The sequence below is a fragment of the Hevea brasiliensis genome, chromosome 9 (genome assembly GCF_030052815.1).
Source record: "Hevea brasiliensis isolate MT/VB/25A 57/8 chromosome 9, ASM3005281v1, whole genome shotgun sequence".
NCBI lineage: Eukaryota > Viridiplantae > Streptophyta > Magnoliopsida > Malpighiales > Euphorbiaceae > Hevea > Hevea brasiliensis.
Genome location: NC_079501.1, coordinates 19,796,828 through 19,918,723, shown reverse-complemented (window position 1 = coordinate 19,918,723; position 121,896 = coordinate 19,796,828). Strand labels below are relative to the sequence as shown.

The following is a 121,896-nucleotide window of genomic DNA, read 5'->3' as shown; positions in this document are numbered from 1 at the left end:
TTGAGATGGCAATTAACACACACAAGAACAGACTTTTAAGTTTGAAAAATGAAGGGACTAACTTGTTAATAATGATAAATTTTAAGACAAAACTGTAATTTACCCATTTAAAATCTCTTTTTTTTTAAAAAAAATTTATATTATTCATTGAATAAAATTATTATAATATAATTTTTATTTGAGTGATGATTCATGCACTCACCAAAAGATTTTTAGCAGTTTGAATTATAATTTTTATTATTGAAATTGCTTATAAAATCATCCTTTAATTATCAAAATTTTTAAAACACTTTTCAAAAGATTTTTGACAATCCACAATTATTTTTTATTAAAATTTATCATAATAATTTCAATATATTGTACTTTTGTAAATATAATTATTTTTATTACAAAATTAAATTATAAAATAAAGAAAACTTTGTAAATGAAGAAAAAAATTACAAACTATAAATATAAAGATACCAAATAATTTTTTTTAAAGTTAAAATACTGTTTTTAATACTGAAAATTAAAAGCACAAATTAATTATTTTTATTTAGAATATTTTTATAAAAAGTTTTGGATTTAATTTAGAAAAAAACTACATAGTAGTTATCACTTATACTATTAATTATTATTATTATTGAATTTTTAAGAAAAAAAAATTAAAATGCTTTAAAATTTTAGTTTCATGAAAATGAGTAAAATATAATTATGAAAATTAATAAAAAGGGTATTGATAGTGAAAGTGTGAAAATACTTTATAAATTGAATATTTAAAAACAATTATGAAGTGCTAAAAGCATTTTAAAAAATTCTGTAAAAAATTAAATTCTTTAATTAAGGAAGGGCATCATAATCAATTTAAAATAATAAGGGCGGCGATAATCTTTTATGGAGTGCCATTATCACTGTCTTTTTCATTTTATTAATTACGCTCCTAATATAGAATCTATTCACAAATATTTCCAAAAACTTTTCTAATTTTGAAATGAATAATTTATATTTAATAAAAAAAATTTATGATTTCGTTTGAAATAAATCTTTTATAATAAAAAAATTTAATTAAATTCACATAAAATGATTTTTATTTTTTTAAGTATTTATTTAAAAATTATTTTTTTGTTTAAAAAAATTAAATTCTTTTACTACAATTATAAAAATTAAATTAAAAATTTTAATTATTTTAAATTATTATAAAATTTTAAATTTTAAATAAAAAATATATAATATATAAAAATTAATTTATTTTAAAATATATAATAAAATTCACTTATTAAATATATCACCCACCCTCTTCATATTTATATTTTATATTAAAATTGACCTTAAATAAAATTTTCCAACGACTGAGATTGTAGGATATTGTACCGGCAAAAGTTCTCTGGAACTTCAAATGGCAAAAGCAAACCTTTGACCAAAGAAAGCAATAATAATAATAATTTAATGCACCTGTTACCGCCCCAACAAAATCTTTTAAATGACCAATTAGCAAGTCTATCTCTGATTCTCTATGCTTGCAAGAAGATATCATGTGATCCTTACCAATAACATGGCAAGACTAAGCAAAACCGAATCTTGATAATTCATATTAAACCAGATTCAACCAAATAATTCAACTTCTTATGGCATGCCTAATATACCAAACATTGGTTAGGTGCAATCAAAACCCAAAGCTGCCACCCACGATCAATGTCAACTTTCTACCAAATATCTTTTTTTCCCATCCGCATTCCATTAAAATTCTTGATTTAATTACCTCTAATGGGTGAGATGGAATGATAAGGATTTCTTCTCTTTTAATCAGTAGTTTCGGATTCAAATTCTGAGTATAGAGCACATTTAAAATTTGGAAGAGAACGCTTTGCCTCACCTTTGTGGGCCTACCTAGCATGAATCCGAATTAGTCGAGCTAGTGAATTTTGGATACCAAATGATTTTTACCAAAAAAAAAAATTCTTGATTTAATTAATTAATAGTCACACTAACATTAACTAAAATTGATGTTTCATACAAATTGTTTTGAGTAGATGAAACTTGTCAATTTATTTTGTTGGCAAAACATATATTTATGTCTTTGAACTTTACTTCATATTTACATTAAACTCCTATGCTTTGTATTCTATATTTTAAACCTTTAAATTTTTAAATCTATTGATACTATACCTTTTTTTAATTGTTTATTTATGTGTGTGGTTCATTTGCAATGTGCAGAGAGGTGAAGAGAAAAAGTAGTCTGATTATGAGAGATACTATGTAGGAGAGAGAAAATTAAAAATTCTAAAACTTTAACCATCTAAAAAAAAATACTAACCCAAATAGGTAATAATCAGAACAACCACTCGACATCTTTGTATGACTGACACCTACTGCCCTGACTATAAGCATCATACGGAGGTCATCTTTAACCACTTTGCCATTGACACTGTCGTTGCAGCTTTTGTTTGTATTTTCCGTTTAGTTATTGAGAAAGAGAGGACTTTCAACTTACAACTAAGAAATTGATAATTTCTTCTTGGTTTATTTTGCACCTCTGTTTACCCCTATTTTCATGGTATTAAAAGCAGACGTCTAAATTTGTTTTAGAAGATTGTAGATGAGCTAGTGTTAGATGTATACACTAGTCATTTTAAAGTTGTATATAAATAGTAGCTCGCTAAAGTTTTCTTTCATGTGAAATGAAGTTATAATTCTTAGTTTATTTTGCACTTCTATTTACCCCTTTTTCAAACTTTAAAATGTTGATCTTTTTTTCTTTCGATTTTTTAGGCTTTTGTCTATCAACTTATGTATTTTGTGCATTTTTCTTATTTCATTTTAAATGATGTTAGAATTAACAGGCATTAATAGAGAACTCCATAGAAAAATGTTGGGAGCAAAATGCAAGACATGCGTATGAGTTGTTTGAGAAAGATGACAATAGACTTATTATGATAGAGGAACTTGCCTCGGTATGTTCTCTCTGTGTGTGTGTATGTGTGTGTGTGTGTGTGTAGGGCGAGCAGAATTCGGTTTAAACCGAACCGAACCGAGTCAATTCGGTTTAATCGATTCGATTTTAAAATTAAATCTATTCGGTTTGGTTTTACATTATAAAAATTTCGGTTATTTCGGTTCGGTTCGGTTTTGAAGAAAAAAATCGGTTAAACCGAACCGAATCGAATAGTAATTTATATAGTCAAATCAAACTAAATTGAACCGAATCGATTTTTGAATTGATTTATTTTTATGAAAAATTTATGAATTATATTTAATTATATATATATATTAATTATTTAATTTCATTGATTAATGGTTATTAGGTTCAAACCAAAGTTAAAATTAGATCAAATAACTTGAAAATCAAGTCTAAATTAAAAAATCAATAAAAAATCAAACCGATCGATTTAAACCGAACCGAACTGAAATATAACGGTTCGGTTCGATTCGATTTTTCACTCATTTCGGTTCAGTTTGGTTTCTAAAATTTATGATTCGATTTTTATAATTTAATTCGGTTCGATTCAGTTCGGTTTGAACCGAATGCTCACTCCTATGTGTGTGTTTGTATCTCTAATGTGTGCATGCTAATGTACATGAACACTTATATGCAGACATTCTCTTTTGCATTACTGTGTACTTAAAATTTCTACATGTATGGGCAAATGATTAAGTGTCAGAAAGTCCTGTACTGTAGAGCTGAAGTATTGGTATAAAATACCACGGAAGAATGAGAAATGGCTTAGGATTGAAACTAAGAAGTTGAGATTGAAGCTTAGACTTAGGAATAACTTTGATGGCTACAACCTAGCCTTTCATGTTGCCTTTCTTGGCCTTGGCTAAGCAAGTATACCCAAAATGACCATGCCCTACCTCCTCGCCAAGCTCATAATGGATCACAAACGAGTTGGAGAACCCAAAATTCTTGTCTAGAGTGATGTCACTCTCACTACCCTCAGGGATAGGGGTTTCATTAGGCTTAATAAAGCCATGCCTTCATGCAAGCAATGCACGAATGTGCTTTGCAGGCAAAGGAGGTGGAAAGACTTAATTTATTATTATTTTTTTCTTTTTGACTTCTTTTGAGACCTGTCTATTTGTTTAAGAAAAATGAGTTTGCTATCTATTGGGATTGATATCCATTTATTTTTAGTTAAAAAAGAGTATAATGTCAACAAATTTGAAAGTTTAAGGACTTAAAATATCAAATGCAAAATATGGGAGCTTACTATAAATATAAAGCAAAGTTCAGGAGTTTAAATATACGTTTTGCCTATTTTATTTAATGGCATTATGTCAAGATCAGAGTATCTTAACCATGATAGTTTGAGATCTCTTAAGAGTTCAATATGTGATAAGTGAATCAAGAGATTTATTTGTTTCAAATTTATAATTAAAAATATTTTCATGTCAATTTATACATTGTTGTCCCACATTGATTTAAAATAAAAATTTTATGCTAAATATAAGATTTGGATAAACCTTTTCTCCCTTGAGCTAATTCTTGAAGTGAAATTAGATTTGATTCATTTTATCTACATGATATCAGAGTCTATCTTGCTCTCTAAATTTCATATATGGGCGTGAGAGACGTGTTGTGTAATATTTGTTTGGGATAATAATTTTGTGTTGAATATAAAATTTGGGCAAATCTCCTTATGAGTTAATTTTTAAAGTGAAATTAGACCCAATCTATTTTCTTTATATATACCTCCAGTCAAATATTTATTTAAATTCATATTTATTTTTACTGATTAAATTAACACTATTCAGTGATTTAAAATATTCATTAAAAATGAAAGCCACGCCCATTTAACTATTAAAAAAGAATACTGCTAATTGCAAGTATGACGTAAACTATATATATATATAAATTTTTACTGTATTTTAAAGAGTGTTTGATTTAACTTATGAAAATTAATTCATATAAATTTATAAACACTTAGAATGTAATTAAATTTTTAATTAAAATATTTATAAGTAATTAATAAGTAGCCGACACATTTGATAGAAAATAATTTATAAATATATTTATTATTAAAATCATTAAAAATGATATTAAATTAAATAAGTGATAAATTTTAAAAACTAAATAAAAATAACAAACTAATTTATAAACACTAATGAAAAGTTAATCTTAATTTATTTTCAAAAAAATATTATAAAAAAAAAAACAGGTAAGACAAACACTCTTAAATTCATGAGGGATCATATGCAGAGGCAAGTTTTTCTCTGATGGGATATGCATTGCGTATGATGTAAAGTGGAGCTAAGCTTCTTAGATTAGCATGATATTAATTTTGTACAAAGCTACTTAATGGCCATTTCTCTCAACCCTTATCCTTTCTTGGGAGTGGTCCCCATACACACCTCCCTTAGCCCCACTCCATTATTATTTCTCTTTGTTCATGAAAAGATAGGAGAAGGATCTTTCTAGCTTTGCTTAATGGAATTATATAAGTTGATAATAACGTTTCCTCGATCATCGTTTAACCCAATTATATTTTTCCATCATCAAACAATCGATTAATTACAACAAATTTCTTATTTTTTTATCACTTTTTCAAATATATTTTAATTATTACTATTTTAAACTTAACAATTTTAAAATATATTGAACTTTGTCATGGTAGAATTAGGATTTTAGATTTCACACTTATAGCTTTCAGCCCTTCACACATTGATTATGACTTTCTTATAAATCAAAAATTAAAAAGAGAGAGAATTTCCTCATATTCACACACCATACCAAACTTAATTATCCTGTAGTAATTTGTTTGAATTAGTACCTTGAGGGATGAGCCGTGCGTGCGTTCCTATCTCCCAAAAAAAGAAAAAAGCATCTCCGTCCCCACTGTCTACTGCTACTACTACTAGACAATAGACAAGAAATCTCATATCACTCACGTATATAAATGTCCCAATGCGTTAATACTTTTTCTCACCCTACCGCTAGCCGTTCTTGAACGAAACAGAGAAAGATAGAGATGGGAAACAGTATAGGCAGAGGAAGGAAGGCAAAGGTGATGAAGATTGACGGAGAAACGTTCAAGTTGAAGACTCCGGTGACGGCTTGGGAAGTCGTCAAGGACTATCCAGGGCACGTTCTGCTGGATTCGGAAGCCGTTAAGCATTTCGGGATCCGTGCTAAACCATTAGAGCCTGAACAGGAATTGAAGCCGAAGAAAATATATTTCCTGGTAGAATTGCCCAAGTTTCCTGAAGAGAATAAAGAGCCCAGCAGGACCACCAGGAGGGTTCGCTCAGGAATTCAGATGAGTGCTAAGGATAGGCTTGAATGCCTGATGCTTTCTCGGAGATCAGTTTCCGACCTCTCTATTGCTAGACCATTATCTACCCAAGTTCCTGATGGGCCTGGGCCAGTTCGCGTCAAAATGAGGCTTCCTAAGGCCCAAGTTGAAAAACTGGTGGAAGAGAGCAAAAATGAAGTTGAGGCGGCTGAAAAGATTGTTGATCTTTTCATGGATAATTCCGGTGAAGTTAACGGTGCCGACGTGAATCGGGGGCAAGTTCAATGGAGGCCGGAGCTTGGTAGCATAGGAGAGAATATTAAACCACGTGAGGTATGGATAGTTTCTTTGAATTTAATCAATTTAATTCCGCATCACTTGCTTGCTCATATTATATTTATTTATATATATGCATGGCCCTCAATTATGGGAAAATCAAGAAATTGGTAATGAACAAATAATAAGAAGGTTATGAGCATGAATTATTTTTTTTCTTAAGTCTTACTCAAATTTAGATTATTTTACAACTTCTTGCCATTGAAAGTAAATCAATTATTGTTAGGTCTTCCTTTATGATTTCTAGTTAGTATTCCTTCGTTTCATTTGAATAGGTTTTTAAAGTTTTTGAATAAGAATTAAAGAAATGACTAAATAGCATTATTTTTATAAAAAAAAATTAATAATTAATTAAAATATTTTTATAGTATCATTAAAAGAAATTAAAAAGAGATAAATGTATTGGTAATAATATAAGATAAGGGTAAAGTTGAAAAAAATAATTAATACTTTTTTGATTTTCTAAAATAGTAAATATAGTGAGATAAATTTTTTTCTAAATCATCTATTATAATGAGATAGAGGAAGTAATAAATTACTTTTTTTTTAAATACTTATTATTTTTATATTTAAGTGTCATAAACTTTGAATCATAATTATTCATAATATAGGATGTTTTTCTTCTTTATTTAAAAAAAAAAAATTATTTAAAAAAAATAAATATTTAAATTTAAATCTAATAAGTGATATATATTTAACTATTTAAAAATATACATTTAAATATTTAGGTATTGCTATTAACAAATGGCAAACATTCTGGCTGAGCAGTGGGTTTTGAAGATGACAAAACTTCCTAATTCATGCTTAACAGAACAGTTAAACCCATTTGACTTTTGAGAGCAATGATGCTGATGAAGTCAAATAAAGGGGGCTAATTTATGGTATAATAATAAATGCCTTTGGAAATATACCAATTTTCCTCTACTTGATAATGTCCTTTGAATTTGATTCTAGAAAGTGAGGTGAGTATTTAACTGAATAAATAAAATTGGATTGTCTTAATTTAATAATTTAATTTAATTTTTAAAATAATTTAATTTAATTTAATTTTATATTTTAAAAATTTTAATTATTTTGATTTAATTTAATTTTAAAGAGAAAAAAATTAATTGAATTGAATCGAATTGAATTATTTTATAAAAAATTTATAAATTATATATAATTATATATATATAAATTATTTAATTTTATTAATTAATAGTTATTAGATTCAAAATAAGTTTAAAATCAGATCAAATAACTTAAAAATCAAATTTAAATTAAAAAATTCATTCAAACTCAAAAATCGATCGGTTCAAACCGATTATAGTGAAATAGAGCGGTTCGGTTCAGTTTAAATTTTCATTCATTTCGATTCGATTCGATTTCTAAAATATAGTAATTCGGTTAATTCAATTTTAATGATTTGATTCGGTTTGTTTCGGTTTAAATCAAATATTCAGCCCTACCAGAAAGTTACCCTACAAACAAAAAAATTTTTGCTCATACTTTAGGGTAAATGCCCTAATTAAGAATTGCTAATACAAGTATGTACAAGCATTATTGTTAACCTGCTCTGTTTTGTTTATAAAAATTTGCAGAAAAGAGTGAGTTTTGTACCAGACGAAGGAGAAATCCAGCTTGCTGTAGCCTCCCATTAGCACTGAACAACGAGAGAAAGGCAGAATTAAGCAATTTTCAAGGCTATTTGTTTGATCATCGCTTGTACGTAGCCACAAATAACTAGTAGACATGAAAATCTTGAGAAATCTATTTTTACTGGCTATTCGCGAAGCTTATCTACTGATCAAGTGTCTCCATCGTCGTGGACGCGGGGTGGTAATCGGAAAAGTAAACGGTGGTATTCTTCCTCTGAAGGCCTTTTCGATATTGGCTCTCAAACTACAAGCTATATTGGAGTACTTGGTCATCTTGCTGCTTATTTGTCGTGGGCAATGGCTCTGTATCTATTTATCTTGGCTTTGTATAAAAATTTTCATTTGGCAACTTTATTAAGAAATTACAGAACGTAAAAATTATAGTTTAATTAGTAAAAAAAAAATTATTTTTAGTTAAATTAGTCCATTGCTTTGAAAAAGGTCTGAAAATAAAAAAAAAATATATATATATTTTTTAATTTATCATAAAAATAAAAATTTTGAGTTAATTATTGATTCAAATTTAAATTTTAGAGCTTGTTTAAGTACATGATTTTACCATTCATTCTATAATTATGTTTCTGGCAGAGGTTAGAGCTTCGGTGTTGTCCATGGACTGACCCAACAACTCAAGGTCCAATCACAAAGGGCTCGTTTCATATTTCAAGGATTAAAAGAAGCCTTTTTTTTAATAATATTTTAAATATTATTAAAAAATAATTTAAAAAATACTTTATTATAAATTTAATTTAAATTAATTTTTCATATTATCTAATTAATATATTTAAAAAATATTATTTTTAAAAAATTATTAGGTATATCTACGATTTATACCTTATCTCACAAAATACATTTTCACTCATCTTTTAAAATTAAAAAACAAATATGACTACTATAATAAATTAATACTAAAATTATTTTAAAAAATTATTTTTTTATATGGAAACGTAATTTATATAAATTAACATATTTAATAAAATTATTATAATTTTACTAAAAAATATATATATTTTTGAATTACATGTATATATTTACCTTTGAATAAAAAAATTTTTAAATAAAAAAGAGTGAGTGATATGCATGAGTAGTGTGTCCCAACTCCGATAACTCTCTTAGTGGAGCTAAGCCTTTAAGTTTTCATATCGACAGTAAATATATGTGTATGCGTGATTTATATGAATTAGTATATTTTAATAAAATTGTTATGAAAAAAAAAAAAAAAAGTTTTAAGAAAAAAAATTAAACTTTTACTTGAAAATACTGAAATTTTCTAAAAAATTGTGAAATTTCAACACAATCAAAATCTAATAAACTAAAATGAAAACTTTTCCCGCAGGAAAATCCAATTCCAGCCATTGTCACCGATGCAGAGAGAGACAGGGAAAGAAAAACCAATCTTAACTACCAGTGATACAAGGAGACTTTGTTTTGTTAGGAAACATGAAAAATCTTGAGATATGAAGTCATCAATCTGACTAAATATATATTTTTTCCCTGGATATGATATAATTTCCATTAAGCTAATAAAAAAATCGAAAGAATTAAAATGCATATAAATTTTCAATTGGGTTCTCTGTTAATTGAAGCGTGAACCCTAGCAAAATAACTACAATTCGTAGATATCTAAATGAAATTTCAGAAAAAAAAAAAAGATGGCATTTTTCTACTAGAAATCTCAGTTACATTAATTCTCCATACAACAAGCTGACACCAAACTTAAGGAAGGGAAGAAAAAAAAAAGAAGCAAGCTCATCATCAATTTTTGAAAGGAACGATTTTACCACTTAGATCTAAATGATGTGATTCAGGCACAAGATTTCCTTGAGCATCATACTCAATCTTCCCAGAGAAATTGAGCGGACGACACCGTTCACCCATGATGATCGTCTTCCTCCAAACTGCTTCTTCACTTTCATAATCATCATCATCATCTTCTTGCATCTTCCTCCATGAAATCATCTTCACCATCAAATGAGCCTTACTGCTGATACCACTATTAAGCTTAGACAGAAGTTTTTTCTCACTGGATTCCGGATCCTTTGCTCTATCTGATTTCTTGCTATTGTGCGAAGAACACAGAAACATGACAACAGAAAACAAACTGAACACTGCTATGATGAGGACAAGAGAAGAGCAGAGAGGGGTTGCTGAAAATGGAAGGTTTTGCTTAGGAAGAAGGATAAAGATATTCCTTGCCATGAGTTAAAAGAAGAGAAAACAGAAGGGAACTCAGGGTTAATTAAGCTTTGTTTGGATAGAGGTGATTGGCACGCACAATATACCACGCAGGACGTTTACGACACGTTCAGATTTGACTTGACCGCTGACTCCTTTTTGGGTCTTCGCTAAAGGTTCATGGTCACTAGTCAGTCCTATAACAACATTAGTAGTTTTGATCAATGGTCCGTGGTTAGGGCCTCACCTTTGCCTGGTTTGGATTTAAAGGGATAACAACTGAATACAACTGTTAGAAGATTTATAAATAAATAAATAAATAAATTTTATTTAAATATTTATACTTAATAAAAATTATTTATTTTATAATTATATTACATTTATATAAAAAATCATTTTCAAGTATACAATTATATGGATATTTTTTATATGTAATTTTATATTTATTAAATTTATTTTAAAGGTAAAGATATAATGAAATTAATTCATGCATAAAAAATATTATTTTACACAAAATATTTATATAAAATTTTAAATTTTTATTAAAAATTTTATAATTAATTATAATAATTAATTGCAAATAACTAATAACTAGCTGTATGTTGACCACTAACTGCCAACAAGGCAACAGCTAAACCATAAGGGAGGTAGAATTCAAATCCTAATTAATGAAAAAGAAAAAAAATAATTTTTATTATTTTTATTATTATTACAATAAAATCATTATTTTAATTTATTAAATATTAATTAAAAATTAAAAATTATATTTTTATGATTTAGAGAGAATTTTGACACAATTAAATCAAAATTAATTAGTTAATAATAATAATAATAATAATATATACATTATTGAATTAGACATAATTAGTAAACTTTAGTACGGAAATATTAATATAATTATACAATTAGTAATGCGATGAGTAAGAAAAATTAAAAAAAAATACTTATACAATTAAATAAAGGGATAACTGCTAAAATATTTCACACTTTTTAAATTTTTTAAAATTTAATTTATCTATAAAAATGATCAATTAAACTCTAAATTTTTTAACTCTTGTAAATTTTATTTCACTATTAAAAAAATTATTATCTCACTAATAGAAATATCACGTAAGACACCATATAAAAAGTATTACACGTTATTAAAGTTATATTTTAATATGACAGTTACATATCGTTTTTATTAATGAGATAATAATTTTTTTAATGGTGTGATATAATTAATAAAAATTAAAAAATTTATAATTTAATTAATAATTTTTATAATATAAAGTAAAATTATAAAAATTATAAGAAAAAGGATTTTTTTACCGTTATTCATTGAATAAATAAATAATCAAAGATTGGGTATAGCCTTGAATAAGTAGCTGAGGCAGGGATTTGTGGACCATATTCACAAGTATTTCGTCAACTTATAACAATCGCGGCAATTGGTCATTTTTTTTTGGTCCTTCCGTTCCTTTTCTAGAAGAAAGCAGTTTTTTTTTTTAATAAAATGATAAATTAGAATAATTATAAAAATTTAATAAATTACAGAATTATAAGCATTCTCTACATAAGATATCAGCTCACGCATATTGTGTCGTCCCCTGAGAATAGCGAGGTGTGCAGGTGGTGTTTTCCGTTCTGGAGGGCTTAGCACATAACATCTTCTTCTTCTATTCTCGGAAACCCCATAGGCCTATCAATTGGGTCACTTGCCACTGTTTATTTTGGAACAGTTATGGCTGCATTTGGATGTGCAGATGGGCTTGGTAATGCAAATTTTTAGGGCCCCAAAACATTGCGGGAGAAACACAAAACAGTGCCCACTGGCTTTCATTAATGGTGGTTTGCAAGAATCAGAGAAATCAGAATTCGAATTAATCATCAATTAGTGATTGATTTCTTTCATAAATAATTATGGATCAATTAACTGGTTCGGTATTATTTGATTAAAGGATTTTCAGAATCAGAATTTTGACATGTTGAGCAATACAAATTAATTGTAAGTAATTAATGAAAATGAAGAAAGAAAAATGTAAATTATTTAAACATACAATAAGGTTGAATTTATAATTTTGAGGTACTATATACTAGATAACTTCCACACCAATATCCTCATGTTGGCTGCCTGGTTGAGGGAATTCATTCTGCCACTAAAGAATTTGTTCATTGATTGAATAAAAAGTGCAAAAGTTTTTCCTTTGTTGATTTGCTAAGGGCATACGATTCTCTGTCTTTCATAAAGGAAAGCCAAAAAAAAAAAAAAAATTACATCGCTTAGAAGTGCTTTTCAGGACCAGCACTCCAAAAAGCTGTAAAAAACAACTCTCAAATCAAATATTTGCTCACAAACTCTTTTATTAGCCACAGACTTTAGGCCTTGATGGGATAAGATTATGAAAAGGCAAAATGCCTACAATATTGTTCATCAGATTCTTACTTTGCCCTTCCAATGCTTAATGTGGGTTGGAAAGTGATAGCACGCACTTATTTATCAGGGGAAGCTTAGCCTACATCCTAAGCCACTTTTCAGAAAACACTGTAGCTAAAAAAATGCTTATAATGCATTTGCTTCTCATTATAATTTCAAGGAATAAAAAAGGGACAAATTTCTATTTTTTTACAAAATTTAATTTTGATTGGAATAATTGGCTTCTGATCAAATGAAAGAGTTACACTTAGGAATTGCTTTATTAAAGATTGATGTTAGCATATAAAACAATAAAACCAAAGTGGAAATGGAATAGAAGAACAATGCCAGCCTAGTACTGCAAGTTAAAAGGTGAGCTTGGCTGTAAGTAACAAGTAAGCTGGACTCTTAAGACTTTAGAAATCAATTTAAAATAGAATCATACATTTTGTATTGGAAATTAATTAATAATTTTTTTTTGGTCTTATTAATGGTGGACAAAACAATAAAGTATTTGGGGGAATTACTGCTTTCTTTTGGCTTTTTCTCACTTTAACCACTTTAATTTATTAATTATAATTTACATGTCAGAGCTTTTTTGAATAATCTTAGCTAATTAAGTTGGCCATTGCTTCATATTGCCAATATTTTATTCTTATTGAAACAAAGAGGCATGGTTACTAATCATTGCAGTTCAATTGTAATGGGAATTGGGTTATTTTAATTTTTCTTTCCTCTTTCAAATTCCAGTAATGACCCTTTTAAATTAGAATTTAGGATAATAAATTATTATTTTTTATTTTTAAATTATGTTAAAATTAATATATAAGTTTTCCGAATAACTAAATTAATAGTTTAGTCTTGTATAATTTAATTCGAATTTCTCTTTATTTAATTTTTTTTGCCAATTATATGAGAAATGGCTAGAATACTTCAAAGGTAGATTACTTTTCCATTATTAGCAACTGATGCCAAATTTGTTGTCAAAATTTGAGCGTGTACTTTAGAAACGGATGAGTTTTCATTTTTAATTTCAGTTTTAAATTCGTTTCTAATATATATATATATATATTAGTTTTAATACAATTGAGAATAAAAAAAAAAAACAATTTATCCTAAGATTTATAATCGTACGGCATGAATATTATAAGGTTTCAATATAAGAATATATTCTTCTCTCATTTGAGAAATTTCTCCCTCAAAAGTTGGTCCTAAGTCTAAATTTCTAAGATTAAGGGAATAATACATGTCATTCATTATAATTCTCACTCTTTTTTGCCATTTATATAAAATGACATATAAAGTATTGAATACTATCATATGGTATATATTACAAATTTTCAGTAAATATTTACTGCATTTTTATCTCAATCAAAATTTAAAATAATAATTTTTATAACTAGCAATAATTAATTAACTACATATATAAAATCAATTTTAAATTATTATAACAAATAAGATTCAAATTTTTAGTTTTTGATAATGTTATTTAATTATTTACGATTAAATCAATGTGTGACAAATAACTTTCACAATGAAAAGGAAAAAAAAACACACTAATAACACTTCTCTAAATTAAACAACTAGGCCCCTTGCATGGCTCTGCCAAATGAAAAAAGAAGTCTCCTACATTTACAACATCCACATGCTATTCGCTTTCAAAACATTGCAAACCCCACGCACTGACAGAGCCTCACAGTCCCTCACAATATATCAAGTCCCTCTCACTATCATTCAACTTTGCGTTTTTCGAAATAACTAAATTTACCTAACCACATTAAAACTGTCTCAGCTACCTCTGCCTTTCTGCAAAGTCCAATTCCATGCACCCCAACGCAATGCTCAAATCATCCTTATAACCCTTCCTCTCCTCTCCTCTCCTCTCCTTTTTGGGACTTCATAGCTAGTTAGTAATTAACTTCTTCATTAAATCCCTCAAAGCCTTCTCATGGCGCTACTTCTTTTCTTCATTTTGTTTGCAGTTCCGAGCGGTGCTAGTGTGACCAACAAGCTAGACCAAACATTGGTGCCACTACCACAAGAACCAGACACTGGAATAAAGTGTACGTCATGCCCTTGTGTCAACCCATGTGCCCTTCCGCCTCCTCCACCACCGCCTCCGCCACCCCCACCAGAGACCACATACTGCACTCCTCTGCCTCCTCCGCCACCAAGGTTCATTTACGTGACCGGTGTGCCTGGGAATTTGTGTGTAGCTGATCCTTGTGATAATTGGGATTTTTTCAGCGGTGCTAGACAGAATGTTATTAAAGGGTTGCTGCTTTTGGCTGGGTTCGGGGCTCTACACTTGATGATAATTTGATTATCACTTTATATTAATTTCTAGTTAAGGTCACATTGCTCTCTCTTTACTAGGCTTTCTTCTTGGTTTAGCTTACAATATTGTTTTAATATCAAAAGAATTTTCTTCCATTTAAATGCTTCTCGTATTGGTGGCATTATGTATCAAGGCATGTTATGTAGCTTCGCATGAATGAAGTAAACTTACATGTATATTTCATTTTTTTTTTTGTTTTCTTCAATTTTAATTAGATCCACCACTTAAATTTCACCCAAATAAAAAAATATCCCACTTTCTTCTTCTTCTTCTTCTTCTTATTCTCGTTACTATTATTGCTGCGGCTCTGCAAAGAGTTTTGGTAAGATATAAGGCGTTCATTAATTGCTCCGATTCAGAGGCAGAAGATTGAAAATGGGGAGGGATTGTGGAGCAAGAGTGACGTGGCAGACACAGAAAATTAAATAAAATAGCATACATTTAATTAGTTATTTAATGATCCTTATAATATGAAATTGATCACCCTCCTGATAACAATATTATGTTTACACGTTAATATAGTTAATTGAGTTTGATATAGGGTATGTCTGTGGAGTTTGAACTCATACTAAGATAATTATATTCATCGTTAGATTGAATTTTTATATATAGATTCGTACAATTTATATATACATTTTAATTAATTTTGTACATATTTAGATATAAATAATTAATTTAATGATAATTAACTCAAAATTCATATCATACATAATATATGTATATATATGCATATTGTAAAACGCATCCAGATGGTGCTTTATTTCTTTAAAATCAGAGAAGAAAACAAGACTAAAGCTAAGAAAGGGGTTGAAGGCTTGAAGCAGGCATTGGACATAGATTAATCCTCATTTTCATTTTTTTTTCTTAATTTAAAAATATAATTCATTTTTTTAAAAATAAAAATTAAACTAAAAGCAATATAATTATATAAATTTTTTTTTTTCTGTTATATAATTTAATCCTAAAAAGCCTACTATTTATTCCGTTGAGTTCAGCTGCCATCAATAATTTGATGCTACCGCCAAGTAGCTAGGACCCTTGTAAAAATAACCCTTCTAGTTTTTTTAATATGCTTAGATTCTACCTTCTTCCTCCTTGGCGCTTGCCTTGGTGGTACTATGATGCTTATGTGTCTAACTCAAAGGTCATGAGTTCGAAGCTTAGGGTAACCGGAGAAGGACAGAGATGCCTAGTTGCCTGCATTATTCGTCGCTTGGCCAAATTACACACTATCAAAGGTGTAATTGTTTTCATATGACTTGAATTTTTCTTGTCTACACCAATTTATATGAATTCAATACATAAAATATACAAAGAAACTCATTTATTAAATGTGTGAATTTCATATGTTATATTTTAAATTTATAATAAATTAAATTTAGAAAAAAAATGAAAATTTTCCTGAGCATCGAATCAGAATCTCACATCGCTTTTCAACAAAATTAATTATCAAACCTAATTGATCGGTCAATTACAGAAGATTTTCTCCAAAAATAAATATCAGTCAATTTATAAAACTTAATTATACTCTTTTAAGGTCTAATGGATATATATATATATATATATATATATATATATATATATATATATATATATATATATATATATATTTGTGGATGGATAGGGAAAGGGCTCCGTCACCCCCAAGTATACGCAGGATAAGTAAATAAAATTTAGTTTAATAGGAGGGGTAAAAGTTTAAATTTTAATATTTTTTATTTTCTAATATTTATGATTATTATTTGAGCATTGGGGATAAAGTATTGGTAAATTTTGAATTCTGACGCTTAAGTATTTAGATTAAATTTTATCCATATTTTCGGTAATTCACTTTTTTAATTGAATTTGCATTGAGGATAATTGATAAAGATATTAAAATTTACATAAAAAAAAAAGTATTAATAAAATAATTGCCTCAAATTAGAATGATGAATTTAAAAACTTGATCTTACATTTGTTTTTGTTCACAACCAAGCATTAATTTAGAAACCCTAAACCAATATAGAGTGGGTTGAGGGTCATTTTCAGCTTCTCACGTAGAAACGAAATCGGTGCATCTATACTATACATGGAGCAAATTCTTTTGGAGGTAGTAGGCGTGAGCTTGAGCTTGGTGGCTACTGGCTATTGGCACTGCTGGAAGAGAGTTAAATGAACTTCTCAATCACAATAACTGCTGAACTACAACTCCGGTGGCCTTGGGTACAGCGGGGTCCTCATCTCCTACAGCGATATACGCAACCTCCACCACTGCGCCCATGGGCCCAGTGCCACACCCTCTTTCCTACCTGTCTCAGGCTTGGCCCATGGGAGTTCATAACACTTTTTTTTTTCTTTTTAAAGTTTAAGAATTCTTAAAATGAAAATAATGGAATTTTAATTTAATTGCCTGTTTATCAATATTTTTTTTATTTTCTAATTTTAAAATTTTAATTTTATTTTCTATTAAAAATAAAAGAAGACGTGAAAAATGAGTTTACATATAATAATAGAAAATAAATTTTAATTCAAATTATTTATATATTTCATAATTAAAAAGTAAATTATTATAAAATATATTTAAAATGTTATTTCATTTTTAAAATTTTAATATGTTTTATTTATTTTTATAAATGTATAATTATTTTCTATTGCTGTGAGTAGATAAATTAATCATAAAAAATTATAGCATAATTTTAATTATAGGAAAATATATTTTTATTCTATCATAAAAAATTGTAGTAAAATTTTAATTATAGGAAAATATTTTTTTTAAAAAAATGACTTTTGTTATAATGAAAAATAACTTAAAGCTAATTTTTTTCATTAAAAAATTGAAGAAAAAATATAAAAAATTATGGTTTCGTGTTTTGACATGTGAGAGATCATGATTTAATTTTTATTAATTTAATGTCTTATGTTTTCATTTGTTAGCAAATATCATTAAATAGTTAATTACTATTAAATGATGCTGGCATGACAGAATATATGGCGTTAATACGATGACATATGATAAATGTAGCATTTACATATTGTTCATTTGGTATTTACGTGACAAACACATGACGCTCATATGTCGCTGTTTAGTATCATGTGTTGACAACGTGAGTATCATTTAATGATAACTAATGGTTTAAATTACATTTACTAACAAAAGAAAATATAAGGTATCATGTTAATACAAATTAAATCACGATTCTTCATGTATCAAAGTGCGAAACTAAAAAGTATAATTTTTTTATATTTTTCTTAAAAATCAATATATGATAACAAAATTCTAGTTTTTTTTAATTCTAATTTTTTAGTTTTCTTATAAAATATTTTAAAAAATTAGCTCAATTTTTTTTTTATCAACACTGAATATTAAAAGATATTGTCTAAATTCATAACAAACAAAATCTGGACAAGAATATAACTTTACAGCCCACTTAGAAAATGCGTCTCTGGTTAAAGACTCTTCGCTTGGTTGTAACAAAAAATCCTCCACATTTATTAACCGTTCTCTGTGAATTTGCATATGAAAACTAAAGAGCACAATGGTTTCTTTCAAATTGATGATAGGCTTTCCTCATGGACAAAGATTAGGACGCATTAGCCATTTTGCTTTAATTGTTGCTTTTTTCCCATGTCCTTATTTGCATTCATTTAGTGTTAATCACCATGACCACTACTCAGCTCCATGGATTTAATCCAGCCTATATTTCTAAAGAGTTAATATTGACAAACAAAACCAAAATTACTAGCTATTGTCGGTTGGAATCAACTTCTTTTTTCCTTTTTTTTTTTTTAACAAAAATAAAAGTTCTCCATTCTCATTAAATTATGATTTAGTTGCATGTGGCAAGATATAATCATTGATTACAAGACAAAAATTTGCATTATTTGCCTTATTAATCTAACCTATTGCATGCAACCCAATTATAACGGCACTTTAAGCAAGGTGTCATCTATATAAGGCCATTGATTAATAATTAATTATATTTAAACATTTTAATTAACTGATAATCCAATTATAATTGTCTAAGTTGATGCAAAGTGGGCCAAATAAACCCTCCCTAGTGAGTCACTACCTTCAATAGAAAATTTTGAAAGTAGCCATTTATTCATTAAACAAATGCAAGGTTGCTTTCAAAGTTCCCATTAATAATTCAATCACTCGCACCTACTTTTGTCACCAAAATCCTTCCAATTGCTCACCACATATACCATAGCCATTTTGGTTGCCCACTTGCCCTCCTCTTAACATAAACCTTCTCTTATTTTCTCCTTCCTCATCTTAATTTCTAAGGCCAAACTTATCCTCAAATGGCCAAAAATTTCATCAAAGCGATATTTATGGTCACAATATTGTTGTTGAGTTCACCATCCAAATTGATGTCACAAATTACAGTCCCCAGCCAAACTACAATAAACTCCTCACCCCCTCCACCTATTAATTATGTATGTCCCTATTCTTGTCAACCGCCTCCCATACCCACTGCAAAATGCCCACCTCCACCTTCACCGCCGTTGCCAACGGTGCCAGTGCCACCATCATTCTACTATCCACCACCATCCGGAGGGGAGGTGCCAAATATCCCTCCATTTGGGTATGCAAATGCACCACCACCTCCTAACCCAATATTGCCCTATTTTCCATGGTATTACAAGTATCCTCCACCGCCAGAATTTTCAGTAGCAATACGTCTCAAAGGAGAAAAGCTCATCAACATCCCATGCTTTATGTTGTTATTATTTTTCTTCTCATTGTTATAATTTCAAGCTAGGGTCTTGAGCATTATAGCTGTAGGAATAGCCACTATTACTTTTGGGTGAAAATTGTCACGACATGGACATTCTTCTTAGATAGAAAGATTAAATATTGCAGAATGCAGTAGGAAGCTTCTGAGTCCTGACTAGTGACCACATTTCTATGGCAGCAGTTACATTTTCTTAATTGTTGTACGATTTATATTTCATTTCCATAAATGTAAAAGTTTATGAGTTTTATATCATCATATCTTAAGCTTTCTTTCAACGGTTTGGTAAGGATTTTTGCATAATTGCACATACTTATAACTAAATTAAATTTCTAAAATGTTTTTAGCTAATTTGGTAAAATCAGAATTAAAATATATCATAGAATTAAAAAAAAATCATTCAAAACATTTCCAAAGTGTATTTGACAATGATTGAATCTTAGTCTTTTTGTTAAGCACCGCAGAAGTGTGTAAACTATAAAAAAATAAAGTAAATACACAAAACACCAATATTTACGTGATTCACCCTCTCAACATGGGGCTACATCCATGAGCATGCCATCTTTCACTATCAACAATAATAAATCATCATTACAAACTCAAAGTTATACTACTTATCAACCCAATTACACTAAAGAGAAGTCACACTACATCAAACTACTCATAGTAAATATATTAGTTAGTCTCTCTCAGTCTCCTCTAGACATACCCAATATATTTACTATTACAACACTACACCACAAAGGGTGTCTTCAACTATATAGGTAAGAGTCCTCTTACTAATGGACAAGAATTTCTTCCTCTTAAATTCTATATCTTTACTCCACCTCAGGCCGAAGCCTCTCTCCACTACAATGGGCTGTCACTCAGGCCAAAGCCTCTCTCCAAATCCTTAGCAATTGGCAAAGCCTCTTTCTATAATGGGTGACAGCCTCACTCCATGAGCTGAGAGTCAAATAATATTTTCCACCATTCTCCTATTTATAGTGTTAATTCCCTCAATTCTAATCTGATTAAGAGTCTCACTCAATTTAGGAATAACACTAAAATAAGAGTTCTACTTTATATAGAAAATATTTCTCTATTCTATTGAAGAATATTTTTTCCTCTCAAATTAGGAAAATGTCTCTTCAAATTCCACTAGGATTTTGAATAATAATTCTAACAATCTCCACTTTGACTCAAAATCCATAAACCATTACATATATCAAATTCTTGGGTGTCTTCAATCATTACATCTCCATGCTTGAGCTTGAACTCTTCAAATCATCAATCTCTCCAATCTTCATTTTGGATTTAACTTGCTTTTTTCTTTAAAAAATCTTCACGTCATCAACTTTTTTGATTTTGCATAAAGAGCTCCACCTCAATTTCAACTATTCACCGTCACCATTATTACATGAGCGACTTTCTACATATCGTAGCAGCTCCACCTTCAACTAAACTCACTAAGATCATTCTCATGCTCTGATGCCAATTTGTTATGCACTGTGGAAGTGTGTAAACTGCGAAAAAATAAAGTAAATATATAAAATACTAATATTTACGTGGTTCACCCTCTCAAGCTACATCCATAGGCATACCATTTTTCACTATCAACAATAATAAATTATCATTACAAGCTCAAAGTTATACGACTCATCAATCCAATTACATCCAAGAGAACTCACACTACATCAAACTACTCATAATAAATATATTAGTTAGTCCCTTTCAATCTCCTCTAGACATAACCCAATATATTTACTATTACAACACTACCACAAAGGTTTCTTCAACTATATGGGTAAGAGCCCACCAATGTACAAGAATTTCTTCCTCTTAAATTTTATGTCCTTACTCTACCTTAAACTGAAGTCTCTCTCCACTATAATGGGCAAATGCCATTTATTAATGGGCAGAGCCAAATCCTCAGCAATTGGCAAAACCTTTCTCTATAATGGGTGACAGCCTCACTCCATGGGTGACAGTCAAATAGTCTTTTTCACCATTCTCCTATTTATAGTGTTAATTCCCTCAATCCTAATCTGATTAGGAGTCCCACTCAATTTAGAAATAATACTAAAATAAGAGTTCTACTTTATATAGGAAATATTCATCTATTCTATTGAGGAATATTTTTTCCTCTCAAATTAGGAAAATTTCTTCAAATTTCACTAAGATTTTGAGTCATAATTCTAGCACTTTTGTAGCTGCAATCCATGATATTTGATTATAAATGTGGCGCAAGGGAACATTACAGATGAATGAATGGTGGGGAACAGTTAAAAAAAAAGAAAAAACTACAAATGTAAAATGCTAACTAGATTAGGATACAGGTAGTGAACATGGAAATGGTATACTAATATGTATAATCATTATTAATTAAATTAATCATAATTCTAATAAGAATGGTTGTGAAAATAAGGGTCGATTAATTATAAATTCAAAGTTCATGACTTAATATGTCGAAATTAAAAGATTTAACTAAGTTGGGATATTAAAGTAATTTGGAAAAAAAATAATTAATTTTCCATGCAAATTATTCGACTTTATCCTTTTTATTGACAATGATACAAATGCAAAGATGACAACAGTTATCGGGAGTTGAAATCTTTACGACTATGGTAGGAAAATAGTTACATGTTAATAAAAAATTGGACAAGTAATCTATTCGATTTAGATAAAAGTCCATCGAATTACATCTATCACATAACTATATAAAACATATTAAAATTAATTATTCTATTACTTTAATATATATTTATTTCGTAAATGTAAAAAATTTTCTATATTTGCCATGCCATAAATTTTAATATATCAAAATCTAAAATTTTAATTGAAAATTTTAGAATATTTTTAAAAAGCATATTTATGTATTAAAATTTAATTAAATTTATTTTTAATAATTGTTTATAAAATATGTTAAAATAATATTTACAATAAAAATTATTATTATTTTTTTTAAATATATTTGATTTATATTTAATAATATATCAATTAAATTACGGTTCGATTACAATTGAACCTTAAGCAACCCTTTGTTGCGAAATTAGATTTGAAAATATCGATATAAGTTTTGATAATAAAATAAAATTAATAAAAATTTACTGAAAAAACTGCAAATATGATAATCATAAGTAGTTGAAATCTTTATGATTATGTAAGAAAACAGTGACATGTTAAATACATTGGACCAACATGTTCAGAAACTTAGCTTTTTTTAGTTCTGTCCTTTCGCAGACTCGCAAGTTGGTAGTATTTTTGAGTTCTTATTTATTTCACGGACTATTTTTAAGTTATTGTTTCTCTTGCAGGCTCGCAATTTGGTAAGCCAATGTGTATATATGGACCCCTAACAAAAGCTCGCCTAATACGTCATCACTCAGGCTCGAGCTACATATGCATAGGCACATGACCACCCTCGGCCATCGCCAAAAAGATTGAAGCTTATCTGCTTTCTAGTTCTGCAAACTGAGGAGAAAGGTAGCCAAATTGCCAGAGGAAGAGCATCCCAAACAGGCATTTGGATGGGCAGTAAGAGAACAGTCAGGGGTCCTCTCTCCTTTCAAATTCTCCAGGAGTTTCCGTCTTTTTCTTCATATATTCTATATCTGAATCAATTTTCTTGAAGCTCTGAGAACCAGAATTATAATCCAGTTCATTATCCATGTAAAAGGGCACGAGTATTTGTGTTCATAAGATATATGTTTGTGCAGGGAAACAGGAGAGAAAGACGTTTGTTTTAAAGTCTTGTATTGAGGGATGTGCCACTCGGACATTCACATGATCAACGATGAATGGGGCACTTCTACTTACCCTCTCGTCCCCGGGCAGGTATTTTTCTTTTTTCAGTTCATTGAGCTCTGACTCATAGTTATATCTCTGAGCCAAAGCTCATTGGTGTACAGTTTTTATGATATTAGCGTTTGATTATTTCTTCAGGCATGAAATAGTGGGAGTGGTGACAGGGTTGGGAAGCAAGGTGGAAAAATTCAAGGTGGGAGATAAAGTGGTGACGTGATATTAGTTTTAAAACTAATGACCGTGTAACACACTGTGCCACCTACATTTTATTAAAAATTAAAATTTTATAAGAAATTATAATTTAATTTCACATAAATTTTTAATAACTTAATTTGATATTAAGTAAAAATTAATTACAGTATCTAAATTTTATATTATTATAGATGCTCACACGTAATAAATAATAATTTAATTTCATTTAATACTTAGATTTATTAATTGCTATCAATAAAATAAATTATCCATAATTATAATAAGAATAAAAATTAATATTACATACAAATTAATTTAATTGAGGATAATAAATTTTGTTTACTAATTTTTTTTGTCTCATATGGCTTAAATTTAAATGTTTTAAAGAAAAAAATTATTTAATTTCTAATTTTTTGTAAATTATATTATGTGAATATTAAAGCAACAAATTTTATTTAATTTTTTATTTTTTTATATATTACCAATATTTTGTGAAAATATAATTTCACAATTTTAATTTTTTTTACGTGTATAAATTAATATAAAATTTTATGTCTGCATATACGGGCATGACCTCAAGATGCTAATTAAGTTAGCATTCTATATACCCTCTCATAATTTAGTTTATTTGTATCATTTTTTAGTAATTTAAATTGCACAGCATCATTATATGTTCAATAATTAGTATATTTAAATTTATAAAATTAATATTTTTTTAAATGATTACAATATAAATTTTCATTAACAAATACGGTTAAAATTTTATACTTTAATTTTTTTAATTTATAAAACTAACATATTTTTAAAAAAATTACATTATACATTTTTGTTAACAAATACGGTTAAAATTTTATACTTTAATATTTTTAATCTATAATTAATGTATTTTTAAAAATATAAAATTAAAATGTTTTAAAAAATAAAACAAGAATATTCCAAATAGCATGGTTCAAATATTATATACATTATTATTTTTTATCTAAAACAAAAGCATACTTTACATATTAATTATATTAATAATATTAAATAAATTTAAGTTAAATATTGTATAGTGGCCTAGGAGGATGCCATTATGAATGGCGTTTTGGTGTCAAAACTATTGCATAGAATTTGGATGTGTGCACGATGCAAAAATGCTACTATTATTAGCATTTTGGAGAAAAACACTATTAAACCCCGGACATTAGTTAAAATAGCATTTTGTTTTTAAGAAGCTACTTAAAATAGTGTCTCTGTGTATTTCGTATTTTTTTTTCTCCGGATGCTACTTTGATTAGCGTTTTTGTCCTTCAGATGCTATTTTGATTAGCATCTTCTGCAAGCTGACCATAATTCACCTCATTTCTATAATTTGCCTGAATGCTGCCCTATTCTAGTATTTTTACTTGTACAGTATATTTGTACGGTAAAAATTCCCAAAGCCAAGTTCGAGTTTCCACTCCTCCAATCTTCTACTCAAAATTGACTTTTTGTGTGTTTTCACCCTTTATCAATTTCTGACCCAATTAAGAATTGTTGGTTATGTAGGCTTCAATGGGCACAATGGATGGTATAATCGATACAGTGTCTGTAATACATCCTCTTTTGCCTTTGATTGATCTATTGAAGATTCATGGAAAGCTGGTTTTGCTTAGCGCACCAGAGAAGCCACATGAGCTACCAGCCTTCCGTTTGATACTGGGTAATTAATTCTATCTTCTCACTCATATTTCAAGTAAAAACTAGGAGCCAGCAATGTCAACTATTATATATTCAGTGCAGGGAGGAAGATGTTGGGTGGTAGTGGCATTGGGGGAACGGAGGAGACACGATAAGATTGATTTTGCAGCCAAACACAGCATAACATCAGACATTGAAGTAATCCCGATTGACTATGTGAATACTGCCATTGTGCGAATGCTGAAAGCCGAGGTTAGATGCCGATTTGTTATTGATATCGGTAACACAATCAATTCTGGACATTGATTCCCATTTACTCACTTGGGACAATAAAAGGGAGGGAAATTGTTACTTAAAACTCAGTTCATCTTAAACTTAAGACATATATATATATATATAATCCCACTTACATATAAGATAAATGAAATACTATTATGTCTTAAGTTTATTATGAATGAAGTGAAAGTACATTTTTTTCAAAAAGAAAGGTACATATATATTATGTATGACTTGAATCTTAAGTTCTAATTTTTATGAAGAAAATAATATGTACAAATAATTTTTTTTTAAAAATATATTGATAGAGACCATGTACCTAACCTAAATATACATAATTTAAGACAATAAAAATTACATAATTAAATGTGCCCATATACTTTAACACAAATAAATTATTAAAAAAAAAAAAAACCTCTCACTAACATGAGCGATAAGATACAGCATAATATATGCAATATGAGTTATAATGAATTTTTTTTAAAGATCATTAACTCATCTAAATGGAAATCTTAGTCGTCAAAACATTAAGCCAAGCAGCATATGCTCTAACATTTATATTTTTATTGTTGAATTTTCCTGCCAAATCAAAATCAACTCAAGAACCATCCCTTTGCCTTTTCTTCTGCTGCCACCTCCATCAGCACAAGTACATGAGTAATCATGTAATCCATATGCTATTCCACGTAATGTTGATATATAAAATGGCAATCCAATTACAAATTAATATATAGGGAAAAAAGATAATTATAATTAAAAAAAAAAAAGTTTTTGACATACGGGTCGTACGGAAATTTATTAAACTCTATTATTATTAGCATGCCATTCCATATACCTATATAGAATCACCATTTTATTAAATAATTTCTCCAAGTAGACGCACAACTGAACGTTTTCCTCCACCTGCAGAAGAGATGGTGTCCTAAAACTATGAAGAATGAATTAATGTGGATGCATATTGCATATACACAAAGTACACTAAATAAAATGTATAATAGATGTAATGTTACCTGAATTTTAATTTATTTATATTTTAGTAGTCCAAAAAATATATACGTCGAACTTTTTTTTTTTCTTTTTTAAAAAAAGGAACTTGGTTATATTGTGATCTATTACGAGTTTAGCACTGAACTTAAAAAAAAAAAGGGGTTAAATATCTACGGCATTTAAGAAATATAAACAAGACCCTGGAGTTCAGAAAATATTTTTTTAAGCTACAAATTAAATGGAAACACAGAAAGGGTACCACCATAGCATATAGAAAGCCAAACGCAAGACTACAAAGGGTGTTGAGAGATGTTTCCAGCGTAGTAGTAATTTTGGCATAACTTGCGTATTCTCACTACCAAATGAAAAGGGCCTAAAATATTCTAGTTTTATTTCCTCCTCTCTTCCCCACCCACCCCACCCCCCTCACCATTCAGTTTCAATATGTACTGCTTTTTCTAATATGTATCACAATGATTGTAAATGTGAAAGCTATATGGTACATCACCAACTCCAGAAATACCGTGAACTATCAGACACCTAATTGTTAAACCTGTATTGCCCAGCTCTGAATACTCTTTCAATTCTTCAAATCAGCAGCAGTTCGTTCCTAAAGTAAAATATGCGCCGCTAGAGCAAACTCCTTGATTGTCCCTCTACTCTAGTCCAATGCCTTGATTGTTTGCCTAATCCACATTGCAGTATTGGGGTCAAATCTCAGTTCCCACGTAGGCCAGTAATGTAGATCTTGCTTCAAAGTCAACACTCGAGGCTTCCCATTTAGGTGTACAGTCCTTACACGGGCAAACTCCCCATGCCCTAATTCCTGATAAATTATGACAGCATTAATTCAACCATGTGCATCTAAATCAATATTTAAGCAGTAATCTAAATACGCAAATAAGGAAAAAAAAAAAAGACCAGTCTGTCTTGCTCTGACATTTGAGCTGTAAATTCTCATTACTGTTACATCCAAACAGTAGGTAGATATACCTTTGTCACATCAATGAAAGCATCTAAATGAGGCGTTGGTCTCCCATTAATTTCAACTATCCATTGAAGAGCATAAAGACCATATCTGTGCACAGGGCTTCCATGACACCACCTAAAAAAATCAACAGGAAGTTGGAATTATTCAATAAGCTGAAATTTTCAGGCATGACTTATGAGCTGTCCCCAAATTAACAGACAGATATCAGCTAATATATTTTTCAAAGTTGCCTCTTAATATTCCTTATCCATGGAGAAGACAGAGAGGGGACTACAAAGACACACGGAAAGAATGAAAAGAGAGCTTGCGGTTATTTTACAGTTTTATGATCAGTTTCTTTCCATTCAGCATTGCCTTTCAATATATTTTATTTGAACCCAGAAAAAAAAAGGAGGCCTGGATTCAGTCGTGCAAACTGATTAAACGGAAACCTTCCTACACATTCCTGGACATCAATGCAGCTGTACCGTACCCAGGCAGATGAGCTATAGCACATTAATATATTTAGTAGAAACTTTACAAAGAAATCGGCATAATGCCTTCAGATCCCATCAGGCCAGGCCAAATTCTATTCCCACGGTTGTCTCAATTCTCAAATCAAAGAAAGCTGGAAGATTTTTGCAACTGAAGAAAAATTCTTACCGAGCCACATACACACCGTGACCCTCTTCAGGAAGAAATCCAAGAGCACGAACCGCTGGATGAGGATCCTGAACAATGCAACCACACCAATTTATTACACGTGTTGTACCATTCCCATCCCTAACATCTGTTCCCACAACAAGATCAATTTCACGTCCCTGCAAAAACAGCAAGAACATGGTCACTTCATTATGCTTATAAACAATATAGCCACACAATGTTGATTGGACTGACAAATGAGAGCAAAAAACAGAAGGATACATAGAACATATCCATTTCTTGCCTGTCGAAAAATGGTCATGCTAAGTTTCCCTTCATTGTCGCTGATCTTGTCTAAAGCGTGGCAAGCATTTTCTATATCACGGAAGCAAGTGACAGGCTCTTTGTTGACTGCCAAAACCATGTCCCCTTGCTCCAATAGATTTTCAGCTTTTGATCCAGCCAAGCAGCCTTTGACACGCAAAACTTGTCGTCTAATTGGATCTTTCTTGACAAGAGCCTAGAAGATATATTGACCATTAGTCGATGACAGGGCATCCATGTCCTATGCTTTAATAAATATGTAAATGAAGTTCCAAGAACACTTATACAGCTCGAGAACCAAAAAAGTCATCAGCAAATAGTTAAATGGTAACTTATGAAGAAGCGCCAATAGTGTCACTATTACTAGAGCATTAATACAGTATCTAGAGCTAACAAAACAAGCAAGCAAGCTTCAGCTATCAACTTATGAATTAAGATATTGTTCATATAAAGTGAAAAATACAATTAGTCAGACATGCACTTTGTATAAACCAGCAAACTCTAGTTTTTGTGCTTCTCCAATGGCATAGATTAATAGAAGAAATTGCAAATATAAGAAACATTGTTCAGTTAACCAACCATAAAAATGGTCAAATTCCACAACTCTATACATCATATGCATCAAAGATTTACTCTAAATAAAATATGACTACATTAGTTCACATTTCACAAGAAAGTGAGTTAGATGTTGAGAACACATACTTGGACCCAATTATCGCTCAAACCAAAACTCCGTGCCTTTGAAAGCAGAGTAGGATAAAGCTCAACCTCCATAATCCTGACAAGTGGCATTGGCCTTCTGACACCATTTATGAGTAGAGGTGGGCCATTTGCACCATTTACAATTTTGTCAAGAACTTGACTGATTGTATAAATAGGGATGCCTCTAACAAATTGATGATCTTCTGAGGTACTGAAACCATATTTCAACTGGAATAGAGAACAAAGCATCAAAATATGTCAAAATGGAGGAAATTTATTCAATACAACCGTTGTATGTATAACTTTTTTTTTTGGTTTTGAACATTGATCAAAGTGGGTCCCCTGTGGGTCCCAACAAGATCAATGGTGGGAGTGTATTTGTTATACATACAACGGTTGGCCAGTTGCACCGAATAATTATTCCAAAATAGGAAGCAGATAACAGGTATTAAATTAATAGTTGATACCTGAGTTGAGAAGCTTCCCCAGATGGCTTGAACCCTTCCATGCTCATCAGTTAGCACACCTGAAAATGTGCTCCCAAAATCTGAAACAATGCAGAAGGAAACATTTAAAACACACAATCAATTCTAGTTTTTGACCAATTATGACGTAATCCCTCACCAGTATCGAGTTCTATGACTTCCATATTTGTTGCTCTATAACGTGGGCAATCAGCTGAGCCAATATTCAAAGCAGCAAAAGGGTTCGTCACAATGGATTTCCTAGATGTTGCTTGCAGGCTTCTACTTAACCCCACAAGATAGACCGAATCCCCACGACGCAATGCTGGCTCTGTCCAAAATCACAAATATCAATCCTTAAAAGCAAGCATTTTCACAGAAAACAGCAATAGTGTACTTGGGAAAAGAATGCATATGAAGAGATAAAAAGAAATAACAGGTGGCCTCTGCCAAGAGGAACAAAAAGAATTCCACATTCAAACAAAAATTTTGCTAATCAACCAACCAACCAAAGATGTCCTGACTAAGAAAACAAAGATGGCAATATGAATCCAACCAAAAACACCAAACTTCTTTTGGAATCTAAGTTATACAACTCAAAAAAGTTAGGTACATATTTAGCCCCAAAAATGCAGAAAGGTGATCCTACCAGGAAGCAATTCAGCAGCTCGAACCATTGAGGAACCAGCAGCTCCTAGGGCCGACGGGTCATAAGCAATGAGAGCATAATTGTGGACAGGATGAAGAAAAACAACCTGTAATGTAACATATGCATTAGCCAAAACAGTATACATTTTCTTTTTGAATTATTTACTTGTTAAAACTTTAACCTCCCCAGGAATTTCAATAGGAAAAGCAGCAAAGGACAGCATCACATCTGATGCAGATATTGCAACTGTATTCCTATCAACTGCAACCAATCCCATATCTTGAGAATGATAAATAATAACACCAGTCCCAAAGAAATGTTGCGAATGGACACCATCAATCATAACTGATGGTGGAACATGAACCTGAGAGTATCAAGATCAATAAGTTATGTTTTGAGGATATTATTTTTCACATGTAAAATAAGCTCTCATAAGAAACTGCCATACAAATAGAAAACACTGAATGACACATCCTACAGATTCATAAGCATTAGCATTATAGGAACAAAAATGCCTAAATGAAATGGTAGATTGGTAATAGAATAATGGCTCTTAAAACTTGCACACAATATATGAACAATGAATAAGAGCTTCAAGATGAAAACAAAGCAAAGTGGGAGCTCTATCGCAGCATTGTCAATGTCCCTGAAGGTGTCCGTTAGATGGAAATAAATAATGGCATGTCTCATGTTATGCAGTGAACATCTGACGCAAAATGATCTAAATAAAATCAGTCTCTCCTAATATTATTTTCACTATAAAATATCCCTTGTGTTATCAGAACCATAAGGTTATTTTTACGCTAAATCATACTGACAGAGCATTGAACATTCAAAAAACATAAAAAAAGTGAAAATAAATGGAAGGGTAACATAAAATTCACTTATACTGTAACATAAGGCATAAGTAGAACCCTACTTTTCTTGAAGGCTAAAGCTTCACCAACTTAATTAGTACCAGAGTTTAAGTAGAGGTGCATGCTGTTTTACCAACAACATTATTTCCTGATGAAAATAAATAATAGCCTAACAAAGCAATAGAGGAAACAATAGAAACCAAGGCAATCAACAAAAGTGGGCAGTTGATTTAGGACAACTATAATGTTAAACTAAGAAGTTTTTACCTCAAACAATACAAGAGTGGGCTCTATCACACTTTCTGCAAATGAAGCATTGACTGCTGGTGCAATTGCACCTTGATAGTCTCTTAAAACTTCATTCTCGATGGGACTTGGATTGTCCAACTTCACTTCTCCAGTTTCATGCTGTATGGAACCATCAGCAACAGCAATTCCATTGGCAGGCAAATCTGATACCCTTCGTTTCTTTGTTCCAACATCAGATTCATCCCGGGAATGTGGCTCCCCAGAAGAATGTTCAGAACTGGTTTCCATACTTGCAACACCACCAGCCATTTCTGGGTTGTCATCTTGATTTACATTTTCTATATGAGTTGCTTCTCCACCCAGCAAAACAGTTTGCCTAGTTGGGCCTTGTCCAATATCATTAATAGAAGATGATAGCCTCCAGGACTCAGATTGAATAGCAGGCTTTGCTGTCCACAAACCAGAGCTGTCATCACGAGTGTATATCTGTGGAGAGGCATACCATTCATGGCGATCAACTGTAACCAGGACAGACTGCAAGCACCATAAGAGTCCACAATATCAACCAATATCCAAATCTGAATTAGTCATATCCACACAGAATAATGCAAATATGTATGTTATTGGACAATGGTCATCACTTAGTAGCCCAAAACCCATATTTAATTACAATAATATAGCACTTGAGTGGCCAGGCACACATTTGAACATTAAATACAAGGTCAGAAAGAGTGAAAACTTGTAAATTTATTTCACTGCTTTTCAACCAACTTTAATTCAAAACTGCAACCCAATGACCAGATTATCATTCAAGCAGATACACACCCACACAGAGAGAAAGGGTGAGGAGCGAGGGATAGACAAATTAATATCGTATGCTAAGATTCAAAAGGATTTATCATAGTAAGTGCCAGCGACTTGCGCAAAAAAATTTTTTTGGTGAAAAATGTTGCCACAGACATCACATACCTTCCTTCGATGACGATCCACGTAGCTTATGTATTCTAATGGTACTCTTGCACCCCTAGATAACTTAGATAGAGCAGAGATTAGTTCATCCAGCTGTGATATCTCCTCATTAGCAAACTTCTTGATGATTGCATGGCGAGGAACTCCAGCTCTAAATAGCATATATCTGCAAGTAAAAAAATAAAACAGATTAATTCAATACAAAGGGCATGTGAATCATTCCCAATTTAAACCAACTAAAAAGAAAACAGTAACAGCCAACTGAAAACTTCAAAATCCAAACTAAGGGTTCCCAACTAGTTGAGGTCTATTGCATCAATCCTTTTTCTCCATTCTGTTTTATTCAAGGTAAAGCTTTCCGTGAGGCAGTGTGACACTAAATCATCACTACTTCAGCTAACTGTTTTGGGTATAAATATGAGCTTCTCCATGACACTCGCAAGATATTAAAAAAATTCATGAATAAACATGAGATTCTCCATCCTGGACTAGCTACTAGAAGGCCTAACAATATATTTTAAAACTTTAGGAGAACTTTTCCTTCCAGTAAATCATTCATCAGAAATTGTTGGCAATGGATTCAATGCAGATATCTTATCATACTTTAAGTCTTCTCACAATAAATATAAATAAGAAACAATCACAAATAAAAATGTAGAAATTAAACACTTTGTACTCAGAAGTAAATACATGCTATATACAGCACATTCAATTACCAATAAAATTTTTTTAAACAATAAACCTACCCAGGTTCCGAAACATACACCAGACCACACTGGAAACGGAAATTTCTGGCCTGTTTCAAACAAAAGGTACAAGTTCAAGATGTTGGCAATAATGAGCCAAAGTAGAAACCAAAATCAAACCAAACAGGCAAATTCAACTGTCACTCCAATTAAGTCTGGTGGAGGATCGTTCAAAAAAAGAAAAAAAAAAAAAGAAATCTGGTGGAAGAATGAGCTAACCAACTCAAGGAAAAAGAATCACTAAGAGAAAACACGAGGCACCAAGAAAAAATAGTGAGGCCTAGAAGATATGAACTTCTATAATATACAACAGCAGCAAAACATGCCAATATAGTTTATGTTATGTTCTGTAGAATGTAAATGATAATACTCCAAAAACACATAAGATAGAGATGCAACACAAAATGTTAGTTAAATACAAAACATCAACTCCTCAACTGTCACAACAAGCTAAGCAAGTACCATACATCGAATCATGCTCAACTTTATGGTACTTTTTTTAACCGAAACAACTTTATGGTACTTGAGGAATAAGAAGATCTGAGGTAATATATGATTTTTATATATAAAAAAAAAATGTGTCACCCCATCATAAAGAAAAGGTAGCAAAATCCAGCATACCTGTTGGTAAGACAGAGGATGTATCACTGCACCACTTACTTCTAAGAAATAGTCAGGTGTTATAGAATGTAAATCCTGAACCTGAAGCATAAATGGGCTATAAATGTTAAATTTTAAGAAAGAGAAAAGATTACAGCTTATGGAGAAAATAACAAACTAACAGTTGGAGCAAAGGTCAGCTAACATGTGAGAACAGATACTCTAATACAAAGCAAACTGACAAATTTCTATCCACACCTTTGTTGCAGCCATGTTGAGAAACAACTATACAATCATTAGACACCTTTCAGAATTTCATGCATTCTGACAATATGGATGATGATAAGCAAGCAAACAAGCAGATAAATCCACCTGTCCACCCAACAACTGATTGTCAAAGAAACCTATTTGTCAAAACTATGATTGAAGAATGCATTTCATTGCCCATTATCCATTTAAAATGACCCCCTTTTAATGACATCAACTTAATCTGCTCCTTTGGCAGCTATTCTCCTACTGTTTTAAAGGCTCTGCAGACAACTCACTTTTTCTATTAATTCCTTGATTGGCACAAGCAGTACACTAACAACTAAAAAGATGTCAAATATTAAAAAAATAATCAACAAGTAGTTCCATCATTTAATCCATTTGAACACCTCTCATGCACCATGGTAGGCACTCCTTCCTTCAGCTATGGTCATTAGCAACTGATTTACTTGATGATATTTAGTTTCCCCTCTATGATAGATAGTGCAACAGTGTTAAGTGACACACAATATCCTACTACACAGAATAATGAAATTGATGAACAAAGTTGACATCAAATCCTGAAAAACTAGGGTATTAATTGCCAGAAATTCTTGCTAAAATTAATGATTGTGCAAGTCCATTTAACATGCTACGGCATGAGGATAAAAAAAAATTGAAGTCAGTGGACTTCAAAAGCAGTGTCAGTCAAGATAACTATTTAATCATTCCTCTTCAAAAGAGAGAAGAGGCAACATTAGTATATTCAGCATTTTAAGCATTTACAAAAGAAGAAGAAAGAAACAGTGATAGCCAAAAGACAAAAAAAGTCTTACCACCAAGTTTACAGTCAAGGAAGTGCCGCCTCTTTCAATTTGTAACTCAATTTTATGGTTAACACAGTCATCAAGCAAAGTCTCCAATTTCAGAAATTGTGTAGTTACCTACAATAGGATTCAAAGGTATCAAAGGATATGATATGTAAGAAAGACAGCAAAAGTTGAATCTGCATGAATGCCTGAGACTTGAGAGGCACTAAGACAGAGAAAGAGTTCAGGTGAAATGGAGTGACAATATTGATTTCAATTCTCAAATTTTACAATTACGATAGCAATCCAGTAACTAGAATTTAGAATACCCTAAAGTCATCCAGCATACATAGTTACAATAAAACACTAAGTTTTATTTGACTAAATTCATAACTTACTTCGCCATTCACACGAATAAGCACATCACCTGGCTCCAACTGTATATGAGCTGGGCCACCTGGCACCTGAAAAATGTGGGACAAATTATCTACAATTCTATTTTGTTCTTTGATTCAACAATTTAGACATAAAAGCAGATGCTCACCACAGAATCAACAACAAGCATTCCAGTTTCCCCAGCGGGAGATGCATGCCGTACCATCTAAAATGGTCAAAAGAACAATAAGGTACTTAGGAACCACAGTTCATAAATTTTACCCATTCCAACAAAAGAGCAGCTAACCTTAAGAACTAGATACCTGTTCTGTTTCACTACGAAGACCGAGTCGGCGTGTCTCATCAAATCCTTTATGGAGAAATGTAACCTATATCATAAAAAACTGATGCCAAATCATAAAACAATAATTCATACAGCATCATGCAAAAAATGCCAAATGACATCAAGTAAAGCAACCATTTGATGATCACAAAACTTTCATATTAACTTAACTTTTTAACCATTTCATTGCACAAAACAAAATGATTGCCACAAATCATATGTACTTAAACGCGTTCAGTAATGGATCCAAAAATTCTTGTTAGTGAGGACAATTTATAGATATATAAATACACATTCTCATTCATATATGCACTCAACTAATAAATTTATTTCAATTAATAACAAATTAATTAATTTCAGGGATCTAAAATATGAATAATCCAAACATTAATGGGAATAAGAGAAAATTATTTAACGAAAAAAAAAATAATAATAAGGCACATCTTTGAGTGTGGAGGCAAATTAATACCTTCAAATATGGGGCAATGCTAGAATTTTACACAGAAAAATTAATTTTTGAAAGGAAATTTGAGGGCATTGAGGGCAACTGTATCCGTCCCTGAACATGTTTGGAATATGAAAGCAATGACTGAAACACGCGTGCATGCACACACGCATGTGCAAGTGAATGCAGAAAATACTACTCTATCTCCACAATGAACAAATTTTTACAACAATTTCTTGTTTTGTCATTATGATGTTCTCCTCTCATTCATATGCATTGGCCAATATGGGAATTTTCACCAGAAAAAAGAAACAGAAAGGACCTGGGTGCAGAAATTTAACAGCCATACATCTTCTTCCCAAATAAACATGTACCATGTGAAGTCATGAACATCAAGACTGAAACGTGTGCACATGCAAACATGAGCACGTGCATGTGAATGCAGAAAACACTATACCTCCACAAGGAACAAATATTTACGACAATTCCTTGTTTTATCATTATATTTTCACCTCTCATTCATATGCATTGACCACTATGGGAATTTTCACCAGGAAAGGAAAAAAAGAAAGGACCTGTGCGCAGAAATTTAACAGCCATACATCTTCTTCACAAATAAACATACACCATGTGACGTTATGAACATCAAGACAAATTAGCTTTTGTCATTATTGGCATTATTTACATGTAGTCAGTTCATTGGAGTTCAGGATAGATTGAATCTACAAGTTCATAGCTAAGTTCTTCTCTAAAGGAAATGTTAAAATAATAACAAAAAGGGAAAGACTACAGCTTAGTAATTCCACTAACCTTAACCCAAATACAGTGAGCATCAGCCATATGGATCATTTTCCTCCATCCCACTCTGTTTAAGGCTACATATGGAGAAAGGTATAGGATTGCTAAATCCTTCTTTGTTACTTCACTGTTTACACCCACCACATCATCCTAGGTCTACCCTTCATCTTCATTAATTCATCCTTTGACTTCAATATGCTAGAAATTCCACAACAGCGCATTTGTTGGTCTATCATCTATGATAGATGTGCCCAAACAATTTCCTATGGCCTTCTTAAGATTTATCTTCAATGGTTGCCAATTCCACTGTCCTAGTCTAACACATTCAGTCCTTGTACTTCCCTCTTAGCATCCCCATACCTGCCACACTATTCTTCTATACATGTCAATTACAATCTTAAAGAACTCCCCACTCAATTTATATGGGATTTCATGATCACATAAGGCCCGCAGGCCAAATCAAATATCTCCATTTCATCCAACCTCCTTTAATCCTATAGTTTATCTCTTCCTCAGTGTCACTATTCCTTTGTATAATAGAACACAAATATAAAAATGTACACTATGCACACGTCCAGATTAACCTCACTTCCCTTTCATCACTAAATTTGCAATGCATATATTCTATTTTAGTTTTATATAGATTTAAACACTTGCTCAAGGATACTGCTCCATTGCTCCAACAAAGTAATAATAGGATTTTAAAAAAATTCATAAATTGACAAACATCATCAATACTACTACACAATCAGAGATCCACATCATTACTTAAAAAGGGTTTCTCTCAACTAGCTACTCTTTATCTTCCACCCAAAACCATTGATTTCACCACAAGAAATTTCTTGAAAGTTCAATGTGATATATTAGGCATCCATATTAGCTAAGTAATCCTGTATTGATCTAGTCCATGATCTCCTCATAGGGTATGTAGACCTCTCCTCCAACTAATTTAAGATTTTAAATTGCCTGCATAAACATGGTATCATAACCTATAAATCCTTTAATTTGTTACATCTCAAAGTCTTTGGTGCCCATGAGCTAGGGCCTTTTTTTTCTTTTTTTTTTTTTTTTTTTTTTTGGGGTATAGCATGTAAAACACGGTATTAAATATCATCCTTCAAATAACAAATTTTCAGCTGGGAGATAAGATATTCATTGATATACCCCAATGACTTGAAGCTCACAGTAAAACAACAGCATATGTTTAAGGACTTATTTGATTTAATACTGTCAGCCCAATTATACATAAAAAAAGGTTGCTGGTAATTCATATTTTATACACAAGCATGATTTTTATTTTAAATATTTAAAAATTAATTGCTTAAGTGAAATTTCAATGTAAAATAAAATGTTTCTTTTGATGTTTATTGAATCAATGTATTATGTATTTAATTTAATTTTTAGTTTTTAGTTGACTTGAGTTATTTTCTGAATTATTTGAAAAATTCACGGTATTGGCAGGCAAAATACGTCCGCTTCCATGACACCATTTCCATTTCCAATTCCGTTATTTAGAACCCTAGTTAAGCATGGTTTTGTCATACCTCACTTCGGATTATAAAGAAGATCCATTCTCTTTCTCGGAATCCAGGACTTACGTAGTAAGATGGTTACAAGATCAGTCAAAAAAGCCCTAAAAAGAATAAAGTACATACTTGAGGATGACACAAATAGAATGTATTAGTTACTAAAAAAAAATTAGTCACAATTGCGTTTAACAAAAAAAAAAAGTTTCATAGTTCATACCACTGCTAAGACATTTTCACTTAAAACAGGGAGGTAAGAAGTGTGCAGATATTTCAGCAAACTGGAAGAGTTAGATAGCAGTTATAGAATCATTTACTAATACATAAATTAGGAATAAAAGCAATCAGGCCCAACATCCAGCAACAGATATTCAACCTTTAACCTTTTGTTTAGCACAATTAACATAACATTTTGAAAATATTTAAGGTCATACATATTTGACCAGAATTCTGAAAGGATAACATTAACAACAAACCTGGAGCGTACCACGAGGTATAGGAACAGCCTCCCATCTATTTGTATAAGAATCTCTTCCCTTCTGAAGAAATCTTAGAGACCTAACAACCTGCAAATTAAATAACATTGTGATTCAACAGTGTCTCTCAGCTCAAATTGAAAGTTTGAAAATAAATCAAAAAGTAAAATCCAATCAGGTTTAAAGAAAATGCTTTGAGGTAACCATCAGCTTCCTTAGCTAATTTCACCTTTTGTTCTTTGAATTATACTGGATTCAACTTCCGTTTTCAGTTATTAACTTTATCAGCCTATGCATCACATGATGTGCTTAGTTTCTCTATGACACTTGAATGCCTATTACCACCATCAAATAAAATTAAAGCAGTTGTCCCTCACAATCTAACACAACATCAAATAGAAATTGAAAAGGAAATGATGCAGCTATGCAAAATCAATTTGAAACTCGGAGTGAAAGATTCATTGGCTAAGGATTGTCAAGAGTTGGCTGCTAATCATCGGTGCCATAAAGCAAAACTAATTACAGCTTCCCACCTCTCCAGCCACCTGTACATGGCTGAGAAGTGAGAACACGCCTCAGAAGATTCATGGCAATTGATCAAATGATATAACTCAATCTATTCATGCCCCACAATCACTTGTAACTTCTCATCTTTCTAGAAGTAAGGATTTTGCTTTTTTGTGCATTCTTTGTGCATTTCCTATATACACAAGTCTTTACCCTTATTCTATCAAACTTTTTGTTAAAACATCCAACCCAGAAAGCTCAAACTAAGCAGAAGATCCATACATCATATTAAGTCATATCAGATTTTAGTAGCTAAGAAAGTGGAACTCCTGTCCTCCATACCCCCTTCACATGTAAAACCAATTTAAATGAAACCAAATGAAACTAAAACTGAGATAAATATATTTACATGAAAAAGGAGACATAGACCTAATATGGGAAGTTCACAAATCAGACTTTCATGCCATGTTAAAAGCAAACAGCCCAAATATTAGATGGAAAGGTTCACAATTACTAAGCCCTAACTCAAAGCCAATTAATGTGAGGATCCCTTAATACTTATATGCGACAAAGGATAAAATCCAATTTAAAATACTAAGCATTTATCAATCAATTAAAACAGCGCCTTCAACATGCTTAGGCAGAAGTTTGAAGTCCAAGGCCTACACGCACTGAGCTGATCCTTAGCCTAAGGTACACCGAGCAACTATACTTAGGATATGCACCTAGAAGACTTGAAAGTTGAAACAATTACACCCCATTTTAGTTAATCATAAAAGCATTCATAAAGGTTAAGCAAATTAACTTAAAACATAAAGAATAAAGACACTCACTCGTTCTAAAGGTAAGAAAAATGCAGAAGCACTAGAAGACTTGCTGCCAGCATTCAAGGCCACTGCCCTGCCTTGCCAATCAATTACCGGTGAACCACTTGAACCACCCTTAGTCCCAGATGCAGCCTAAAAGTAAAGAAACAAGTCAAAATAGTAACAATTGGCAAGCTGCATGGTACCAGAAAAATATGCCACTAATTAACAACCTTGAGCACATGATTAGCAAAATCAAGAGAAGTGTTTTTCATCACAAATACATTCAAAAAAATTAAGGATGTGGCACTAAAGCCACTCACTACTCATTATTCATTAATAATATCCATAGTCTTTAATGAATGGAGTGGCACTGTCCCAAAGTAATCACTTTAAATATCTAGGCTCAGTCCTTCAAGTAGATGGGGGATGTGAGGAGGATGTTAGTCATAGGATTAAAGCCGGATGGTTGAAGTGGAGACGTGCCACGGGAGTTTTATGTGATCGTAAGATTCCCAATAAATTAAAAGGAAAATTTTACCGTACAGCCATACGACCGGCTATGCTATATGGTAGTGAGTGTTGGGCACTGAAAGAGTCGTATGCATCTAAGATAAGAGTTGCAGAGATGAGAATGTTAAGGTGGATGAGTGGTCATACTAGACTAGATAAAGTCCGTAATGAAAGTATTAGAGAAAAGGTAGGAGTGGTGCCAATTGAAGATAAGTTGAGAGAAGGGAGATTGAGGTGGTTTGGTCATGTGAAGCGTAGACATACGGAGGCTCCAGTTAGACAAGTAGAGCACATTAGGCTAGAGGATAGAAAGAAAAAAAGGGGTAGACCTAAATTGACTTGGAGGAGAGTAGTACAGCATGACTTAGAAGCATTACACATTTCTGAGGATTTAACCCAAAATCGTTCAGAGTGGAAAAAGCGAATCCATATAGCCGACCCCAAATTTTTGGGATAAAGGCTTAGTTGAGTTTAGTTGAGTTGAGTTTAATTTAGCTCACTCCCCAACACCCATGAGATGCCCATACTAGAGAAACTCAAGTCCCATGATTGGATCATGCAAAAAAAAAAAAAAAAATGAAATTATAGGTGACCCACTTATTGAACTATTTGAAAATATGTGATTGCTGGTATCCAGAATTGAGCTACTTACTTGCATGTAGAATGTATTGAAGTCATTATACCCATCCCTACACCAAGGAACAATCATAGTTAACACAATTCTAACAAAACATCAACAAAATTCAGCCCATAAAAAAAATTGCAAATGTGTCACTGAGCAGTACAATAAGATAACACAATTAGCAAAAGAAGGCTTCATCATTAAATTGGGTAGTGTAAATTATACAATTCGTCCCCCAACTTCAATTTGTTGCTCTAAAATCGCATAACTTTAAAATTGATGCATCAAAAATCCCATTGGCTAGAATCCAGCCATTCTTCCAGCAAATTGTACACGTGGCATCAAAAAATTAAAAAAAATATACAATTTAGCAAACATGTAATAAATCCTTTCTCTGTCCTCCATGTAACCTACCTGCCATCACCCTTCTCCTCACCAGTTAGCTTCCCCAAAACCCACATAGCAGACTGAAGCCCTCATCCCTCTCTCTGACACCGGCTACTCACACAGCCAGCCCACCTACGCTCATCCCTCTCACATGGCCAGACCGACCTGCCCTTCAAATGCCGCAACCCCCATACACTGACAGCTCCTCCTCTGCACATTCACACCCCCCTTGACCAATACCCATATTCAAACCCATCACAGCACCACCCACCACCATCCTCCTAATCTCTTCTCTGCCAACTAAAGACTGAAATCTCCTCTCTTCCACAAATCGATTATTGCAGCCTGTGCCTCTGCTTTCAACTCTCTTCTGCTAAGTTCTCTCTCTCACTCTCATTCTCTCAACTCTCCTTCCTCAGATGTGACCCCCAGGCCTCATCAGTCCCTTCCGATTCTTATTTCTCTACCACTGACCCATCCATTCGAACTTTGTGACAATTCACTTTTTTCAAAGTTGGTTCTTTCCTTGATCCAATTGTGAAATTTCACAACTTTATTCAGTTCTCTTTGGGTGTTTCTGCTTGGTTGCCAAGAAAAGAGGGGAAATTTTAAATGAAGAAAAATTGGGTTTTCATCAGTTTGCTGTCTTAAAGCCGATGAAGAGAAAGAATAAGTAGGGTGTAATAAAGGGTGATGTTGAGGCTTTGAATTTGATTAGTGATTTGCCTCAAAGCATAATAGAAAGCATTCTTATCTGATTACCTATAAGAGATGTTGTGAGAGATTGAAGATGGGAAAGTTTTCTTTTTATAATGCAGATTTCTTCATCATGCTTGAACAAAGAAAAAGGAAGTATAAGGGGGAGATAAAGGAAGAGAGAAGGATTTTAATCGAGTTGGCTAAATTTTTTTATTATTTTTTAATGACACATGGATAAGCCACGTGCACAATTTGCCAGAGGAATGGCCAGATTTTGGACAAAGGATTTTTTATGCATCAATTTTAAGTATTTTATAGCAATAAATTGAAGTTGGGGGACTGACATGAAACTACCCCAAAAGTTGAGGGACAAATTTTATAATTTACCCAAACTGGGCACAATCATATCTATCCCAATATAAATGCCAAAACACCAGTTTGCCATCCATTCTTTCTCTATCTAAGATCACTCATAGAATACTTGCATGTCGCAAGAGACTAAATTATATATAATCACTTTTGAATTAGCATAAAGATAAGATCCACGAATTATGTCAAATAATTGATATGGTCAGAACAGCTGTTTGGTAACCACCCCATATTTCATACAAATCATCCTCTATATCATTTTTAAATAAAAATGTAAAATATATTTAGGAACAAATTGTCAATGCATTACATTTTACCTTAAAAAAAAAAGGGAATAAGCAATTGACAGTCAACAAGCCAAAAAAAAAAGCCACCATAGGGTACCATGTGCACAATAATCATTGATGGAAGCAATGATGCTAGACCTAATTCATTTAACTTATTACTGCAAATTTGTACCACCCTAAAATGAGGGGACATTGAAAGACAACATTATTTAATGTTACATACTTTTTGTAGTGAGGTGCGTCTCTATCCAAACGAGCAAGAGTACCAGCCAAAATAGAAACCTGCAAATTCATACTCAAATCAACAAAGGAATATTGACAGGGACACAAATGAGGGGGGAAAAAAGCTAAAAGCCTAAAACTCCAAGCTGGAATCCAGTGACAACAAAGTGCCAAGGCCTAGAGAAAGTGAGAAACATAAACTGAACACTGAGTAGGAAAGAACAGTCATCAACTGGAGATGTAAATTACAAAATCCTTCAATTAGAGATGTAACAAAGCATCATCAAAATAGAAAAACTTCATATTTCACGCAAGGAAATACCTTTTCACCACTATCATTACCAACAACCCTGATTTCAAGTCCAACACAAGCAGCCTCAGGGGCAAGAGGAATTTCCTCATAGTTCAGAAATTGGATTGCACCAGGATCGTAACGAAAGAAGCCAAAATCATGAACCTGGAAAAAATGCAAAATGTTAAAAACCAAACAACAAGTCACATACATGCAAGCATGGGTTCAAATTTGATCAACAATCACCCTACTCATTCTAAAAGGGATGTCCAATGAAAATGCATAGCCATGACTTTTTTTACAAGAAAAGAAATATTATGAAAGAGAAAGAATAAGGTTGCCAACTTGGAGGATAAGGAATCATCCTAAACTAAGCAAAAAATATGAAAACAAAAGGTGAATAAATGGTACCCTCCAATCATACTGAAATAGCAATCGTCCAAAATCCCCAAAAATAGAATCCCACAGAGAAGTCAAGAAAACTACTCTCACTAATAGATTCAAAAACAAACTTGGCACTTGAAAATATGGGCATTTTTCTCCATCCAAATACTCCACATTACCACAAAGAACGCACTGTTCTAGAGGACTTTGACACCCTTTCTCTCACCAAATATTCTCCATTTCAAGCGAATAAACACTCCAAAATATCAGGACATTTTTTTTTCTTACCTTTCATTTTTTCTTTTTGTTATGCAAGTCATAAGTGCTTTCCTTACTGAACTTGTTGAAATGCATCTTAGCAGCTCCAACTTCTCTAAGTAGTGAAAAACTTTATTTTATATTTAGTGCTAATTCATCTTAGCATTTAAATACTAATAGAGGAAGATGTAATAATTTGCAAACTGTTAGCAATAAAAATTTGAAATGAAATCTTATTGTTTTATGTTGCATGAGTGACAACTAATGATCTCTCATGGAAGAACATACGGACAGTCAGAGTTCTGCCAGTGGTCTCATGTTTTGCAGTGTTGTTAAACCATACATAGGCAATTGGATAAATATTTTTCTCATCTATTCTACAACCTATTTAAAGTTAGGTTAGCTAGCTGAATCACCCTTCCATATAAAATATCATACAGCTTATTTCCCAAAAAAAAAAATAAATAAATAAAAATAAAGTGCTCCTATTTTCACTTATGTGAATGCCTAAGCTTTGAACCTTGCACTTAGACTCCAAGGGTCTTTGGCATTTAAATGTGCATGCCACCTTCAACAACACTGGTTTTGCATGGATATCCGCTATTCAATGCAATCTAATTGCATTGACATTGGACAACTTTTTATTGCATTTCATATTTGGTTATCTTTCTTCAGCATCAAACTATCAATTTGATGATGTCAAAGAAAGTTACTAATGCAAGATTAGTTCAGGACCAAGCAATCAATCTAGTGATGCCAAGGATGCTCACTTAACCAATTATTTCTGGAGATTTGTGAGAAGGTTCAGTGCAATGAGTAATATATTGTTGATTTTACACAGTCAGGTTGGAAAGAAATCACACAGCATGTGATGGAGTTGCATGCTTAAAACTAGAGGTTATATCAAGGATTTCTGGTCAACCTATTTTTCCTAATTATTAATCTCTTCAATGATTAACTAGTCAAACTCATTTTAGTATATATAGATATTTTTGGATTTTTAAATTCATATTTTCCCCCTTTTCTTTTAACTTAAATTTCTAAAGCTCCTTTAGTTAATACTGCATGCAGATTGCACCATCTGCCAGAGATTTATTACCTAACAAGTAATAACTACAGAAATCACCTTCATAAAGTACTTCTAAGGGAGATTTCCTCCCATGTCAGATTCTTCCACTTCCCAAAATTATTCTTTTTCATGCCAGGGAAACTATTGCTTATGGTTTGTCCAGCAGTTACAAAAAGCATGTCAATAACAAAAGATTCAAATAAATAAATTTTGAAAGAGAAAAGTTTACACTTACAGGATCCCTATAAATAGGATGCACAGGAATTTCCTCACGGTTTAGAAACATAGCCTCTGCAACAACAGGTCCTACAAAACCGAGAATAAAAGAAAATTTAAACAATTTAAAAAGGGTTTAAGTGAGGCTATTAATTTTCAACTTAAATAGTAAAAGGTTCCATATTGATAAGGATATATAGCCATAATCTCTTTGCTTGCTGGAAAATAACTAAAATTCTTCATCATTTGTGTTTTTTCTTTCTTCTTTTTTATTGGGTATATCAGAAAAGTTTATCATTGTGTCTATAGCTGATTATCTATTTTTAAATTTTACATAGCATTATATATACATACATATATATATATATATATATATATATATATATATATAAAGGTATATTTTATCAATTTTTATTTATTCTCAAACAATTGAATGTTCATCCTAGGTAGATTATCCCTTGAATAAAATTATTATTTCCAGCACATTTCAAAAAAAAAAGAAAAAGAATATGATAAAAAATTCAAAGAACATTGCTTAGACAAATTATCAAACAACGTTCTGATAAGCTGCTCAGAAATACATGCACTCATATCTACACGTATGTATGTCTCTGTGTGTGCACGTGTGTGTGTTTCCAAAAACATAAAGGTTTATATAGATTTCTGAAAACATAAAGGTTTTATCTTCTTTTTTATACATCCACAAATAAATATTGTTTCCCATTCTAATTGTATCATGGCACAGTTAAATGAAAATTACCATGACAGAATAGCAAAATACCCTTTATGTTTTCTGAACTACAATAATAAAAACCTCCCATACTTCTTCAGAATGCAAACACCTACTTCTATCCAATGCAAGAGTTTTTTTAAATCTTTTTTTTTTCCCAAAAGACATTTTAATTTTTCCCTCCAATCCGTTCAATTCATAGTTTCATTCACAGTCACAAACCAAGCACCTGCAACATGTCCTGCATAGCAAAAGTCATTTCATCTGACTCTAACCTATGAAGGAATGGTTATAAATTTATAATGATAATTTTGCTAACCAAAACATACCTAAATTTGTTACTAAACATTGCCACTATCTTATGATAAATTGAAACAAATATATTCAAGTTCACAACAAAAACAACTAAGGGTGTGTTTGTTAGAAGGTTAAAAAATCATGGCGTAAATGTTACCCTTGTAAGTTTTAATCTTTAAAGAGGATAATTATTAACCTAAACCCCTCAAGGTTAACATTTAACCACCCCTCAAGAAGGCATAATATTTTAACCTATTCTCTTTAAAGTATCCAAACAAAATTAATGAGCATTAAAAGTTATAAGAGTAATAATTACCCCCTTGTTAACTTGATACCAACCACTCCCTAAGCCTTAACCCTAAACTACTTGAGGTGGCTATATGGATCATTTTTTACCATACCCCAAACTACTTGGGGTGACTATATGAATCCTTTTTTACCATTCAACTCTGTTTGAGACCAATTCCACACCATAAATATTCAAGTTAGAACACAAAATATTCAGAATGACATTAAGGCAGTTCAAAAACTTCAGCATTGAGCTAAGCAACATGGCAGGCACCAGAAATATCAAACCTGCAACAATGAAACCTCATAACCCAGAAGAGAGAGGTGGGATGTAGCTCTTCTTTACTTTAGGGGTTGAACTAAAACCATTTCTAAGTACGTCAGTTAGAATGCTGTATTCAATAACAACTTCACCATAAACACTGACAAGTAGGGTAAATCAGAATAGACGACAGCAACTCCTTACAATTAAACTAATCCATTTTTTCGTTCCACTTCAAACAAACAAAAGACAAACTGTTAGCTACAGTAGGTATTTTACACCAAATCAATAGATGAATGCCAGGTATGGAAGAGTGTATAATAATCAAGGTACGAGCAATTACTCATTAGCCAACTGTAAAGCACTCAAGCTACTTGGCAATCCTCTATTGATTTTGTGTAGAACTCTTGGTGTAGGCAAGTGTTTTCCCAAAGAAAAACAGAACAAAAGGGAAGGGAAGTTGGAGGGAAAAACAATCAGAGCATATAAACTTGCAGTTTAAACCATTTTCACTGTAAGTTCACACTCCAAAAGCAGTAGCATTAATTGCCTTAGAACTGAAAAAGAAATCAATTCCTTCATTCCCCTATTTCCTCAAGCAACAATCAAGGTACACAATACAAAGTTTTTTTATCTTTCACATCCTAGGGTACGAACCCAAGACGACCTGATTCCCTTCATTTCCTCAAGCAACAAGTAAAATAAGTATTACAACGTTTCTGGCTTTCACATGCTATAAACAAACCCAAAAGGGTAAAAATGCAACACTTTCATCAACCAAACAAGAAGGATCAATTGAACCTCAACTAATCCATACATTTACATAAACCAATCAGTTCTAATAATTTCACATACAAATAAGCCTACCGGGCTTGACGACGTGGCGATTAGTGAGAATGATTCCCCGACGCTTATCCACCACAAACCCGGTAGCATAACTAGCACCGGCGGACTCAGTATCGAATGCGCGGCAAGCATTTGTCCGGAGAACAACAACAGCAGGGACCACCTTGTTTAGAGCCCTCCGCCAGTCCTCGGCAGAGGCGACGCTCTCTCGAAAAGGCGGGTCGATCTCCATGCAGAGGTCCTCCTTGATGGCGGATTCGAGGCCAGCCATGGCAGTCTCGGATCCCAATCTCTCCAGTGGGTCCCCCATCTTCGTCGATTACTTTCTCTCTGTGATTTTGTCCTGAAAGTGAGAGAAAGCTTTATTGGGGACCGAAGAGAGGCGCAAGAAGTGTGTACAGTGTAAGGGAGAGTCGAAAAGAGGAGCAAGAAGTGACGAGAGAGAGAGAGAGAGAGAGAGAGAGAGAGAGAGAGTGCGTGTCTGCGCTTTGTGTGTGTGTGTGTGTGTGTGTGTGTTTGTCAGTGCGAAGATTTACAATTGAAATGAGTTTGTTTCTGCAAGTGTCCACACATGGCTTGCCAACACAATTTTTTACAATTCATATATTATATTAATTTTTAAAAAATTGAGTAATTAAAATTTTCAAAAATTAAAATACAACCTCATTTAGCATATCAAAAATTAAAATATAATAAAATATTTTCTATTTTTATAGAAAAATATTTTTTTATATTTATATTTTATTTATACAGTCTTAGCAATTTTTTTTAATTAACCCCAAACAAATAAAATTAAGAAGATATCTTTATTTTTTTTTCTTTTAAATTATTATTAATAAATTATTATTTTTTGTTTGTGCAAATAAATAAATAAATTTTTGATAGTCAATAGATAATAGATAAAAATAAAAATAAAAATTCAAGGGTTCATATATATCTTTTTCACAAACACTTAATATAGATGTTTTGAATTATAATGTCTCAGTAGATGATAAATTTTTGATAGTCAATAGACAATAGATAAAAATAAAAATAAAAATTCAAGGGCTCATATATATCTTTTTCACAAACACTTAATATAGATGTTTTGAATTATAATGTCTCAGTAGATGATAATGTTTTGGGCAATAACCTGTTACAATAGCCAAATGGGTGCTTGCCGTTTCTTTTCAAGGTTCAAATTGGACAATCTTCTATTTCTTTACGCAACATATAGAGTTGTTTCCAAGGAAAATTTACACATTATAAAATCAAGCACACTCCGCTACCCGCTACTGCAGTGCCTTGATCATCTTTCTACGCCAAATTGCAGTGTCTGGGTCAAATCTCAATTCCCATGTAGGCCAGTAGTGCAAGTCTTGCTTCAATGTTAGCACTTGTGGCTTTCCATTCAACTTAATCGTTCTTATGCGAACAAATTCCTCGCTGCCTAATTCCTGATAAATACAGAGCGGTGCATATAACAATAGCTAATTAGCACCTAAATGCATGCAAGATATACCGAAAGCATGGGAGATTATTAAGTAATCAAAAGAAAATCACAGTTTATTATCATCATTCTTTTTTAGATAATGCCAACACAAGTTTGCAAAAGAAAAAAAATATAAAAAGGAAAAACACAATTATTTATTGTCATTTTTGTCTTTCAATCATTATTATATAATGTTTCATCCATTTAATATCTGTTTATGAATTCAACCAGGCAAAAGTATACATCTGATTAATTTAAAAGATCAAATCAAGCGCTCTTCATTTCAAATGATTGCAATTTTGATCCTCCTATTTGTAATCTGGAATTTTATTAGAATTTAATTTTCTTTTTAGTTAATTTTTATGTTTAGAATTAAAAAATTAAATTCCTTTAAATTTTTAAAAATTCATCTTAAAAGAAATAAAAATCAAGTCGAGAATTCAATTAAATTCTTTTCTTGCAAATGATTTATTCCAAATAAAGCCGATATGTTTTGATTCTTTTATTCATCTCTTTCTCATTTCTTACTCCCTTTAAATATCTCTTGTTCTTCATCTTTATCAAATTAATGCAACCTATCAAGCTGCATTCCAGACATAAAGAGAAATACAAAGTAGCTGCCAAAATAAAATATCCAAAATCACAAAGCAAAGAAAAAAGAAAGAAACATTGAATTTCCAAGAATGCAGCGAGTTAATAAGCCCATATAAGTACACACACATGGAGATTTGCAAAGATAGAAATAACTAAGCTTCGCAATATGAAAAATTATTACCTTTGTCAGGCTAAAAAAAGCATCCAAATCAGGAGTTGGTTTTCCATTGACTTCAACTATCCAACAAAGAGCACATAAACCATATCTATCTGCAGGACTCCCCCGATACCACCTAATAAAATTGATGAACTGTGAAAAGTTTATTCAATAAAGAAAGCATTATCGCATGATTGATCACCATTTGAGACAGTGCAGCAGCTAGAAATCATTTTCAGTAATGAGTCAATTCATATGTAAGAATCTTTTTGTAATTGATTATTATAATAAGATTAATATTTTTCAGTCACCATAGAAACTCGTACCAAATTAATGAACTATGATTTATGAATAAGAAAACAGTAAAATCTGAAAGACGCCTGGAGAATGTTGATATGTAGTAAATGACCTTCCCCTGACATGGAAGGGTCTGGAATGTATCACCTAGGATTTGCATGGGCTGAATGGCCATTCATCCAGCACAACCCACTCTATATCAACCATGTTTAACCAGCTTCAAAAACTTAACACAAATTAACTTGTCTGCTCAGCTACAAAGAGTTTGTCAACCTTTAGGTCCATGTTAACGAGAACGCATGTAAACCTATTTTGTAAAATTGTGTATTCAGGCCTAATAAATATGTTCATAGCAGAGCAAAACTACCATGACACTAGTTGTTATCTCAAAATCAATAGCCTGGAAATTTTGTGATGAAAACCCAGATTCTTACTTTGCAACATACACACCATGGCCTTCTTCAGGAAGAAAACCAAGAGCACGCACTGCTGGATGAGGATATTGCAAAATACATCCACACCAATTTATCATTCGTGCTGTGCCATTCCCATCTCTAATATCTGTTCCTACAAGAAGATCAACTTCACATCCCTAACAAACCATTGCAGATCAGAGAGTCAAATTAATTTACTCATTAACAACATATCAGAAAGCATATACCATATCAAACTACATTTTCCAATATACCAAAAATGTAACATCGAGTTAAAAAGATTGTGCATATCCATTTAGTGTTTGCTTACCTGTCGAAAAATGGTCAAGCTGAGTTTCCCATCATTGTCACCATGCTTCTCTAATGCCTTGCAAGCATTTTCTATGTCCTGGAAACAAGTAACTGGCTCCTTATTGACTGCCAGCACCATGTCACCTTGTTTTAATAGGTTCTCAGCCTTAGATCCAGCCAAACAACCTTTAACACGTAAAACTTGTCGCTTTATTGGATCCTTCCGGACAAGAGCCTGCAGCAAATAACAACCAATAGTATCAGTAACTATAATGATGATGTGGATATTCCCTATAATAGTTTTATGCCAGCCTTGCTCTAAATGTTTGGGAAATGAAAGTGATGGACCATTCTCAGCCTAGAGGACATAGGCTGTTTTGTGAAGGGTTTTGATTGTCTTAAATTCTTCTATTCTTTTACCCATGTTCTTTCACCCAAACCATTGACAAGTTAAGATTGCCAGTCCCATATTTGCATGGTAATATTACATTCATAAGTAGATTTAGTGTACTTTGGAAGGGACCTGTTATCTGGACAAATGAAAAAGGTCACAAACAACCAATTCCCACCCATGGGATTGAGCATTAAGACCAGCTGCCTAGCATTACAATGCTGAAATTTGAAAAATAGCCCAACCAGTACACATCACATGTTGGGTTATGCTTGCATCCCAGAATCCCACAAGACCTCCCACTGCTCTGAATTTATGTGAACATATCACTCTTAAATAGTAGATTATATGAGGAGTGATTTTGAGTGCTTCAAATTCTACTGAGGCAACAGGAATCATAGATAGTTGAATGTGAATATTTGATGAGTTAGAAAAACTCAAAAACAAGAAAATGCAACATTTTCCATGTCATATCACATATACATTGGACATTACCCAATTTATAGTGCTACAGTCATGTACATCTGGAACTCAATGCTTTAGAAGCCCAACAAAAACAGATTGTTATTAAACTAATTTATCCTCAAATAAAATAATATTTATTTTCAAGCATGAGAAACAAAAATGACTGGCATAAATTTCTTTGTACATGTGAAAGAAGACCCAACGTTATGAAGAGGATGCATTCACACCACACTGGCAAAAAGAAAAGAAACATAAATATTGTAAAAGAAAAATGAAGCGTACTTGGATCCAATCATCATTCAAACCAAAACTCCGAGCCTTTGAAAGCAATCTAGGGATAAGTTCAACCTCTAAAATCCTAACAAGTGGCATTGGCCTTTTGACACCATTTATGAGAAGAGATGGTCCGTCTCCACCAGATATGATCTTTTCAAGTACTTGGCTGACCATATGGATTGGAATACCTTTAACAAATTGAGGACTGCCACCAGATTTTGGCTGCAAATGAAGGTTTAAGTAGTTGCATAATACCATAACAAAGAAAACTAGGAGAACAAAACAAACAGTGAGAACCTTAGTTGAACTTGAAAAGCTTGCCCATATAGCTTGAACCTTTCCATGCTCATTACCTAGAACTCCCGTAAATGCATTGCCAAAATCTGGAATATAGCATAATATTAGACAATCATGTATATAAACCAACATAGCTTAGGCAATTGAGATCTACTCCCTTACCAGAATCAAGCTCAATCACTTCCATATTTGTTGCTCTATAACATGGAGGATCACCTGAGCTAACATGTAATGAAAGACAAGGGTTTGTCACAGTTGACTTCCTAGAGACTGCTTTTAGACTTCTTAGCCCCACAAGATATACTGTATCTCCACGACATAGTTCAGGCTCTGCTCAAAAAGGAAAACTAGAATTCTTAATTACAAACAAATTGGATATAGCAAACCAATCAGTTTGGTGAGAGCAAAACTATTAAGAGGAAAAAAAAATTAAAACCACACGGGCACACAACCAAACAGCTAAGGCTGCAAATGACTGAAGCTATGAAGCAAGCTTCAGAAGATAATGGCTCAAAATTGAATTCTTGGGCCGTACCTGTACTTTATAACCTCACCAGCCAGCTCAATTATTTGTTTAATATATTAGTTAAGATGGTTACATGGTAGTGGTCAATTTTAGGGATGATGAATCTGTTTTTCTTGAAGATCATCTGTAAGAAAGTGAAACTCCAAGAATTCCACAATGGACAAAGACAACAAACAAGGGAGCTTCTCCCTCCATAAAAGTCAAGCGTACTCACGGCACCTCACCAAATCATTTTCCTTAATATTTGAAAAATAGACCAAGTGAGTAGCGACTGCATTAATGTCAGGAACACCTTATTGGAAAAGATAAAGGTAGTGTTACTTTGCCTTGCCTCCACATCAACACACAATTACCACAGTTAAAAATGCAGGCCCATTTCCTTGTTGGCTGGTTGATTTCCAAAGCTTTGATTTAGGGTAGTCATAGAATAGCAATTATACAAATTATAAGGTATTGGTCTGGTTAAAACTGAACCAGCCTGATATTGAAAACTCAAATGAGTCAATCTTGAGCTTGACCCCGACTAATGAGCTTAGTGATCTATACTCGAGCTAAATTCTTTAAACTTGGGATGAACTTAACTTTATTTTGAACAAACTAGGCTCTAATAACTAGAAGTACAACTCTACTGAGCTAATCTAAGCTCTAATCCTCCTCAATCACACCACAGCTGAGAAAAGAAGTAAAGAACATGCTACTGCCAAAAATAATTGATTAAATAATAGCCCCTCAATAATCAAAGCCTCCATGTTGTACTCTTCATATAATATTTCTTATAAAAAAATAATAATAAAACCAGAGACCAGATACATAAAGTCAAAAACCTACTCGGAAGGAGTTCAGCTGCACGGACCATTGAAGCACCTACAGCTCCCAAAGCTGAGGGGTTATATGCTACAAGAGCATAATTGTAAACAGGATGAAGAAAAACCACCTGTCATGAAATAGGCAGTAATTTAAGTAGCATAAAATGGTTTCCAATGTTCCTATTTGTCAAAAATTTACCTCCCCTGGAACTTCAATAGGATACGCAGCAAAGGATAGCATCACATCTGATGCAGATATTGCAACCGTGTTCTTGTCAACTGCAACCAATCCCATTCCTTGAGAATGGTGTACAATGACACCAGTTCCGAAAAAATGTTGTGAATGGACACCATCAAGCAAACATGATGGAGGCACATTAACCTGCAGACAGAAAAACCATGTTTTACATTATGTCAGATTTAATAAGAACCAACACAGATTTTCAAAATAACAAATTATAAATGGATACTGTGAGAATATAGTTCTGAAGGCAATTAACAAAAGCTAAAAAATCTTTGCATATTACCTCAAGCATTACAAGAGCAGGCTCTATCATACATTCTGGAAATAAACCATTAGTTGCAGCTTTTGTTGTGTATTCATGGAGGCTTGAATTTGCACTTTCCATGATCATTGGATCCTCCAGCTTAATTTCTCCACTTTCATGTGAGGAACTGTCGGCCACACCATTTCCTCTTCTAGACAAATCACCTAGTACTTGTGTATTTATGGGAACATCATATTCATCTGTCGAATAAACTTCCTTAGTAGCTTGATCATAATTGGCTTCCATGCTAGCAATACTGTTACTTAACTCCAAGTCATTAACTTGAGGCGTGTTTTCCACAACAGTATATTCACTGCTTAATGCAGATGTCTCTTCTTTCAAACCTTGTCCAAGATCACCAACACAAGATGCGAGCAGCAGGGACTCAAGTGGAATAGCAGGCCTTGCTATCCATAAACCAGAACTATCATCGCGAGTGTATATCTTTGGAATATCATACCATTCATGGCGGTCTATTGTGACCAGGACAGACTGCAGTAATCACATAAGTAAAAGAATAAATAAATAAATATATAAAAGGAGAGAAGGAATCACTTATCTCCTGAACTATATCAATTAGCACAGAGGGTTCTACACATGCACACATATATGTGGAACAGACCAACTTAGATTATCATCTTTAGAAAGTCCCATCTCCTCTTTTGGACCAGCCAATTTATACTACAAGGTCAAGGAACAATATGAAGATATGACATCTTAAACCTTATACAGCATAAAGCACCAGAATGTGTGCTACAAAAATATATCCTCCAGGAGACATGTTATAGAACTATTGTATACCTTCGTTCGATGACGGTCCCTGTAGTATATATACTCTAATGGCACTCGAGCGCCCCTTGACAACTTAGAAAAAACTGAGATTAGTTCTTCAAGTTGTGATATCTCTACATCAGCAAACTTCGTAATGATGGCATGTCGAGGAACTCCTGCTTTAAATAGCATATATCTGCAATAGGTTGATGATAACATTTACTACAAGGTCTAGACTGGTCTTACAAACCTCAGTAGCCCATGCAAATCTAGTTACTATTCCATTGTTACGGCAAGATAAGCCTATATACCTCATCTAAGTCTCTCTTTTATTTTTTTTTCCTTCCTCTGTCTGTTCAAATTATTTGGATGCCTGTTTCTTGTACTGCTTTCCCTTTTAATTATAAATAGACACAAAACTACTGTTAAAAGATGCCTAAGGGGTATCAGTGTCACCCATGTATGCTAGAAATGCACACTTCAAATATTTTTGCTGACAACTTTTACAAAAGTAAAAAAACGCAGCTAAATGATCCTTTCCAAAAAATTATGAGTGTAACCATTTTTCTCCAATTCAATGAATATTTTGAAAGCTCACAAATTCATATTTTTCCATTTTATTCACAAAAAGCCAAAGGGATTGCTTCCTAGATATCCATCAAATAATTTAGATTGTCTCTAAGTAGTGTGATTAAATCGTAGAAGTCCAAAAAATAGGCAAGCATACTAATGAACACAGAATTTCTTCATGTTTGACTCAGTCACATGAGCACTGTTTTCTCTTTTTTTTTTTTTTAAAAAAGGATTAAACACTGTTTTCACCATGTGAAAAATTACTTGTGTAATAGCAAAAGAATCAAGCCAAATCATCAGCATTGTTTTTCAATCGAAAACTTCATTCCCAAACTACAGTAAAACAAAAAGAATTATTGACATATCTTCTTTAAAAAGGTATACGTTGATAATTCTTCTAGTAACAGAAAGCTTGTTATAGTTTGAAAATTTTGACAGCCAAAAACTTCAAGTCCATAGATTTTCTCTTTTTGAACAGTTTCAAGATATCATGAATCCTCCGTACATAATCGATTCTCTCTATATATCATAAAGCTTAAAAGGTTTTGAACATAGATTATAACTTTGAGCCAGTCATAATATCTGTAGGCAATAAATGTAGGATATGATATGGTACATAAAAAATATTAAATAAAATCAAAATGTTAAATGATCTGAACTGACCCAGGGTCTGAAATATATACAAGACCACAATGGAAGCGGAAGTTTCTAGCCTGTTTAGACAAAAGTCACACTTGTTAAGATGCTCAAAATGATACTAAAATAAAAATTAAAAAAAAAGGCAATACTTTACTTGCTTTCGTGAGGAATGCTATTTGAAATTTAAAACAAAATTTACCCACCTGTTGATAAGACAAAGGATGTATCACTGCTCCACCTACTTCTAAGAAGTGGTTAGGAGTAATTGAGTGTAAATCTTGAACCTGAAAGAAATATATAAGATTTTGCATATATTGAACATAAGGCAATATTAAGAAATCAAAGTGCTTCTTGGGAAAGAATATTGTTTAAGTAGCTACGGTTAGAATTGAACCTAGGAAGTAAGATATTGATATGGGATACAGACCCAAACATGATATAATGTCAAAATCCAAAAGATTAGCATATGGCTATGGTTACGATATGACAATAATTTAAAGGATTTTTATATAAATATCAACATTAATAATATTGCTCATAAGTAGATCTATGGAATGACAAAATTAAAATAGTTGAGAGAGAGAGAGAGAGAGAGAGAGAGAGAGAGTCTTCTCTAAAATTATTTCCATTTCTTTAAATGTATAAGTTGGTTAGATTTCTTGTTCTTCATTAGGTATGAAAACATTTTAGTAAATATGATTTGCATACACTAAAAAAAATTAGAGTATGCGCAAGACATTACAATATATAATTTAAAAAAAAAATAAATGTTTTGAGAAATATCCAGAGTGCGTTCGTCGACTGTTTATGTTGAATATGATACCAACACTATAATATAGCATCCATGCATTACATGAACAAATGTCCCAATATATTTCACTAGATTCATATTAGGAACCTAGGATTTATAAATATAGGCAAGGGCAAACTCTCATTCTCATTTTAAAGCTCAATCTTGCCACAAATAAAAGGGAAAGAAAACCTAACAACAACGAAATGAAAAGGGAAAAACAAAATGCACAATTATTTATTTTTGAGGTGTTTTTCCATTCTGTCATCAGTAATTAAATCCAACACAAAGTGTACCATGCAATTCTATCAATTAAAATCCAATTCATACAGTAGAAAATAATTACATGACATTCACCAACACTCACTTCTATATGTCATCTCTATAGACCTTAAACAAGCACAAAAGAACTTATTTCATTAGTTCTTAATTTCTTGTCAACAATAAGTGTCGCAAAGGTTTTGCGGTCGCCGAACGATTCTCATTGAAACGGAAAAAGTGAAGAGTCGCCACTTTAATGTTAAGGGAAATTAAAAAAAAATCATTTTGTAAAATTTATGAAGACCACTTCTAAAACAGAGATTCTAGGTTCAGGGTCTGTGTATGGGTACGGAAGGTGTTAGGCACCCACCTCGTCCCTTAATAAGGGCAAGCAGATTTAACGATGTGCTCTTTATAATTTAAAATTGATAATTTTGAGGTTAGAATTGTTATGTTAGTCCCTGTCATTGATAGAAGGACATTTAATGTTTCACTATTTTGGGTCACCCCAAGAACTCGAGTAAGTGGGATGACCTTGAAGTGAATTGATATCTTGTTTATTTTATTTGTTATGTATTCATTAAGTTCCTCCTCCTTCGAATTAGGACTCTAATTCAGAAGGAGCGTTACTTGGTCCCTAAAGATACATAACGAGTGAGGACTCTCGGCTTACCCATTATGTACCTTATCATTGGCATTCAAATAACCGAGGGGGTGGTGTGTGTGATGGATATACCAAAACCGATTTGAGTATAAATTTTCATCCCTCTTAATTATAACTCTAATTTAAAAGGGATGCGTTAATTGGAATCTTAAGAGTTCCCTTCCTTAATGAGGATTCTCAGTTAACGAAGGGAAATCTCATCACCTGCAATAATTATCCATAAAATCTTTACTTAGATCGCTTCCTATTAAATTGTTTAAAATTTTATTAATGATATTTTTATTTAACTCAGACAAACTGAAGGGAGGACTGCCCTTTTATAATATGATCTCGAGAAGGACTGTCCATTAAGTCACGGTATAAAATTTGGGGTTTTTGGAAGGACTCTCCCGCGAACTGAATATTGAAATTTGTTTGATAGGATTTGTTAAAAAAGAGTCTTTAGGATTTCTGTGTTCATTAACATCAGAGGTTGCAAGGAAAGGACTCTCTCCCGACCCTCTATTTTGAAAAGTGAATTTAAAAGTCGTGGATGTTGATCCAAACTCTTCGCCGATCTTCCTCATAATTTCCTCGATCTCTTTGTTGTCTTAACTCCTTTATTCTTCCCTCATAATTTATTGTCCGAACTTCTCTATTCCGGGTTTCGTGTCTTATGGTCCGAATTCGTCTTGATTTTCCGACCTTATAACTCATCGAGCTCACCTCGATTTTAGATTTTTTATCTTGAATTCCGATCTCATGACCTCTTTCCAAGCCAACTTCATCTTCCAACCTCATAACCTATTCAAACCTTTCTACATGGAACCGGACTACCTCTATTTTATTAAAATTTCCTCGTTTATTCGGATCAGAAATTTTCAATTCATCACTTTTATCCGTACTCCTTACGGTATTTACGGAGTGTTTGTGACGCGAACTTTAACTCATACGAAATAAAAAGAATTAATTGTAATGACAGCAATAAGACATGTAAACAATAGGAGACCAAAGATAATTTTTGTGACACGAGTCAAACTTAATGCAACCCTATTATGAAAATTCAGTGTGACAAAGTACCTTCAAAATACTCACGTCATGAACACAAGCTAGTGATATTTATAGAGTGACAAGTTAAACACTTACCTGTAGAGAGCTCAAACAATGGATGAATCAATATTGATGCTCTGCCAAATCTAGAGCTACTAAAGCTGAGGTGACGGAGTGACTTTGAGTTGTAGAGAGCTGAAACAATGGATGAATCAATACCGATACTTTGCGACCTCTGGAGTTGCTAAAGCTGAGATGACGGAGCAACTTTGAGCCGCCGAAGGAGATGACAGTGAGGTCTTAATGACGAATTGTGATTGGACTCTTAAGGTGGCTTACGATTGCCAAGGGTATGGATTGCTAGACTTATAGCTCTAGTGACAAGATCCTTCAGAAACTTGTTTCTAAAGTCTCTAGGAATTTCAAGAGCTTCAGAATGAAGGGTAACAAAAACTATACGGAAATTCAGAGGTTTCTCCACGATCATCTCCCCCCCCCCCCCCTCTCTTTCCCTTCTACAGTATTGTATACAGGTATTTATAGGAAATAGGTACTCAAAATAGAGGGTTAGGATTCCAGCAGGAAGAGATGGAGGGCTTGGATTTAAAAGGACACGATCCAATATCTTAGAATTAAAGAGAATCAAGATTGAAGGTTGGGATTTGGTTCAAAATTTGTGTCCTTCCATTCTTTACTCCGACGATTAGGGATCTTGCCTTACAAAATAGATCCAAGAGCTGGGAACAAAAAGTGTCGAATCTGTTATTTGCTTTTAATCCGAGGGCCTTAAATCCATCCTTACAATTATAATCAACGGTGTAAGTTGAGATGTACTGGGCTACTTTAACCGTTCGAAATGTAATGGCGAAGAGTGCATCCTTACAAATGAAATGGGTGGTGAGGATTAAATCGTACCTAAAATGCTTTAACTGACTAGGATCTGACGGTAGGGAAATTATTCTTACGAATTAAGGGTTATGATTAAAAGTGATTCAACTCCCCGAGCCCTCCGATCTCTATTAGTCATTCCTTGGTCTACCTGATCTCTCATTGTGATTGACTGATCTGAGGCTTATTGTTCCGATCTCTATCCACTTTTCCGCTTCCGGTCTTTTCTTACTTCCCGATCTCTTCCTATTCCCTGATTCTTTCCCAACTCTCCTCTGTATCCCCTCTCCGGCTAATTTTCCATGTGCTACTTCTCTGATTCTAACTTTTCCGGCAAGAATTCTTATCATGATAACCACCTTGACCTTTTTCTGATCGTCTTCTATACCCATCGTCTGAGTATGGATAGTTCCGACAATCAGAGAATTATGAGAGCGTCATCTGATGATGGCGAGAGAACCGGACTAATTTACCAATCAGGATCCAAAATGACTACCGTGCCGATCTCCAATCAATTTACTGGCATGATCTGCGGATCGATCTCGGATAAGGAGACTGCTAATTCCAATCTTGATGTCAGTGATCGCCTCTTGAAGTTCATTTGGCTCCTAACCATGTCAGGGGTCCCGATTGTAGCTTGGTTCTGGTCTATGACATCGACGATGACATCAAGCTTCCCGTAGTCTTTGCCATAGTTGACGAGAACTACCCTCCCGATCTCCACATATCTCTTAAACGGCTTCTTGAGATCGGGAGTGATCCGAACTATGCGAGCAAGATAGGTAGAATGTAGTGTAGGGACATTTGTAATTGCTGATCTTGAGAGATTGCCCAAATGATGTAATCTGGTCTTGAAAGATCACCCAAATGGTGTAACCAGATATTGAGAGATCGCCCAAATGATGTAATCTGATTTTTAAAAATGAAATGAAGTCTTATTTATCCAAAATTGATTCAATTGATTTTTATATTGATTATTTTTCGATCTATGATAACTGTGTCCGATCTGATCCCTAGTCGAATCCCCATTCTACCGATCTTTTGGTTCAAAACCTTATTCTATCTTATCTATGGTCGATCTTCGATAGCCGATCTTACTTGCCCAATCTCTTCACCATGCTTTTGGAATTTTCTTTTGACACATCATTGAAACGGCCAAATTCCGCTAACCGATGCGTCACCTAGGGCCTCATGAGCATTTAATGCTCGGATGAGTATAAATAGGAAGGAGGATTAGCCATTTACACACCTATGCCATTTTCAGATTTTCGGAACAACTTTGACGCTCTCTCTCAATTCTTGCATTCTCCAGCGCTAATTTATATTCTGGTAAGGGTTTTGATCTTTTTCCAATCAGCTCTATCTTATTTTTCGAAAATGAGCGGCATCGAAGGTCAGAGAGTTGGTAGCCCTCCTTCCGTCCATATTTCATGGACATCGGACGAAGGCGATGTGGTCGGGCCAAGTGGGCGATCTGAACCTACCGCGGTCATTATTTCGGTCTTCGATCAGACGACAAGATCTAAACAGACATCGGCTTTGAAGAAAGAGAACCTAACCGCGGACGAACTGCCATCAGTCCTGGGAGAGGCTGATCTCCAGTCTATTAGCCAGGAGTACAATCTTCTGATCGATTCTTTTGAACTCATAAAATGCCATGGCAATCTTCGGGCTGATCACTTCTTAGACGAAATCGACCTGATCTTGGTGTATGAGGAGCAACTCAAAGCGGGGCTCCATTTTCCCCTGGACAAATTTTACAGAGCTGTTCTAAAGTTTCACCACATCTGTATAGCCCAAGTGCACCCAAACTCCTGGCAGACTCTGGTAGCCTTCAGAGGTCTTTGTCGAGCTAAAGGACTCAAGCCCATGGCAGAGGTTTTTACCAAGCTAAAGGACTCAAGCCCGACGAAAAGACGATGAATATTGATTTTTCCAAGCCAAGCCGAATTGTGGGCTGTTCACCGATCTCCCTTCCTCGCTGAAGAACTGAAAAGATCGATTTTTCATACTAAGGAGCAAGGATCCACATGACTTTGAGGGCATTCCAAGTAGTTGGAAATATTTGGCTCCTAAAGTACTAAAAAAGATCGTCCTGAATAAAGATGAGGACGCCGTGGTAATAGAATTAAAGAATCAGGCGACTGTTCGTAAATATTCATGTTTGGATGCGGTTATGGCTAAGCTAAAATGGTGGATGATGCGGACGATCGCCCATGAGGACTATGAGCTACAACTCTCTGACATCATCCCTGGGATCTGTAAAACTCGAACTTTAGGTCTTACACTCTCAATGAACTCACTAACTTATTTTATGTGCAGGTATGGCTGGAGGTGAGTCTGCAAATGAGAGCCGCAAGCGGAAAAGGGAGCTCGCCCGAAAGGTGCGTGAGATGAAAGAAGCTACGAGCTCTCCATCCAGGGTTCAAGAGCAGCCAGCCTCGGAGACGAGGTCATCCCCTCCCAACCTCGACAGGCTGAACCTCCGCCTCATTCGGGTGCAGAGGGGGGGGGTCTTTTGGACCGGTTGCTCGGCCTCTCTCTCGGGGTGCCCAGGTCCTCCTCCAATCTTTGGAAAGGAATCGATCAGTTCGGGGCAATCCCGATCTAGCTAAGGTCCTAGGCACCACCATCTGCTTTCAAGAGGATAGGACTCGGATGGCCCAGGATAGCATCGATAATCTTCTGACCAAAACAATGAATTTGGGCTTGGAGGTTGTTCCAAACCAACAAATGATCCAAGAGAAAGCCCATCTCTTGAGGAGGGAGATCATCAAGGCAGTCCAGGACGCAGCAGTTGCAAAGATCCAACTCTCAGCTACTAATGATCAGATTGTTGGGTTAGAAGATCGGGTGAAATCTTACGAAGAAGGATGGCCGAACTGGAGCAGCAACTTGAAGACACTCAGGCCTGTCAAGCTGCAGATCTCGTTCGATTTTCTGAAGAGCTCAAGGCGAAGGAGGTGGAGGCCCTTGTGAAAGAGGCTGGAGCCTATGTGAATGCTCATAGCAACCTTCTGGCTGAACTGGTGAAGCGCTATCTTGAAGAGGACTTCACCTAGATGGAGAAGCTTGCTTCGGCAGTTGAGGATGAAAGCGAAGAGGAGCATGAGGGAGAGGAGAGAGAGAGGGATGAAATTGAAAATGTAGCTCAAGAGCAGGTTAGGGAAGACCCTCCTACAGAATGACTTGTATATTTTCCTTTCTGAAATGAATTTTTTTTTTGTGTTCGACTAATTCTTGATGAGGTCGGAAAAATACCAAACTGAGTATAGATAAGCATTAATTGGATAAGTTCAAACACAAAGCTTAAGATTGGTCATCAAACATAACTGCTCAAAGGGATCAGCGAACGTTGAGCGCGAAAACCATAGGAAATGACTTGAGACCGAGTTTTAGTCCAAATTTGCTAGGTTCAGGATCACATACTTAGAGATCGGATAAGATATCAACTTGAATAAACGTAAGCAGGTTCTGATCCTGACATTGCCTGAAACTACCCGAAACTTGGGAAGGAGATCGGAAAACAAAATGCAAACTGATGACTTGGCAATTAATCAGAACAGATCAAGTAGACAGAGAGATCGGTTAATACTTAGGGTTTATGTGAGATCGAATTTATTTATCTTCATATCATAACCTAGCATCGGGCAGCTGGCGAAGATCAGGTGGAACAATGGAACAAGATATTGGCTTATAAAATACTTGAATTAATTTTAAAAGTTCGTCCAAAATATGGTGTTTACAATAAGTATTGACATACTAAACAGGTAGGAGAGAAAAGCAAGGAAGTGGGTAATTCATGGTACAAACTGTGATTTACCGGAAAGGAGAGGAACAAGAACGGAGTAGGCATAATCATATACAGGACATTGAAAGATGTTGTAATAGTTGTGAAAAGAGTAGAAGATAGAATTGTACTAGTAAAGCTAGTACTAGAAGAAGAAACAATAAATGTAGTTAGTGCTTATGCCCTACAAATAGGACTAGATAGTGAGAGTAAACAAAGGTTTTGGGAAGATATGGATGATCTAATGCAAAGCATACCAAATGAAGAGAATGTTTTCATCGGTGGAGATTTGAATAGACATATAGGAAGTGATAGGCAAGGTTAAGAGAATTGTAGAAAGAGATGATTCTCATTGATTTCAATTAATCTGTACATGGGTATATATATACAATTGATTCCTATAATTGTGTTCTACTAATTAGGAAGAAATCCTAAATAAGAAATCCTAAATAGGAATACAGAATACAAAATATACAGAGAAATAATATAGTGATTGACTTTCCATAACATAGTGATTGACTTTCCATAACACTCCCCCTCAAGTTGGAGCATAGATGTTAATCATGCCCAACTTGTTACAAATGTAGTCAATCCTAGCTCCATTCAGAGCTTTTGTGAAAATATCTCCTAATCGCTCTCCGTTTTGATGTGTCTGTTGAGATGATCTGTTGAATCTTTTCACGAATAAAGTGACAATCAATCTCAATATGTTTGGTCCGCTCATGAAACACGGATTAGAAGCAATATGAAGAGCGACTTGATTATCACACCACAATTTCGCAGTGGGAGGTCTTAAAACCTGTCTCATCTAGTAATTGAAGTATCCACCTTATCTCACATACTGATTGTGCCATGGCTCTGTATTCGGATTCAGCACTAGATCGAGAAACTACACTCTGCTTCTTGCTTCTCCAAGACACCAAATTTCCTCCAATAAAAACACAATATCCAGTAGTTGACCTCCTGTCAACCTTAGATCCAGCCCAGTCGGTATCTGAAAAACATTCAACATTCAAATGCCCATGATTACCATATAGCAAACCTCTTCCTGGAGCGCCCTTCAGATAACACAAGATTTGTTCCAAGGCTTCCCAATGAGCAACAGTTGGAGAAGACATAAACTGACTTACCACACTAACGGCATAAGCAATGTCAGGACGAGTGACTGTAAGGTAGTTCAATTTTCCTACCAATCTCCTGTATCTCTCTGGATCTTCAAACAACTCACTATCCCCTGCTAACAATTGTAAAGTTGGAGTCATTGGTGTGCTACAAGGCTTAGCACCTAATTTTCCTGTCTCTGTCAATAGATCGAGGACATATTTTCTTTGAGACAAGAAAATACCCTTCTTACTTCTCATAACTTCGATACCCAAGAAATACTTTAACAATCCCAAGTCTTTGGTCTGAAACTAAGTTTGGAGGAAGGTTTTAAGAGATGAAATACCTGCAGAGTCACTCCCAGTGATGACAATGTCATCCACATAGACTACTAAGAGAATTAGACCATCCTCAGATTGCCTATAAAATACTGAGTGATCACACTTACTCTTTTGCATACCAAATTCCTGTACTGTTTCACTGAATCTCCCAAACCATGCCCTAGGACTTTGTTTCAAGCCATAAAGAGACTTCCGAAGCCTACAAACTTTACCCAACTCCCCTTGAGCAACAAACCCAGGTGGTTGCTCCATATACACCTCCTCCTGAAGATCACCATGAAGGAAAGCATTCTTGATATCCAATTGATGCAGAGGCCAATCATATGTAGCTGCTAAAGAGATAAACAAGCGAATAGAAGTAAGTTTAGCTACAGGAGAAAAAGTATTAGAGTAATCAACCCCATATGTCTGAGCATATCCTTTTGCTACAAGGCGTGCTTTTAATCTAGCCACAGAACCATCAGGATTTGCTTTTACTGTATATACCCATTTGCAACCAATAGCTTTCTTACCAGTGGGCAAAGGCAATAGTTCCCATGTACCATTAGCATCTAAAGCCTCCATTTCCTCTTTTATAGCATCACACCGGTGATGAGACAGGTGCCTCATCAACATTAGGGATAGGAGCAGTCTAAAGAAGTAACAAAACACGAGAACAAGAAGACAATTGATTATAAGAAACAAAAGAAGAGATAGGTAAGTACATGAACGTTTACCTTTACGAAGAGCAATGGGTAAGTCTAGATCGAATCATGATCGATGAGTGCAGGATCTCCCAGCAGTAGGCGGTGGATGATCTGAGTCAGGAATCTCCAATCTCCTGGAATAAACATGAACGGGAGGTCGAGTAGGTCTAGAGACAGAAGAAATAGGCTGTGGGAGAGGACTAGACATTGGTTGGACAGTATATATTAAGAGATCATCCTCCTCCCCCTGACTCTCATACACAGATGATAGAGGAAAAAATGGAGTGGACTCAAAAAATGTGACATCTACAGAAACAAGATAACAATTAAGAGTAGGAGAGAAACAACGGTACTCTTTTTGGAGCCGGGAGTACCCAAGGAAGACACATTTGAGAGATTTTGGATCAAATTTAGTAACCTGTGGACGAACATCACGCACAAAATAGGTACAACAAAAAATACGGGGTTCAATAGGGAACAAAGATTTTGTAGAAAACAAAGTAGTATAAGGAATATCCCCATTAAGGACAGAAGACGGCATACGATTGATAAAAAAACATGCCGTAGAAACTGCATCAGCCCAAAAGTGTTTAGGTACTTTCATCTGAAAAAGAAGAGCACGAGTTACCTCAAGAAGATGACGATTTTTTCTTTCGGCCACGCCATTTTGGGATGGGGTATCCACACAGGAAGACTGATGAAAAATGCCATTTTGTGTCATATAAGGCTGAAATTGTGCTGAAAAGTATTCTTTGGCATTGTCACTTCTTAATATGCATGAAATATTAAATTGAGTTTTGATTTCATTACAAAAGGCACAAAAGATAGAAAACAACTCAGAACGATTCTTCATTAAATATAACCAGGTAACACGAGAGTAATCATCAACAAAAGTAACAAAATAACAAAATCCAGTTTTAGATGTAACAGAACAAGGACCCCAAATATCAGAATGAACTAACTCAAAAGGAGATGAAGCCCATTTATTGACTCTAGATACAGAAGGCAAACGATGATGTTTTGCAAACTGACACGACTCACATTCTAGTCTCGATAAAGATCAAATTGAGGACACAGCTTCTTCATGGTAGACAAAGAAGGATAACCCAATCTACAATGAGCTTCAAGAGGTGTTAAGGTCTGGAGCAAACAAGCGATCATGTACATGATTTTCTAGAATGTATAGACCACCTGACTCGCGTCCTCTACCAATAATCAGCTTAGTCGTAAGATACTGAAAAAAACACTGGTCAGGAAAAAAGGAAACAGAACAATTTAAGGTACGAGTAAGTTTACTAAAGTAGATTAAAAGAGAATTTTGGTAGACACAAAGCAGAAGACAAAGAAATTGAGTCGGGTTCGCGATTCAGAACCCATGACACAAGAAGTAGAACCATCAAAGTAATGAGGAAGTGAGATTAGAAAGCGGATAGAAGACTAGGATTACTGTCATGTGATGCATCGCACTGAATCAATAACCCATTTGGATGAAGAAGACACAAGGCATGTAGTGGATTTACTCGACTCGTGATCGCGATGTGAGGAACGGTAGGCTTTAGAGATGCACGATCTTGAAAAAATTGTGCAAAATCCTCTGCAGATACCAAAATAGTTTTCTCAGAGAAAGATACTGTAGAATTCTCTGCTGCCATATTTGCCATCTGTGATCGCTGATTTTTTCTCTGAAGTTGCGGACAATTATATTTTGTATGGCCAGGCTCATGGCAATAATAACAAATGACTCCTCTTGAGTCCTGATTAGAACTAGCCTCTCCATTACGCTGATTACTTCTGTTGCCTGTAATTCCTCCTCTACTTCCTCTTCTATTACCCTGTTGTCCATTTGGATTACGACTAATAAGAGCACTACTGGCAGGCTGTGAAGATTGAGTACTCTCTGTACGAAGGACCCGTGTGAACGTTTCATGCAAAGAGGAAATCTCAGAAGAATCTGAGATTTAGCAGTCTCATACTCTGAAGGAAGGCCTGCAAGAAAACTCATAACAGCCAGTTGCTCCCGTTGGGCCTGCTGAACTTTCACATCAGGACTAAAAGGCAACAATATATTAAGTTCCTCATATAAACTCAACTCAACTCAACTAAGCCTTTATCCCAAAAATTTGGGGTCGGCTATATGGATTCGCTTTTTCCACTCTGAACGATTTTGGGTTAAATCCTCAGAAATGTGTAATGCTTCTAAGTACTACTCTCCTCCAAGTCAATTTAGGTCTACCCTTTTTTTTCTTTCTATCCTCTAGCCTAATGTGTTCTACTTGTCTAACTGGAGCCTCCGTATGTCTACGCTTCACATGACCAAACCACCTCAATCTCCCTTCTCTCAACTTATCTTCAATTGGCACCACTCCTACCTTTTCTCTAATACTTTCATTACGGACTTTATCTAGTCTAGTATGACCACTCATCCACCTTAACATTCTCATCTCTGCAACTCTTATCTTAGATGCATACGACTCTTTCAGTGCCCAACACTCACTACCATATAGCATAACCGGTCGTATGGTCAGCGGTAAAATTTTCCTTTTAATTTATTGGGAATCTTACGATCACATAAAACTCCCGTGGCACGTCTCCACTTCAACCATCCGGCTTTAATCCTATGACTAACATCCTCCTCACATCCCCCATCTACTTGAAGGACCGAGCCTAGATATTTAAAGTGATTACTGTGGGACAGTGCCACTCCATTCAAACTAACTCCTTCCCTATCACCGTTTGGCCTTCACCGAACTTGCAATGCATGTATTCTGCCTTCGTTCTACTTAACTTAAAACCCTTTGACTCTAGAGTACTTCTCCAAAGTTCTAGCTTCCTATTGACTCCTTCGTGTCTCTTCTATCAGAACAATATCATCTGCAAACATCATGCACCAAGGAATACTCTCTTGTATATGTTTCGTCAGTTCATCTAAAACTAATGTAAAAAGGTAAGGGCTTATGGCTGATCCTTGGTGTAATCCAATTGAGATCGGAAAACCTCTTGTGTCCCCTCCCACTGTGCGCACAATAGTAGTTGCTCCTTCATACATATCTTTCAATACTTGTATGTACCTAATAGATACCCTCTTTTGTTCTAACGCATTCCATAAGACCTCTCTTGGAACACTATCATAAGCCTTCTCCAAATCAATAAAAACCATGTGTAGATCTTTCTTCCCATCTCTATATTTCTCCATCAAGCTTCTAATGAGAAAGATCGCTTCCATAGTTGAACGACCAGGCATAAAACCAAATTGATTGAGAGAGATAGAAGTATCATGACGTAGTCGATGCTCCACAACTCTCTCCCACAACTTCATAGTATGGCTCATGAGTTTAATTCCCCTATAGTTTGAGCAACTCTGTATGTCTCCCTTATTTTTAAAAATAGGTACTAAAATACTCTTCCTCCATTCATCAGGCATTTTCTTTGAGTTTAGAATCTTATTAAATAATTTAGTTAACCATGCCACTCCCATATCTCCCAAATACTTCCACACTTCAATTGTTATTTCATCGGGTCCACAGGCTTTACCTACTTTCATTCTCTTAAGTGCTTCCTTTACTTCTAAAGATCTAATCCTTCTAGTATAATTTACATTCTTTTCTATTGTTCTATAATCTATATTCACGCTATTTCCATTTTGACTATTATTAAAGAGATCATTAAAATAATTTCTCCATCTTTCTTTAATGTCCTCATCTTTCACCAACACTTTTCCTTCTTTATCCTTAATGCACCTAACTTGATTGAGATCTTGACATTTCCTTTCTCTACTCCTTGCTAATCTATAAATATCTTTCTCACATTCTTTAGTTCCAAGTTTCTCATATAACTTTTAAAAGGCACTGTGCTCTTGCTTGGCTAAGCCTTTTGCCTCTTTCTTTGCTATCTTGTACTGTTCATATGCCTCATTATTATCACATTTAGGTAATTTCTTATACCATTCCCTTTTTCTCTTCACTGCCTTTTGTACTTCCTCATTCCACCACCATCTCTCTTTTGAGGGTGGTCCATGTTCTTTAGACTCCCCAAGTACTTTTCTAGCTACTTCTCTAATCTTTGATACCATCTGTATCCACATATCATTGGCCTCCATATCTAGCTTCCATACTTCAGACTCAAGAAGCTCATTTTTGAACTTCACTTGTTTTACTCCTTTGAACTCCCACCACTTTGTTCGAGCTACACTATTTCTTCTGACCTTACTTGAATTGTTCCTAAACTTGACATCCAAGACCACCAACCTATGTTGACTTGTTAAAGCCTCTCCTGGAATGACCTTGCAATCCTTGCATAAAGCTCTATTTGTCTTCCTGGTTAAGAGGAAGTCGATTTGGCTTCTATGTTGCCCACTTTTGAAAGTCACTAAATGTGACTCTCTTTTTATAAAGTAGGTATTTGCTAGTATTAGGTCGTATGCCATAACAAAATCCAGGATGCTTTTTCCCTCCTCATTTCGACTGCCAAAACCGAAACCTCCATGAACATTCTCATAACCTTGCCTATCACTTCCTACATGTCCATTCAAATCTCCACCAATGAAAACATTCTCTTCATTCGGTATGCTTTGCATTAAATCATCCATATCTTCCCAAAACCTTTGTTTACTCTCCTTTGTCTAGTCCTATTTGTGGGGCATAAGCACTAACTATATTTATTGTTTCTCCGTCTAGTACTAGCTTTACTAGTATAATTCTATCTCCTACTCTTTTCACATACTACTCTGCGTCTTTCAATGTCCTGTCTATGATTATACCCACTCCGTTCTTGTTTCTCTCCTTTCCAGGTAAACCACAATTTATACTGAATTACCCACTTCCTTACTTTTCTCTCCTACCCATTTAGTCTCCGAATGCAAGCAATATTCACCCTTCTCCTTTCCAAGGTATCCACAAGCTCCATTAATTTTCCTGTAAGTGATCCAACATTCCAAGTACCAACCCTGATCCTCCTCCTATCCTGCTCCTTCCTAATTGGTCTCCTTCTATGATATCTTCTATTATTTTCTATGTCTATCTTGTGTTCTGTTCCACTATTTGTTCTATTATCTGTCTTATGGACTAACTTCTTTACCCACACCCGTCCATGATGTGGGAACCCTTGCTCACTTAACACCACACCCGGGCGCCGGCATGGCGCGTCGCTTTCGGTGAACGCCCTACACCCTTGCATATTTATCACTACACCCGGGCTCCGATGTAGCGCGTCGTTAGTAGAGGACGCCCCAACGTTCCTCATATACCCGTTTAAAATCCATAAAATAAGCCGTGAGAGACTTATCCTCTTTCTCAGCACGGTAGAATGCCTTACAAACATCATAAATACAGGAGATATTCCCTTTACCAGAATACAGAAAATCTAAGTAATCCATCAATTCCTTAACAAATTCACAGTGATTAATTAAACTAATTACCTCACTATAAATCGAGTTCCAAAGCTGCAAAAACAACCGAGCATCCTCCCTTAGCCAAGTTTGTCGTGTATCATCAGTGGGTGGATCTTTAGTAAGGTGATCATCCTTATCAATGCTACGCAAATAGACCCTAACAGTCTTACTCCACTCCAGGTAATTCGAACCATTAAGTTTGTGTTCCGTGATCTTAGTCATCACCGGAATCACATCAGAAATAACATTCTTATTGTCTGCCATTTGTTGAGACAAAGAAAACTAACCGAAACGTTAATCCAAAGTGCATATAGCAGCAAAATAACCCAAAATCACAAATCAAGCAAATACCAAAATAGGATCTGAGAGCCAAACCTCAGAAGTCCTTTAATGGTTATACTGGATCAGGCAACAGCACACAGTGGTGGAATGAGAGGGTTGAGACGACGCCGGCGATGTTGATCGGGGTTGAAACGGCCGGTCGGTGGCCAAGGTCTCTTCTGAGCTGAGTAGTGAGAACAAATAGTCACCCTAGATTGATGACCTGCTCTGATACCATGTAGAAAAAGATGATTCTCATTGATTTCAATTAATCTGTACATGAGTATATATATACAATTGATTCCTATAATTGTGTTCTACTAATTAGGAAAAAATCCTAAATAAGAAATCCTAAATAGGAATACAGAATATAAAATATACAGAGAAATAATATAGTGATTGACTTTCCATAACATAGTGATTGACTTTCCATAACAAGAATGTTCATTGAAGTTTTGGTTTTGGCAACCGAAATGAAGAGGGAAAAAGTATCCTGGATTTTACTATGGCATACGACCTAATACTAGCAAATACCTACTTTATAAAAAGATAGTCACATCTAGTGACTTGTAAAAGTGGGCAACAACTCAACTCAACTCAACTCAACTAAGCCTTTATCCCAAAAATTTGGGGTCGGCTATATGGATTCGCTTTTTCCACTCTGAACGATTTTGGGTTAAATCCTCAGAAATGTGTAATGCTTCTAAGTCATGCTGTACTACTCTCCTCCAAGTCAATTTAGGTCTACCCCTTTTTTTCTTTCTATCCTCTAGCCTAATGTGCTCTACTTGTCTAACTGGAGCCTCCGTATGTCTACGCTTCACATGACCAAACCACCTCAATCTCCCTTCTCTCAACTTATCTTCAATTGGCACCACTCCTACCTTTTCTCTAATACTTTCATTACGGACTTTATCTAGTCTAGTATGGCCACTCATCCACCTTAACATTCTCATCTCTGCAACTCTTATCTTAGATGCATACGACTCTTTCAGTGCCCAACACTCACTACCATATAGCATAGCCGGTCGTATGGTCAGACGTAAAATTTTCCTTTTAATTTATTGGGAATCTTACAATCACATAAAACTCCCGTGGCACGTCTCCACTTCAACCATCCGGCTTTAATCCTATGACTAACATCCTCCTCACATCCCCCATCTACTTGAAGGACTGAGCCTAGATATTTAAAGTGATTACTTTGGGACAGTGCCACTCCATTCAAACTAACTCCTTCCCTATCACCGATTTGGCCTTCACTGAACTTGCAATGCATGTATTCTGTCTTCGTTCTACTTAACTTAAAACCCTTTGACTCTAGAGTACTTCTCCAAAGTTCTAGCTTCCTATTGACTCCTTCTCGTGTCTCATCTATCAGAACAATATCATCCGCAAACATCATGCACCAAGGAATACTCTCTTGTATATGTTTTCAGTTCATCTAAAACTAATGTAAAAGGTAAGGGCTTATGGCTGATCCTTGGTGTAATCCAATTGAGATCGGAAAATCTCTTGTGTCCCCTCCCATGCGCACAATAGTAGTTGCTCCTTCATACATATCTTTCAATACTTGTATATACCTAATAGATACCCTCTTTTGTTCTAACGCATTCCATAAGACCTCTCTTGGAACACTATCATAAGCCTTCTCCAAATCAATAAAAACTATGTGTAGATCTTTCTTCCCATCTCTATATTTCTCCATCAAGCTTCTAATGAGAAAGATCGCTTCCATAGTTGAACGACCAGGCATGAAACCAAATTGATTGAGAGAGATAGAAGTATCATGACGTAGTCGATGCTCCACAACTCTCTCCCACAACTTCATAGTATGGCTCATGAGTTTAATTCCCCTATAGTTTGAGCAACTCAGATGTCTCCCTTATTTTTAAAAATAGGTACTAAAATACTCTTCCTCCATTCATCGCATTTTCTTTGAGTTTAGAATCTTATTAAATAATTTAGTTAACCATGCCACTCCCATATCTCCCAAATACTTCCACACTTCAATTGGTATTTCATCGGGTCCACAGGCTTTACCTACTTTCATTCTCTTAAGTGCTTCCTTTACTTCTAAAGATCTAATCCTTCTAGTATAATTTACATTCTTTTCTATTGTTCTATAATCTATATTCACGCTATTTCCATTTTGACTATTATTAAAGAGATCATTAAAATAATTTCTCCATCTTTCTTTAATGTCATCATCTTTCACCAACTCTTTTTGTTTTTATCCTTAATGCACCTATCTTGATTGAGATGTTGACATTTCCTTTCTCTGCTCCTTGCTAATCTATATATATCTTTTTCCTCTTCTTTAGTTCCAAGTTTCTCATATAACTTTTCAAAGGCCTGCTCTTGCTTGGCTAATCGCTTTTTGCCTCTTTCTTTGCTATCTTGTACTGTTCATATACCTCATTATTATCACATTTAGGTAATTTCTTATACCATTCCCTTTTTCTCTTCACTGCCTTTTGTACTTCCTCATTCCACCACCATTTCTCTTTTGAGGGTGGTCCATGTCCTTAGACTCCCAAGTACTTTTCTAGCTACTTCTCTAATCTTTGATGCCATCTGTATCCACATATCATTGGCCTCCATATCTAGCTTCCATACTTGGACTCAAGAAGCTCATTTTTGAACTTCACTTGCTTTACTCCTTTGAACTCCCACTACTTTGTTTGAGCTACACTATTTCTTCTGACTTTACTTGAATTGTTCCTAAACTTGACATCCAAGACCACCAACCGATGTTGACTTGTTAAAGCCTCTCCGAATGACCTTGCAATCCTTGCATAGAGCTCTATTTGTCTTCTGGTTAAGAGGAAGTCGATTTGGCTTCTATGTTGCCCACTTTTGAAAGTCACTAAATGTGACTCTCTTTTATAAAGTAGGTATTTGCTAGTATTAGGTCGTATGCCATAGCAAAATCCAGGATGCTTTTTCCTCCTCATTTCGACTGCCAAAACCAAAACCTCCATGAACATTCTCATAACCTTGCCTATCACTTCCTACATGCCCATTCAAATCTCCACCAATGAAAACATTCTCTTCATTCGGTATGCTTTGCATTAAATCATCCATATCTTCCCAAAACCTTTGTTTACTCTCACTGTCTAGTCCTATTTGTGGGGCATAAGCACTAACTATATTTATTGTTTCTCCGTCTAGTACTAGCTTTACTAGTATAATTCTATCTCCTACTCTTTTCACATTCTGCGTCTTTCAATGTCCTGTCTATGATTATACCCACTCGTTCTTGTTTCTCTCCTTTCAGAAACCACAATTTGTACCCTGAATTACCCACTTCCTTACTTTTCTCTCCTACCCATTTAGTCTCCTGAATGCAAGCAATATTCACCCTTCTCCTTTCCAAGGTATCCACAAGCTCCATTAATTTTCCTGTAAGTGATCCAACATTCCAAGTACCAACCCTGATCCTCCTCCTATCCTGCTCCTTCCTAATTGGTCTCCTTCTATGATATCTTCTATTATTTTCTATGTCTATCTTGTGTTCTGTTCCACTATTTGTTCTATTATCTGTCTTATGGACTAACTTCTTTACCCACACCCGTCCATGATGTGGGAACTCTTGCTCACTTAACACCACACCCGGGCGCCGGCATGGCGCGTCGCTTTCGGTGAACGCCCTACACCCTTGCATATTTATCACTACACCCAGGCTCCGATGTAGCGCGTCGTTAGTAGAGGACGCCCCAACGTTTATATCATTTGAATCCATATCATAGGGTGGGCAACATAGAAGCCAAATTGACTTCCTCTTAACCAGGAAGACAAATAGAGCCCTATGCAAGGATTGCAAGATCATTCCAGGAGAGGCTTTAACAAGTCAACATCGGTTAATGGTCTTGAATGTCAAGTTTAGGAATAATTCAAGTAAGGTTAGAAGAAATAGTGTAGCTCGAACAAAATGGTGGGAGTTCAAGTGAGTAAAGTAAGTGAAGTTCAAAAATGAGCTTCTCGAGTCTGAAGCATAGAAGCTAGATGTGGATGCCAATGATATGTGGATAAAGATGGCATCAAAGATTAGAGAAGCAGCTAGAAAAGTACTTGGAGAATCTAGAGGACATGGACCACCCTCAAAAGAGAGATGGTGATAGAATGAGGAAGTACAAAAGGCAGTGAAGAGAAAGAGAGAATGGTATAAGAAATTACCTAAGTATGATAATAATAAGGCATATGAACAGTACAAGATAGCAAAGAAAGAGGCAAAAAAGGCAGTTAGTCAAGCAAGAGCGCAGACCTTTAAAAAATTATATGAGAAACTTGGAACTAAAGAAGGGGAAAAAGATATTTACAGATTAGCAAGGAGGAGAGAAAAGAAATGTCAAGATCTCAATCAAGTTAGGTGCATTAAGGATAAAGAAGGTAAAGTATTGGTGAAAGATAAGGACATTAAAGAAAGATGGAGAAATTATTTTGATGATCTCTTTAATAATAGTCAAAGTGGTAATAGCGTGAATATAGACTACAGAGCAATAGAAAAGAATGTGAATTATACTAGAAGGATTAGATCTTTAGAAGTAAAGGAAGCACTTAAGAGAATGAAAGTGAGTAAAGCCTATGGACCTGATGGAATACTAATTGAAGTGTGAAAGTTTTTGGGAGATATGGGAGTGGCATGGTTAACTAAATTGTTTAATAAGATTCTAAACTCAAAGAAAATGCCTAATGAATGGAGGAGGAATATTTTAGTACCTATTTTTAAAAATAAGGGAGACATATAGAGTTACTCAAACTATAGAGAAATTAAACTTATGAACCATACTATGAAATTGTGGGAGAGAGTTGTGGAACATCGACTACGTCATGACACTTCTATCTCTCCCAATCAATTTGGCTTCATGCCCAGTCATTCAACTATGAAAGTGATCTTTCTCATTAGAAGCTTAATGGAGAAATATAGAGATGTGAAGAAAGATCTATACATGGTTTTTATCGATTTGGAGAAGGCTTATGATAGTGTTCCAAGAGATATCTTATGGAGAGTGTTAGAACAAAAGAGGGTATCTATTAGATATATACAAGTATTAAAAGATATGTATAAATGAGCAACTACTATTGTGCGCACAGTGGGAGGGAACACAAGAGATTTTCCTATCTCAATTGGATTACACTAAGGTTCAGTTGTAAGCCCTTACCTTTTTACATTAGTTTTAGTTGAATTGATGAAACATATATAAAAGAGTATCCCTTGGTACATGATGTTTACAGATGATATAGTTCTAATAGAAGAGATGCGAGAAGGAGTCAATAGAAAGCTAGAGCTTTGGAGAAGTACTCTAGAGTCAAAGAGTTTTAAGTTAAGTAGAACGAAAATAGAATATATGCATTGCAAGTTCAGTGAAGGCTGAACTGGTGATAGGGAAGGAGTTAGTTTGGATGGAGTGGTACTGCCCCAAAGTAATCACTTTAAATATCTCCGCTCAATCCTTCAAGTAGATGGGAGATATAAGGAGAATGTTAATCATAAGATTAAAGCCAAATAGTTGAAGTGGAGAAGTGCTACAGGAGTTTTATGTGATCGCAAGATTCTCAATAAGTTGAAAGGAAAATTTTACCGTACAGCTATACGACTAGCCATGCTATATGATAGTGAGTATTAGGCACTAAAGGAGTCGTATATGTCTAAGATAAGAGTTGTGGAATAAGAATGTTAAGGTAGATGAGTGGGCATACTAGACTAGATAAAATCCATAGTGAGAGTATTAGAGAAAAGGTAGGAGTGGTGCCAATTGAGGATAAGTTGAGAGAAGGAAGATTGAGGTGGTTTGGTCATGTGAAGCGTAGACATACGGAGGCTTCAGTTAGACAAGTAGAGCACATTAGGTTAGAGGATAGAAAGAAAAGAAGGGGTAGACCTAAACTGAATTGGAGGAGAGTAGTACAACATGACCTAGAAGTATTACACATTTTTAAGAATTTAACCTGAAATCGTTTAGAATAGAGAAAGAGAATCCATATAGCCGACCCCAAATTCTTGGGATAAAGGCTTAGTTGAGTTGAATAAGTATCGACACATGTTGAGGAAGCCATTTAAAGCAATTCAGGTACTAAGTGAAGTTTTACATTTGACAACAGTAGTCCAAGCTGTTAGTAGTATGCCCTAAAGCATATCATTTTGTATGTATCTTGTACATATTTTATTAATAAAAAGATAATTTTACTTTTCCGTTTACATAATATATTTATGTGTAATTGAAAAGGTCCATTGATATTTTGTTAGAAATTCTATTCTTAAGTTGTTAAGAATATGAGTGATAGTATTTCTAGAACAAAATATCATAAATTGATTCACAATCGAGAATACTTCACAAAGGACATGACTTATCCAAAAAGATTGTAATCATGTTTGTTCCCAAGGTATTTATATGAGATATGAATAAGATGGAGTGGTGAGTCTCATGCCACATAACAAACATGATAGGCACTTATACATGATAAGTAGACCGAACCAGTGACGCTTATGACAAACACATGGAGTTTACTCTTGTCAATGCATTGTCATATATCATATCAGTGCATATGATCTTTAGACCGGAGATAACACAGTTATTTTATATATAGGTGGTTTGAGTTTGATACTGCTTTTCATACTTGTACTTTGTATGGGTATATGAGCATGTATTGGCTCCTACTAGTTATATATGGAGATAGGTGTTGATCAAGATGGAATCCGTTACCCTAAGTAAATAAGGATAAAATCCTATGTTCATTTAATTATTCTTGATGTTTCAAGTTCCTGGCCAGGACAGACAGATTTAGTTAAAAAGGAGCTTCTGATAAGAAAATCTAATTAATCAAGAACTGGAATTAAAAGAGAACATAATGTTCATAGCAAATGGGGTTTGACATTAACCATGACTCCAGCTCAAATTGGGATTTTGTAACGGAGAGATTCAAATGCATGGTAACATATGATTAAATGTTCATTTAAGGTATTCCTTATTACTGATTGGGTGGCCATGGCATACTATGCTAGTTGTCAACCATGGTCTATGAGATGCCTGAAATGATTTAGAGAAATCATTTACAGTAAAAAAGAGTTCTAATGATATTAAAAGTTAATATCATTTCTCATTGCCAATAAGTAATGAGCCTAATAAGTCACACATCTACACAAGCTAATCACCATTTAAAATGTGATTTAATTGATTAATTAAATAGTTTAATTAATTAATTAATTAATTAATTAATTAAAGATCTTTGGTTTGCAATAAGATTGCAAAGTCCCTAGCATGACTTGAAACCAAATCTAGATTATTGGATGTATAGTATAAATTAAATTTATATTTAATTTGATTAAATATGAATTTAATTATGAGAAATTAATTAATGGAGATTAATTAATTCATTAATTTATATTTGATATAAATTGATTTAAAGAGAAGAAACTATAATTTTGGATTAAGAACTCAAATTAAAAAGTAAGGCTAAATTGGTCTTTTCGCATGGTGACACATGGCACCATGAGATCTTGCTACTTGTCTTCCTATGATGGAAGACCACATGTCATGATTTAAATGGAGCTTGACACTTGGCTTCATAGGATTAAATCAAACAATAATAAGATGAGATCTTATGATGACATGTGGCAAGGGAGTTAGCGAGGGTTTGACCTAAGTATATAAAGAAAAGTAATAAAGAAAAAATCACTCCTCTCTCTTTTCTCTCAAGTTGCCGTCACTTTTGGTGTCTCCTTCTCCTCTTCAATTTCTCAATTGATTCAAGGGAAAAAACTTTGATTTCCTCTTGAATTAAAATTATTAGAAAGTATTTCTAACTCCCAATACATTCATACAACCTTCACAAAGCATAAACCCCATCTCAAAATTGGTTGACAAGGCTTGAGAAGCCAATCTAGGGGCTGCCATTGCAACTTTGGTGTGTGCTTATGGTGGACAAACTAGAGAGACAACATTTGGGGTCCTAAGTACATCCTAGGAGTCGGGATTGCATCAATTGTGCATCAAGAGGTTAGTACCTAAAAATCCCTCTTTTAGTTAGGGTTTAATTGAATTAAATGTTAATTCATAATCTTTAATGGCAAATGAAATTTTAATGCATGCTAAAATATGTTTTGGTATGCAATTAGGCATTGGAAATTGATTAGGATCATAAGACACTTGATATGGTGCATGTAACCTTAGAAATAATTTTGAAATTCAAGGTTCTAATGCCCTCTAATCCACGCTTCCACTCCTTCACAAGCTCATATTTAGTCCATATACAGAGTGATTTCTATTAAAAAGAGCTACCCAAACCATTTTTATATGATGAAATTACAATGATCAAACCAATTTGAGTTCTGATTAAAGGATGATAAATAAATCCTAAAGTAAATCTTACCATTATGTTTATTGTCAAAGAAGTGCTACCCCTTTCAATCTGTAATTCAATCTCATTGCCAACGCTGTCATCAAGCAGTGTCTCCAATATCAAAAATTGAGTGGTTACCTTCATTAGAGCAGCGTAGCAATAATGTCAACATCTCAAACTCCATTATGATGACAAATAACCAATCATTTAGAATGAAATATCATATAATATAGTTAGCAAAACCCTTATTTGGATGCATGGAAAATAACAAAATCAGGTGACATGCTTCAAACACCCACTTATCATTTAGAACCTAAACTAGACTGATAAATTTGACAATATTGGACTGATTCAACCATCCACAACTCTACACAAACCAACATGTTGCCTATTATCTTGTCATTGTTTAGTACATTGTTGCACATATAGTATATTATCTCTTTGCAAATCTCAACACATTCTTCTTTTTAATTCTCATAACAATGTAATGCACATACTTAAGAATAATATTGCTAAAATTTCATTTTAAGCAAGAAATCCTTTTACCATTTGTTGTAATACCGTATCACTTAAGAATTAAATTCAGTGCAGAGTAATAAAAATTTGTAAAAGGTGAATGTGTTGAAACTTTTCCTATCAATAGCATTCTATGAAAATAAAAATTTGCATGAATTTTGTTAGAGTGCATGCACCAACAAGTACACATATGTATCTTGTGCTAAAATGTTAAAAAGCTTCTTGTTAATCTAAATTAACACACATGTTCCCATAACAATGTCACCTTAAACCATGATCTACCAAATGATTGAACAAATAAAAGGCAAATCTCAACATTTTTTTCAAAAATAATGAAGTAATTACTCAATAAACTTGATCGGGACAAATTAATTGCATGAAAAAGCAACAAATCACAAAATAAATTTTAATTGAGCATGATACTAGCCATGACTCCTAATGATATTACAAAGCTATTGACTTTGGAACTCGCAAAAAAATATAGAAAACAAAAAGGAAAAATTGAAAAGAAAATACGAGGAGAGAGAGAAAAGATGAATGTGGATTTTAAGTACATGAATTTTGTCATTTATAATGCAATTCAATTACAAAATTAATACAAAAAATATTGCTCATGTTTGAAGTCATTTAGAAAATTGCTTGCTGCAATGAATCAAGAGTTTAAATAAATTATATAATTAGAATCAAAACTCACTTCTCCATTCACACGAACTAGCACATCCCCTGGCTCCAATTGCGTATGAGATGGACCACCTGGGACCTGAAAACTCCAAGATCATGTGAACCAAAAAAACTGCTAAATCTAACAATTTTTAACTTACAAATTATAATATGAAAACACAAAAGTGTTCTCACCACAGAGTGAACAACAAGCATTCCGGTTTCACCTGTTAGAGAAGCTTGCCGTACCATCTATATAAACCAATAGCAAAATAAGCCATTAACCACTATTCTTAACAATCATCCATCAAGATTCACCACAAAGTGAACAATAAGTATTACAATTCACTTAGTGGAGAAGCATGCCTCAATATCAAGCTACTCAATGATAGAATAAACATTGCCATTATTCTTAACAATCATCCAAGAATGAGAACTAGATACCTGCTCTGTTTCAAGTTGAAGACCAAGTCGACGTACCTCATCAAATCCTTTATAGCAAAATGTCACCTATATTAAAAGCCACAATGTTATATCATACAAAAATAAAACCCATAATTCAACATTTAATATAAATAAAACTTTCAACATAAAATTACTTTGAAAAAGCCCATTGTCAAAAACCACTTTTAAGATGTACATGAAACCTTACGTTCCCAGTCTTCCATGAGGATACTTTCTATATAAGAATGTTGAAATGGATCACATTTTCCCCTTAATCTCTTTGAAATGCTTTGGAATGTATTAGAGCACCATTCCTTTCATCAACTTAAAAGCTCAAGTTTGTATATGAAGATCTAAAAGTAGGTTTTATACCCCTAAGACAACTTTTTTTTACAAAAGGCCACTAGGTCTACGCTTGAAGTTTAGACAAGCACATGCCCACTTTCACCAAATTCAATTAGCAATATTAAAGTGGACAATAGTTGGGTTATTAACCTTTAAGTCAAATAGGCTTGGACATCATGTTAAAAAAACTATTTAGCCTAAAGTTTAAGTTAATTAACAAAATAAATATGCCCATCTTTGACCAATAAATTTTTAGCAATTCCAATATAATACCCAAAAAATTAAAAGAAAGATAAGTCTGCAATAACAATGAACCTGAAGTGTACCACGCGGTACAAAAATTGTCTCCCATTTGCTTATATTAGAATCTTTACCCTTCTGGATAAGTTTCAATGTCCTAACAACCTGCAATATAAAACCTAATAGTTCAATGCCCATAAACTACAAAATTTCCTACAAGTCAAAATACCTAACTGAATTAAAGCTTTCATAAGTTAAAATAACCAACCTTTCAACAAATATTGAATATATGTAGAACTAAAATCCTTAATAATTAAACCATAAATCATTAACATCAACAAACTCTACAAGCATGAGATATTCTTCAAAGCACCAATTATAGAGTTGTTTTGGTTTCTCTGAATCTCTATCATTAAAAAATATAAAAAATTTGCATCACTCAACTCAACTAAGCCTTTATCCTAAAAATTTGATCTTTGCTATTTGGATTCTCTTTCTCCATTCTAAATGATTTTGGGTTAAATCCTCGAAAATGTGTAATGTTTTTAGGTCATGTTGTACTACTCTCATCTAGGTCAGTTTAGGTCTACCCCTTCTTTTCTTTCTATAAAAAATTTGCATCACTACAACAAAAATAATTTTAAGAATTACCATATTTTAAAGTGTTTTGTTCAGCTATTGAAGGGATAATTTTTCATTGCTCAACCTTTGATAGTTATGCCAAGCTTGTTTGATTAAAGTTCAAAAGTAAGAGTTGTTGGAAATTGAAACTTATAGCGACCATTGATTTTATTAACTATCTTTTGAAATTTTTTTTGAAACAATATAATTCTTTTAATAGTCACACTAAATTATCCTCTTAAAAATTTTAATAACAAAAGTTAACTTTTCTTTTTAACTAAAATAAGGCCATTTAAACCAAAAACAACTTTAAGATCTATTAGTGCTTGTTTCTTTCTCTAATGTATAATTGTGTAACTCATTAAACAAAATAAACTATGAGATTTATTATATTATATTTAAAAACTCATTTATGTCCATATTGATCATCTGACATACCAATAATAACTACTAACAACGTATCAAATACTTAAAACTTCCATCAAGTACTACAAATAGATGAACCACAGTGGTTTTGAATAACAATTATTACATTCACATAATAGCATTTTGAAAAAGGTAGTTATGTTATTTGATGATTTTCTTTATGGTGATTTTTGAATCATAGGTGAAAAATGCATAACCATTCAGTATATTATGCAATGATTGTTCATCATCGCAATCTCATTGAAAAGGAATAAAAGAAAAGAAGAAGAAGAATAAGGCATAAGGTAAAAGAATAAAATAAAATACAAGCCCAAGGCACAAATTTACTTATTTGATTGCTGCATAGAACATATGTGGCATGTTGACTAACAATCTCCATTGATAAATGAGAATCTCCTAATATCATAACGGAGGATATATCCATCTCTTTTATTAGATAATTCTTATTTTCACACATAAATTAATGTGGCATACATCTTAACTAAGTCTGTCTTTTCTTTCTTAAGGCTTGAATTAGTGCATACCTAATATAGAACCACAAAGAATGCTCAAAAGGTAAAAGGAATAAACTCTCAAAATTATATTAATTCTCAATTGTCAATAATAATAAGCTCCACCAAAATACCTAGATAACATAAGTATTTATAATATCCCAAAATATAAAATATGAAACCAATACTAAACCAACTCAAACTTCCTAAATAAATAAAATACTAATGCTTAATTAAATTTCATAAATTTCTTCCTAAAATAGGTTGATCTAAAATCCCTAGTGGAAGGTCCTACATCAATACCTCAAGAACTTACTAACAAGAAGAGCACAAACAAGAGAATGTTATAAAAGTCCTAATAAGCTTTAAATCATTGCAAAAGAGCGTCAAACCAACATTACTCTCCGATATTCATCAACATTTGAGATAAACATAAACTAGCCTAAACCTTATTTGTGGTATAATTATATTGTTGGGTGCAATAGGGCATTGGGGGATAAAGCATATTATCTCTAAAAAATTTTACTTAATCTTAGTTAATTCTCAACCTAAACTAACAACAAAGACAAACATTTTCAACTCATGCTTATACTTAGGATAGAAGAATTAAGACATCTTAATTTTGTTTCTAATTTTTGAGGGACTCATTAAATGAGCAAGGTAAGGGATTTTATTATCCTATAAGCCCAAATTGTCATCTCATTAAGATTATATTCACCAACTATAAGAGTTAGAATCATTTTATAATGAAATAAGCACAAGAAAAATAAAATTCTTACACGCTCTAAAGGTAAAAAGAAGGCTGAAGAACTTGATGACCTGTTGTTCTTGCCCCCAGCATTCAAAGCCACTGCCTTGCCTTGCCGATCAATCACTGGTGAACCACTAGAACCACCTCTAGTTCCAGATGCTGCCTGAAAAATTGTGAAAAAACATACTTCAAAAATACTAAATGAAACAAACTATGCATGTATAAGTTAATTAAAAGCAAAAATAATTGGCTTTCTTTGTTACTGGTATATCCAATGACAAAGTTAACCCATTATGACATGTATATTGATCATCCAAAATGCCCATAATTTACAAAAAGATGAATTTGAAGCCAAAATTATTAGGCAGCTTGCAAAAACACTATAAAGAACATTTGTCAAAGAAATTTATCCAAAACTAGAACACTTTTCTCCATTCTTGAAATAAGAAATTCCATTAATAATTTACATTTGTTTGCAAAACTAGAAGAGAAACTTGAAAAGGAGTCCAATCCAAAAGTTTAAGCCATTTTCATACGCATAAATATTGAAACACATCACAATGCCCTTACCTTGTGCTATCCTTGCAATGATATTGAGTGCTTGGTTGGACAGAATGTTGGGACTTTGCAGGATAAAGTTTACATTTTGTGGTCACTATGAAATAGCAACTAATGTTAAACTATAATTGCTAGATATGAGAAGAACCAGGTATAGATCTTTTGAATGCTTCCAACTATAACATACACCTTGCAGAAAAAGCTACTCACTTTGTCCTCCTTTAACTAATATCCCTTGAGAATGTTTCCCACCAATTCCTAATGATAGTATATAGACTCTTTTTATGAAAATTCTGCCATCCAACCATAAGCTAATTCTTCTCCACAACAACCTAGAAAGTTTTTTCCCAGGGAAGTCTAGCAGCAGAACCTATCTTTCTCACACCCAGAGTGATACCTAGATAGGCAAGCATGAATTGTTGAAATTAACCCAGTCATAGTTAATCTTATTAATGCACCAATGTGACAAAAGGTCCTCTATGTTCTTCATTTAGCAGCACAAAGAACTAACTACTTACTTGAATGTAGAATGTGTTGAAGTCATTATAACCATCTCTGCACCAAATGAGAATCACCATTAACCACAGCAATGAAATGTTGGAAGAACTGATGCTTAAGTGGAGAGAAGTTTTCTACAAGAGACTAACCAGTATAATAAGCAGTAACTAACTCTTCAATTGCAGATTCTCAACAAAGAAAGACTTGAATAAAAGCCATGTCCAGAAGCTAAGAACTTTAATATCACATCCACATTCCAAGTTCATCGAACCACAAGCAAAGCGGACTCAAATAATTAAGCTCAGGCTAGTTCATCCTTACCCTCATTGGTTTAATGTTAAGATGCGCATGTATGTAAATATTTAAGAGAAAAACAGAAAATTATCCTGCTAGATGTAAAGGACAAGGATTTTCTTAAAAACCAGGGCAAATTCAATCTCTGGAATTGACAGGGGCCAAAGACGAGCAATCATGAATATGATGACTCAATTCTTAGGATGTCAACTACAAATAGAAACAAGAAGCACAAATATATTGTAGATACATTGATTGCCAAAGGAAAAAAACAAATCATGTACTTATTTTATTTTTCTTTAATGTTTTCTAAAAATAAATACAAAAAATTTAAATAAAATAAATAAAATCACAGCCTATACACTATGCGGGTTAGTGACTAGTTGGTTTGTAAAAATGCCCTACCCAGTGGTAGTCTCACAAGAGCAGGATCACAAGAAAGGAACTCTAGAGACAATCCTAACCTTCAACTTTTTCACATGGCATTCTTAGATTTCAAACCTACGACCTCTTTGTTACAGCACCAAGCACAATGGCCGTTCATCAAATCGCTTAATGCAATATATATACAGCTAATAGGTGTATGTGGATTTATGTACTAATAAATATATGATTGTAACAACAAAATCTGATGTAGGAGACATATATTGGCTTAATATCATGAAACATGAATCAATGACGCATTTTGAGACATAGGCTTAATATCATGAAAAATGGTAAGAACTGCTGAATTCAACGATGGGAAGACCAATTGTTTAATTAGAAATAATCCATATAATCATCACTTGTTTAAAATCACGTAAATAAAATATGTCACATATTAAAAATGTACATTTTACTCAGAGTAAAGGGCTCAAAAGAAGTTGATAAAATTACGGTACTTTTTATATGTAGGAGCATTTCGATCCAAACGAGCAAGAGTGCCAGCCAAAATGGATACCTGTGATTTAAAGAGAGAGATTGAAAAGGTTATCAGACAGAAGTATCATATAATGACAGAGTAAGCCAGATATTTATATCTCATTCAAATGACTCAAGGAACATAAATTGGACAAAGGAAAGAGAAGCCACCACAACAAACAGAAAGAGAGTTTGAAGTGAGATGAAATTCCTATATTATGTGCAGAAGTCCATTAAAAAAAACAAAGAAAAGAGAAAAGAGAGTACTACTGACAGATACCACTTAGATGAACAAACAGCTTAATTCAGATTGCAATCATAAAACAACAAAGTTATAACACTTTTATTAGATGTAATTTAGCCTTCTCTACAATTAATACAGATTTATGTTAACGTGTAAATAATGATCATAACTAGATTACTGCTAAGTTAATACCATTTTTATCAGTTAAAATAATAAACAGATCTATTATTTAGAGAATTTAATGTTAATAGGGAGTCCTATTTCCTTTTCAGTGGCTGTCTCTGATGCCTGTAGAAGTGCTTCTCATGCATGCTATTGAGACCTTGAATTGAAAAATAATGAATAGCTGCATTTTCTCCTCCTGAGATTTCTTCACTGCTTCCTTACTCTATTCCTTCCCACACTGCTCTATTCTGCCCATTCTTCTCATCCCTTTATATATCAGCACCTAAATTCTCCTACCCTGTTCTCTTTTTCTATTTTGTTCTACATTATACCAGTAGTTTCATTTACTATCTAGGAAACAATTGCATCAACCTATGTAGTTTTCTTTTTATTTTCCTAATATTTTATGACTTTGTAGCCATACCAGATTTAACTAGCCAAATTTTGCAACTTCAACTACAAAAATGAGAATGAGATAGAAAACTTTTAAATTTAGTGCTATCAATAGGGATTTAATTGAGCTTCAACAAGAAGTAACTTTAGAAAATCAAAATGTTTCCTGATGTCTGATTTTGTATATACACCACTAGCCTTTTGGAAAATCCCTTTCACGTGTAAGCAGGTTAAGATTCTGAACTCAAAATAGGTCAAGGGTGGATGTGCTGATGTGGCCTTGATAACTAGTAAGAAATCAAATGGAAAATTCAAAGAGGAATTTCTGATACTGAGATATTATGCAAAAACCAATAGTCCAAGCCATTACCATATACAACTAACTACATAGATAAATAAATGGATGCAAAGAATGGTACTATAAATATAGCCATTAAGATGTGAAAAACACCTGCAAAGTTAATTATTGGGTATCCAAGTTCTAAATTTACACCCACTACAATAGTAATGCAATCAGTGTTTTCACCATGCATTTAAGAGAATAGTTAATGCAGAATAGGAAGATGACATTCCTAAATTCTAATACAATTTAGGAATTATATTTCATATAAAATTAGGAAATTAAGAGTTCTATTATTTAGTAATTTTATTATTATTAGGTCAATTATTTAGGAATTTTATTATTTCCTAATTTATTTTGATTTAATTTAGTATGCCTGATTAGGATTGAATTAGGGTTCTAAAATCCTAATATGATTGGGATTCGTAATTCTATAAATAAGACTTAGGGTTTCTATTGTTTAGACAAGCTTTGTTATAACAATTTTATAAGATTAATAATATTTTGGAGAATTAGTTCTCTTTTCAAGGATTGGTCCTTGATTTCTTTGTTCTTTCTTCTTTGTTTATTCTACATCAATTTTGGCATCAGAGCACTTACTAGATTTTTGCCATGTCAACAGAATTTGACAACGAAGTTTGAATTTTCTAGAGGAGGTACGTTTTCTTATTTGAATATCATTAACACTTATATTGAGAGGCTAGAAGAGGAGATCAATTACTACAAAAATATTCTAGAAGAAATTAATTATAACATTAGATTTCATACGGGTCAATTACTATCTCTATGTCATTGGATAAATAATTATAGTTATAAAGGTGATCGTGAAATGTGTTCTTTCTTACGCGGTGAATATCAAGAGGTCAAACAGATTTTACTAGATAAAGAAAGGAAATATAAAACTTTACTATAATTGTTACAAGTCAAGGAAAGAGAGCTTGAAGAATGCAGGAAAGAACTTGTGATTTCAAGTGTGAAAGAACTGAATGCACAGCTTGATAAGTTCTCCAAAGTAAAGCTTAATGAGTTATCAAAAGTAGAATAAGAATTTAATGAATTATCAATAGCTTTGCAGGGACTTAAAGAAATTCAAATTATAAATCAGGGAAAGAAGCTTGACATTGAAGATGAACAAGAAGAAGAATTCAAGGAGCAGCTTGAAGACGAGAATGAAAAGTATGAGATTGAAGGATCCAATTATTTGAGTCTTGAACATTCACATGTTGAAGAATCTATTTTAGCGCAAGAAGTTGATGAAAATGCACAAGCAAAACTTGGGGAGGATAAATTGTAGAACAAAGAAGATCAATCTATGGAAACTTCAATGGAAATTGAAGAAAATCAAGTTATCCCTAATGATTTGAAGAGCCTTTCAACTGTTAATAAGATTAATTTTATTTGTCCAAATCCTTTTAGAGATGCAAAGGAAAGCATGAAGTGTTTGATTTCAAGCTTGTTGTTACCATACAATAAGGAAGAGTTTATTGTTTTCTTAATGCAGTTTCTGATTCTCTCACACTTCAAGACTCAAGGACGAATTTTTTCCAACCAGGGGAGAATAATGCAGAATAGGAAGGTGATATTCCTAATACAATTTAGGAATTATATTCCATGTAAAATTAGGAAATTTACTTGTTTTATTCTTTAGGAATTTTATTCTTATTAGGTCTATTATTTAAGAATTTTATTATTTCCTAGTTCATTTTGGTTTAATTTAGTATTCCTAATTAGGATTAAATTAGAGTTTTAATAAAATCCTAATGTGATTAGGATTCCTAATTCTATAAATAAGACTTAGGGTTTCTATTGTTTAGACAAGCTTTATTATGATAATTTTTATGAGATCAATAATATCTTGAGAATTAGTTTTCTTTTTCAACGATTGGTCCTTGATTTTCCCGAGTTCTTTATTCTACTTTATTTATTCTACATCAATTGTCTATCATGCCCCAAATTTCAGTCCCGTACTGTGGTGATGCAGAAACAAATGTTACGAGCAATAACAGAAATCAATGTAGTTGCGAATACAATTTTTGCCCTCTCAAAGTCAAAACATGAATGCTGTCCACTGGCCAAGTTGAAAGTGTACATCCTTACCAAGCTTTGCAAAAAGTAATAAAGCATTCAGATTGATAGGAAGGGAGAATGGGAGAGTGATCCACTTATATGAAGTAAATACCTTCTCGTTACTATCGTTGCCAACAACTCTGATTTCCAGTCCAACACAAGCAGCCTCAGGGACAAGAGGAATCTCCTCATAGTTTAGAAATTGTATTGCACCAGGATCATAACGAAAGAAGCCAAAATCATGGACCTAGGGAAAAGTGAAAAAACTGTTTGGAAGCAAACATATCACACAAATAAATGCAACAAAGTTAAGCAGGATATGTATGTATCTTCTAGACTAATAGTACTACTAGGGTCAGCATGGGGAAGGAAATGCACAGACAATAATACATGTCTTTTCCAAGCAAATAATCTTACAATCATGATGTATTTAGCATTATCTACATTGTCCATGATATTTAGACTTTAGAAACTAATTCTAAATACCATGAACTTCTCGATCCAAATGGCACGTAATCTTAATATTAATAAAAAAAAATAAGTGATATATTTTAATACATTGTCCCCCATTTTGTGTAAGATGTTTGAACCAATATACAAGGACCTTGCAAAGAGGTAAATATAACAAGCAGATGTAAAGCTATTAGCAAAGCCCCCATCCCTCAATCATGAGAGAAACAATAACATAAGATACCAATCGACAAACTGATCTTTTTTTGGTTAATTGAAAAAAAGTTTGCAATGCTTACTTTTCATCATAAGAAGACAACTATGGTGCTTCTAGTTAGGTTCTAGACCTAATCCTTGACCTTGAAACCAATTTTCTTCAAATTGTACATTCAATTTTGATTTATATGCTTACTCCAACTGAAGAAAGTGCCACGAACATATCTTGAGCACTAATAAATGTTTTTCTTTCAAATACTCTATATTAATAAGTCAAGGCATACCTGTTCTTGTTTCTATTAATTTGTATTGAAGTTTATTTCCACCTTTCCATGGTAGATTCTTTTTTCTCCACACTAAATTTTTATCCTTTTTCGCCTAAAACAGAAAACATTCTACAAATTTTTGTCCAATGATTTGTGAAAGGCAAATGAAAACAAAAAGAGTAAACTCACTGGATCCCGGTATATAGGATACACAGGAATTTCTTCGTGGTTCACAAATATAGCCTGTGCAACTACTGGGCCTACAACACCAGAAAATAGGTATAGATGTTAAATTAAAAAAAAAATCACAATAAGATCATCAACCTAGGTTTTAGACTTTTGGGCAAAAAAATATAATTATATATTGCTATGGACTACTTGATCACAAGCACCCTACATATACTAGGCATAAAAACTTTAAAGTCATTCTCCGTATCAATATTTTCTTTGAAAAAGAAAAAGAAGAAGAAAGACAAAAGTGGAAGGCAAATGAAGTGAGCAGAAACTGAATTAACATGTTTAGAAACAAGGCAATGTAACATTCATAAGGTTTTGCATCAATTCATGTAATTGCTAACAAACAAGGTGCATCAATGTGTCTATACTATATGGATTCGAATATTTGAAAAATCTCGGTTAAGGCTAGAGTAACATTTTAATAATATAAAACAGAGCAAAATCCTAACTGGCCTTTTAAAAAGTAATTGGAAATGCCCTAAAAAATTAATTGGAAAATTCCTAAATGAATCCAAATCCTATTTTTCACATAATCCACTTCATTAAAACATTTTCTTCTCAATTTGGTGCATCCTTTGACTCTTTTATTTTGAAATCAAGTGGCATTCCAGACCAAATTTTCATTCTTAGAATTTAATCCATCTTCTCAATCAAAGTAGGCCATCCACACTAGAAAATATAGGATGATCTGCCATGAAAATGCTTATTTATGAAATTGTTTTAAAATTGAACCCTAGTCAATAATCAGGACTATACTCATTTGTGATTTGTCAATCAAGCCATCTCCCAATCAAGATTAAAATAAATATATTATTTCCCTTTTAACTTCTTTGCAATATCTATTTCCCCTTATTTTTCTTTCTTATTCTTTATTTTTTCAAATTTATTTCTTTTTTCTCCATCATAACTTCTCAATTTTTTTCCCTTTAATGTTAGTTGCATTTTTTGCAACCAAAGAAATTGCATTTTAACTTTTTCTAAGTTACTTTCCACATTTTTTTTCTGGATACCATAAAGTTTCCTTCTCATTCTCATCTTACAAGGATTAATCTACAGTTATAGAAGTTAAGATTTTTCTACTTATATTTCTTCTCTTTTAAACACATGCATTGACTTTGTAACTTTTCACCCTTTTTTCGCTGGAAAGTTAGTTGCATTTTTTACATCCTAAATGCATTGCATTTTTAACACTTAAAATGCATTGCATTTTTAACTTTCTGTAAGTTACATTAATAGTTTTCATTGATAGCGTAGTTACATTCAGAGTTATGCAACAAGTTTGTATCAATCATATAACCTTCATCTTTTATTCTTTAGATGATATTGATTTAAAAAAGTTAAAATAGATATTCTATAAAAAAAAAATAGTAATTACCATAAATTTAAAGTAAAAAAATTATCAATAGAAAGGACCACACTAAATCCCAAAAGGGTACATAATTAAAAGTCCCCTAATATTTAACCAACATACACTTTACCCTCTTACCTTATTATTTCAAATTCTATTTGGGTTCTGTTTTGAATTAATAAAAAATTAGAAACCCAAATATATAGTAAAATGGCCATTTCAATTTTCAATAGAAATTTGCTTTACCCCATTAATTAAGCCATTTGCATACTATTCTAAAGTTGGGCAATTAAGTATTAAAATAATTAATTTAAATAATATAATTGATAAATATGTTATTTTATGAAGTAAAATAATAGGAATATAAATATTGAAATAATATATATATATATATATATATATATATATATATATATATATATATATATATTCTGTTAACATATATAAAAAATACAAAAAAAAAAATTGTTTAGGTCCCCACGAGGTTGGGAGTTCACTTCCCATCCTCGCTCGGCCCCCTCTTATAGGGAGAAGTTCTCCCCCACCCCAATCCCCGCCCCTACGGGGAAAGAAATTGGGGATTCTTGCCCTGTTAAGGGTGGATCCCCAAGGTTAACGAGGAGTCCCCTCTGTCTTGTCATCGCTAAGTTTAGCATTTAACTGAGAAATTTAGCTGGTATTATTTAATATTATGTGATTAAAAATAAAAATATAACATGGTTATAGAATATAAAATTGTATTTAAAATAAATTAAATTTCAATCTTTTGAATGTGCGAGTAAAGTACCAATTAAATTTTAAAATGCAATATTAAAACATTGCAAAATTTTAAAATGTTAGCCAAATTAAATTTGGTATTTGCTTGCGTAATATCAATAACTGAGCAAGAAATAAACATCAATTCCATAATAATAATAATAATAATAATAATAATAATAATAATAATAATAAAGGTTAATTACATTCTACCTCTAAAGTTTGACCATAATTACTAGTAGGTCCCCACTGTTTTACATTCAAATTATGGCATTTATATGCTTTAATTTTATGCATTGTATAACACTTCCATTAAGATTTATAATATTTTTCTATTAATCAATCCAAAAAATGATAATCAAATGCTTTACACTTAGTGGAATCTCTAAAGCAGCCCTCTTTATTATTCTTCTTCTGCTTTTTCCTTTTCTTTTTCTATTTTTTTTTTAAGTTCTTCAAATTTGATTATTAATTTCTTGGCTCAATTGTTATATATATATATATATATATATATATATATATATATATATATATATATATATATATGTTGCCATTTTCTTTGGTCATTTGATTTAATTGGCAAAGTAAATTTTATCTTTTAAAAAATTAATGGTTTTGTTTAAACATGAAGGAGCTTTTTTTTTTTTTTTTTCCTTTTACAGCTTATTTGGTTCAATTCCAAAGCACAAAATTTTGTGAAATTTAATTGAATTTAATGTTTTATATGTTCAGTTTGAAAATAGAAATAGAATTCAATTCTATGAACTAGTCATAACTAAAACCAATTCCTATCAAATTTGATAAAATTTAAAATGAATTTCACAAAACTTACATAAGAACATTTTTTCAACTAAAACGCCCTTATCAAAAAATTTATCTCAGCCATTCATCTTTTGTTTAACCATATCTCAATTCTGCTTAAATGGTTTAATATCAATCAATGTGCCCTTGTGTATGTCACAATATGAAATTGTTGTTCAAAATACACATGCCTTAAATTCTTCCTTAAAATACGCATACCTTAAATTATACTTGAATGCCATAAATTGTTGTTTAAAATACAAATGTCAGAAATACCATTAATATCATTATTAATATAAGATATTTTATATTTGCCTAACTTTTTAATATTTAATCTTATTATGCATTTAGTAATGGTACTATTATGTTGTTGTATAAATTCTTATATTATGAGACATATAACTTTATTTTATATTTATTACTACATTGTTAGGTCCATATATTTGTTAATTGTTATAAATTTATTAGGTATATAATTTTTTTGAATTTTGTAGAAAATTAAAATTTTTTAATTTGAGTCCTGAGATTAGTTTAGGAAATGAGGACAATTAAATTTCAATTATGAAATTATACCAAATATGAATTATATGGAATTCAATTAAATTATGCATTTAAATTATGTCATACCAAATAGTGAAATTCATTTCAAATGAAAAAATTCCAAAGTTTTTAGTAGAATTAAACCAAACACTTTGTTAATGCTTTTAATTAAAATTTCAAACAAAATGATGGAGCCAAAGATGGATCTGCAATGTGGAACAAAGGGGACACTTGCCCCTACTACCTCCAAAGAGATCCTTTAAAGTTATACGGTGATTTTTTTTTTTTTTCTCTTTAATTCTTGAGGTTTGCCTCCACATTTAAGATTTTATATTTGCTCCATGCTTTTTTCACTTAATAACCTGAATTTGTCCACAAAATTAAAATTTTAAATTATTATTAAAATTTATTTGCAATTACTTAAAAGTAAATGGTATATTTTGACTTAAATGAAAACGATTATTAGAATATTTAAAGTAAAGGAAAACTATATATTACACATTGTTTACTAGTTTATTTTAATTTGATCTTAACTTTTTATCTTAATAATTAAAATAAACAATTCTATCAAATTTTTTATACATACTAAGTTTAACTTTAAATTGTTTATTAATATTTTTATTTTTTCCTTTGTCTATCTTAATCTTAATTTGTAGTATTATTTTTTTTCACAATTATTATAAAAAAAAAATTCTTAAATGAGCAGAACAAAATTTAAATCTCACCCATAATAATTTCTTATTACTTAATATTATGTTAAAATGTAATATTATAATAATATTAATTAAAAACGTTGCGTTAATCTAATAGATAAAAGTAAAATTAACTTTGAACATAAGTTAAAATGTCTCCTCCTTCAATATTTGAAAGCAAATTAATTAATAGAATTTTAATTATAGAATGAAAATATAAAAATATTGAAAAAAATGTGAAAAGTAATAAAAATAATATTTTAAATTTATTTTATATTTGAATATAAAATTAAAATTATGAACATTATGCTATTATGTGCACACATACGTGCATATATATTATCCCACTAATATAATTTTCTAAATCCGTTTAGATGGAGCTGAGTTTTATATAATAATTATTTTGTTATAAAAGTTTTATATAATAATAGTAATGTCATTTCAAGTCCCGTTATAATAATAATAATAATAATAATAATAATAATTATTATTATTATTATTATTATTATTATTATTATTATTTAGAAGTCCCTTTAATGTTTAAAATATGTATTTTTGAACGGAGAGAACATATAGTAGATATAATGAAAATACAAGAACGTAATAAAAATAAAAAAAAAATCAAAACAACGTTGGTAATAATAAAAATAATAATCATCGAAATTAAAATAATCACGAGTAACACACCAGGCTTAACGACGTGGCGATTGGTGAGGATGATGCCACGTTGCTTATCGACGACGAACCCCGTGGCGGAGCCAAAGGAGGAAAGTTCGGTGTCGAAGGAGCGACAGGCAGTAATACGCAGCACCACCACGGCGGGAACCACCTTGTTGATAGTCTCTCTCCAATCCTCGGCGGTGTCCACCTTCTCTCGAAACGGAGAGCCGTTGTCCCTGCAAAAATCCTCCACTTGGTCGTGCTCGTCGTCACTCGATTGCAGCCTCATAGACTCCATCTCCGATTCCAATTTCTCCATTGAACGTGAATGCGAATCTTCCTTCTCTCTTCTTCTCTAAGGAAAAATTAGCTTGACTTGGGATTTTGGAGTCTTCGTTTTCTTATTTATGTTTTTGCTGTTTGTCTTCTTCGTCGTCGTCGTCAACCAATAGAAAATAATAATTAATAAAATTGCTAATTACAAAGACTCGCGCAAGTCACCATTTACTTTCCAAAATATTAAAAATAAATAAATAAAATTTAACAATATTGTTCTGATTGCATATTTTAATTTTCTATTCAATTGTTGGTATGGTCCAATATTTAACAGTTTTTTATATAAAGTTAACTCAAAATTTGAGTTGGAGACCTTAAAATAATTTTAATATTATTAAATTAAATTTAATTGTTAAAAAATTAAGAATTAAAAAAAAAAAAACCATTCTACACAAATTCAGGATGTATTCAATATCATAATGAATGCTGTAGAGCTCAGGTTTGGGTAATTCATTCCAACAAAAAGCAATACTTGAATATTTTCTCATAACAGGAGGGATTTTAAAAAAAAAAAAAAAAAAAAAAAAAAAGAATTTTGCTCAAGAATGGATGAATATTTAATTCCTTGAATTGCTGTTTTTGAGGATTCCCTTGTTAGCTAACTCATCGAGTGGCTTTTCTGGAGTTCTGAGCAAGTTATAAGCAAAAGCTCCTGCTATGGCTCCAACAATTGGGCCCACTATATACACCCATAATCCTGTGTATACGTGCTTAACTATTGCTGGCCCAATGCTCCTTGCTGGGTTCATCGATGCTCCTGAAACCGGCCTGCAAAATACCATATTGATCAATTTGACGAATACATTCAATACTATGTACAAAGATAGATGAAAATTACCCTGCGACGAATACATTCAATAGTATAGTCATGCCAACACCAATGCCTCCTAGCTCTCCCACCTGTGAAAAAGTAAAATTTTGACGAATACATTCAATAGTATAGTCGCATATTATGGCTCATTTTGCCAAAGAAGCATACTAGTAACTTAAAAAAATGAGATGGGGTTGGAAAGACAAACCGCTCTATGATCAGTGGTAGTGCCAGAGATAACAAACATGAGGAGGAAGGTGATGATGATTTCTATAACTAATGACTGCACATTTGATCCAACTGGTACTGTTCCAAAGTATGCATTTGGAGTTACATCAAACACTAAAGCTAGTGTGCCACTAGCAAGAATTGATCCCAACACCTGAGCAACTATGTATAAGGGTACCTACAACCATCAAACACGCATTTAGCCAATGAGTAATCAAAATATTTACTCCAAAATGAACTACCTCTTATAGATGACAAACTTTTTACCTTTGGAATTTAATGTTTCAAGAGACTCACCTCCCGGAAAGGAAATCGGCGAAAAATAGCAGAAGTGATAGTGACGGCAGGATTGAAATGTGCTCCAGAGATATGACCAACTGTATAGATCATAACCATTACTATTAGACCCCAAGTCACACTTATGCCTGGGAAGGTGACAGAGCCATAGATCTTGTTCACAGTAACGACTCCACAGCCAGCAAATACCACAAAATAGGTGCCAATAACCTCAGCTATCAGCTGAAAAAATAAATAATAAATAATAAATACCCACAAGCAATACCCAACGAACACATTGGCTATCTGCATATGCAAAACTACATATGAAAATTAAACAAATAATTAAATAGGTCTAACTGACCTTTTGTGTGATGCTCACAAAAGAAGTTGATAGGCAAGGACCAACAGTGTTGTTAGCACTTGCGTCAGCGGTGGTAGATGGGGGTAGGCCTTGTTCAATCTTGGAAACCTCCTCCTCCTCCTCTTCAATTATATCTGCATGCGCTGTGGCCATTGTTAAAGATAGAGAGAAGGGTACTGCCGCGAGGAGTACAGGTAGGGAATGGTATAACAAGAATTCGCTTCTCTAATAATGAGGGTTTTGGGGGATAAATATAAATAGTTAGAGTTAATTACTGGATATGATTATCCACTCATGATTTTTAATTAGGGTATTGAACTTGGTGGAGTCTATCATTTGTTATCTGAAGATGTTAGTTTTCTTTTTCAAATATGATAATTTGGAGGTGGTTTTTCTTTTGCTTCTATTATTAAAAACCAACTAGTAATTCGCCATATTTTAATTTATATTTTTAATTTTAATAATATTTAAAAAATTTTAATTAGAGTGACTAACATTTTTTCAAATTATTATTATGGTACTCTAATAAAATAAAAAAATTCAATAGATTAAACAATTGAAATTTTAAACATTAATTTATATAAATTATAATTAATTTAATTAATTTTTAATTTTAATTAACCCAAGTAATCATTAAAACATACCTTTATTAATAAGTATAACAACCAATTAAGCTATGTAAAATCATTATCCCACTAAACTTATTTTTTTAATTTAAAAGTTAAAATTTTGGGCTAAAAATTAATTTAACACTAGTCATTTTATCAATACTCAACTCAACTCAACTAAGCCTTTATCCCAAAAATTTGGGGTCGGCTATATGGATTCGCTTTTTCCACTCTGAACGATTTTGGGTTAAATCCTCATAAATGTGTAATGCTTCTAAGTCATGCTGTACTACTCTCCTCCAAGTCAATTTAGGTCTACCCCTTTTTTTCTTTCTATCCTCTAGCCTAATGTGCTCTACTTGTCTAACTGGAGCCTCCGTATGTCTACGCTTCACATGACCAAACCACCTCAATCTCCCTTCTCTCAACTTATCTTCAATTGGCACCACTCCTACCTTTTCTCTAATACTTTCATTACGGACTTTATCTAGTCTAGTATGGCCACTCATCCACCTTAACATTCTCATCTCTGCAACTCTTATCTTAGATGCGTAGGACTCTTTCAGTGCCCAACACTCACTACCATATAGCATAGCCGATCGTATGGCTGTACGGTAAAATTTTCCTTTTAATTTATTGGGAATCTTACGATCACATAAAACTCCCGTGGCACGTCTCCACTTCAACCATCCGGCTTTAATCCTATGACTAACATCCTCCTCACATCCCCCATCTACTTGAAGGACTGAGCCTAGATATTTAAAGTGATTACTTTGGGACAGTGCCACTCCATTCAAACTAACTCCTTCCCTATCACCAGTTTGGCCTTCACTGAACTTGCAATGCATGTATTATGCCTTCGTTCTACTTAACTTAAAACCCTTTGACTCTAGAGTACTTCTCCAAAGTTCTAGCTTCCTATTGACTCCTTCTCGTGTCTCATCTATCAGAACAATATCATCCGCAAACATCATGCACCAAGGAATACTCTCTTGTATATGTTTCGTCAGTTCATCTAAAACTAATGTAAAAAGGTAAGGGCTTATGGCTGATCCTTGGTGTAATCCAATTGAGATCGGAAAATCTCTTGTGTCCCATCCCACTGTGCGCACAATAGTAGTTGCTCCTTCATACATATCTTTCAATACTTGTATATATCTAATAGATACCCTCTTTTGTTCTAACGCATTCCATAAGACCTCTCTTGGAACACTATCATAAGCCTTCTCCAAATCAATAAAAACCATGTGTAGATCTTTCTTCCCATCTCTATATTTCTCCATCAAGCTTCTAATGAGAAAGATCGCTTCCATAGTTGAACGACCAGGCATGAAACCAAATTGATTGAGAGAGATAGAAGTATCATGATGTAGTCGATGCTCCACAACTCTCTCCCACAACTTCATAGTATGGCTCATGAGTTTAATTCCCCTATAGTTTGAGCAACTCTGTATGTCTCCCTTATTTTTAAAAATAGGTACTAAAATACTCTTCCTCCATTCATCAGACATTTTCTTTGAGTTTAGAATCTTATTAAATAATTTAGTTAACCATGCCACTCCCATATCTCCCAAATACTTCCACACTTCAATTGGTATTTCATCGGGTCCACAGGCTTTACCTACTTTCATTCTCTTAAGTGCTTCCTTTACTTCTAAAGATCTAATCCTTCTAGTATAATTTACATTCTTTTCTATTGTTCTATAATCTATATTCACGCTATTTCCATTTTGACTATTATTAAAGAGATCATTAAAATAATTTCTCCATCTTTCTTTAATGTCCTCATCTTTCACCAACACTTTTCCTTCTTTATCCTTAATGCACCTAACTTGATTGAGATCTTGACATTTCCTTTCTCTACTCCTTGCTAATCTATAAATATCTTTCTCCCCTTCTTTAGTTCCAAGTTTCTCATATAACTTTTCAAAGGCCTGTGCTCTTGCTTGACTAACTGCCTTTTTTGCCTCTTTCTTTGCTATCTTGTACTGTCCATATGCCTCATTATTATCACATTTAGGTAATTTCTTATACCATTCCCTTTTTCTCTTCACTGCCTTTTGTACTTCCTCATTCCACCACCATCTCTCTTTTGAGGGTGGTCCATGTCCTTTAGACTCCCCAAGTACTTTTCTAGCTACTTCTCTAATCTTTGATGCCATCTGTATCCACATATCATTGGCCTCCATATCTAGCTTCCATACTTCGGACTCAAGAAGCTCATTTTTGAACTTCACTTGCTTTACTCCTTTGAACTCCCACCACTTTGTTCGAGCTACACTATTTCTTCTGACCTTACTTGAATTGTTCCTAAACTTGACATCCAAGACCACCAACCTATGTTGACTTGTTAAAGCTTCTCCTGGAATGACCTTGCAATCCTTCCATAGAGCTCTATTTGTCTTCCTGGTTAAGAGGAAGTCGATTTGGCTTCTATGTTGCCCGCTTTTGAAAGTCACTAAATGTGACTCTCTTTTTATAAAGTAGGTATTTGCTAGTATTAGGTTGTATGCCATAGCAAAATCCATGATGCTTTTTCCCTTCTTATTTTGATTGCCAAAACCAAAACCTCCATGAACATTCTCATAACCTTGCCTATCACTTCCTACATGTCCATTCAAATCTCCACCAATGAAAACATTCTCTTCATTCGGTATGCTTTGCATTAAATCATCCATATCTTCCCAAAACCTTTGTTTACTCTCACTGTCTAGTCCTATTTGTGGGGCATAAGCACTAACTATATTTATTGTTTCTCCGTCTAATACTAGCTTTACTACTATAATTCTATCTCCTACTCTTTTCACAGCTACTACTGCGTCTTTCAATGTCCTGTCTATGATTATACCCACTCCGTTCTTGTTTCTATCCTTTCCGGTAAACCACAATTTGTACCCTGAATTACCCACTTCCTTACTTTTCTCTCCTACCCATTTAGTCTCCTGAATGCAAGCAATATTCACCCTTCTCCTTTCCAAGGTATCCACAAGCTCCATTAATTTTCCTGTAAGTGATCCAACATTCCAAGTACCAACCCTGATCCTCCTCCTATCCTGCTCCTTCCTAATTGGTCTCCTTCTATGATATCTTCTATTATTTTCTATGTCTATCTTGTGTTACATTCCACTATTTGTTCTATTATCTCTTATGGACTAACTTCTTTACCCACACCCGTCCATGATGTGGGAACCCTTGCTCACTTAACACCACACCGGGCGCGGCATGCGCGTCGCTTTCGGTGAACGCCCTACACCCTTGCATATTTATCACTACACCCGGGCTCCGATGTAGCGCGTCGTTAGTAGAGGACGCCCCAACGTTTATATCATTTGAATCCATATCATAGGGTGTGACGAAATTTTTACGCTGGTTGTCACCTACCGCAACCCTCCTCCTTTATCCGGGCTTGGGACCGGCTAAGCGCAAACTACTTAGGCGGAGTTAGTCATTTTATCAATGCGTTACATAAATTATTTATTATTTAATAATATAAATTTATATGTATTTTTTCATTTTATATTTTTATAATTGTATTATAAAATTTTGAATTAATTATAAATTTATTTTAAATATGATAAATAAATAAGTTGATTAATATATTATTTTTAAATTACGAATAAAAGCTAACTATTATCTTTATATTTTTTAGACATTAAATTATTTTAAACTCTAAATTTTTTATAAGAATATCATTTTTTGAAGCATAATATATATTTATACACACAAAATAGATGAGATTCGACAAAGAGTTTATCAAACATAAATATCAAGATTTTGAAAATTAAATAATAATAATTAAAATATAATTATATAAAGGACAATTACATTATTAAAACCAGCCAGTAAAAAGAGGGAGATTTTAATAAGTATTATATTTAATATCTAACAAAAATAAAAATAAATTTATTTTCTAATATTAATAAATTTTATTAAATTTTAAAATTTAATAAATAATAATTATTTATATTTTTTAATTAGTTTTATATATATATATTTAATATATTTTTTAATCTAAAATTTAAAAATTATTTGCATATCAATTAATCACTATCAATATTCTTTACCAAAGATATTTTTTATCAGTTAGTTTATACAAATCAGCAAAAAATAATGATAATTGACTTATTTTTAAGTTTATGTATATGTTTCAACTTTAATATATACTAGTCATTTTGTCATAAATTATTTATTATTTTATTTTTTAAATTAATTTATTAAATATTTTCTATATTTTTTATTTTCATAATCATATTATAAAATTTTGTTATAATAAAATTTTTAATTAATTATAATTTTATTTAAATTGTTGATAAATAAATAACTTATTATTTTTTAAATTAATTGATATAGTCATATATCAATAAACTGTTAAAAAAAGTAAGAGAAAAAGAAGAAAAAAAAAATTTCACGACAATTTTTGAAATATGATTATTAAAATTTGTAGGCTTTAAATATGAGAAATTTTTATAAAATATATATTTAAATTTTATAAATAATTTTTTATTGAATAATTATTTAAATATATATATATATATATATATATATATATATATATATATATATATATATATAAATTACTATTTTTCTAAATCTAACTGAAATTTTATCTAAAAAAATATTATTTTTTAGAGATATATAGTTAATATGATAAACATAATTTTATAATATTTAATGTTGTAATTTTAAGAATTTTAAAATTCTTAAAAGATATAGTAAAAAAATTTTAGATAATTATTATTTTTTTAATAAGATAAAATTTTAATAGTTGAAATTTGAAAATATTTAAATAAAAAGTTGATATTTAATATGATAAGATAATTTTTAATTAAAAAATATATAAAAATTATTTTTTTTAAAAAAAGGAGTCATATGGTGATTTTTAAGCTTCTTACTAATATAGGTATCACACTACAACATAGCTAATATATATATATATATATATATATATATATATATATATATATATATATATATATATATATATATATATATATATATATATATATGATGTGCATATGAATTTTTCATAATCACGGAAAATTAATTTCATGCGAGTTCAATATAATCATCAACAAATAAAATATATTCAAAATTTGATTTTTTTAATGGAGAGATTAATAGTCACATATATTCCAATATCATCCATGAGCCAAAAGAATGCTAACAATTGTAAAGTTTTTAATAATATAATTCTCTATAATAATTAATTTTTTAAAATTTTAATAATTTATTTCACTATTTTATTAATAAAAATGAGTCGTAAAATATCAAAAATGGATTTGATATTATTTTATTGAATAGTATGATTTTATATACCTAACATACGTGGAATCAGATTTTGACAGTATATATCCTTCGGGAATGTTGGTGCATCATACGACGTCACTTTAATCTTATGCATGCCGAGGTCTAACAAATTAGGCAGGCAGCACACATTCACCCCCATATTCATCCATTTTACTGGGCTGTTTCGATTCTAAGTTCGATTCTGTCTAAGGATCGAAATTGAAATTAAACCTTCAAGAATCAGAATTTGAATTAAATTTTAGTTTTGGTTTCAATTAATTGTAATGCAGAATATGATTTGTGGAGAGTTATATTAAATATGTTAATTTGTATTAGGCTGATAATATTATCATATAAGATTTTATATTATAGTTCGATTCAACTCTGATTAAATTTACCGGTTTTTAGACCAAACCGAGTCTGAAAATTATGTTCAAAAGAGTAAAAATAATATTAAATAATAATAATAATAATAATAATATCAAAATATTAATATTAATATATATATATATATTCCTTAATAAATATATTATATTATATTTATTTCTTAATTATATAATATTTAATTAAAATACACATATATAATTAAGAACTAAAAGGTATGATATATGATTTACTAAAATGTGATTGAGTCATATAACTCATAACAATAAGATGATTTAGTGCATCTATATAAATAAAATCATTAAAAAAATATAGCAAAATAAAATTATGAAATTATATATGTACACACATATAATTAAGGATAAATTAAATTATATATTACAATCTTAATTATATATATATATATAATTTTATTAAAATTATATAATATATTTAATATAAATTTTTCAATTTAGTATGATTTTGGTTTAGTTCTCGATAATATTCAAAATGAAATCAAAACTATGAATATACATGGGGTTATGTATGAGGAAAATTGAAACTAACCTAATTCAAACATTACCATAGAAATGAAACTGTGGAGGCCGTGACAAGCACGTTCACGATTTGGCTAGATGCCAATGTTCCACCTGCAAAGTGAGTGTCAATATCTGATAGCTTCCCATCCATTTCCACCTTATCACCAGAATGCCTTGTTTCAAGAAAAAAATCAAAATATTGCTACAGAGAGTAAATTTCTTCCTCAGATGACTAACTGTACTCTCTCTCTAGAGTAACTCTTTCTCCTTTAAGAATTTTTAATGTATCAAAACAAAAACAAGGATATATTAGTTGGGTAGGTGCATATGCAAGCAACGGCTTTCAACTGCTTTGAATTCAAAATTCCCAATTCTCATGATTAATTCTACTTATGCTGCCTACTTGTTAGAATCATATGACAAATGATGCTTAAACAGGAGCCAGGCAGCCTAACTGGCCCCCAGACCCAGAGGAAGTTGAGAAAAGAAGAAAAAAGTATTTGAAACTAATTTTTATTAATACACCAGAATGATGATGCTGACTTCATGCCTATCATTCTTGAAAACTAGGCCACCCCTTTCTACTTCCACTTATCTATCACTGTCATTATCAAGAAACTGCCACCATAATAGCTCAGGGATTTTAATTCTAGGTCATTCCATGTATAATTTGGATATGCATCCATTATTCAGGTGTAAAAATAAATGAAGAACAAGCATATCCTTGCGAAGTTTCAAAGATATAGCTGCCAAAAATCTCTCAAAATTTCTGCTTGTTCTGTAAACAAAGCTTGCGATAATAAACATGATCGCAAAAATTATTGCATGATTCTAATCCTGGCTTGAAGGTACAAGGAAATTGAAATTGATTAGAAGACATTAACATACTGTGCGTTCAATGAGCTTCACATGAGCTTATCAATGATGCCTGTTTCCAGATCAAATAAAGTATATTCCCTAACTCAATGATAACAATGGAAATTCCTTATCAGAAAATTTTGACAGCTTTTCTCAGACAGAGGAAAGGTTTACCAACTATAAATATTTGTCACAACAGTTTCTTTACAAGACAACTTGTTTTGATTTGCAATCTACATAACTGTGATTTCAACCTCGTATAACTTCCAGATTATTCACACCCACCAGTCACCTATACCAACGCTTCGGCCTGGACTGGCATTCTTCACTACCCTTTTCTCTTTGCTTTTTCACAAAGGAAAACATTTTCTCACAAAACCCACATGACAAAAAAAAAAAAAAAGACAAAACGGAAAATTTTGGATAGCCAAAACAATCATTTTAGGGAAACTTCAGAAGTACAGCTACTAATTGGCAGATCACTGGGAGTGCATACCATAGCCCTTTGCTGTAAATGTCTCAAGCTCTGTTCCATACTAACTTGCACCATCTCAGCTAGCATTTTCTTTGCTTTACTCGATTGATCATCTCCATCTATATGGGAGATAATGTTGCACACAATATTCTGTACTGCGTCTGGCTGAAGCTCAGATCTTGGATATGGAGTATCCCTCGATAACTGCAACAGGGCTTGTGCTTTAATCTGAGACTTGGGAGTTCCTTGAACGGTAAGCTGGAGAAGTCCAGGGATCACACCTTCTCTGAGAATTGGTTCTCTATATTTGCCTCTATCACTCTGACACATGGTCAGTAATGCCCCAACTGCATGCTCTCGACTTTGGAGAGACCCATTTTCTAATACTTCAACAACAGCCAGAACTCCACCTTCTTCAGACGTCAATGCCATTCTACCCTCATCAAAACCCACTAAAGATTCTATCAGAGCACAACATTTTTCGGCCATTTTTGAAGATTTTTTACAGGTCTTCAGCAAACAAACTAGAGAAGGGATTGGATTGGTTTCTAGAACAATGCTGAGACTATCTGTGCGTGTTGAAAGATTACAAAGAGCCATTACAGCATCAAACTTGGCTTGTGAACTTCCATCCCTGAGGATTTCCACAAGCAGAGGAATTGCACCTGAAGCACTTATAATCGGCTTATTAGTGGTAGATGCAGATAAAGTAAGCAAAGATGCTGTTGCATACTCCTGTAAGTTTAAATTCTCTGACTGAAGAAAGCCAATTATCGGTTCTAAGCCTCCAGATTCAACAATGCTTTTCTTGTTCCTGCAAAATAAGACACGATTATATGAATTTGGAGAAAGTAAAACAATCAAATGCAAATTTTGCTATGCCTAAAGCCTAATCTCTTGTCAAAACAGAGGGCACATACAATAAAAAGCACCAACATTAAGCCTCCATTGCAAACTTAGCACAAATAAACAGTAAAAAAATCAAGTTTTAAACACCCTAAAGTATCTAATACAGACAATAGGATGGAGCAAATGGAAATTAAACGACAATAGCAACTAGCAAGTCCCTGAAACTCAGCAGGATGCACAGAGCAACTTCCCAAATAGTTGGATTAGCAACATAAATTTCTACACCACTAGCGAATTTATATCATTGTCACAAGTCCTGAGATTTCTGCACTTATAGCACATGAATTTGAATTAGCTTCTCAAAATAATCAGACTGCAATGGAATGATGTCCTATAAAAGATAAAAAATCAACCAAAGGACTTTCTTGATCTTGAGCCTACAGTTCAAGATTTTTATGTCAGTAACAAAATTGAATTGATTTCCCTTTATCAAAATGGTCATTAAATTGTGGGTTTCCTCTTCTCTATATTTGAAAATCCTTTCCCTTCACTCAAACTAAAGCAAGGGAAAAGCTCCATGATCAAGGACCAAAATGTAATTCTTGATAAGGACCTCTCACTTTCATTCTTTCTGAACCTCAGTACTTCACCAAACTGATCCCGTTATTGTGAAATGATAACTTGAAAGAGAAGATAAAAAACAAATAAAAATAAAAAGAGCAAGAGTAACCTGTGAAGTGTGAAGTGTGAAGTGTGAAGTGTGAAGCAAAGAACAACCACCGCCCTCCACTCTCAAATGAGTTTCAACCATAAAAGCATCCAATTGTTTCTTTAAAAGGGAAGGACTCATTTGGAAAAGCACCGACACATTTAACTACAATTCCAAAATAAATACACGACATTTATTTAACCATAGCGGACCATTCAACCTTGCCCATTGTTTGGAACGACAGAAAATGAAGAAAAAGTCAAAAAAAAAAATCAACATGAAATTTTGAACTCTTTTTTCTAGAAATCCAATTTCCAATAAAGCCACTTCTTAACAATACGGATTGTATAAAAGAGGCCCTTTTTCTTTTTAATTTTGCCTTTAATTGGTCAAGCGACCTAAGTAATTGAAAACTACACCATGATTCCAAGCAGAAGCAAAAGGAAATATAAAGTAAATTTGAAGACATAAAAAGAACGACAAAAAGTTTGGAGCAATTGAAATACAGTTGAATTTCATCTCAAGCAAAGAACAATCATCCTAAAAATCCCCAATTAACCATCCAAATAAAAGAACATATAATTCATCAAAATAAAAGGGGAAAAAAAGACAGAGACCTGTTTCATTCAAGTTGTAAATTTCAAAATCGATAAAATAATATATATATATATATATATATATATATATATATATATATATAAGAAAGAAATTCATAGAAAATTTATAAAAATATGCAAAAAATAAGTTCAAACTAAATTTAAAATCCAAGAAAATTGAAAAAAAAAAATAACAGAAGAGAGAAGATGCTTACTTCTCGTCTTGGACAGCGAGATTGAGGAGAGCGAGGAGAGCGGACTCGTGGCATTCGGGCGAGTCAAGAACTAGGAGCATAGAAACAAGCGGTTGAACAGCTTGAGCGAGCTGTCGGCGACACCTCCGAGAAGTTTTAGTAAGGCGGCGGATTTCCTTAGCAGCATCAACCTTAGAATCAAAGTGGTCAAATTGGATGAGGCGGAGGGCGCGTTGCACGGCGGAGCTGGCTGCTCGCGGCGTATCAGTATCGGGAGAGGAAGGGCAAGGACCCTGCAAGTTCTGAGAGCAAGAGTCCATTGAGAACCAAAAAAATGAAAAAGACAAAGTTGTTTGCAAGAGAGAAAAAATCAGGGCGATAATTTATGTGAGAGTAAGGAAGTAACGTACGGTAGGGGAGGTTGAAGTGGGTGGCGTTAAGCAACGGTTAAAAACGGAAAGCTTTATGCTTTCTAGAAAGAGGTTAGTTTGTATTTTCAACTCGACGCATGTCTTCCATAAGTTTGCGTTTTTTTTTTTTAATTTGGTAATTTGATTTTGACGTAAAGCTCAAACTGCCCCATACTGAAAGGTTTTATTTAGTATATTTGTAATTTTTAATTTTTAATTTAATTAATTTATAAATTTTAATTTATATTTAAATTAGTTTAATTAATTTGTGTTATTTTTTAATATTTAATTATTTTTTAAGATTAAAATATTATTTTTATATTGTATAATTATTTAAATAAAAAATAAAAATATTATTTTTATTATTTAATATTATTAATTAAACTAAAAATATAAAAAATTATCTTTATATTTTTATATAATTAATTAAAATTTTAATTAATTTTAATTATTTAAATGAAAAAATATAATTTTTATATTCATGCTTTGAATTTAAAATTAAAAAATTATAATTAAATAAAATAAAAAATATAAAAATATTATTTTTTCATATTATTAATTAATGTTAAAAAATAAAAATATAAAAATAACTAATTATATTTAATTAATTAAAATTAAAAATAATTAACTAAGCAATTAATATCAAAAAATAATTAACTTTAAAATTATTTAAAAAATTAAAAAAAAGTTAATTTATGCACTAAAATAGTGAGTGAGTTACACATTTCTTAAAATTTGACTAAATTATATATAAATTAAAATTTTTAAATTAAATTAAATCAAAAATTAAAATTATGCTAAATTAAACTTCCTTGATAAATACAGAAAAAAAAAAAAGACTTTATTCCATTTGATTTTTCAGGTGTTACCTTTTCTTTTACTCCATCTAACAATTTTTAAAAGTACTTTTCAAAAAATTTAATTTAAATTCAATAAAAATTTAAAAAAATTAAAAAATTAAATTTTTAATTTTTAAACTTAAATCAATATATTAAGAAATTTAATATGTAAATTAAAAAATTAAACTGTCTATTTTTTATTTAAATCAAGAAATTTAACTAATAAATTTTAATTTTTATACTAAATTTAATTTAAATTGAAATTTATAAATTAATTTAAAAAAATGAAAATAAATTAAATTAAACTCTCAAATAAATACAGGGCTAAAATTAATATTTTACTTTTTTTTTTCTTTGCATTATTAGTTGTGGAAGTCTATCGAACAATTTTATCATGAAAAAGTTTATAGGAAAAAAAAAGTCTTAGATGTATCTATAGAAATAAATTTAAAATTAATTTGCAAGGAAAGATTTGAAATTTTGGAAAATGAGAAGACCATTATTATTTAAATTTGGAGTCACCTAATATAACATTAATTTCATACTCCCTTTGTTTTATAAAAATAAAATTTTTTATTTTTTATATAATTTAAGAAAATATAGCTAATATAATTAAAGTAATAAATTTGATTTAACATTTTTTTAATATATCCTTTATTTATATTTTTCTTTAAAAATAAAATAATTTATATTATGAAATTATTTTTAAAATTGATAAATTTCATTTTTAATATATACATATTAAATGAGGCATATTATTAAATTAATAAATAAATTATTATTTCATAAATAATTTATAATTTTAAACAGATGAAAAAAAGTTAGTCTATCTTTTAAGAGGAATATGAAAATAAATTTAAAAATATTATATTAAATATTTATATACAAAAATATGTTAAATTAATTAAAATATATATAATGAATATATAAATTTAAATATAAAAATTTAATTCATCGGTCATTAAACTTATTTTATATAATATCGAGCCAATAGTAGTTTCATTAGTAATTTTATTATAAATTAAAAAATAAATAAACAAATAAGATGTTCAGAAAACACAAATAATTGAAATTTGTATAAGAAAAAAAAATCCAACATAAAATTTAAAACAAATTGAAATCATTCAATTCGGTGTTGAATTTTCTATTTTCCATATATTTTTATATAATGTTTATAAAATATATATAATTATTTATATTTTGCTTGTTTCACTTATTTTATTTATTTAATTATAAAAATTAAATTAAATTAAATTAAATTAAATTAATCCAACTTTTTTAAAAATAAAAATTAACAAATTAACAATGTAAAAATTAATAAAAAGACTAAAAAGAGTCATTTTGAATTGATTTTTAAATTTTAAAATTTAACCAAAATTTACTTGCCTATATATATATATATATCACCTTAATTTGCTCTAAATCGTTGTATTTTTATTTTATTATAGTTTTAAATATGGATAATTATAGAATGTAATATTTTAATTAAAATTTTTATTTATTTATATAAATATACTTTTATAGATTCAAATTTTGGAGTCAATATATAATCTACTTCAGTCCACAAATCAAATAATTTAATCATTAAATACTAATAAACATAAATAATAAATATTAAAAATATATCTATACATATGTTAAATGTGTAAATTAAAAAATTAAAAAATATATATAAAATATAAATATTTATGTGTTCACTCTTTTTAAAATAAAGCTATACTTATATATATTTTTAATCATAAAGCTATACTTATATAAGAAAATTGAGACACATTTCTCTCATAAAGATTAAAAAAAAAATTTCTAAATTTTTCTATAATTATTAGTCACTAATCTAATGATATATAAAAATATAATCATATGTAATAATAATAATTATATTAATATATATTTGTATTAATAAAATGAAACTAAAATAAAAGAAGGCTACAGGCCGCACTTCACAATAAAATATCAATTTGAAAAAAAAAAAACCTCATGTATTAGCGCGTGGGAAGACTTAAGGTCGAATCTTTTACGATATTGATTAAGAAGTGATTTTAATTTATTACACAAAATAATTTAATCGTCTTAAAATTTTAGTGCAGTACATAAAAATTATTATTTAATTTTTTTTATTTTAATAAAATTAATTATTTAATTTTTTATTTAAAAAATATATTAATTAATTAATTTATTTTTATTTTATATTTTTTTAATTTCTTGTTCATTTTAAATAAAATTTTTTGCTAGTTAAAATATTTAAATGGGAGAAAAATTATTGTCACAGGATTAAAAAGTTGTTTAATTTAACTATTTATTTTTAATTTTTAATTTAAAATATATTTTTTAATTTATAAATTAATTTAAAAATAAGTATTTAATTATTTAGTTAAACTATTTAAAAGGAAATTTTAAATAATTTAAGTGCTTATTTAGCATTGCATGGTCAAAAATTATTTTTTTAAATAGAAGTATCCTTTTAAATGTTATTAAAAAAATAATTTATAAAAAATTATTTTATTATTTTAATATTTTTATAATTAAAATTTATTAAATTTAATTTTAATTTTTTTTAATATTTTTTAATTAGTATATTTAAAAAAATAATTTTATCAATAGCAATTTTAATAATACTAAATATTTAATTAAAAAATATTTAAAATAATTTAACTTATTAAAATGATAAAAAAAAGTATATAAATGAATGTTGTTGTTAAGATGAAAATAATATTAATATTTTAAAAAATTATTAAAATAATATAATTTTTTATTTAATAAAAATAATAATTTAAGTAATAAATAAATAATATTTTATTTATAATTTTTAATTTATTTTGAATAATTTTTTTATTTATAAATTAATTAAAACATTAAAAATAATTTTAACTTACTTACAAATAAAATCAACCACCTTTGCAATAATTTAAAACTTTAAAAGTAGAGGATTATATAATTATATTTTCAAAATAATAAAATAAAATAATCATAAAATTTAAACTATTATTTAAATTGACACTAAAAAGTAAATGAGGAAGAAATAAAAATTAATTAATATATTTTTTAAAATATAATTTTATTAAAATAAAGACAATAAAATAAAAATTTGATGCTATTTTTACCCATAATTAACAAAGTTACAGTAATTCGTCAACTCAACATGGAGCTCTCCTTCCCAAGCATATTGACTAGCGTCAATCGTCTCTCTTTGCTTTATCCGGAGACTGAAGACACACTGCTCGAGGATCCCCATCGTTATGCTTGATAGTACTGCCAAACATCTCTTGAATCCAAAACAAGAGTCTTGGGAAATAATTTATGTGGAGAAGAAATTGGGTTTAATATTTTTGGAACCTGATGAAGTAATGACAGTTTTTCATTAAGCAAATTCATGAAGATATGATTTCCTTCCTTTGTAGTCTTGCTTTTTGGTTTTTTCACAGGTCCTTCTGTTTCCAGTTCCGATCTCTTCTTGTAGTTGTCCGTTATTCTTGATTTTTTGGAGCAACCTATTCTTTCAGCTTTCTTTCTTTTTTAGGACTGTCAGGTTTTAGTTTTGGTTCACCGTTCTTTCTCTTACCAGTTTTCTAGCCTTTTAATAAAACTTTCGATTATTGAAAAAAATTCCTCACCCAACAAAACAGCTTGTTATAGAACAGTATCCTTTCCATTATAATCATTAATTAATGTTCAATTAGTTGGTAGATTGCTTTCATTGTTATGATAATAAAGTCTCTTGATAAAAACATTTCTAATATTTATATGTGATATATATTTTAATTAATTTTGTAAAGAAAATTTTAAAAATTTTCAATTAAGTATTAAAATTTTAAATATTTATAATTACACCATAATATTTATATTTATATTAATGCTGCGAATTAGCCCTTAAGTAGGATTAGTTAACTGATAATCCAAGTTACTCTATGTTTTAATCAAATAAACTGCAAACCCTTCTAATATTAATGAAAATATATATTTGTTTTTTTTTTCTTTGACAAAATGAGAAGAAAATATATTATTTGATACTTCTGCTATTTTGTCTGATAATATAAATTTCAAAGAATAAAAATTGATATTTGTAGGTTTATTAGAGAAGTCAAATAGTAAAATATAATTAATGGAGAGGAAAAGATTAAGAGGTAATGATATTTTAGAATTTTTCTAGTAAAAAAATATTTATTTTTTAAAATAAAGGTGCCAATATCCTATCAAAATATGGTAAGGAAAAAAAAAAAAAGCTGATTTGGTAAAAAAACAACTATACCCCTAAAAAAAATTCTAAAATCCCAACGAATCCAGTGGCCATGAGGGATACGTCCCCATCGGATGTATCCCACTTAGAAGAAGATCTTCTCCTCTCTCACGGAACGCAATTAAGGAAAGTCAAATATCTCTACAGATTTTTAAAAATAATAATTGCAGTTAAAGTAGTCAATAATTCAACTCAATTATGATCACCAACGGAGTCAAAGAATTGAGGGTCTCTGGTAAAAAAGAAATTTTTATTCATATATTTTTATAAAAAATTATAAATGCAAATACATATTATCATCATTTGAAATAAATTATTATCAAGATAAATATTAAAATAATATTTTAAACAATTTTTTTAAATGTAATTATACCTTACATAAAATCCAATGGATTTTAATTTTAGGAAAATGAAAAGATCAGCCTAAGTTAGTGAGGGCCGACTAGAGAGCGCCTACAGAGGAAGTGCATGGGCACTTTTTCACTTCACATGACATCGATCGATTATATATAATCACTAAAGAAAACACAAATACAAAATCAATCTTGAATGTTGAAATTTATGTGAAATTTCTTTTTTATCAAAAGCATAAGATATGTTAGTTACAAAATGAAGAACCATGCATGCATCATATATATATATATATATATATATATATATATATATAAGCACTAGCTAGACATCAATGGAAACACTTTCAAGAGAGAATTGAAATGGAAGCGCACTACTCGTCAAAAAATTAATGAAATGAATAATTCCATCATTAAATGAATGAGTGCATGTCCCGATTGATTTTTAGCCTCAAATTAATTACGAGACAATTTTTTTTATTATTGAAATTATCATCAATTGATTTATATATTTACAATCACTTTTAATTTTTAATATTATATATAAAAAATTATTAAGTTATAATTAGCAAAATAACATTAAACAGGAAATTAAATCTCATCAATATTATTTATTCCAATGTACAGCTAGACATAATAATATAGTACATATGAAGTTGATTATTGCCATGTTGATTAATTAATTTGTGCAATTTAAACCTTAATAAATAATTCATGTGGACTAATCTCCTCCTAATTATAATTTAACAATAATTATACAATATGAAATAATTAATAAGAGTTGAAGTAACATAATCATATTATATTTAAGTAGCCTGATTAAAAGATGGAATTAATGATTATGGTTGAATTAATTAATTTTTATTTTACATAAACTGATGAAAGACCTATAATAGTACTAGATCTTATATTGTTATGAATCAGAAAGGCAGGTACACATAATCACTAGACACAACAAAGAAATTAGGATTAGCCAACTAGGGGAAACAAGAGAATTTTGGATGCTTCTTTTATGCTTTATAAGCAGAGGCATATCCAATTTGTATTTTCTTTTTTTTGATAAAAATTTTGTAATTAATCTTGTATGGAATTCCACTAATCTTTTGGCAGATTGATGCAAAAGATAATTATCAGGAGATGACAGTAATCAATGCTCAATTGAGAGAGAACAAATTAAGTAAAGCTTATTTAGGATTAGATGTATTTTTTTTTTTAATTAATTTATATATGCATTAAAACTAATTAAATTTCTTATTTAAATGATGTTAAGGGCATCAATTTGATACATTCAAATTATTAACCATTTGACTAATTATGTTTAGTATCAATTTGTGAAAATTTCAATAAAATTAATGTTGCATTACCTAAACAAATTTTTATTTTGTTGGTTTTGTGCTGTTTGAATGGGATTGGAACATGTGATTAACCATGTGATTGTTATTAAAAACAACAAACCTCTAATGGTCCCCCTTCATCTTGGAGAAAAGAATGTATTTTACTGAAGGAAAACACGGACGAGATCGAAGCAATAACATTTTTATTATAAAATAAAGATCAATTTTGTAATTTAAAAATATTAAAATTATTAAATTTTAAATTAAAATTTCATTTAGAATAAAAAATAATAAAAAAAAACTACTTACAATGAATTTTGAATCTTGATCAAGTTTTCTTATACTATATAAATATAGAGAATATTAGAATTGTTGTTGAGAAAATTAAAATATTTTTTTAAATATACCAATTAAAAAATTTAAATTTAAAATATTTTAATTTTAAACTAATAAAATAATTTTTAAAAATTACCTTTTTAGTAATATTTTAAAAAATGCTTAACAGCTTATACTATAATTTCCAACTATGCGATGTCATCTCTAAATTCCATTTTGCATACATATGGAATTCAACATAATATTCATTGTAATAATTTATTTCTAATTTTATCAATTTAGTCTCTCAATTATATCGGATAGCTGTGAGTGCATTTATTGTATATAGGGTCTTGAAGTGTATTTTTTGGATATTAATAAATTTATTATTTGATAAATTTAATTTATATGAGCCTCTTAACAGCCATAATAAATACATCAAAAGGTATTTTAATCGACTTACAATTTTTTTTAAACTTAATCTAACTTAATTTAATAGCTGAAGTATATTATTCATCTAGCAAAAATAAGTAGCATTACTCGTTCCATCACTTATAATTAATATCAACACTTAAAATTCATATTGCTGATGGATTTTCGTTTCTTCAAAAAGAAGATATGAGGTAATAATTGTTGGATTTGTTATGTAATTGCCATATGATAGATCGAATCCTTCTGATGAATCTTCATATCTGATAAGTAAAAAGTTCGAGACAAATTTAAAACATATATAATTGCATAATCACATAATATAAAAAAGAAAAAAAATAATAAGACAAGACGAGATAAAAAATTTTATTATAATGATGAGAAATAGTAAGATATAATTACTCAAATTCTTAAAACTTAATATCAATGTGTTTTATGAATATTTCATAAATTTATTACAAAGAGCAGAAAATACAATATTTATATTTATATGGGTCCATTTCATAGGCCATGACCACCATATACTTCACTTTTTATTTCAATAGGGTCACAATGTGAAATTTTTGAGTTGGATCTTAATTCATTCGAGTTCATAAAAACATATTCAAAATTCATGCAAGAGTCTTTAATGCACAAATTTTGGTCAACAATTAAATTGGTAGATTTTACGTAATTATGTGACACCCATACATCTTAAGTAAATATATAGGCCTTATTTATTTTATCATATATATATTGTCTAGGTCTCCATAATAAATCAAATTTAAGCAAGAATTTCTTTATTTTCATAAATGTGCTGTTGCAACATATCAAGGTAAAAAATTTATGAATTTTCCAAAAATTAATGATATATTGTCTTTGGAGGAATTCAAAGTTTTTGTAGTCCTACTCTCAATTTTCATTACACCATGAAAATATAGATTATAGTTTCATTACAAGATCTTCAGAAGGAAACAGAGCAAAAATATATTATTATGTATTCGGATTTTTTTTTTTCTCAATTAATCCCTTCGCCTGCAAGCTTGCACTTAATTACTTGGAGCTTGAGCTGGAATTCCTGTCTTTGTGAGATGAAAGGATGGCATCAATGGCTTCCTTTACCTGAGAAATATCAGGAGCTTTCCCACCTTGAACTGGCCATAATTCATCTGTTGCCAACACCTGCATCAGAAAGTAGATGAAAAAAAAATTGCCATTCATCAACTTAATTTTGTGGTCTTTATGGGAAAACAAAGAAGTAAATTAACCTTGTACTTTTTCCAAAATGTTTTTCTAATTAACTTTGCACTTCTTAATTTGTCAATATTTAATTAATTACCTTTACTTGCAACTGAAGAAACTTGACATAACTAATGGCTTTCTCTAACATGGTAACCAAATCAACCTGCAAGGCATTGTCAAGAATTGGGGAATTATAATCAGAAGTTACAAGAAAAGAATCATAATCTGAAAGAAGCAATATTTATACTTTTATACCTTTGAACCATTAGGCACCAGTTCCTGCATTATCTTAAGCCTCTCGCTAATCCGCTCTCGTCGATTCTGGGAAGACAAATATCATCTCAGAAAACCAAAGTCCCATGTTGATTTTTCTTAATTTGGACTCAAACTTTTGTTTAAATTAAGCAAACCTTGGCTGCAATATTCTGAAGGTCCTTAGATGGAGATGACTTGGGTTTTGACTTCCTAGTTGCAGTATTGCATTGCTTCTTTAGAGCCTCCGTACTCTCTCCCTTCAACCAAGAAATTTTTACCGAACGTTAAGACCTTGAATTCCATCATTAATGGCACTGCAATTTACAAACAAGAATAAAAAAAATAATAATAAAAGGGAAATAGAAAAGTACCAAATTGGGACGCTTATGGAAGTTTACATCTTGTGTACCAGACTCATGGATGATATCACTTGCTATAGTCCCTTCAGAGTATGACCAATCCTCTTGATTTTCCTTTTCAGAATTGACCATGGAATTGAAGTTACTAGCTGTTTGAAAGCAGTTGATTTCCTCCAACAAACGAGGATCTGCGCTAAACTTTGAATTCATCTGATTACACTGGAAGTTGAAATTGAAATTCCCCTCCCAAGTTGAGTAGTCGTCTTTGTGACTATTAGCCTGTGAAACCCTACAGTTGTTGTGCTGGAAGCTAAGCAAAGAACCATTAGCGTGTATGAAATGATCGAAGCCACTGCGAAAGTCGATCAAAGAATGAGCTTCCTCAGTTTGATGAGTTATGGAATGAAAGAGGAATTCATTAGAATTGGCACTGCTTGGACTGCCAAGAGAAGAAGAAGAATGACTCAAGGCTAAATTCTTGATGACAAGCCCATTATTAGACATGTCAAAGCAGCTGCTGCTTTCCCCTTCTTCAAGCACCGATTTCTTGTGGTTTTCATGATCATCTTCAAATCCATAAAGATCTCCCATCACACTTTCAGTGTAGGGAAAAGTCTGAAGCGAGCACATACGGTCCTTAGTAAGTGCCATATTGAGAGAGAATGAACTAGAATTGAAACTTAAGTCTAGTTCAAGCAGGTAGGCATATGATGCAGACAGAAAGCTACTGCAAGGCCTATTTGTAGAAGCTCAAAAATAATTATATTATAGTAATGGTTATTATAATTTGATTGTAATCTTTTTATTTTCTTTTTCTTTATGATGTTAAGATGATATTCTAAATTAGTTTTTGTGATGTATTGTCTTAAATTTATCTCTCCAGTAAAAATTAAATCATTTATGTTGAAATTAAGAAATTTAGGAATGAGTATCTATGGATTTGAATTTATTTTAAGGGATTAGGAGAATGGGAATTGAAACCTGAATGTACAAAGTAAGTAATATGGCTTCAAGAACAAGCTAGGAGAGTCTAAGGTTTGAACCTTAATTAATAAAATAAAAAGAAAACTCTATTGGATTATTTAATTGAAAATTTTAACTAATTAGTATAATGATAATTAAGGAATACTAATCTTTTTGCTAAATAGTATGTGTTAAACTCATAATTCATTAGATACATTTTAAATACATAAATAAAATGCTCACAACTCTTATATAATTTGACAGCCAGAATCATTTTATGATAAATCTTGACAATGAATTAAGATTTAATAAAATTTGATCAATCCTTTTCATCGACAATGTGATATATGGAGGATGGTTAAAAAGTCTTAATAGTTATAGAAACAAGAAAAGAACAAGTATTATATATCATACCCATATTCAATTAATGAAGTCGCAAAGAACTCATATAGGAGTACTATATATTATCTTTGTAGTTAGCTGGCAGATAGAGGTGAATAAAAATAGAAGAAGAAGAGGATGAAGAGAGAAGGTAATTAGGGCTATTAAGCAGCGAAGGGCTCGCCGGATCCTTTGCCATCCCACGTCTTTCAAGATTCCCATATGCTTATACTCTCACTTTCAAGAACCCTATAGACTAATATTCAAGGGTGTTTCCCATACTCTTTCCATCAGCACGTGGATTCATGCTTTATTTAAACTATTTTTTTTATATATTTATATGTTACATTAATTCCATTCTTGATGTTTACTCTAGCTAGTCGTGGAAAGCTTGCTATAAAATTCTTGCAACCAACTCGATCTTGATTGGTTTGATGAGTAATCATCAACTAGAAATTAATATGGAAATTCTTTGTCAAAGTTCAGTTTTGTTTTCAGAATTTTTCTCACATGTGAGTATGATTTTGTGTGAGTAGATGTAAGCCTATTTAACAATGCCGTCAGAAGGAGATTCCACCGGCAAGAATTTCAAGAAATGTATAAGGCCTTCTTGATTCTTGATTTCCAAAAAATTAGAAAAGCTTGGTCGTTAAAAGTACCAATATTTAGCTTGAAGAATAGAAAATGCCAACAAAATTACTTAGATGTCTCACGACTTCGACTCATTTCTTTTAATTTTCCCTCTCACATTGCCAAACATACACTCACACTAATTACTTTTCATTTAGCATACACAAGTTAAATTTATTTATTTTTTTCATAAGTTTGTTTATTTGTTTTCGCTCTATTTATATTTATTTTAATTTAGCCTCAAATTGAATATCACATCAGATTTTTGGTAAGTTTCCCACCTAAATCGTATAAAAGTACCCTATTTGCAATAAATTAAATTTCAAAAATCAAAACGGGACACTAAAATTTTGTGAGGAAGATGAAAATTAATTCAAAATATTAAAATAATTTATCTATGTGTTGGGATAAAAATAAATTAAAAATAATGCCAACTGTCACAATGTATATGTATTACTCATGGCCTAACATATGCAAGCATTTTATCATATTAGAAGGAGTACCAGTTGCAGAGTGCATGGCCGCATGCATTTGATCAATTTCTTCCAAATTGTATATTATATATATAGCATTAATATTGGTTTCATCGATCTCTATTTCATTATCAGTCCTATCTTTAATTCAGAAACATATTTAAGCTGTTTTGTACGTGGGTTGGGTTGGCTGAGTTGGGGTTAATTATACTAATCCAAATTAAAAATTATTTATTTTAAAATATAAAATTAAATCTTAATGAATTATATATTTAAGATAAATGGTAGTATTAAGAAAATTAACCATAATATTATTTTATTACAAGTACCAGCTACCCTTTTACATAAATTAATTTCTAGCCAATTACTACAAATTTCTTGGTGGGAATCAGAATTACTAGAAAGTTGAAATTTCTGGCTGCTCATTAATACTACATGATTTAAGTAAGGTTTTTGCAAGCCCAATGAAGATCATCATCCACATGTATGCTCTACATATTTATCAGACAAGAAAACTGTGAAGCAGAGAAACCGAAGCTGGCATTGAAATAACAACAGTTCCTTGTCTCCGGGAGATGGGTTGTTTTTCTTTTTCAATGTTTGGAATCCTTCCCAACCATATGTTTCTTTAATGTTGGTTCTTCTTATCTTCACATGCATATCAAATTTTAAAAACTTTTTTTTATGACAGTGACATGGCATAATGTCATTAATCCAAAGAGTCAATTAATTCATCAACTATCCTATTAACTCATACTTTAAAAAAAAAAAAAGAATTTAAAGAATCAATTAGAACAATGAAGATATCAATTCTTAATTTTAATTCAATTAAATCAACCGAGTTAATCTGAATTTGACAACCATAACAATTAAATGAAATAGCGAATTCTACCTGAAAGTAAAAATAACAAGACAGAATAACAACAACCTAATAAAAAGATAATAATAATGATAAGAAAAAGGAAATAGTAATTTTGACGCATAAAACATACATTAAAAACAACGAAAACTAACTAGATGGTCACAATTTCATTTCTGTCCAGTCATTGCCACGGTTTCCATCCTTCACATCACATTCCATGTCAATTTTAGCACATAGTAAATATGTATACACAAGGAGAGAAGTTTCAGCTACAGCCAACAAAATAAACAACAAAAGTTGGTTTTCATTAAGCTACCGGATAAGGTGAGGCTTGATTCAAAGGCA

General features: G+C 31.9%; 9 protein-coding genes and 1 pseudogene across 12 annotated transcripts in view; 3 read left to right on the top strand and 7 right to left on the bottom strand.

The window, feature by feature from the left end:
• The first annotated feature begins 5,760 nt into the window (after window positions 1-5,760).
• On the top strand, window positions 5,761-8,601 carry LOC110656081 (uncharacterized protein At1g66480). Its single transcript, XM_021812636.2, has 2 exons — window positions 5,761-6,542; window positions 8,126-8,601. Exons 1-2 carry the CDS (start codon window positions 5,946-5,948, stop codon window positions 8,183-8,185), a joined length of 657 nt encoding a protein of 218 aa, XP_021668328.2. The 5' UTR covers window positions 5,761-5,945; the 3' UTR covers window positions 8,186-8,601.
• Window positions 8,602-14,700: 6,099 nt separating this feature from the next.
• LOC110656082 (uncharacterized) lies at window positions 14,701-15,075 on the top strand. Its single transcript, XM_058152162.1, has one exon. The coding sequence runs from the start codon at window positions 14,701-14,703 to the stop codon at window positions 15,073-15,075; it is 375 nt and encodes a 124-aa protein (XP_058008145.1).
• A 7,980-nt stretch (window positions 15,076-23,055) lies between these two features.
• On the top strand, window positions 23,056-25,872 carry LOC110656042 (probable mannitol dehydrogenase; annotated as a pseudogene).
• Window positions 25,873-26,914: 1,042 nt separating this feature from the next.
• Window positions 26,915-48,519, bottom strand: LOC110656084 (protease Do-like 7). Its single transcript, XM_058153318.1, has 24 exons — window positions 47,974-48,519; window positions 45,549-45,619; window positions 43,633-43,767; window positions 43,312-43,370; window positions 41,377-41,413; window positions 40,239-40,364; window positions 38,899-38,988; window positions 35,634-35,699; window positions 35,480-35,536; window positions 35,334-35,399; window positions 34,963-35,070; window positions 33,902-33,982; window positions 33,281-33,330; window positions 32,535-32,700; window positions 31,584-32,099; window positions 30,641-30,823; window positions 30,460-30,565; window positions 29,971-30,141; window positions 29,814-29,893; window positions 29,347-29,574; window positions 28,625-28,840; window positions 28,342-28,499; window positions 27,702-27,813; window positions 26,915-27,534 (listed from the first exon to the last, which is right to left on the bottom strand). Exons 1-24 carry the CDS (start codon window positions 48,260-48,262, stop codon window positions 27,370-27,372), a joined length of 3,336 nt encoding a protein of 1,111 aa, XP_058009301.1. The 5' UTR covers window positions 48,263-48,519; the 3' UTR covers window positions 26,915-27,369.
• Window positions 48,520-48,979: 460 nt separating this feature from the next.
• On the bottom strand, window positions 48,980-96,482 carry LOC110656085 (protease Do-like 7). Of its 3 annotated transcripts, XM_058153317.1 has the most exons (24): window positions 96,032-96,474; window positions 91,160-91,230; window positions 90,151-90,285; window positions 86,811-86,869; window positions 85,656-85,692; window positions 84,608-84,742; window positions 82,366-82,455; window positions 81,706-81,771; window positions 81,457-81,513; window positions 81,296-81,361; window positions 80,116-80,223; window positions 56,692-56,772; window positions 56,513-56,562; window positions 55,307-55,472; window positions 54,485-54,997; window positions 54,157-54,339; window positions 53,980-54,085; window positions 52,788-52,955; window positions 52,626-52,711; window positions 52,335-52,550; window positions 51,216-51,431; window positions 50,906-51,063; window positions 50,199-50,310; window positions 48,980-49,388 (listed from the first exon to the last, which is right to left on the bottom strand). In XM_058153317.1, the coding sequence occupies exons 1-24, from the start codon at window positions 96,321-96,323 to the stop codon at window positions 49,224-49,226; spliced, it is 3,336 nt and encodes a 1,111-aa protein (XP_058009300.1). In that variant the 5' UTR covers window positions 96,324-96,474; the 3' UTR covers window positions 48,980-49,223. The 3 variants fall into 3 exon arrangements, 2 of the variants coding, with proteins under 2 accessions (XP_058009300.1, XP_058009299.1); XM_058153316.1 differs by having other exon boundaries at window positions 52,335-52,711; window positions 96,032-96,476; XR_009151312.1 differs by lacking the exon at window positions 50,906-51,063 and having other exon boundaries at window positions 49,242-49,388; window positions 96,032-96,482.
• Window positions 96,483-96,881: 399 nt separating this feature from the next.
• Window positions 96,882-98,202, bottom strand: LOC110656043 (probable aquaporin NIP-type). Its single transcript, XM_021812574.2, has 5 exons — window positions 98,020-98,202; window positions 97,677-97,898; window positions 97,360-97,557; window positions 97,179-97,240; window positions 96,882-97,108 (listed from the first exon to the last, which is right to left on the bottom strand). Exons 1-5 carry the CDS (start codon window positions 98,170-98,172, stop codon window positions 96,898-96,900), a joined length of 846 nt encoding a protein of 281 aa, XP_021668266.2. The 5' UTR covers window positions 98,173-98,202; the 3' UTR covers window positions 96,882-96,897.
• Window positions 98,203-98,812: 610 nt separating this feature from the next.
• LOC131183163 (uncharacterized) lies at window positions 98,813-99,475 on the bottom strand. The gene has a single exon (XM_058153315.1). The coding sequence runs from the start codon at window positions 99,473-99,475 to the stop codon at window positions 98,813-98,815; it is 663 nt and encodes a 220-aa protein (XP_058009298.1).
• A 6,309-nt stretch (window positions 99,476-105,784) lies between these two features.
• Window positions 105,785-108,925, bottom strand: LOC110652889 (U-box domain-containing protein 4). Its single transcript, XM_021808505.2, has 2 exons — window positions 108,518-108,925; window positions 105,785-106,962 (listed from the first exon to the last, which is right to left on the bottom strand). Exons 1-2 carry the CDS (start codon window positions 108,814-108,816, stop codon window positions 106,110-106,112), a joined length of 1,152 nt encoding a protein of 383 aa, XP_021664197.2. The 5' UTR covers window positions 108,817-108,925; the 3' UTR covers window positions 105,785-106,109.
• An 8,333-nt stretch (window positions 108,926-117,258) lies between these two features.
• On the bottom strand, window positions 117,259-119,007 carry LOC110650920 (putative transcription factor bHLH086). Its single transcript, XM_021806071.2, has 5 exons — window positions 118,255-119,007; window positions 118,039-118,140; window positions 117,884-117,949; window positions 117,726-117,791; window positions 117,259-117,568 (listed from the first exon to the last, which is right to left on the bottom strand). The coding sequence occupies exons 1-5, from the start codon at window positions 118,891-118,893 to the stop codon at window positions 117,440-117,442; spliced, it is 1,002 nt and encodes a 333-aa protein (XP_021661763.2). The 5' UTR covers window positions 118,894-119,007; the 3' UTR covers window positions 117,259-117,439.
• Window positions 119,008-121,638: 2,631 nt separating this feature from the next.
• The window catches only part of LOC110650919 (double-stranded RNA-binding protein 4), a 5,588-nt gene continuing 5,330 nt past the window's right edge, over window positions 121,639-121,896 (bottom strand). For both annotated transcript variants that reach the window (XM_021806070.2, XM_021806069.2), the window contains exon 5: window positions 121,639-121,896. This exon is cut by the window's right edge and continues 17 nt beyond it. In XM_021806070.2, coding sequence (XP_021661762.2) covers window positions 121,859-121,896 — 38 coding nt within the window. In that variant the 3' untranslated portion in view covers window positions 121,639-121,858.

What these genes read in the sequence shown, in the direction of transcription:
- LOC110656085 (XM_058153316.1), bottom strand. Translation starts at nt 96,323, where the DNA reads ATGGAGAAATTGGAATCGGAGATGGAGTCTATGAGGCTGCAATCGAGT. An exon ending in ATCCTATATACCGGGATCCA is followed by an intron (nt 90,286 to 91,159) that starts GTGAGTTTACTC and finishes ACTTTTCCCTAG; the next exon opens with GTCCATGATTTTGGCTTCTT. An exon ending in TCTTTTTACCTTTAGAGCGT is followed by an intron (nt 82,456 to 84,607) that starts GTAAGAATTTTA and finishes TTTATATTGCAG; the next exon opens with GTTGTTAGGACATTGAAACT.
- LOC110656043 (XM_021812574.2), bottom strand. Translation starts at nt 98,172, where the DNA reads ATGGCCACAGCGCATGCAGATATAATTGAAGAGGAGGAGGAGGAGGTT. An exon ending in TTGTGAGCATCACACAAAAG is followed by an intron (nt 97,899 to 98,019) that starts GTCAGTTAGACC and finishes TTATTTTTTCAG; the next exon opens with CTGATAGCTGAGGTTATTGG. An exon ending in TTGAATGTATTCGTCGCAGG is followed by an intron (nt 97,109 to 97,178) that starts GTAATTTTCATC and finishes GGTATTTTGCAG; the next exon opens with GCCGGTTTCAGGAGCATCGA.
- LOC110656082 (XM_058152162.1), top strand. Translation starts at nt 14,701, where the DNA reads ATGGCGCTACTTCTTTTCTTCATTTTGTTTGCAGTTCCGAGCGGTGCT.
- LOC110652889 (XM_021808505.2), bottom strand. Translation starts at nt 108,816, where the DNA reads ATGGACTCTTGCTCTCAGAACTTGCAGGGTCCTTGCCCTTCCTCTCCC. An exon ending in CTCGCTGTCCAAGACGAGAA is followed by an intron (nt 106,963 to 108,517) that starts GTAAGCATCTTC and finishes CTTATTTTGCAG; the next exon opens with GAACAAGAAAAGCATTGTTG.
- LOC110656081 (XM_021812636.2), top strand. Translation starts at nt 5,946, where the DNA reads ATGGGAAACAGTATAGGCAGAGGAAGGAAGGCAAAGGTGATGAAGATT. An exon ending in AGAATATTAAACCACGTGAG is followed by an intron (nt 6,543 to 8,125) that starts GTATGGATAGTT and finishes AAAAATTTGCAG; the next exon opens with AAAAGAGTGAGTTTTGTACC.
- LOC131183163 (XM_058153315.1), bottom strand. Translation starts at nt 99,475, where the DNA reads ATGCATTGCAAGTTCAGTGAAGGCCAAACTGGTGATAGGGAAGGAGTT.
- LOC110650920 (XM_021806071.2), bottom strand. Translation starts at nt 118,893, where the DNA reads ATGGCACTTACTAAGGACCGTATGTGCTCGCTTCAGACTTTTCCCTAC. An exon ending in TGGTGCCTAATGGTTCAAAG is followed by an intron (nt 117,792 to 117,883) that starts GTATAAAAGTAT and finishes AATGCCTTGCAG; the next exon opens with GTTGATTTGGTTACCATGTT. An exon ending in TTCTTCAGTTGCAAGTAAAG is followed by an intron (nt 117,569 to 117,725) that starts GTAATTAATTAA and finishes TTTCTGATGCAG; the next exon opens with GTGTTGGCAACAGATGAATT.
- LOC110656084 (XM_058153318.1), bottom strand. Translation starts at nt 48,262, where the DNA reads ATGGGGGACCCACTGGAGAGATTGGGATCCGAGACTGCCATGGCTGGC. An exon ending in TTCGTAGTGAAACAGAACAG is followed by an intron (nt 35,537 to 35,633) that starts GTATCTAGTTCT and finishes TGACCATTTTAG; the next exon opens with ATGGTACGGCATGCATCTCC. An exon ending in AGTCATAGAACTCGATACTG is followed by an intron (nt 29,894 to 29,970) that starts GTGAGGGATTAC and finishes GCATTGTTTCAG; the next exon opens with ATTTTGGGAGCACATTTTCA.